This window comes from Pezoporus wallicus, unplaced genomic scaffold (assembly GCF_028554395.1).
Source record: "Pezoporus wallicus isolate ANWC-B61680 ecotype Strahan unplaced genomic scaffold, APGP_CSIRO_Pwel_v1 contig_8188, whole genome shotgun sequence".
In the NCBI taxonomy this organism is placed as follows: domain Eukaryota; kingdom Metazoa; phylum Chordata; class Aves; order Psittaciformes; family Psittacidae; genus Pezoporus; species Pezoporus wallicus.
The window spans coordinates 1,912,929-2,057,107 of record NW_026640104.1 but is presented as its reverse complement, the minus strand read 5'-3'; the positions used below and the strand labels follow the sequence as shown (position 1 = coordinate 2,057,107).

Here is a 144,179-nt window from a genome sequence, read left to right as displayed (position 1 = left end):
GGAAAAGAAATATGAAGATCACAGAAAAGTTATCTACCTCTCATTTAGGATTTTGGCCTCTGTTCTTCACACAATGGAGATTGCTCTGCAACAAGGCTACTATACCTAGCAGACGCCCTCAGACATTGATCTTCCATGCCATATCAAAAGGAAAGGTGTGAATTCTCTGGGACAGTGTATTGAACTAGCTTGATCTGGTATCATGGAGGACTAGAAGGCTCTGATTTATGACCTTTCCCTTCAACTGTAAGGAGTGAGTGGGAGCCATTTACTTGCATGGAGTCAAGCGTAAGTGAATAAGAAGATGTAAATTTGGAAAGTTGCTCTAACTGGTGGAGTTGACAGCACAGTGGTAGTTTTCCAAAGGTAAACATTGCTGTCTTTTAACCAATTGCTAAAAGATTAGTTGTGGTAAAACTGTTTATCTTCAACCAGAGTTCTACAGCTATTTCTGCTTCTCAGGAATCTGCAAAATAACTTTTTTTCCCCAGAATTTCAGTTGTATATACACAAACAGTTCTGTCTGCTTTGGCATCTACTGACAGGTTTCACAGTTCCCACCTCTTCCCATGTGGCCCCCTTAATAACATTTTGTGTGTTACAAAGAGGAGATGACTTGGGAATTGTGGTTGTTTGAGAATTGCTCTTCTCAGCCAGACCACACTACTTGCTGACACTGCACTGGGCAGTGGCTCATCACTGATTTCATTTCTCCATCATTCGTTAGCTTGGTTTTCATTTCCCTTTAAAATACAGTTTGTTGCAGTAAAAAATGAGCTTTCATAACAAATTCTTTCTTAGAACCTGAGTATTGTGAAGCACCACTCAGCTGAAATTCTGCTAAGATATCCAAAATGACTACTTTTCCTTTCATTAATCTGTCAAAAGGGTGTTCAGCATCTATCAAAATTCCTTCTATAAACAGGATTAACTTTTTTATTTCTAATTTTTTTGTCCATTTCAGGTAATGATACTTGAGTTGCTCCGTAACATGCAGGGAAGTCTGGTGAATGTTACGGTTGTTTGGCAGAGAGGAAGTGACTGCACCATTAACACTATCCAGAAGTGAGTGGTGATAAACCCTGGCACGGCAACAAAAAGAATAGCCAGGCAGAGCGACACAAGAACTTGTGGAGTACATTCTGCAGTTGAAGGCAGAAACCCACATGAACTCAAAACATAACCAGTTCAAATAAACCTTGTCCCTTGCAAGCTATAAACAGAGTAAGTTCAAGAGTGAATGTATTGGGTATGGCATGGAAGGGAAGTGAGATAAGGTGTTTTCTTCTACTACTTGCTTTAATGAAAAATAAAGTCTATTTCAGCTTTACTATAAGTACGCTACACAATATAGTTACAACTCTAATCAGTTCAGAGAAGTCCCATTGTAGCTACCATCTTGAATTTATCTTCCAAGCATTTCCTGCTGTTATTATCTTACAGCTCTGGCAGTTTAATTGAGACTGAATGGCAGCTCACTCTGTTAACAAAGTACATCAGACTTACAGTTTGGAAAGAAACAAAAATGCACCAGATATTTCCTTGGATTCTGATGTGCTGCTCATGTTTTAACATTAAGCTCCATAAGTTACATGACTTTCTACATGGTGTTCACCCTTCTATATGCTGGTTATGCTGAATTACTGCTGTCATTCCCCTTTTAGCATGAAATATGAGCCAGTTAATAGATTTTCCTTATTGCCATTCAGGATAGAAACTTAGAAAGGACTGAAAGAAGAAACCTCTACCTGTAAGTGGTGAAATATCAAATAAAATATTTGTATCTAAGAATGTGTACATAAATTAAGCCATTTTTGAATTTTCAGTAAGGAAGTATTAAGTTCCACTGGATACTGACCTGCTTTACACATGAATTCCCTCCATCCTAATCTATCCATCTCTTCCATTCTGCAGTAATAGCTTGCATCCTATCACATCTAAAATAAACTTTTGTTAATGAGTTCAAGGGAATAGGAATATTTGCTTTGGCATTCTGGCTATTTATATTTCACAGACTTAGTCCATTCTGACATAATCATCTGCAGGAGAACACATTAACCTTTCCTCAGTGTTCCTAACTCAGCAAATTTGATAGCCAAGCACAAAGTCAGGTAGTCCAGATAATTATTTAGGAAAACAAGAATAAAATCCTTGAGAGGATAATATGAGATTCTAACCTATGCAGGGAAAGGTTAAATACAGATAATGTTTGAATTACAAGTGCACTGGCCTTGGCTGAATTCTTTCTTCCATCTAAAAAGTTATTGCATTTGTTTATCCCAGCAATGGCTGATCAAGTTCTCATGCCAGCACATTAAAACATCAAATCAGAATGGGAAAGACTAAATTAATTGATGGCAAATATATGATGCCTAATCAGGCACTGATGGTACCAAAAATACAGAAAAGATTCTATGGCAGCTTACAGCATACGCCTACTTCATATTTTGGAAGCTCTAACACAGCTTTCTAGCAGCTGTTGATGAATGAGAATGAAGTAAAAATCCTTAATCCTTTGGAGTTAAATTATCAGAAACATCTGACTTAGGTGGCTCAGCTCCTCAGAAGTATCCTAACTCCCAGTGAATTGGATCTTGGGTCTCCTTCAGTTTATAGGCAGATAAATGGTAGTGCAACCCCCCTATCAAGTACTTAAATTAAGGTTTATAAGCATCTCATTAAAGGTACTAAAACTTACCAGCAATGCAGTATCATCACTGTTCGTTTGCAGATTCACCTGGGGACAGCTCAAATATATCTGCACCTCCTGGGGTCTGTGGACAACTTGGGTGTCCATGATTTACTAAAACTATTGAGAGACCTGCTACGCTTATGTACTTTTGTAAATCCTACCTTTTGCATTCAGCATCTTTTCATGATGTAAGTACATATATCAGTTTTCTTCAGTTCTTTGTTGTTTATTTTCTCTCCCTCTATGAAATCAGTGAGAGGTATCGAAGCATGCCTAAGAAGGATGCAAGAGGTTTTGATTTGGAGATATTATGGATTTGGGGATTTGCTAGCTTTTGGAACTAGTCTGGGGTCTGTCCCACACAAAACTATGCACACAACTGAATTTTTGAGTTATTGGGAAAAAAAAAAAAAAAGAAGTATCTGTAATGATTCTTTTCTAATGAGTCAAAAGTGCAAGAAGAAAGAAAATTGTTTGTGGTCAAATGCAAAGATTCATTTCATTTCACCACAGATAAAACCTGAACTTAGGTTTCAAGCAGAATTTCATGCTTTTCATTTTGGACGCAGGTCATATTAAAACTCTTTAAACTACATGTGTGCAAAGTTTGGTAGTGGTCAATACTTCCAAAGCAATCAGTGCTCTAGTACTCAATGGTATTTTAGCACTTTATTCCAACTGGATCTCAAAAATCTGTTGCAGAACTCGGCATTTCTGGTTTCCAAACTAGCACTGTCTATGTTCAGATGCAGTATAACTAGCAACATAAATAATTCTGATGACCTTGTTAAGCAGAAGAAAAGTTTAAAGTTGTCGTGTCATTGCAGGGACGTAAATTGAAATGTGGTCTTAATAATAATCAGTCCTTTCATTCTGTTTTAGAAGCTAAAGATGAGCAGGCTCACCCTACCAGTGAGCTAATCCTCTCTACTCACATTCAGTCCTGAAAAAGTTAAGCACATGTTCAAGATAAGATACCTTTTGGCTAACCAGTTTCTCTCCAGAATATTGCTATCAGAATGACCATTCCAGCATAGGACTCACCAAAGACAAGCTCAATCCTCACAAGAAACTGAACAAATGTTTGAGCTTTAGCTGGTGCCACACTCCAATTATTTTGATTCTATTCCTAGAAGAAACTTCCCCAGGTTCTTTAACACTAACTCAAATATGTCAGACAGTCAAATGGAAATTCTCTTCCTGATTATGGCTCTGCTCCAGAGAAATTCTGACTGTTCAGTCCGTAACTTAGCACAGCAGTCAGTTGCCTAAATGTAAGCACCCCATGCTATTTGGGATGTTCAACAGCATCTGAGACACCTTCATAGGAATTGTAAATCAGACATAAGACAAGGAAAACAAGGCTTTTCAGAGTATTCTGGCTTTGAACTGTATCTCAAAAGGCAGAATATATTTATGTTAGGCAACCGAATTTCCACTCAATCTGACAGAACACCAAGACAGAAATATTTCCTGACACTTTTATTTTTTAGTAGCTATTGGTCAAATGACCTTTAGAAACACCAAGGACAACATCACTGGACCTAATACCACTTTTGGTAGGTCCTAATGAAGTACTTCTCTTTTGTGGCACCTCCATCTTTTTGTCTTGTTTCTGCTTTTCAAAGACTTTACCAAAGAAATACCTGTCACACATGGAAATATTATATTTGTGTCTCTGAAATCTCTACTTTTTTTTTTTGTACAGTCCTCATTCAGTGTTTGGCTCACATTGAAAAAGTATTTCACACTCAAATCTCTGTTGTAGCTTTAAATAGATATAAAATAGCAAGTATATAAAGCATATAAAGCATCAAGAATGCTCCCTTAGATCATCAAAAGAAATTATTCCACGAAGAGGCCAGCATTAACCTAAGCTGAGATAGGGTCTTCGGCTATTCCTTCTTTACTCTTGTGTGAATTAGTCTTGGGGATTCTTTTCACTGCTGGTTTTCATTGGTGGTTTTCTGCAGCTATTTTCAGCAGTTGGTTGTCAAAACTTTTTGTGGAAAGCATTGTCAATATAAACAATCTCCTGATCTAATCTTGTAGTAGCCCTGCGTTTAATTAAATTTAGCGTGTGGATTCACAGTAAGGAATTATTTTAGCCCTTGAAACCTTTATATAAAGCCAGACCCTTAGTTTCTTGGAAGTGGGTTTTGGGGAAAAAAAGGGAATGATTTCAAATGCCATATTCCTAAGAGCTGCCACACAAGTAAATACAAAGCTTACTTCCTCTGGGAAATGCCATATAATGGATTTAAAAGATGAACAAAATCCCAGTGTTTATTCAGTCTAATGGACAAAAAGGATAAACTCACTGACTTATCACAATGGTCAATTGTATAAGAAGTTGAAACAGACCATTTCTGACAGCCACTGAAAAATAACATTTGTACCCATGAAAAAAAGAAACCCCGATGTTGTATTTCGGATAGAAAAGCCAATAGAAGTCCCCAGCCAAGCTTTTTTATCACTAAACGATCTTGATTTATACTTTGTTTGAAGTTCTCAAAATGAAACTTTCAGTCTCTCACTGGCTAAAAATAAACTTGCTGTAGCTGGTTAGGAGGCAGCTGACACAGGTAAAGTTTCAGCATTCAGCCCTTATGAGAAGAACAATTGAGAAATTACTCTCTCGTTCCATAGAAATCAAGCACAACTTCCATATATATATTTAAGAGTCAAGTCTGCAAATTCTGACTAATAAATAGCCAAGCTGGAGCTGATCTGTGAAATGGCTTTGCAGAACCTGCCTGTTTTGAGAAAACTCAAAATTATTAATGGAAAGATGCGCACTCTATGTACGTTTCAGTCAATACATTTCTAGTTACTTGTTAGCAATTGAAGCACTGATAGATGCCGTGCATCCCTCATAAGAAAACATTCCCTATATGCATGTCTTCTTTAGATTCAAATTCTATACTGTGAGAAAGCTCAGTAAAGCATGGCTTTGTTGCATAGTTTGCTTGGGTTACTACTCCACTGTCATTCATATACAGACACTTCTTGCTTGCAGGGAAGGGCAGTAATTCTACTTGCCAGTTGAACCAGATGATCTATCCCCTATATACCCAATGTTTTAACAGGTAATCTGTAGCAAGATGGCTGCAGGCTACATTATTTGTTGCTAGTCAGCCAACGTCTTTCCACCTTTCTCACCAATGCTTGTCTCAAAGGACAGAGAAGGTCCATCACAGTTTACTGGAAAACACAAACAGAGGCTTTCATACCCATGCATGAGGAATACAGCCTTAACAGGAGAGAATATTAAATATGCCTTTTCCCCACCCTCCTTTTTAATAAATAAATAAATAAATAAACTACACGAAACTGTCATGAATGGTTTGCATTAGCTGACTGCTTTGGGACTAGATGACCTCCACAGGTTTCCACTTACCCTATTGAGATTCTAAGAGTTTTCACATTGGAAAATGTGTTCTTTATATAGGTAGATACAACATTTATGATCCAAATGTGATTTACCTAGTTGGTACTGAACTCAGGCTAGATGAACTAACACGTTCAGATTTAGATGTTACTTCCTGAGGTACCCATAAAGCCGTACCCCAACCTCTGTACAGAAGGGCATTTATATAGTAAATTAATGACCTGCAGGACAGAAGACACAGACTATTTCAGACCAAAAGGAAGGGAAGTGGTTCAGAGGGCTCTTCCTAAGAGGAAACTAACTAATTGCTCCTTTCCCCCTCATCCCTGCTTGTATTAGAACAATCACTTGAGCAACTACCTGGATATGACTCTGGAAGCCAGAGACGGGCAATCTGGTCTGCACCAAAACCAAGTCATCTTCATGCCTCACAACTATAGCTATCCTTCACATCCCTGATATTAGCTCTTTTCAGATTTCCTTTCCTCTAATTTACTTTTCTTTTTTTAAACTTAGATTTTTTCACAAACATATCAACATGGGAAAAAAATTCTTTACCTTGCAGACACTGTTCACTAATTTGTTTGGATTTACTCTAACTTCATAATAGCTTGTAGTGAGGTCAGTCCTATGGGGTTACATGATTGGCAGCTCTAACATATAATAGACATATTCTTTGCAGTCAGGTATACTTTTTGGAGCCACTAAAGTATTAAGAGAAAAATTCATTTCTATCCTATTAATAAATAGATTAGTTTATCTTTTGCTATGCTTTAACCAGTTATCTCAGGATGCTATTTCTTAACTGCAAAACAATAAGGAGTTGGAAGATAAAAGTGGAAAAGTTGTAGTCCATTGGATCCCTCCATGTCCACAGGCCCTGAAATTCCTCCTTGTCCTCACCATTTCTTGCGCACAGCTTCAAAACCTTTGAAAAAGTCCCAAGAGGCTGTTTTGCTCAGAAGATCACAAAGCAGGCGATGAGAAGGAAGGAGGATAGAGACATCAGAATTAAGCTGAATGTTAAAGGGATTCTGCTCGGCAATTGGGCTTATTTTAAGCCTTAGTGCTGACATTGTTAGACATCCCCCCATAAAAACACACCAACTGCTGAAAGTTCTTTAAGTCACAGAACTGGGATTTTATGCTACATTGCAAACTGCTTCAGAAAGGTGGCAGTTGTCGTGTTTTGAATGTATTCTAAATTCAAAGACATAAGGAAACTATTGTGCTTGCATTCTGTAGAACAAAGTACGTGTTGTAGAGTATATTCTTCAATAATTCAAACTTTAAAAGGTATGTCATTTCAAGCCTTAAAATAACAAAGCTACACTCTTGCAGAGGTTATACCACATGGGGGTGTTCATTTCCCTTTGTCTTAGTTGCATAAACTCAATATCAACTCTATACAGTAAATGATGTCTGCCCTATTGTCTTATATAAACACTCTTTTGTTTTTCTTCAGTGAAAAGCTGTGTTTAAAGAAAGCTCTGTATGAATTCCAATAAAGAAACTAGTGTAAGAGAACTGGATTCATAAAATGAATTAGAACAGCTCTACTGTTACATCGCCTGGTGCTGGAAAGCCAGCAAAGTCAGATAATATTTTATTTGGAGCTGAAATGAACTGTTGTGAACTCTGACAAACCAGCACTTCAAAGCATTCTGAACAAAGCATTCTGAACATACTGCCACTAGCATAAGGAAATTTATCGTGTCTAAAAGCCTGACTCTGACCCTATTTACACCATCTTTACTCTGCTGACTTCAGCTGGATGGAAGAGCAAAATTAAGTCGTTCACGGCTATCTCTGTTATCTGTGCTTTACAGACACAGGGGATAAAAAGAGGGAATCATACTTGAGATACCTATTCTACTCCCAAATAAAGCAGCTCACAAAACCCTCAGACAAAGTACTGCACATTTGGGTAACTTCATGGGTGGCCCATGCAGGAATCAAGAGAACCCATGGAAAGTAAGACGTAAGATTTGGTGATATTGCTGAATCTTTAGAAATTTATACTTTCTGGGAATGGGATAGAGCCCACATCATTACATTATGTTTATTGAACCTTAGAAATGCATCAATGTGGCTAAATTGAAACAGAAACCATGGTAAAAATATTTTAAGGCTTTAAGAAAAGATACATACTTTTACAACCTCAAGCCCATTACGGGTTTCATGGAGACCAGCATGAAGCAGCTTGACATTATTATGATGATAATTTATTAATGATTTGTATATTTCAGTACCCCTCTGGTTCTCCTGAGACAACATCAAGACTTATCTGTGTGTTGCGTTTCAAGGACATAAGGAATAGGCTTTTTTTTTCCTCATAAATCAACAGAATAACGCAATTGCTGAATGCACATAAAAGCCAGAACACAGGAAGATTGTTATAGATCAAGGTACAAATTGCATTGTTAGTTATTCCTAAATGTTCTCTTTTTGGGTCTTTACAGGGTTCTTTTTTTAATCCATCTTGTGCAGAGATGTGCTCAGTCATGGAAAACAGCCGAAAACTTGTTAAACTCCTCAATTGCACACAAACGAGTGAAAAGTAAATACAGTATAGTCACCAAGAAGGATTCCAAAGGCTTTGAATCTTTAGATGTGAAGTGTAATTCAGCTGACACATGGCATATGAAACTGAACATAAAGTAATGCAAATTGGTTACAGAAATGCAGCTCAGGAGTAAAAAGTGAAAGGGGAAAAAACACAGAGAGGCTTAATAACACTGGACACCCCATAAAACAATCATAGAAACGGGCCCGCTGCCAGTACAGCACAAATATACATGTCCATGAAGCTGATAGAGCAAAAATCCCACCAACACCCCACAGGGGAGCAGTTTTAATCTCGGCCATAGCTATGATGTCATCAAAAGCTGCTATTTCATTCCCATTCCCCCCCCCCCCAAAAAAAAATGAGCACAGCCAAGACAAATTGCACAATGAAATTGCTCTCTCTGCACTAATATTTGCCAACTACACTGTGGCTGGAATGCAGATTTGGATGAAAACAGGATGCAGTTTTGAGGAATTTATCACCATTGTGGACCATTTCAGCTTTGGGGTGACCTGTCAATGCAAAGGGAACCATCTTTATGGTTTGTTAGCACTTATCATCCCTGTCAAGAGGACCACCACAAAACCTATGCACCACTTCTATATTTTGATGTGTCTGCTCTAGCCAGTGTTACCTCCATAGCCTGCAAATTGGCAGGATTAGAGAAATTGGTGAAATTCTGTCTAGGCTAATAGCAGATTGCTGCAGTTATTCATTCAGTTAAAACACCTTTTTAAAGGTCCTTTGAGATATTTTACTTTTTAGTATCACTTCCAAGTCCCTCTAAATTCTATGAGATAACGACTCCAATGGGATTTCATTAGAAACTATTGTCTTTCTGCCATTTTTTGAACTTTTTAGACAAAACACTTTTTCATATCTCATTGTCCCTCTATCTCTAAACAAGCAGAAACACACACTGCAATGCCAAAACCATCTTACGTTTGTACATGTGAGACGTGATAACTGCTTAACCCTGCCTCTTTGCAATTAGAGCTTTGTAATACCACATTGCCTTGATAGTTTAAAAGTTCCTTTCATTGACCACTGTAATGTACTTTTGCAAATCTCTTGATGAATCCCAGGTTAGTTGAACTGCTCAATTATAGCCTTATCCTAATCCTAGTAGCTAAGCATTAATGCTAGCAACCTCCCACATCCTAATCCTGTTCCACTTGACACTGACCCCCACTCAGTCCCAAATGATGTGTGTGATAGTATTAGGAGATGCAAACAACATATTAATCAGGAATTCAACAAAAAAGGGAAAGATCTATAACAGGGAGGCAGTGAGCATTTCAGCAAAAAGACTGCTCTCTCCAGACATACACATACAGATTTAAATACATCTAAAATGAAAAATACCATAAATACATACACAAATGTGTTGAATTGTTACAAATCTTGTAACTAAGCTATTAGAAGGTGTCTTGTGTCTTGAGCATGATTTAAAACAAGAGGGAAATCCAGCCTGAGGTCAGATTGAAAGTATTAGAATTAGGCACAGACTTAGAAAATAGAAAGACTTTTATGTGTGATAGACTCCCATCCCCTATAATTCACTACAGATTGGGAAAATGATTCCTTCAGATCTGTTGCTGACAGCTTAATATTCCCAATGATAATGTTGTCAGGTGATAACACAGAGCCAGTCTATTCACTTTGATCTGAAAGGAAAGTTCGCATTGACTGCAACTTTTGGAGAGAGGTTCTGCTTGGGAAAAAAATCTCAGCTAAGCTGAAATATCACCTGAAGAGCATTTAACTGCAGTCAAGCTAGAAGTGCATCAACGTCCAAAAGGTCCAAGTTGTCTTCCCTGAACAAATCCAGAACAGTGACCAAAACTCTCTCTCCAAAAATATTACCAAGGCAGCCAAAGGCACACAAGAACAATCCTAAAGAGCCTCATACCCAGTTTTCAAAGTGAGCATTATTGTCAAATGCATTCTCTCAAATTTCAGGAACGTGTATGTATGGCTTCTAGAAACTCTTGGTTTAAACGTCTCTCCACATCTTTCCTTAGCTAACCACAAGACCAACAAAATTCCTCTAGGTTTCTATATCCATACAGCTAATATGCTTTCAATTATATTCCTGGCATGGTTAAAAAAGAATTTTGATAGTCTAAGGCCTTTATGTCAGAATAGTAAAACCATGTCTTTTAGAATGATATTGATACTGTTCTGTTACTGTCTGATGCAGTAATTACAATAGTGAAAGACTGGATTGTCCCTGTGGGTACTTAAAGAGAAGGGGAAAAGCAGCATTCCCCACCATGCATAGAGATTAAGGACAATTTTTCCCTGTCCATAGGTAAATAGTACAAAAAGAGACAAAGAAAAGTAAAGCGATGCAGGAGTACATTTCAGCCTTTGGAAAAGGCAGGAGCACAAATGTGGGGAAACCTGCAGTATGCTTGGTAGAAAAGAAATAGGATTTGAAAAATAACCTAACTGTGATGGAGATTACTATACATTAGGACTCAGGGAATAATTTGAAAATTGCTTTCAGGTATTATGTTTACTAAAATTGCTTTCCTGCCTTGACTGAACGGCAGAGTTATTATCACCTACCACACATAACAGATAAGCTGTAGCACTTGTAACTTGAGTATTATTCATATCATAAGGGTTTCATTAAGAGCTTCCATATGATACTCCAGTGTTTATACATGCACACACGTGCCCCATCGGTCTGTGTGTGCATCATCAAATTACTTTCCTTTTAATTGCAAAATTAAGGCTGGCTTTGTGCTTAATAATGGGATTCTGGAGCTATCGCTGCTGTGGGGATAAAGAGCAGCGTAAGATTAACTAGATCTGTAATTCAAAGTACTACTGTCAATGACTGTTAAATGCACTTAGAGTGGTCACTTAATTGAAAAAGAAACCAGAGCAAGCAGTCCCTTAAAACAAGCAAATTAAGTACATCACCTAAGTATAATAAACCATTTAATAACATAAGAGCTTGAACTTCAGCAAGGAGAAAGATGACTACAGCCAATTCAGTTACCAGGATCTGCTTTTGGCAGTGTAGCACAAGTGATAGATTTGGGATCTATTTCTCATTAGGTGATGAATTTGTAATTTTAACCCTAATACATCAAGTTAGTGTTGCATATTGGAAACTTGGAGTTGAAAAAAACCATATTCTTAAAGAACTGCAGCTTCATTCCTCCAAGTAGAATGGGCAAAATCTTGGTGCAGAATTCACGGTGTAATTTTCACACAGAGCACAGTGGCACCAGGACCTTCCCCTCACTGACCTCACGAGATTCATTTCTAGGGGAGTTTTGGAATTAAACTAGGAGAGTTTTGTGTTATATGTAATGTTTTAAAGTTTCTGACTTCTTAGACATACCTTCATGGGCAGCAGGATCTCTCTGAAAGTGCAGAATACCAACATCAAGAGCAGAAACAGCGCAAGCTGTCAACAGGTCTCTGTGGAGATTGTATTTGAACAAGGCATTCAATCTGCATCACATTGCCACTGAAACTGCCAGCCATCTCCAGCTGTTTTGCCTGGACTTACACTTGATTTTGTTTCTCTTGTCACCGATACAGGGGTTTTAAGTTTCGGAAACTACTATTTTTTGTCCAAGTTGACCCAACAATGGCCTAAAGGTGGTTGACTACATATTAGTATCAGCCCTTTGGGGAGTACTGTAGAAAAAGCTACAAAGATAGAGCTATCAAGTCCACATGAATCTTGGCTAAAACATGTTTCTTTCGTGTAGAGATGATAAAAGGCCTGTGGAATAAGGGTAGGTCATGCATCACCAAAAAGTACACATGAAAGTTGTCCCTTGCACAGTTCTCCCCTTTGGCAGTCCATTATTTATCGTAAATACACCTTATGTCACTACCTATGTCACTGCCACTAGCCTGTTTGTGTTAATAAAAAACAGACTGACAAAATACTGTTCTCATATTCAAGAAGAAAACATCCACTGGTTTCAGAGTTGTTCAAGGCTACCGCAACTCTGTATTTGGTTTAAATACTTACATATGCACATGCTGTGCTGCTCCAGGTTTTCTACAAACTTTTTAAAGGGTTTTTTCCACGTAGTCTTCTCTGGTGTACAATGAACTTTTCCAAACCCATACAAAAAACCCATCTAACTCACCAGATAAGATGGTATCTATGCCTTCCGAGCACTAGCAGCTTTCTCTGTTACAGGGTTCTAGAAGGGCAGGAAAAAAAGGAATTAGACAGCAAAGAACTCTAGACAGTGAGGAATAAGTTTTCCTGTCTTCCCACACACCCCTTTGTCATCCTTAGTTTATCTTATGGGTGCTGTATTGCTAAAAAAATACAGAGAAGGTATATGCTCCATTTGTGCAGCTATATAACATATGTATATGCTAAATGAATAAGAAAAATGTGGAAGATTTACTACTTTACATTATTCTTCACAGTATACTTAATTACCTGCTCTTACTTAGTATTGTTTATTAATTTGTTTACTCTTCTTACTTCTCTGGTTGCATTATTTGCATTAGTATTACCGAGAGAGCCAGTGTTACTGTTATCGAGAGGCTGGTGTTACTCAGCATGCTTTAAAACTGCACTACCTGTAATCCCACACTTAATAATGCATACGCACATGCTATTTATGTATGCCCACATCTCATGTGCGTTATATTTATGCACTCTCATAGATTAAATATGGAAACATAACATACTTCTGAAGATCTTTCCAATTTCAAGTGAGCTGGACTACTTTCTAGTTCACCTGAGGAAAACCAAGAAATATGGAGAGGAAAGTTATTATTCCCAAATCAATTTCACAAGCTCTTTCATAATGTAAATCTGACAATTCCTCTTGTCACTCTTCCATTTTTTCTTCAAACTTTCAAACCTATGATTTGCTTTCTTCCCCTCAAAACTCACCCACAGGGCTTTGGAAATGTTTCTGTTCCTGGCAGAGCTGCCAATATCTGGTGGTAACTTCTGCATGGGCAGAAGCTCCCTGCAGAGAAATGGCAACGTTTCTCTTTTCCCAGAATATTTTGTACCCTTGCTGTTCCGCTCAGTGTGCGGTTCCTGGCCAGAACAGCATTTTGTCCTATGTGTCATACACTTGAGCCCTCCTGTCTTCCTGCTTATAATCATAAGACTATTGTTAACAATAATAATGTCAACATTCTGAATTTACAAAATAGAAGGCACAGAGATTAAGTCCTTTAATTAATCCGTTGGAGGAATAATCCACACATTGCTACCAGAGATACTGAATTTTAGTGTAGGGAGGGGAAACATGGGACACGACCTTACTTAAATCGACTTCCAGAACATTTCACATTACTAAAAACTGAGTGACAACAAAACCCCACAGTGCTCTTCAGCAAACATATCGGGCATTCAGAAACAGCAGCTGCTCAGAGCAGCCCCAAGTCCACTTCATCAGCTGAGGTTGTGCTGCTCCATCCTGATGCAGGGAGATGGAGTGTCACAGATATAGTAGACACTCTCCCAAATGCAGAATGAGAAGGCATGTTACTGAGATGATTCAGACATTGGGGATTTTTCACCCATGTCCGAGTGGTTCCAAAGAATGTTTATCAATATGGTAATAGGCACTTTATATATATAAATATAAATATATCTATATAAAAACCAAGAGCTTGGTCCTCTCTATGGCTACGGACATGGTAGCGTAATGTTGCACCAGCTAACACTCCTGCTCAGGTGATGCTGCTCAGTGTTTCCTTAGAAAGCACAAACCAGCTTTCTCCAGAGTGGACAGAAGTCTTTATCCTGTTGTTTAATGAGGGTTGAATTTGGTCTTTTTTCACACTGCTCCATGGCTTGCTATGAGTAAGAACATTACATCTTTTTTTAAGAGTATTTAGTCACTGTTGACTTTTCCAGTATTCGTGCCAGGATTTCTCATCTTGTTGGAAAAAAAAAAAACCCACAGTGAAGACCCTGGCAGTGCTATAATGGAGGTTTCATGGTCACAGAAATCCTAAAATTATTGTGTATTCTTCTAACACGTGTGTTCAGGAGTGCTAAAACACTGACTTCACCCACAAGTAGCTCAGCCTTTTACAAAGTTCCACTTCCCTGCCCTCAAGAGCTTTCTGTCCTAAATGGCAAAAACAAAAGAAGTAAAAAGAACAGAGCAGAACTGAAATATATGTTTTAGAAGGGACTCTGGTCCTTTGTTTCATCATGTTGTCAGTAATTGTAAACAACTTTTATTGTGACAGTAAATTAACCAGTATGTCTGTGAGAGTACTGAAGAACAGAAAAGAATCTAATTTAGCATCTACACTGTTATACTTCCCAGTAATCAAGTCTTTCTTCTGACCTTCAGCAAAGGTTGAAAATGCCTAACAAACAACTGCTTCACAGCCTCTTACAGGAGCCAGTCCAACTTTCATTAACTCCAGTGGGAGCTGATTCAGACCCACAGTTTTATCCTGTGAAACAAATGGAATCACCTCCCGGAAAGATGGCAGCCTCCAGCTATTGATTCAGGGAGACTGTTTGTAGAACTAAATATGAATATATGTATAGTTCAAATAATAACTCAATAAGGCTGGGGAACACTTCTTACCCCTTAGCCACAGTGCATTTCTATACTGAAAATGGTTTCACTTTTATTCTGTCAATAAAGATTAACACTAGCCCTGATCCTCCAAATATTAAGAAAAACATCTTGCTTATTAAATGTATGGAAATACTTTAGACCTGGTATTCATTAATTAAAATAAGCACATTTAGGTGTGGCAGTATTAAAATAAGGGCTGTATTATTGCTACCGTTGGACTGGGAATAGTAGCTCTCCTTAGAGAGCAATGCCAGTAAGTTAGAAAAGTAATGATCGAAATATTAGGAAGACATTCCTAGGTCAGCAATAGAAAGTACAACACCTACAAACTTCAGTTCCTGAGACAAGGAGAGAATTCAGACAGCTAAAATAGTACTGAGGACCACTGAGAATGAGTAAGTATAAACGCTGCAGTGGACCAGGCAGGGGACTGGGGGTGTTTTTTGCTCTACAGCTCGGAACAGTAGGATTTGAAAGCATTTTTCCATTAAAAAAAAACATACACAAAATGACAACAGTGAGGCCCAGCTTTCAAGTCTACGTATAAACACCAGGGCTTGGTTTTGAAACTTGCGGTCCTTAAAACCTTATATCTTATTTTCAAACAGCATACCCCCTGCCAAGAAGTTACATTTTTTCCTCTCTTTAAATAAGCAGCTAGGGTAATGGCATGATGAACAAATTTCATTTCTTTCTGTTCAGTTTTTCCATCTTTAATACAGCCTCCAGCAGGCCAGATGGCACCAATGCAATTGCTAGTAAGTCAATACATCTGGCTGCATTCCTGAAATGACAAATCTGATGGATAGAGCCCCAGCTCCTATACAAAGCCTCTTTTCAGAACGCTCTCCCTGGTACTTGTCTGCTTTAAGCAAAACCTAATGTGTGAAAACAAAATAAAATTGGGTTTTTTCACCACCCCGCGCTAACGTTTCATTTGCAGTGTTTTTATTAACGCTGTTCCCTTGCTGCTCTGCTTCTGTACCTCAACCCCGCTCCGCTGAGTGCTCTCATTTTGGCACAAGACGGGCTCTGTTCGAAGACCTCCCTCCTCTGGAGCTGCTAACAGTTCAAAGCAGGTTACAATAAACACTTTGGGCTTTTCTCATTAAGAGCAGCAAGATTGTTTAGGAAATTGTCCTCAAAGAAAGAACAATCTGAGGGAAGCAGGAGTGGAGCAATCGCTTCTCTTCAACCTCGATAGTCTCTCATCGGGCAAATTAGGAGGTAGAAATACATGTGACCTCTCGCCATGGTCAGAGCAGCAATCTGTCAGCGAGGCACTGCACTAATACTGATGCTGCAATGCCAGCCATATAAGGTGTGAGGGACTCTACAGCCTTGCTCAGGGTCCCTGGATTATTTACAAGTCCACAGATAAATACCTGGAAGTGGCTGGTCAGACCAACAGAAGGCTGTGTAGCAAAACACTACGCACAACAGCACATTAGGAGTTAACTATCTCTTAGACAGCATTAGCCCTCATGTCCTGCTATTCTTATACAACTTGGAGAATCAACTAGCACCAGATAAAATACAAAAGCACAAAAAAGCACCACTCCACCGACGAATTTCTCTACCCCCGTATCTATTTCACAAAATAAAGCATAACATGAGGTGCAGTGCTCCTAATTTATGTTGTATTTATCACTGGCAGAATCCTGATGAGAAGGAAGTTATTTCTGTGTTAACTGCAGTCACTGACACAAGAAATATCGAGCAACTGACAGTTCTGAGTCACAAAACCCAAGTTACTTGACCAAGAAGTGGATCAGCTCATGAAACTTTTAAATATTAGCATTTTGCCTCCTCAGTAAACCTGATGAAGTTATTGAGATGGCTCAAGGAGTATAACTAAAGAGATACATATGTACACACAAAGATATAAGGAAATCAAAATGTAAAAATCAAGAAACTAATATTTCTGAACACTGATCTCAGTAATTAACAACTAGTGAGAAATGTGCTATGTCCGAGTGGGCTAAAGCTGAAATCGTTTCATCCCAAACAGAAGTCATGCTCCTGAGTCTTAGCAACCTTATCGTGAGCATTTCTGCCTGCAACCTGAGCTGAATACAGACTCCATCCAGAAAGCTAAGAGTGCAACAGACAAAAATTTCTAATTTATTTGGTACAGTCTTTGGCCATAAGAACAACAATGACGACAGCGAAGCTTTTCCAAGCTCTCTACTGCGCACCCAGGCTGTGATTCTGTCTGAACTAGATTTTCTCCTTAAAGGGGCAAAACAATTCAGGTTGAGCATTTCAGACACCTACTGCTGCTCAGTGCTCGTCTCTAAACAAATAGCATTGGATGTTCAAGGGAAGTTCCTCTTTAAATACCCCTGCCTTATTCTTCTTCAAGGCTTTCACAATTCATTCTGTTTTAACTATATCCCACTTGAAGAATTAAGTTACTTGCACAGGAGTTTTTTGCATGCCTCAGTAATATTGAAGTTAAATCTCTGTTTAGATTAATTCATTGTGTTAGCTTTTTTTATGATTAGTAAAATGAAAATGATTAAAGCCACACCTAGCAGTCAGGGTCTAGGATGTGTAATACAGATGTGGCACCCACCTCTCCAATTCTCTGTCAACAGGCTGGTAACGTGTGTCACAGCATCCTTGGTCTGTGTCTATTATGTGACAGGGAAAGATGGGAAAGGATTTTTATTAATCTCTTACCAGATAATGCGTGTAGCCCTGGTAGTTAGATTCACATTTTTTACATTTTTCAGTGAGCAGTGAAAATAGAATCCTTGGCCTTATCAGTAATGCATGTGCAAACAACTTGAGCATTATTTTAAAAAGAGCAGTGCAAAAAATACTTCAAATACTTCAAATATCAGCAACCAGCAATAAGAACCATCACTTTACCATACAAGCTAGAATATAAGTATCTATACACAAATATACACACATAGTTTTCAATACATATTTCACATCATTATTGGCAGTAGTGAAGACGTTCAGAGACTCGTTTGGGCATCTTTTCAGGCTCCTTCTCCTAAATCTGATCTGAAGAGATTCATGCTTAGGTAGCACCTTTGTATCCTTGCACTGAGCTTTCCTCTTGTAAGTAGGACTAGTAAAAGAACCTATTATGATCTTCTGCTGCTTCTGATATATTTAATGTGGTGCAATCAATAAAAATGTCACGCCTGCATAACCGCCCTGTCTTCTGAGGAATGAACATATGTGTGCCTACACAATATAGTGCTAAGCTACTGTTATCTAAACATCACCAACCATTAGAGACAACTATATGACTATTTTCTAAATATTTTAACCTAAAAGTTTAAAACTAGCTATCATTATGAGGAAAGTGTTTAGAAGAGGAGAATTAAGTATAGGAGCATCAAGTACAACAGGCTCTAGGAATGGAAAAATGAACATGGAGAGTGAAAAGGCCTTATTCTCCTTGGCTATGCATCATAGTTCTCCCACTGTCTTTGGTTGTCATTTCGTAATCATTATTTCACCTTGCAACCTACTGTAGGTATTAGTTATTTGACCTTTAGATTCCTTTAATCTCTCCAGGTTTGATCTCTAGTGTCTTTTGAGAAGAAGACATTATATGTGGATAAATATTTTTCACTTTCCCCTTCATTCTTATCAAATGACACATTTTAAATTGCCTCATTCTTCCATGCAAATTTGCCTACCACTGTAATCACTTCACAGAGTTAAATGATGTAATATCAGAACATTTAAAAATAGCACGAATGATCTGTAAAACTAAAAATAGAGAACCCTTTTGAAAGATCTTCCAGTTATGGAGAGCCCAAATTATTCAAATTTGGAAATATATTTTAAGCAAACCTGGGTACGTTGTACAGTCAGTAATTTTTTACCACCTTCATTTTGCCTAAGCTAGCCACATTCCATTTTGATCTTCTCAAATCAAAACTTCTCTGGCCTTGTCACCCTGCTTAGCTTACTTAGTGAAAAAGCACTGAGAAATTGCTCTGTTTTTGAATATTTATCTGTTGAGTCATATATTAAAGCTTAAAGCATAATGATTGAGAGGGACTCTCAACAGATTAAGTCACCTTTAGGGATTTGGCACAGATGAGGGAGAAAAAGATAGCAGACTAGCTGTGTTTCGAAAGAAGTCGGGGGGGGAAAAGCAAAGCAAAGCAAAGCAAAGCAACTACCTTGAATGCGTCAAAAGTAAGATGAACATGAAAATCCGTGCTTTCTAGGCCCTTAAATCCCATTTGGGCTTTTTTACTTTTTAAATCTGCCCTTAGATATTAAGGTGATAGGAGCTGTGGAAAACAGATGGTATCCAGCCCCAGGGGTTCTAATTACTAGAAAATTAGCATAGCTGAACATGACATGATCCAGGTGAGCAGATATTGTACTTTAAAGTTTGAGCATTATTCAAAATAATAAACAATATATTGAAAAAGAATTGTTTTCTGATTAAGTAACTGGACAGAGACTCCGGAGATCGTTACTGTTGTTTCCAGATTTGATAACGGGACTTGCTTGACTTTCCTGTATGCTACTGAGAGCAGAGCAGCATCAGCCTCAGCTGGATCCTCTAGCCTTTACAATAACATTATTATTAATAGAAATCAGTCCCAGCTATATTAGCAATGCAAACATATCTGAACTTTGGCCAGTTGTATTAGGATTTGATGCCGGTGTGGAGAAAACCAGTAATCCCACTGTCATTTATTCCTAAAACATTTAATTAGGTAGTTCTATGCAGGCGCTGTGGCTTTATCATATCACAGGGATCCACCATCATTAACAAAGGTAATGACGGTTCATCTTCTCCCACAGGATCATCCCACCAGCTCTGAAAGCTTCATCTCTCATTTTCTAGTCTGAGTTGAGCTAGGCAGCTATGAGAGGGGCTGCGTGATTTGGAAGATCACTCTGTAGAAAAACTTTGTGCTCAATAAGCAGATGCACACACATAACCAATGCAGTTTCTACCTGAGGTCTGATGCATAAGGTTTTATTCTATAGAAGAGATGCTACTGAAATCACATTTTGGGCCTTTGTCTGCTTGAGTTGATGTTCTTAAAGCACTGGGTCCTAGCTACTTTTATCCCTGGATTTCAGCAAATCACACAAGACAGATCATCAGTTTCAACTCACACAGGCTGACATTTGGAGGGCTTCTGAGCTCTTTGTGCAGCAAAGTGTAGCGAGTATGAGAGTGCTGTCTCTTTAGATGAAGAATAAGTGTCCTGGATTCATATGTCCTCCTTAACGAAAAGTGTTTCTTGGCACCTGATACCCTGGTATATCTGTGTAATAGATACTGTGTTATCAATGCTACTCAGCATAAAGGAGGCTATTGTTTGGGGTGTATAAGTAGTTATAAATATTAAATTATTTTCAAAAAAAAAGGTTCTTTAAAAATATCTAGCATATATGAACATAAAAACCAAGTATGTGTCCCACAATTTTGGGTTGCATTTTAAGAGGAAACAGAAAACTGGAGATCATATTTAGACAAGAGCAACCTGTCGCCATTATAAATAAAGGTGCTTTTCAAGGTCCATTAAACACTAATCATACCTTAGATTAAGGGGAGAAGGGGGAAGCACAGGTCTAAGATTGTTTAAAGGGTATATTCCATACTATTAAGAAATTTAAGACAGAAACAGGTCAGGCTGAGTTCTGTTTAATTTAAAAGATACTCATCTCAAGCTTTAGTCAGAGGTCTCAGGATACGAGACATCTTTCTTATAACAGTGCTCAGAGGAAAGAGTAAGGAGAAAGAATTTCAGGAGAAGAAAGAGGAATGAAGTCCTGGTTTGGGACTAATTTTCTTCATTTCCCCCCAAAACACAGTTTATGAGTAAATTCTACTATTATTCTCACAAATTCCCAAGTTACTAATCTAAAACCTATATTGAAGATATATTTATCCTCCCCTAATTTATCAATTGAGTTGTCTCAAGGTGTACTATGTAACACCCTTCTGGGCAAGTTCTCCTTGTCTCCAGGTGTATTTTTCTTACACTGCTTCAGCATTTGCATAGCTCATCCAGGCAGTGACAGCCTGCACCCCTGCATGCATACATTACTGTAGTCTGCTCCCCAAGGCATGCTCTGATATCACATACATCACTGCACTGTCAAATAGGAGTATTGTCTTCTACTGAAAACAGTGTCTCCAACTACAATACAGAGTTTGCAGCAATAGCAATTTGAAATACAGCACAGTGATGAAGTTCTTTGATCGAATTTTGTTGATGGAGATAAGCAATAAACATTTTAGCCTTACTTTAATGGAGAGGATCTAACGATTTAGTGTAAAATGCTGGCATCATTTTTGGAGGAACAGGTAAGTTATCCAAGAGCTACCAGTCACCCAAGCCAACTGGCACCCTTCTCCCTTCCACCCTCAACACAAAGCAATCACTCAGTCAATCATCCTATTTGGATAACAGCCCATACCACCTCTGCTGGCAATGCGTTCAATGGCTGGGTCCAAACCCCAGTCAGGCCCAAAAGTCTCTCCCCACATCCAACCCTGCCTCACCAGGCTGGGTTGCTGCAGCCCCTACCCAACTCCCCATCCTCTGCAAAGACTTAACCAGTGCTGAGGCGATTCCAGATTTCTGCTTCGTTGGCTGGGTGAAATAATCTCAAAACAAGGTCAGAGAGGAAAATGTCACCTTTGAAATGGAAGGAGGTTTCTGTAGCACATTCTTGCGTAATGTAAACAACAATGACACTAGAGACAGCAAAAGTTTGCAGCTGTATTATAAACCCTCTTCCATCCCCCCTGCCTAGGATAAGTCATCCAAACAAGCCCTGGCAGTTTTGACTGCTCAAGAAACTTTACGGCTGAGAGCTGCTCAGATGATTTACTGCTACGTCCCCTTTTTCCCCTCGAGCTTGCACTAAACTAGAAACTCAGAATTGTTTAATGGAGGACAGCATGGTCGCCTTCCCCCCCTCCTTTTCTCCTTCTCATGAGAAAACTTGTTTTATAGTTCTTGTGAAAGAATTTGTGATGTCTGATTACAACATGGAGCTATAAATCCAAGTCTTAAAAACAGCGTCTCTCTTTCTACTTTTTTCATGCTCAGCAATAACACACTTGTTTTAATGAGCCAACCGTCTAGGTATGAGAACACACGACTGCTGAGAGGGAGAGAAGATAAGACAAAACGCCCCGCTGCATCCCTGACGTTGTCGTGATGGATGCTGTTCTAGCAGAGCACGTAGCCAATACTCAAAGCTGTTTATAAGCTTTAGGCCACTTAGTTTCTGCTTGTGAAACAGCCTGACAAATGAAGCCAAAACCAGGCCCTGATTCACTAAGGTACTTCAGAAGAGATGTAATTTCAAGTGAATTGCCTTCATTGGTCAGAGATTTAATTATGGAAATATTACAAGGCTCTTACTTAACCGTTCACTTAGGCTATGAAAATAATATAGGAAAAATAATTGTTTCTGTACTAACTTAAGTAGAAGACAACATCAAAGGAAACTCAACCACCCCTTTTAGGGGAACAGGTGTAAAGATAAATAAAATCTAGGCAAGAAATGAAACTCGCCCACCTGGTCTCACAACCCAAATCCTGCTAAACCTGAGGATGGTCTCACAACTGCTCTTTCCAAAGCCAATCTATGCACAGTCCTTCACTTTAACAAGCCATCCCACAGTCACCATCTGTCACAATCTTCTCCTCAGGTTCTTCGCTGATACCACCACCGGATTCCCTACCAGTGGTGACTGCACCAGTGCAATGGTCTCTTGACGGTACGGTTGCCCAGGGAAGGAGATGCACTTAAGACATGTCACTCACCCCTTCTCAGCCTTGGATTTGTCAAGCAGGTTGGGAGAGACATAACTTTGTCTTGTCCACAGACTGGGCTTCACTTGCAGCAGGTCATAGAATCACAGAACGCCAGACTGGTTTGTACTGGAAGCTCATCCAGTTCCAACCCCTGCCACAGGCAGGGACACCTTCCACTAGAGCAGCTTGCTCTAAGCCCCTGTGTCCAACCTGCCCTTGAACACTGACAGGGATGGGGCAGCCACAGCTTCTCTGGGCACCCTGTGCCAGCGCCTCAGCACCCTCACAGGGAAGAGCTTCTGCCTAAGAGTTCATCTCAGTCTCCCCTCTGGCACGTTAAAGCCATTCCCCTTGGCCTGTCCCTACATCCCTTGTCCCAAGCCCCTCTCCAGGTTTCCTGCAGCCCCTTTAGGCACTGGAGCTGCTCTCAGGTCTCCCCTTCAGGAGCCTTCTCTTCTCCAGGCTGACCCAGCCCAGCTCTCTCAGCCTGGCTCCAGAGCAGAGCTGCTCCAGCCCTCGCAGCATCTCCATGGCTTCCTCTGGACTCACTGCAACAGCTCCACGTCCCTCTTGTGTTGAGGGCCCCAGGGCAGAGGGGGGAGAATCCCCTTCATGACCTGCTGCTCATGCTCTGGGGGTGCAGCACAGCACACGATGGGGTTCTGGGCTCATTCACATGCTGATGCAAGGTCATGGGCAGCTTCTCATCAACCAACATCCCCAAGTCCTCCTCAGGGCTGTTCTCAATCCAGTCTCTGCCCAGCCTGTGTTTGTGCTGGCAATTGCCCTGACCCATGTGCAGCATCTTGCACTTGGCCTTGTTGAACTGCATGAGGCTTCCCTAAGCTTTTGCCCCAGAAGGGTGCTCTGAGCACCCACTCCTCAGCGCAGACCAGCCCCTTTCCCTTCTCTGGCTGCTGGGACTGCACCAGCCGGGTCCAGCTGCAAGCATGAGAGACTGTTTATTACATCAGCATTTTGCAGTGGCTGCAAATACAGGGCTGGTTCGACTGCCACTGGCATCCCAAGGCAATACACTAAGTGAAGAGTATTTGCTGTTGGATTGTTCTGAAGTGTCCCATATTTCATGGCATTCTGCCCCCCTGCCTCTTGCTAGATATAGTAAGAATCAAAATGTCACAGGAGGTATTTAACTGCTGTTCAGACACACATCTACAAGCAAACACCAGCAGGTACAGACACTTCTGGCATACAGGCAAACTTAATGAGCACAACTAACAGAGACCAACAGAAGACGGTAAGCGACAAAGGCAATGGGACCTGTATTTAAACACAACCCAGTATGCAAGTCATTTCTGGTTTGCATTCCTAGGCCAGTATGCTTGTCTCTAGTCGAAATAAGACTTAGCAAGAATGAACTTGAAATAAAAAAATCGCTTCCTACAAAAGAAACCCTGACAAGTGAATGTAAGTGCTGTAGCTGAGACCATGGAAGGACAAAAGCAAGAGGCAACCTCTACCAATTGTATGACTTAATCAACCAAGGAAATCTTTCAAACCCAGGGAAAAAAACCAAGAATACCACTTAGAAGCCTTGTTTTGGAAGGTTTTCTAGACACCGGTCCATGGAACTTTCAGACAACCCTGCTCTGGAACAAAGTTTACGCTAGCTGATGGTGTATGTGATACTGCACACATGGGTGTGCCTTGCAGCTTTCCTCTTCCTCCCTGGGACATTGCCAACTTTATTGAATGCTTATATGTGAGAGAGATGGATTATATTTTACAGCAAATTGTTCTCCTGAAAGTGTATGACCAACTGATATATGTCAAGAAGCTAAGGGGCAAAGGCTGGTCACATCACATATTTCTAATAGCGATATATTTTCTCTTTCTTAGCATTTTTTCCAAAGAGATGGAGCAAGAATAGCAGAAGGAGAACAGGTCAAATGAAAATCTCATGTTTTCAAACTCTTTTTCTGTACTAGGAGAGAAAGAAAGGAAGACAGCGTTGCTCTACCAATAGCAGGCAGGGCTGCAAAAGGAAGAAGCTGTTCAACACCTATAGATCTGCATTGGAGCATTTTTCCCCCCTTCATTTCTCACTGAACAAAATACTTCAATTTCAGTTCAAAATATTTCAGGCTGGCTTCTGAAAAGTGAAAAATGACAGTTTTCCTTTACCAGTATCAGGTTTTTCTCTTCTCTTCTTTGTTCTTTCCCTCTCCAGAAAAGATGAAGCCGTACAGGATACTAGAAATGCAAGAAAGTCCAACTTCTTTGTTTCTGTAAGATTTTTTTCGTTAGCAGAAATTACAAATATCAAGCTGGTGTTAAAAGTGGATTGAAAAAACCTGCTTTTAATGCTTAATTTCTCATTTAGAGTCTTTTTAAAAGTCAAGTACTTTACATGTAGATACATTTGAGTAAGATATAATCTTTCAAGTAGTATCCACAAAACAAGTGTATTCAAACTGATGATTTTATTCAATGAGGTTTTCATTCAGCTCTAAATAGCGCAGAGGTCTTGGGGGAATAACTTGTTTATTTTTCTATTCCATGTGACAAGTGCTTGACTGCATCATGGCTTTCACAGTTGGTACTAATGATTTATGTTTCAGATTCATATACAGCGAATAGCTTTAGAAACAATGGGGCTGACCTTTCTGGTTAAGAAGTATCAATTAAATAGTAATGCTTATTTATTTAACAGAAAAACCACCGTGCCTGAAACTTGCCATGGTTTACAGATTGCATTTGAAATGAAAACTCAGAGTTACAATTTGAATCTAAACCCAGGCCTGAGTTTGATTCAGAGAAAGCAAAACAAAAACTCCTTAAACTGTTTGTAAGACACTTCTGTTAAATAAGAGATCTTGCAAGAACAGCTTTGATATTGAGTTTTCAGAAGCCTCCAATGATATTTATTTGTGACTCTGAGCCAAAATCGCAAATGACTTTTGAATTTCAGAATCGAAATTGAGTCCTTGTGAAATTTAAAGAGATTCTTAAATAAGGTCTTGTATCTGGTGTCTGTAGACAATTCGGTCTTTCTTAATTTTTTGGGTTTTTTTTAAAGCAGTAACGGGATACAAAAGATACGCAGAATTTTGTTTTTAATTCAGTCTTTTTTTGTCATTTTTGATTTGATACCTTGGAACTCTACTCTAAATGCAGCAGAAAAAGAAAAGTCACATGCCAAAAGCAAGTAGGGGCTGAGACTGCAGGTATGGAGGATCCCACAGAGCTTTGAAGAGCAGGGAGATGTTCAGAGCAGAGATTTAGCATCTTGAAAAAAGAGGAGCTCTAGTAAGTAATATAGCAGGAGGTTGCTGTCCTCTCATAGATGAGCCATGAGAGGGGGTATGCATGTATATGTGTGAGCTTGAATTCACATCCAGATCAAGCTTTTGGCTGTGGTACCATTGCCCATATGCAGGAGTGGCTAATAATACACACAGTGGTGCCGTGTCTGACACCTGCAAGAGCAGAATCCTTAGAGCAGAATCCTTAAACAGTTTGTGTGTATATAGATATATATAAACATCATATACGTATATGGGAGGGTAAGAGCAAAATATATATATACACACACACACATATATGTAGGTACACACCGGATCTGGACTACCTAGGTAGCCTCCCAGGCCAACTATGTGTAAAGAATAAGCCCTCTGTATGAATAGCTTTAGCATTAGCTAAAGTAAAATCTAGGGCTTTTAAGGAAGGTTTAGTATTAAAAAAACAAAGCAAGAACAACAAAAGATGTACAAAGAATTCAGAATTAACGATCCAAGAAGTCAGGGATAACGTCACTTTGGGAAACGCTATAAGGAAAGAAGAAACATTGCAGGCTGGGAAAAACCAGCATGCCTCTTAGGAAGGGAAACCGTTAAAGTAAACAAGATTCTCTCATTACAAAAGTATTTGAACAATGGTTAGTTTCAGTTTAGCTGCTGAACTTTTAGACGACTGGGTGTATTCGGACCACAAGGTGTACCAGCCTTAAAAAGCCATCCATCAAGCAAGGCGAGCTGATCGGTTTTGCATTTGCTAGTCGAGCTTTTTGACTTCAGCTGCACAGTTTCAAATTGGGAACTGTCAGGACTCTGGTTTTAGCCTGGATCTGCAACCTTTAGAGTTCAGTATCGTTTCCTGCATCCCACCGCTACCATCCCCCGCACCTTTCATAACATACACTTTAACTTGCAACCGCTTAAATATGCTGCAGCACACATTTCTGGCTCCCAAGGAAAACATTAGGGAGTGGGTGTGCTTCCTTCGGATTGTATTGTGCTTAAAGATAAGCCAAACAGAAAACAAAGAGCACATTATAAGCAACTGGAATAGCAGCTTCTGAGGTTTCCAACACTTAAATAAGTTTGAAGTGAAGTGGATATTAATGACAAACAGATCTTTCTTGATTAATAACTGTACAACTGCTTTTCACTGGATGAATCAGGAGAGCACAGACCTTAATGATAACAACGCATTTGGCCACAGCTATGCTTGTGCTGTTAGGCAATGAGGTGAAAGTCAGTAGCACACGTCTACTGTAGGAAATACAACCTAGGATACAGATATAGAGGTAAACTTACCTAGGTAAGTTGGATAACAGGTTTGTTACCTTTCAATGCGTATCAGAGCTCCACAAAGCCTTCCAAGAAGCTGGTCCACTGGAGTGGAACATTAAGTAGGTGTGATGTGCTAAGCAGGATGTCCTCTAAATGGGAGCATATCATGCATTTATCTGTGTTGCATAAAGTCTTCCATTATAAAGGAGTCTAACAAGCTTTTCTCAAAAAAAACTCCTCTCCCACCTCTGATATTTGCAAAAAGCTTCTGACTCTTGGCAAGCAGAGAATCTCTGAGTTAGAAAAAGACCTTTTCATTGGCTATCATTCTTTTTGGTTCATGTTGATATAGAATTGCTAAAAATCTCTATTTCCTTTCTCTAGCCTGCCAAAATAGCAATTAAATGCAAAAGGTGGCTGATTAAAGTCTCAAAGCAACACAAACCTTGGCATGATTTTAGCTTTAAGATAGTCTCTGCAAGTTAAACCATTTGTTTTAAAGTCCATTATCTGGAACATACTGCCTAAGAACAGCATGTAACACACAGGGAAGATTAAGAGCAATGGCTTAGAAGAGAACTGTTCACCCACGAAGTCTTCTTAACCTACGAAGACTACATTCAGATCTGGTTTTGGTTTTGGGGTTTTTTTGAAGGAATTATCATAAAGAAGTTCTCAGAACCTTACTTTACTATGAGGATGCATAGAATAATTTGTCATCAGCTGAATAATTGCTTGCTGAGACAGCACAGAAGTTGAGGGTAATGTGGCTCTATAGGGCTATTTCCCAAGGAATAACTATACTAGAACTAACAGAAAGGGTAGGAGCTTACTATGTTATTTTTTCCCCAATATAGAAGTCTGGATAATGCCAATGTTGTCACTCTGAACTGTCTGCTGGCTTATCAAGGTGGGAATAGCAGAACTGGCCTCTGTAGACATTCTGTCAAAGCTGTCCCCAAGTCAGCATTAGCACTGCAAATGATGTGGCATTCATCTAGTGACAGCAACAAATCAACCATGGAAAGATATAGAGATTTCTAGAAATACTGCACAAATACTTCTTCTGAAGCACTCACCTAATTAGGAATATCCAGAGATTTTTAGTGTCCCTGTATCCACATTTGAGTTAACACATTTGAGATCAGAACTGGTTTGTAAATGCAGATCTATGCACCTCCATCGCTCAGGAGTGGGAAAACCATGAACATCTCTGCATGAGCCAGGTACAAGAAATCACACAGAAGTCAATCAAGTAATTCATCTAGCACTGCTTTAAAAAATCACATGCATTAGAAGGCACAAAATATGAAAACCCCACAGGCTTATGCTCCAGAGCAACTGGTCTGCCCTGGTTTTAAATACAATGTGGGAAAAGATGAGAAACAAAGTTAACCCACAAACCGACTCTCATATTTCTCTTACGTGCTATCTTAATCCAAACCAGCATAGAAACATAAATCTCCTGGTTTGGGTTTGATTTGATATTTTTTTAATAACAGTTCATAAATGCAAGCCATGAAGAAGGACAAAGTGGGGAAGAACACAAAAGCAGTGGATAATTTGGTTACATACCTTATGAGTGCTCAAAGTACATTTTATATCTTGTAATTCAGGTAATTAAGTGTCAGATAATCCACGTAGACTCTGCTTTGGCCATATTACAGGGATAATATTGTCACAAGAATGATTAAGAACAACTGGCACAGTATAATACACAGCTCTTTTCAGACTGCCAATACCCAAAAGTGGGGAAAAGACCCAAAAATGCACATTTTAAATTAATGACATAGGAAATCTTAAATGCCATGGATTTAACTGCATTCGAAGGAACAGCATTCCTTATAACCTATGTTTCAAAGTTCTGCTAGGCTGAGACAAAAACTGACTTTGAAAAGCAAGATGTCACAGAGAACTCAGGAAGGAAAGTACTAGGATTAGAGGCAAACCACTTTTTCCTAATGCTACAAAAACTGGTTTGTGTCCAAACATTTATCATGGGCGATATCGGAAGAACCTTTCTTGCCAGCATACACCAATTCTCCTACAAAGTCAAAATCACTGATGTGATAAAGGACATTGGATCTATCATTTTCAGCAGGAAATCCTAAAGAAAATACATCTATGTAAAACTCAGCATCTAAATTTGGCTTTTATAACTTCTTATAACTATGTTGTTTCTTTAACATCTGGAGATCTTACTCATTTCATCCTTTTAGATGACCTCCCACACCCGTAATTCTATAAGATGTTTGGTATTTTTAAGAAAACTTAAAGCACCAATGTTTAGAGTGATTACATGAACTTCAGGCCTCATTAGAGGAAAAGGTTGCTGCTCATTGTTACAAGAAAGCTTTCCAAACATAAACTCTAAAGTTCTAAGCATCAGAAGCTTAGTAAGAGAGATCTGTCTGTGTATCCTGGGCTGCATAAAAAGGAGCGTGACCAGGAGGTCAAGGGAGGTGATCCTGCCCCTCTACTCTGCTCTTGTGAGACCTCACCTGGAGCATTGTGTGCAGTTCTGGTGTCCTCAACATAAAAAGGACATGGAACTGTTGGAACAAGTCCAGAGGAGGCCACGAGGATGATCAGGGACTGGAGCACCTCCTGTATGAAGACAGGCTGAAAGTTGGGGCTGTTCAGCCTGGAGAAGAGAAGGCTGCGTGGAGACCTCAGAGCAGCCTTCCAGTATCTGAAGGGGGCCTATAGGGATGCTGGAGAGGGACTCTTCATTAGGGACTGTAGTGATAGGACAAGGGGTAACGGGTTCAAACTTAAACAGGGGAAGTTTAGATTGGATATAAGGAGGAAATTCTTTCCTGTGAGGGTGGTGAAGCACTGGAATGGGTTGCCCAGGGAAGCTGTGAATACTCCATCTATGGTGGTTAAGGCCAGGTTGGACAGAGCCTTGGGTGAGATGGTTTAGTGTGAGGTGTCCCTGCCCCTGGCAGGGGGGTTGGAACTGGGTGATCTTAAGGTCCTTTCCAACCCTAGCTATTCTATGATTCTATGATCTCAGATTTTAGCTGGTCTAGCACCTGGTTAAATATTAGGGATAGGGAGGACAGACAAGACGTTTTACATATCCAGGTTTAGCAATATTCATCTTATTCATGCAGACTTAATTTTTATTCTCAGAGCAGAAAATATTTTAACTTTGCCACTGCAAACTTTAGATCCTCATCATGCCATAATGTAGTGTCCTTGCAAAGTAAAAAGTGCCCTTTCTATAAGCACTCCTACTGAAAATATATATGAATAAGAATTGAAATCATTATAAAGCAATTAAACATTTAAATGTAGTGTTCTGGGATTGTTTTGGTATTACACGTGTATCCGTAAGAATTGCTCCAAATTACTGATAAATCTGGATTAGAGAGAGGATGTGGAAGAAAGAGCTGGTTTGCAAACAAAAGCCAAGCAGTGTTTCTCCACAGCTTGAATCTAGCTAAGAAAAATGTCCAAAACTCACCTTGAAAGACAAGGTGAGATTTGTTTGTCACAGAAAAAGCCTGAAAACTGTTGTTCAGCTTGCTAAATGCAGATCATCCAACTCTCACTCTACTTCCCTTTATATTTTCATGCACCACAAGCACCAGTCTGGACCCCAGAAACACTGTTCTGAGCCTTTCCAACTGCCTTTGAAGGGATAGTTAGAGCCTTATCTACTCCAGGACATACATGGACAAGTTCCATTCAGTTCTCCTAATAAGCCTAATGGCAGAGATTTTTAAAGGCATGGCATATGTGCACATCTTCTGCGGAGAAAAGCTTCTTTTTTCAAAGCTTGCTGCCTCTTCTTCCTCTCCTCAATTATCTTCACATGGTTTTAACTTACGGTGTATGTGCTCTTTGCATAGTTACTCTGCTTAAAAGAAACAACCCCAAACCCCAAAAAGCCCCTCACCCAACAAAACCACCACTTTTATGGCCGTAAGCCAGGTCTTAAAACTAAGAATGAGACTTGTATTAAAAGCAGCAGTCTGGTACCTAGATTCCTTGTTTTGGGGTCCTATGATGCATAGTAGAGTCATAGTCTATGATACATTTGGGTTGGAACGCTGTCTTATCTCGGAGGATAAAGACTGAATACACATTCGGCGTCTTGATATAGAAGTTTCATTTTACTACATATTTATTTCATGTCCTAGTGTAGCACAGTATGAAAGGGGAAGTTTGAAGCAGGATCAACTCCGGAGAAACTTTCAGGAAGCATAAAGGAGTGCTCAAAGTATGTAACTTCCTCAAGACTTGCTCTGTTCATGTTATCACGGGTTGGTGAACACAAGGTATTAAAAACAAACAGATCCTTTAGCCCTGTGAACAGATTTGAGGAAAACTGATACAGCCTGAGCCTCTGCACGAGTCAGACTTCACAGCTTTACGTTACTGCTTCTTCCATGCGGAGAGCTCCAGTTTGGAAAAAAATATCCATCTTTATACCCTTCTCCTTAATTGTTGTTCCAGATATCTTATGGCTTCATGGGAGTAGGATAGTATCTCTTGTTTTAACCTGCTCCGCTGCGAGGATCAGACTTTTGGGTGTGGAAAACAACAAACTTTAGACTTTAAGTGGTAACTTCTCTTGAGAAAAGCCACTGAGAATGGGGTGGAGATTGGTGATTTCTGTACTTAAACCTGAACAGCTTCTGCTGTCTCTTCTCAGCTTCCTTTGCTCATATGCCTGCAGAAGTCCCCATCCCCATGCTCAGCTTTTGAAGGAGTTATGAGAAGGGAAGGAGAGACAGTTACAGCCACAATTGCTAATCCTTGCAGAGAAATGTTGAGAATTTAGGCAAATATTAATCAGAGCCAGAGAGTTTAATCGGCCTCAAGCATTGGGAAAGGGAAGGAGAAAGGAAAATGTCCAAGACCCTTGTGAGGTCTCAACAGTTCCTGAAATCTCAAGAAAGAAGAAAAAGGACCTGAAGAACACATGTTTCAGAAATAGTTCACATATTTTTCTGTTTGCTTATAGTAAGTGCAAACCACCGGAGCAAGTTGAAACCCTGCTTTTTCTTAGCCCAATTATTCAAGTGAGGCAAAAATGCTCTCTCCAAGGTGAATAAACTTAAGCCATAAGTAAAGTCCTGCTTAAATATTGACACAGAACAGTATATTCTCCACTACCCACTGTTTTGTTAGCAATTAAAGTATTAGATAACAAGGCACATGTACACAGCTGGATGAAGAAACCTCAAATTTCTGAACAGCGTCCCAGTTTCAAGAGTCGGCATGGAGTCAAAATGACCTTTATCTTGCCAGTGTTAACAAATTTAGATTAAGTACACAGATACCACATTCCTTGCATGATTTATTGACTATGTAATGCTCATTTTTGTACCCATGCAACTTGTACAGTCTCATTATACTAGGTACCGTACGAAGTAACATGTCAAGCATATGACAATATTGAAGATGCATAGGGTTGTTGGGTTTTTCCTTGGTTTATTTCTCCTCCATCCCCCAATAACCTCTAAATGCCCTGGCAACTGGAAGTACACAGCTCACAAAGCAGATAGGTAGAGGACTGAACCAAGATGTTGCGGATACGAACTGAGTTCTGGAGCAAGTGCACTGCTGTGAGTGGAACGGAGTGGGAGTTGCATGGGAGCAAGGATGTGCAAGCTGAGGCCTTGGGTGATATGGTTTAGTGTGAGGTGTCCCTGCCCATGGCAGGGGGGGTTGGAACTGGATGATCTTAAGGTCCTTTCCAACCCGAACTATTCTATGATTCTATGGGCAATTTTAGGAAGGAGAAATTGATGATGGATGGGAACAGTGAGCATCACTCTGTAAGTCAGAAAGGAATGAGAAGGCTGACATTGAAAACACAGATCAGTCCTGCTTTATTTAAAGCAGTGTTAGGCACAAAAAAAAAAGGCATCAATGACGTAGGTAAAAGTGAAACTCAGAATATTACTCCGACTTTCCTATATTTAAAGCTCTTGTTAGAAGTCCTGCCATACCATCAAAATTCAAACCAAATGTCTCTATTTCCAGATGTCCACTAGAAGTACTTCAATTACAAGTGTGATTTTGTATATATATTTACATCTTTATATTCAATGCTCTGAATTAATTACATTTTCATTTGCGAGTTTTGTCTGGCAGTCAGGACACAACAACATCAGTCTTCCTTCAAAAACAAATCCATTTAAAATGCCTCTACTCTCTCACCTTTCACACACTCCTATCATCTCTACATCACTGCTTATTGCCTATCGCTTGCACTGGTACAGCAATTTGTGATGCTGTGCTAGACATCGTGCTAGTGAAGGGACAGAAGTCACAAAATTGAAAGCAGAAATGTAGGTGCAACTGTTTTAGATACCTACCCTTGTAGAACAGGATTCTCAAAGAGCCTTAGCAGGAATTAGGCAATTGCACGCAATTCAATGTAAAGCTGTTTGTCAGCTGGTCTGATGCCTCACTAGAGCATAAAAACCTCCTTGTATTTCAGCATAATTCACCTGAGCCTCTCAGCCTTAAAGTATTTGAGAATTGACATCTATTTCATGGGATATTACTCTTAAAGAGCAACAGCAGTGCTGTAGTTAAAAGTGGCATATTAAACCATACTCACCATGATAAGAGAAGTAGTCATAAATAAGTCTTCTGTCCTGGTAAAAATAAGGTTCTTGTACAAGTAAGTTCTTAACTAAGGTTATTTTAGTAGTATTGCTGGGGAGTTTTCTTTACATGTTGGAACATGCTGCATCTCTGACTCATTTCTATGAAAACTCAGAATAATTATTTTTAAAATTGATGAAACACAGGTTTGTATAAAAGGAATCATTGAAGTATACAGTTCCCTGAATACAGCTGTGAGGTTGGGAGGTCAGACACATGTTGTGTTCCGATAGCAAAAGGTTAGAGTGGATTTTTAAATCCATTTTTCACAAGGGTATATTCACAATCGTGAAGAAAAGGTTTGATTATTGCTTGATATCTTCACAGCACTCGAACACTAACACATGAAAAAATCATTTTATAATTGAATGGGCACAACCAAACACCACGACAATAACTTAATGATGTAAGAAGATGCAGTTGGCACAGAATAAAGTACAGCTCACAAACAGGCTGCTTAAATTGATGCAACTTCCTTGGTTACTCATTTATGTGCTTTTATCCATTTATACGTGCTGATGCTCTTCTTTACTGCAGTAATTCAGAAACTTAATTTAAGATTTAATATGACCCAGGAAAGAATCCATAACCGTCAAATATCTGCAGTCATAGTCAACTAATCAATACAATGATGGCATTCACATTAATTTCAGCAGAGTACAACTCTGCTGGGATAGTGCAACTAGCTCTGGGATGTGCATCATAAAATGCATCTTGTAAATCACTCTCTTCTGAAAGGTAAACCTAATCTAACAATCTGGGACTGTGGCTACTCCAGAAGGATAAAGGAAAACAGATTTAACAGACCACAACTGTGAATCTCAGCTTTCGGCCTTATGACAGTTGGTTATTCTTGAAACTCATGTTTATCCGTTGGTTATATGCTTATTTAGGACTCTAATAAACACCTTGATTTCTGAAATGAACGTTCAAAGCAATAAAGTATTTGGCAGTTTTAACTTCCCTGAATGCAGAGGCTCCATGAACAGATCACAACCTGTTTGGATGCTCTCATTATTAAAACCACACTAGGATTTCTTTTCTTATATTTCTTATTTCCTTTCTTTCATCGATTGTTTATAGAGCTGCTAAATGCTTTGTGCTAAACCCATCCATCCCTGCCTCCCCAGCTATCTTTTCCAGCCACTGCTACCAGTTTTTCCTGCCCTAGACCATTAGGCCAACATCTACATTTACTCATGTATGCAAGACAACCTGGGCGACAAAAACCCTCAACACAGCTTAAACAGAGACACACAAAGATCACCTACAACAACAGAAACTTTCTTCAGTGCCAGCTAAACTGCTATAAGGTCCTATGTCCCCTTTTCCACCCACATGCCTTCACCTGACATCTCCCTCTCCTTTGATACCACCTGATTGAAGGATTGATGTGACTACTCTCCAGGTGAAATACAACCTTCAGCAAAAGGCAGAAACAAATACATTTCCCTTTGGGTTGTTTTTTCTCCCTACAAAATTAACCTTCTGTTGTATTTCCAAGGCAAAATTATCAACATTAATCCCTTCCACATTATCACTCCAGAGGCTATTGCGATCAGCTAGAAGCACTGCACTCACTGTTTTCTCCCTTCTTTTCTGAGAGTTGGGCAAATACCTGCAATGTAAATGTGGCAAATCCAAACCTTTACTTCTGCTGAAGCAAATGATTTTAAATGTTTTTATGGGTGGTCAGGGATGGTAAGACTGCAAGTGCTCTTAGTGTATGAGCTCCAAACAAAGAGGAACAAGGCCAAAGTGAATTTGATTCAAAATCCAAATAAATATTCATAGAATATTTGGCAGATACTCACCAGGTCTAGTCTGCATCACGTCTTTAATGTGTGTCCATTTCACATTGCCAAAGTGATGAGACACTCCTGCTGTCTACAGCGTTGTCCAGAAAGGCATCTTCCTTCATAATACAGAACTTGGAAGGTGATTAAACAAAAAAAAAACAAAAGAACCCTCCAAAATCGGTTGACAACAGCTAAAAGCGATCTGTTAATATTTGTTATGGACCTTCTCCTCAGAGCAACTTTGGCTTGAGCACTGTTTGCATCAGCATAGACGTGGGCCCAGAAAGATAACCCAGACCTGTGGTATGTCCTGCTTAGATCTGAATGTGCCCCTGTACCTGGGGCTTGCTTGACATGGGGCAGTCAATGCACCCAAAACCGCTTTTCCATAGCCCACCGCCACCTCATTTACACAGAAGCTCTGATTCCTGTATATAAGGGCATGATTTATGCTCAGCTTGATTTCAGCAGTAACAAAGGTGGTGCATAACACAAGTATTAAAGGAATTTGTTGAATTAATGCCAGGATTTTGCAGCAGTGATGTAAGGGAGAGGGAACCTCTCCATGGAGGAGTTTCAGAAAGAGCCCATTAAAATGAACAAGGTAGATACTTTTCCAGTCACACCTCCCAAGTTTTATCCCTAGAAAATCTACCAGAAAAAAAGTGGAGACTGCAGTTCTAATGAGTTTCAACCTTACCTGCAGGTATGGTGTCCATGCACTTAATCAAATGCTTGGTGGAAGAATTAAAAAGCCAGAAAAAAATAGTGTTTTCTTAAATACCTGAAGCACAGAACAACTTGCTTACAGCCACTGAAATAACACTGCTGAGAAAGAATAAGCAAAATACATATATGGAGCACACGTTATCCTCTAATACGTGATTTCCGCTATGTCAGGGTGGAGTGACCTAAAGTAACATAAGATAATCATTCTCCTTCTGCATTAAAACATGTTTGCTTCCTCTCTCCTCATTCTCATAGTTGTGATTTCCTTAGGATAATTAGATTGGTCAGTAAGAGTTAAAACAAGGACAACTCCTTCAAGCTGGAAGTCTGCTTTATATCCTTAACCATTTTGTTCTGCAGCTATGCTCAGCTGTTAATGCCAGAAAGGAAGATGCTGCACCCAGGCAAGTGCATGGGACCCTTTTAGACTTCAGATGGTGCTGACATTCTCATTGCATTATGTGCCAAATTTGTATTATTATGTCTTTAACGTTATAAAATGACCAGCAGGCAGCCTGTCAAAAGTGTAACTTGAAAGTAAACATCTCCAATGAGAATTTATCTAAAGACTGCTCCAATTAATTTAGGGTTTTGTTAGGGGTTGCATCCTAAAGCCCCAATGTCAAAAATCCATTTTTTTTATAAATTCATTTTCCTCTTTGCTTAAAATTCAATGTTCCACAGTGATCAAGTCAAAGAGCCAGTCTTTTCAGATGCAAACAGAAAGCCGCTGTGCTGTGTGTGAGGATTACTCCTACTCTAAGAAGATGATTTCTCCAGGCAATTACCTCCACCCTTACCAATTAGCTCTTGTGCTGGAAGGATTTTATCTAGTAGAAACTGGACAGAGAACTACATTTTGCCAACTGAACTCATTGTACAGAACCAGTGTGCGTATCCAACGTCTCAAACTGTTTGAACCTTAACAGCCTCTCCAACAAAGCATAAATAAAACACAACAAAAATTGTCTAGCAACTTCATGAATGCTTGTATTAGCTTCATGAGATCTCTGGTTTAGGACGAGTGAAGACTCAATACAATTGCAGGAGTGAGCCCTCATCCAATGAAAAACTCATCCAAAATCTTTCTTTATAGTGTATTTTTTCAGCTTATTAGATGAGCTGAGAATAAATTAATTTCCCTGCTAGAGCAAGTCATTGTTCAGATATGGCAGCAATGGCAATGATGTTCTGGTAATACATGGAGCACATCAGATCCCTTATAAAACCTAGAACAAGACAGAAACCTTTTTGTGTGCTCTAGCTGCAAAGCTAAGTGACAGCTCTAACAGCAGCATACGGTACTGGTCAGAGAAGGCTAAACTCAAGTGGGTCCTTTTCACTGCCTGCCAAAATACAGCAGCCTTGAAACGTTCCTGTAGAAAGAGGAAGATTTAGAAATGCCTCTCTGAATCCTGCTGTTCCAGCTGTTTCTCAGACTTACAACTTCAAACTACAATCCAGCTGCTGGTATTTTCATTCCAATTAAGTTTGGAGTGTTTTTGAAACAAAATATTTTCATAGAGCAGCTATTAAGAGATTTCATCATGATCTGATTTCAAACAACAAATGCTTACTGAACTGCAGAGACCGAGTCCGGGAGATGAAGAAACGTGTGTTTGGAGATTATAAAAATGCTAAAAGGATTTAACTTGGCAAGCAGAAGCCTGAGCGCTCAATTTGACTCAAGGGATGCCAAAGTATTGAGGGCTGTGGTAAACAGTAACCCAGACCTCCTCTGTAAGCTGTCCATTAATAAGGGACCTGAGGGACACATTATAAAATTAACAATTGGAAAATGTAAAACACATCCAAAATCCAGCAGCATGTGTGCAGTGTCCGTGCTATATAGTCAATGCAGTAGCTATCTTTAGATCACACAGCAGAGGCACTGGATTGGGGGGGGGGGCTTGATCTAAAATAAAACTGAGATTGGTTTTAGGAGGTAAAGGGGCAGCCAGGATGAAAGCTGCTCGCTCCTGCAGCCAGCGGTGTTGATGCGGGTCAGGCACACACTGGGGAGCTTTAACAAGGATGGGGGTCCTTTTGGGGGGAAAAAAGCTAATGTGGGAGAGCACACTTTTACCCCCATCAGCTGCTTCTTCCCCTGATACTGCTGCTGTAGGGAAAGAAGCTGGTGGTGGTTGTACTGCAAGGAGCAGAGGAGGTGTTCACAGAGAGAATGTGAGCTTTACAAGCAACATTCCTCTCAAAGATGTGGTTTTGGTGTTGTAGTACCTTTTTCCAGCAGCCCATTTGTGGAGATAAACAGCAGCAGCCTGTGCTGGGTATTGAGTGTTGGTAGCAGTGGTAGACTGTGGTCCAAGAGTCTGATCCTTCTACCACACTAAGCTTAGGATACATCCAGTGTGAATGCTTACCGTATCACACCACTTACCACAAGATTCCAGAGATTCCAACGTTGTTCTATTAATTACTGGGAACAAAAGTTTATGGAGAGAGGCAGCTTCTTTCTCTACCTCCTTACTGCTGGGCTGGCAGGCTTATGAGTGAGGATGTTACCCACTGGCCAGCTCTGGACCCATCTTCTGCACATCTGGGGCATCGTGTTCCTGTGGGGTGGGTGCATGTTTAAAAGGAGCCAACACGCTCCTTTCACACGGAGCTTCTCCATAACTAGTTGTTATCATGAAATGGTCGAGTACACAGAGGGGAAACACACAATGGTAATTTCCTGCAGATTCTTGTCACGTGTCACACCCTTCAAATATCCTTTGCCTTTCAAAGAACAGCATAAAGTGGGGATTTAGAGATGCAGACAACTTCCTCACCACATCACTCTGGCACCATAAGGAACTTCATCATGTGGCTACTGGCAAAATTCCTACATTCAATGGCATCAAATGTATATAGATTTTGCTGAGAGAGAGCCTTCTTACTTTTTTATGGTAAGTCTTGTGTGCTGGCTCCATAGCAGATTCAGAACAGAAGTCGTTTGGATAAAGATGGGATTGCAATGAGAAATAAATATGCAAAAATGACTACTGGCCTTCCTTTCTTGAATATGAAACGCAGAATTAGGTGCCAGCAACTGTCAGATTTGTTTTCCTATTGGGTTAAAAAGCTCTAGAGACCCCCTCAGTGTGTATAGGAATATATCCTTAATCTCCTATATAAGAATCTGCTCGATACGTGGACTGCATAAGGAGCACAGACACTAACATCTGAGCATCTTTCCCTTTTTATGTTACATGAAGATCACATAGCAATTTACACATGCTTCTAGTCACAACAAATATAACAATACTGACGCTGCATTTGTTAATGTGTATAACCTCATGGAATACTAAGCACTTCCCCTCAAACAATACACAATGGAGGGGAGAATAAACCCTCAAAATGCTTTGAATCGACTATATGAATACTGCAGCTGCTTTGAGGAAAAAGAATTGCATTTGCTAGTAAATAAATAAATAAACAAATAATAGATTAATAGATGAAATTAAGCTACTTCTGCTTGATGGTACTTTTCTGGAAGTCACATGCTGAGGTCTGGGTGTACACAGAGACACTGTGGAAAGCCAGAACACCAAAGCTATTTAAGAAAGTATTTACAAACCCAGCGTGCATCTTCACCATGTTTGTATCATATCTTTGCTATTAACTAATGAAGTGGGAATGTTCCCCTGCCAAAAGGAACACAGCATTCATGGCTGCTGTGCCACTCAGAGTGAAAGCAGACATTGAGCCTGCAGAAACCATACAACTTCAGTGACTTACCACTTCATCATCTGATGCTCCTTTTACCCTCAATCCTACCCCAGGACCAAAAGCAACCCCCTAGATTCTTGTCTTCCCCTTGCTGTTTATTTCTTTAAAACTACATTTAGACCTTTGGGGTGTATTTTGGGAGACTGAAATTACCTTGGATAAACTGCCATCTATTCTTTGCTTTCACTCCATGCTTCTCAAAGCCCCAGCTCTAATGACGCTTGAAAAGGACTCCACGAGCAGAATCTGGAAGCTTCAGCGGGACTGATTGATAGTGTTTAATTGCATTTCGGTTCCATCCACGCAGTGCCATAAATCTACTGCTTGTCAAACAGAGGGGGGTGATTAATGGAGCAATGGCTGTCTGTAGTCGAGCTACAGAGAAATCTCAACAAAATATGTAAGTCTTTGAGGGTGTATGGTTTTTAACTACCAATGTGGTGTGTGCTGTGGGTGCGAGGTGGAGAAGGCTTCAGCAAGAGAGACAATGAACGCAGCGCTAGGAAAAGCAAGGGGCTGCTGCCTCTTTCCTATCTGCCTCCAATGAAAGAAACAAAGTCTAAAGAAAGGCACAGGAGGTTTTTCCTCCTTCTTTATTGCAACACCTAGAATAAAGGGGGCTCAGCACATATACTACATATGTAAAGCCAACTTACATATGAAGCAAAATAGAGATTACAAGAACCAAGTCTGGATGCAAGTGACATCTGTCATATTTAGGTCAGTTGGTACCAAAAGAGAGACCAGGCATGAAATTCTGGGGTGGTTTTAAGACTTGTTGGAACCACCCTGAATATAACTTGTTTCCCAACTGTTAAATCAGAGGAGGATCCACAGAGTATTTGTGAACAATGAAACAAAAAGTCAAACGAAGAGCAAGCAAAGCACTGCCAAATACTAAAGGGGAAAAAACCCCAAAACTTTTAACTCGCAATGAAACCATTTTTCCTTCAGCATTTTAATCTGGTTAGTAACATGTTTATTGACCCTTCCAGAACTCTGTCAAGATGTGTCACTATTATGTGACTACTGAACATTTATATGGCATTAGCTTTATGATATGAGCAACCTGTAGGGCTGGACCTACAAAAAGTCTTGTGCAGATCTAGTCTATACAGATAATTAGAGAGAAATATACTATTTTAACTGAAAAATACTGAAAAAGGGCTACTGAACATTAAAAAAAACAAACCAGTGCATTATACTTCATTGGCCAGTGGATAAATAAATATTACATCTCCTCTGACATGAACGAAGTCTTGGATTACATCAGCTGAAAAAGTCCACCATTTGTTATAACAGCTGTCAGGGAACAAGTCTTGGAAATTTTAAATGAGAGGGAAAATATGAATTTGGAAAAATATAAGTCATAAAAATTTGCCTATATAATTCCCTACAAGAAACCCTTGGGTCTGCTTTGTTGGTTTCTTTTCTTTTCCCAAATCTGTGACTTGAAAAATACAAATACTTCATAAAAAAAAACAAACTAATTGAAAAGTAAATGAAATACAGTCAAGAAAACTGGTAAGATGAGTATTCATGCAAGAAAATGCTTCAGCAAAGTTGGATGTACCAGGCAAGCTGCATGCTGGCAGCTTCATTTCAAACCCATTGGCAGCTTCACAGGAGATGAGCACACAGGCATTTGGGTTGGCGGCTTCCTGGAGCTGATGAGGAGAAAATGAGCAGTTTCGTAAGGGAACACTTTGAATTAAGAGCCAGTGCCAACTGCACAAGTTTTGTTCTCTCACCTCTCTTCTTGCAGCGTAATTCTTGCTTGTGGTAGACCATTACTTTCCCTTCAGCTGAAAGCCTTTACATGCATCTTAGGCACCACCAGTACAAAGGCTGCACAGAGAAGTTCCCTCACCTCCTCAGGAAACCTCATCACTGCTGCAGGTACACGTGGTCCAAGTTTCCTCAGGAGCTCTGGCATTAGCTTCCTAACACGTAAGTCTTGAAATCCAAGCATGATGCAAGAAGATGCAACTCCACTTTCTCCGGTGGTGTCACACCCACTCTTTCCAGACCTGGATGAATCCTGCTCTTCTGAATATCCAAACCATCATTCCCATGGCAGATCCTTGACTTACTGAATTTAGCCTTACAGCACTATTCAGCTGTCAGTTTGTGCATCTCTGTGGCAGCAAACTTCTGGACAAGAAAGTACTGTAATGCTGCTGAATAGCCCTTAAAGAAAATTACAGTCATGCCAGGGAAACATGTCTAGACAAAATACTGCTCCTCAGCTCCATCTCTGAGATGTTTTTCACACAGTCCTTGGCTGTATTGATTTTTTTCCAATAAACTGTAATTTCCTTTCATTCCAGTATAACGGGACATAGATTTCCCCAGACACTGGGGCTCTCAATTGCTGTCCTATTTCTCCACTCTCTCCTTATTGCCTCATATGCCACAGCAGATGAGATGAGTTGCTCCTATGCCACAAAGATATTAATCCTCCCTGGATGTCCTTTGAGGCATTGGAAAAGCTTGTCCAGTAATTCAGGCAACCTGGTCCCAGTACGGGTTGCTGAGTCAGTGAAAACGATACCAGGCTCCTTACACCCTCTCCTGAGATATACTAGCTCCTGCTCCCACTCACAGCAGCTTGGTTGTAGGGCAAAACAGCTGGAGCATCAGGTAAAAGTACGTCAAAATACTGATAGGGTTTGAGCAATATAAACTTCATTGATATCTAGAAGTGTACTTCTCAGGAAATACTGGCATTTGGAATTTATCTATAATATTCTTATAATAAATAAAAGGTTTTAAAAGTGCAATTATTTGCAGTACTTGGGTGTCACTTCAAGTTAGTCCAACCACTCTGTTTTAATAAGATCAAAATACTAGATTCCTACTTTGACCTTATTATTGTCTGCTGTTCAGTAGTTGCAACATAAAATGACTTCATTTCTTCCTGACAAGATGATGCCGACAGGGTCGTGTCATTCTGAAAAGGTCAAAATACTTTATCTTCTGCAAGACGCTCGTGCTCTACAGAGCTTTTGACAAAACAGTGGTTTTCCACTGCATAGGAATTTAGTCAGAAAAATTTTGGCCAGCTGTGATAATCAAAAAAGCAATCCAGGACCTGACTTTTAAAATCCAAATGCCTTAATAGAGGGGGAACTCTCTCTTGTTAAATGCATCATTAAATTGAATTTACTGAACAATACATCCCACTGACAACCTCAGCATTAGCCAGTGCAGCTTTCCAGAGCTCCTCTTCAGACCTGGGTTACCTTTGGCCAACAACTCAGATTTGCAAAACCATGGAAAAGTTTCAGCTGGAAGGGACCCTGGAGATCATCTTTGCCAACCTCGTGTTGAAAGCGGCACCTTAGATTAGGTTATCCATGGCCCTGACCAGCCAAGTCTTGAATATCTGCAGCCAGACAGATTCCACTGCTTCTCTAGGCAGCTTACCCCAGTGTCCAAGCGGTCTCAGTGAAGAAACTGTTTCTAAAATTCAAATAGAAACACCCTGAATGAACTGGTGCCTCTTAACCTGCTCTGTTGCTGTGCATGGTGAAGAGAATGACTGCCTTCATCTTCTCTCCTGCATGAGTTTTATGGAAAAACTGGTTAACAGGAGTTTGCATAGGTAAAAGGGGATAAAAATGAACACTTGCTCTATAAATTCTATTGCATTTAAGCTACTTGTAACATTTAGCACTCACACCAACAAAAGCTCGGAAGTAGACATATCTACAGGTGCAGAAGAACTGACGATCTTTCCAAGCACAAATTGCTGGAGATAACTTATGCTTCATCCATCACAACAAATCTATTACATTTACTGTGGAAAAATCAATGAAACACTTCTATACTAATTAGATCAAATGATGCAGATAGATACAGAACTTCCTGGTTACCGAGCGGACAGATGACCCTTCAAGAACATTTGTTGGTTGCCTTTTTTTACCTTCTATGAATAGCAACTGGTTTTGCCCCAGTTTTTTTCCCCTTGAACATGTTAAGCTACTTAAAAAACTTCCAAATGAAACTAAAGCATATGAAGATTTCTGCAAGATTTGCTAAAGGACTTGTCTTCTAATGGTTCCTTACCCTCACTTAACAATAACACACAGATTTCAAGCAGCACTATGCACACACTTGAAATTTCTTGGACTAAAGAAAATCTCCAAAGCTTGCCATTGAAGATCTGCATGACATGAGCTTTCCCATCTCAGACTTGGAGGACAGAAGGAAATACTATAGCCAGCTTACCTAACTGCTGGGTTTTGCTCACTGTTGAGCCATGCGAGATCCAACTGGGGGAAGGTCAATGGCACCCAAGGGTAAGCTGCTCCTTCCACTTATTCTACGATCCAAAAGGTGTGCCTTTCCACTTAGCCCGGATGGGTTTTGTTCCATATTTTAGGCACTGACTTGGAATTCTTACGGAAGAGACCTTTACTATTAAAGAAATACTTTAACAGCAGTCTATATACCCTTTCAAGACAACTCTTAGCCTTCTCTTGGTTTAATGAGTGACATTGAGACCACTGAATCACTAAAAGGATAGTTTCTAGACCCCAGGGTTTTGTGGTGCTCTTTTCTCAAGGGTTAGACGTGAAAATTACTACTTTGTACACAGCTTTGCTCATGTTACTTCCAGAAATAAAACAGTGAAGTTACTTCTCTTTTGACAAATTTTAAAATCAGAACACAGGTCAACTCTTCTGTAAAAGCATAACGAAACATATATTGAATATGAACGATATGAAATCAATAAAAAGTGACAGAATAGATGTAATATTCTTATCTGATGTATGTATATATATTATAGTTTAAAAGTTGGAAAAAAAAAAACCAAAACCAAACAGGCAATATGTACTTATTTAGGAACTTGAACCATAACAAACCTGGTTTCTACATTCATATTTTCTCTTATGTTACGCTGTGTTGATTCAAATACTTAACACAGGACAAGAAACAATTACGTGCTGCAGGAAACTGCGTACACACTGAACATAATCCTCGTTATCCACATCAATATAAATTCATTTCCTGATATAATGCCACTTTTCATTATTGCTGCTGTTAATAATGTCAACTTTATTTTTAGATGAGATAGTAATCCAAATTCCTAACCCCTTCTTCTCATGAAAGAGCCAAAAGTAATCATGGCAATAAAGAATATTTCCCCTTTGGACAAATGTCAATGCCAGATCTTATTTTCTGCTGCCTATCTTCCTCTTGCAACCCTACAGAGGGTGATCTGCTTCTCCCCCAGAAACTGAGCCTTCTGTGCTCTGCTCTACAGCCAGTGTTTTCATAGAAGGAAATTAAACAGTAGGCAGTGGAGAACAAAGTCTTCAGATAGGAGGAGAGAATAAAAGCTTAAATCAGGGTTTACACTACAAAATTAAGACAATTGCATAATAAATATACTTCAGGCAGTGTCTGTGAAATTGTGGTCTATCCCCAAGGTGTAAATCTACATCTTTGAGAGCTAAACTGGAAAATTAACACAGGAAAAGCATACAAACTCTTTTAAACAAAATCAGAGTAACCAAAGAAGTTTACATCATTTAATAGCACCTTTCCATCACGATTCTGAGCATTACAATCTGTTATTTTTAAAAGACAAAGTAGTAAAGATCAATTAGGTTCATTTTAATAGAAGCAGAGCAAGATTCAAGTTCTTCTCATACCCTTCAGGAGAATCTTAAAGCCAGACATATGTCATTAAGACTACTGTGGTTTCAGTCAGACAGCAGCTTCCATCGCTGCTAATAGTCATAGATGCTGTGGAGAAAGGGAATTGTTATTTTTTAGTAGAGCCAGTGGGAATTCTTCAATCAGATAATTCTTAGTTGGAAATCATCAGTTTTTTAACAAGCACTTTTTTAGAGTTTCTTGGGATTGGCATAAGATTTCTGGTCAAAATAGAAACAGACAAAAAGAAACCGAAGATTAGTTTGGTGTCTGGAGTACTCTTATAGCATGTGGTAAAGACCAGGTTCAACAACCCTTTTCTGGCTAACCTGCAACAGCAACGTGACCATGAATTTCCCATTTCTGTCTCAAACAGAAAATGGGAACTTTTTCTATTTCTAGCTATTTTGGTGTATCTTCCCTCCGTTTTCAAGTCTAAAACCCCCAAGTTTTGTACTCTCCTCATGATTATTCTCTTTCCATTCAATTTTTTTAAGATCTCCTATACAAATGGCCCTCCAGCTTCTCCACTATGAGTGAGAAATCTCACTAATTAAAGGATACAGACTAACAAGAAAATATTCTATGTCTACACTATGAACTGGCTTCCAGCAAAGAGCATCCCACCCTACAAACACCAAAGATTGTACATATATTTACTCAAATAATCTGTATTATTCATGAACAGACATTTTATGAGACAGAGGCAAAAGTATCATTCCTGAATGAACAGCTTGGTAGTATAGGCCCTCTGATAGGAAGCATTTCTGGATGTGTTCCACCACTTGATGTTCAGGAAACCATGTTGTATGACACAAAGGATTAGGAAAAATAAGCTGCATGACATTTATTTTGTAATTTTAACATTAATATCTGTAGAAACATTTTATTGTCAGTACAAAAGTTAACAGATTTTAATACTTCTTTTACCCAATTTAAAAACAAAAGGACAACCAAAACAAAACACCACCACAAAAAACAGTGTAATTTGCATTCATACTGCATGGCCATACCAGTGTGAGTGTTCTGAAAGTAAAAACACAAGGCTTCTGTAAAAAGATACAAACAACAGTGATATTTTAGCAGAGGCCAGTGCTATACCTACTGTTATGGAATGGATCAGAAGGAAATACTGGAGTCAGCATGAATTAATCCCTTAAAAAGATGCTGATATTCCTATGGCAAATTGTCATTATAAACAACAACTCTCTTTTTAACTTAAGTTACAATAGAAGGATAGTCTAAAAGGCGAAAGATACAGGCCAAAAGATCTGGAACCTATTATCCAAACTCAGGGAAGAGAATTGTAGTTAATTTGATGCATGTGCAACTCAGGGGTAGAAGCTCAGCTCCTTTTAGAGCAGTATGTTCTGCTATGGTTATAGACAAATTCATGTCTTTCCTTACTTTAGGAACCCTCTTTGAAATTTTCTTCCTTTTTTTTATGTGTGTGTCTGTGTGGAATGATTTTGATTTTTGGCCACGGGAAACATTTCTAAAGAGTTAAACTGTTAAAGTGACAGGTATTGAGAAGAAAAGACTTTCTTGTGAAAGGATTTGGCTTTGATAAGAATAATCATCTGACACTGCAGTTTTTAAAACACAAATAAATCAAAAGTTTAATTCCCCCAAATTAGTTATATACTGTAAATATTTCTTTTTTTTTAAAAGATCTGAAAACTAGTAAAGTCTGAGCATTATATCTACTAGTTCTCTGTGCTGCCTGCATAGAAATGCCATTTAAATTATAAAAACACAACAACCCTATAAACGATTAACTGTTTTGTACATTACCAATTAGTTAATAAATTAATGATATACCATTTTCCCTGAAAGCAAAGTATTTTCCACCTTTGGATGGTGAAAATTAAGAAATTCTGTGTAAGAACAGCATTTAGCAAATAGCTGTTAAAAAAGAGACTAATTCGCTAGGTGGATTGGGACATCCATTTTTAAATCAATACAAAAAATAATTCATTGTAAATATATATAATATATATTTATACATATTTTGAATATATTTACATACATCCAGCACCTATATACTGCATTTGTGCTCTGTAAGTGTGTGCCAACATATATTTTCTCCAAATATTACAAAATAAACAAGAAAGGCAGACCCAGAGTTTGCCTCAAGTCCAACTGGTCCATTGTACAAAGAAAGTCTGTTGCAGCTTACAGGAAGCCAGAGAATTGATAGCAAAGGGTATCTAGACACAGTTCATAAACATTCTTCTTGCTGGGAATGTTTAAAAGTTGTGAATTCTGAGTTTCTTTATGTAGGTTTTGAACTGCTTTCCTCCAAGTTTGGTTTGTGGTTTTTTTTTTTCTCCTTTTTCTTCTTTTTTTCCATATTTCATATGTACAAGCAGAAACATTAAGGTCCTGGAGAAAAGAATTCATTTTGTATATGGTAGGTAGCTTGATGTTCTTGTTTCTTTATTCACCTGTATGACTTACTTTCATGTTTTAACACTCCCATTCATGTGTTGGTACTTGGGAAGACAAGGTTCATAAGGCATTGGATCAGGAGAAAAAACAGAGTCATCACCTGAAGAACACGAACTCCTCGTGTCAGGGTAACTAGGTGAATATTGTTCGAGAGGTCCACTGAGGTCCAGATACTCCTATGACAAAAGAAAGAAACCACACTTTAGACAGTAAGACTGACAATAGCATGTTACTGCTGCACTGATTTGGCTTGATCATCCCATGGGTGAAAGAGGAGTTTAAAGATGACATTTCTGTAATGCAATTGCATTCAAACCCACCTCTTGCTTTAATATCTCATAAAACAAGAAGCTTGGATAGAGAAAGAAAACCCAAACCAATAACACAGTACTTTTCTGAAGTCCAACATCACCAGCATTAGCCGCGCCACTGGAAATAAAACTTGCCAACCACATCAAAAGAGGACTTTTCACTCGCAATGATAAAAATGAAATTTCATCCTAAATAGAACCATTTTTCTTTAGCACATGGTAATGATTTGGTGAGGGAAGGATACTTCCAACTTTATATTCCTTTGGTCACTTTGAATCTCTGTTTTATATTCTGTGATATTAAATTTGTGTTTAAACATGCAGTGGCATACATGTAAAAAAGAGCTGAAAAAGGAAAATAAAGTCACTAGATTTTGGGGTTTTCATATGCGTGTGTGTCCCAGAGTAGCTATGACCAAAGCAGTCATTAAAAAAGGAAATAATATCTGCTGAATCCAAGTTTTGGATTAAGGCTTTTTTGCTAGAAACAACAGTTTTGGCAAGAGAATAAAGTTATTTTTCCCCTTGAAATGTTCCTTCTCTTTCAACTTCTAAAGGCAGCTGCATTCATTTAAATGCAATCTCTTCATTTGCTAAACCGCAAGTTATGATCGTACTGACGAGACAAGTCTTCCACCTCAGTCAGTATTTTATGCTGCTGTGCTTCGGTTTGGGGTAATTTAGTTCTTCAGCTAACACATTTTTTTAAATCAGAAATTCAATCATTACCATATTATAGTTAAAAAATGGTCACCATTTTAAAAGCAGTGAATATAAGTTTTAAAATGCCGACAAATACAGTAGCCAGCAAGAGAAGGCAGTTTGGATCTGTGATTACTGCCTACCTTGCCTTGAAAAAATCCACAAGGGCAATCATGACATGTATTTCTTAGGAAACCAGTCCTACATGAACAGAAATAATCAACCATTTTCTAGACAGACAGAAGAAGAAAGTATTCCAGTATCTGAAGAAACAGGGCTTTCTCATGGGATATCAGGCATGGCTTGTCACATCAAAAGACTTGATGCGATTCAGTTATGAATTCAGTATTTAAGGTGGGCTTCTTATCCCTTCTCCATCTTTCTTATCCAATGCCAAGGGCCAGAGCCACATAAAGGGGCATAAGAAGTTCCCAGTATCAGGTTGGTTCCTGGTGTTGATACAACAATATACCCTTGAGATTGACTCTGGGTAACTTCTGCTTTTGGGGCTCTAGGAAACATTCCATGCTACCCATGGAAGCATCAGAAATAGTGTCTTTTGGAAGGGGAAAAAATAACAAGCAAACAAAAAAAATCCCCAAAAACACCAGTGAAAAAACCCAACAAGCGATGATTATGGAGAAGAGGAAGACATTTCCATAAGCAGAAGTAATCACTTGGACAAATGCAGAGGAAGATATTATTGGCTGCCCTAAAAAATGAGTTGGGTAAACTAGGCTGACTCTGTACCAACGGTGTCATTCCAGGGGGAAAGGAAAAGTGCCACTGTAGAGAGGACAAGCAGAAGTACCATCCCATTGAAGCATGATGGACCCGACTTCAGGAAACCTGTGCAGATTACAGATCTCAAAAGCTACAGAGGAAAATGGGAGACACACTAGAGTTCTCAGGAGGTACTGAGTGAGAACATGACAAGTTTTCAAGAACATAAAACATGCTGCAAACACAAGTGAAATAATTTGCTTTCTATGTCCAGGGTAAATAGGACACAAAGCAATATCTTATGTTGAAAGATTAGAGATTAGGAAAAGCTTTCAGGAAATAAAGCTAATGAAACAAAGCAACAGACTGTCAAGGGGCGATGCAGAAATACAGCAGGGGAGATCTTTAAGGACAAGTTACATAAACATCTGTCAGGGATGACAAACGTATAGTGGATCCTGCCATAGGTCGATCAGATGGACTGGATGTACTGAGCTTTTCCCAGCCTTTTTTCCTGTGATTCTAGTCTAAAGTAATTGACAGAACCCTAAAGGCCTTTTCAGGTTACCTTTCAGATCCTTCCAGCCCCATGACTTGGGAAGGCAAGATGGTTAAACACACACAAGAAAGCAAGCAATATCCTTTCCCAGGCTTAGAATTGCAGCCCAGAACCTCCCTCTTCAATTTGCAAGTGCATATCCAGTCCAAGCCACCCAGCACTCTGCAGTGGCAGCCAGCCCACCTCCAACAAGTCTTGTGAAATCATGTATAATTTAGGCAGGAAAAGATGCAGTCCGTCTGGATGAGGGGAGAATGGTAATGATATGCAGAGCTGCATTACCGACTCCAAAGGGAGCACACACATATTCTTACCCCAACTCTGAGCCACTCCTGAAGGTGCCACCTTTTCGAGTAAGCCTTAAAACCAGAATCCAGGCAAATATATAGCTGCTACTGAAGCAAAAGTCTCTTTTTCAACTGGATCTACTGAACAAATCATGGTCATAAAAAATGGGGTCTCTTTACTCAGGCTCTCCTGTCATCGCTGTTGCACACAGACTTTCTTAAAGCTGCATAATAATCCATTTTTTTATTTATCTGACAATTATGAAAAATCAGAAAGTAATACATATATGTATCAAGAACAATCCAAATCTTTTTTTCCCTACTTTTTTCTCCCTTATAAAGAAGCAACAGCAAGTCAGAGAAATTTATTTTGAAACTGTTAAATCAAGTTGTTGCTACTTCCCTAAGTGTTTTGTTCTTTTTCTTCCTCCCGTTATAGATATCATTTCTTAGAATAATAGGAATTCACAAAACATTTCTGAGACACCAAGCATTTCCTCTCAAAAGAAGTTTCCACCAAAAGAATCAACATTTCCATCACTTGTGATCTTCCTCAAAGGTGCATGTGCTTTAGTGATAAGAGAGCCGATTCCTGTGTGAATACCCTAATCAGTGTGTTCCTTGCTAAAACTAATAATATCTCAGACCTCTGAAAGAATGCTCTTCAAATAAAACCTTTCTGCATTCATACATCCCAACCTGAAGCAGTGTTAGGCAGGACCTTTGGATAATTGGATGACTGTTCACATGTTCCCTATGGGTCCTCCTTCCCTCCACAGAGAGCTATTTCAGTGAACCTAATTCACTCTCAGACATATAATCTGAAATCTACCATCAACAGTTTCTCCTTTCCTGACCTAGATATCATGGCTGGGAATCAAACCGGGTCGATAACTGAAAAACACCATGAACTCTACATATCTCCTTGACATGAACCTCATGTTGAAACACATATATCGCCTCTCAACCTGCTGCATGCAGTCCCTCGATACTGCCACTCTAAAAACATCAAAAGATGCAATGAGAAATAAACAAAAACATTTTAAAGATGTGTTTCTGTTTAGTTACATAAATCAAGGCATAATGGCAAGAAACCGAGGATTTCATGCATGTAACCTCAGAGGACAACGACAAACAGAACAAGAAGAGAACTTGAGCAGGATTTCATAATTGAATAAATTCCATCTGTCTCCGGAAGCATTTGTCCTGATCAGCAGCTTATGGAGGGAAACAATTTACCTACCTCATTAGTTGTGAGAGTGAGAATCCGATCCAAGTCTTCTACCAACTGTTTGAAAGTCGGTCTCTGTGAAGGCACAGCATGCCAGCAATCTCTCATCATCATATAGCTGTAAGAAACACACATTTTCTTGGCTTAATTAAAATCACGCGTTTCCTCGCAAATCTCTTCACACACAATGCTCTTCATCACAAGCAAAGCAGCAAGCACCCACAACCCTGTACACTGACCACTGACTTTGCCAGAACTGTTTGATATTCCTTTTCCTCAAAGGTGCGTTTCTACTCCTGAATCTCTTCCCCACCCAGTGTCTAAATTGCTTTTTTTGTGGATCCAATTCTGTAGCCTTCTTTCCCAGGAATTGCAGTGGTTTTAAATTACTCATGCTTAAATATTTGTGCACGTTAGGGATTGTGGGCTTTGTGAAGAAATTAAAGAAATTATTAAGAAAAAATAAATTAAAAATAGTTAAGGGCTCCACTGAAATATCAGAGTGGGAAAACACCCTCCCTCCATCACCAGGAGATAACGGTGTGCTAACGCAGAAGTTCCCAGATGTGCTTTGCTGTGTACAAAACCAGCCTGATGTACCCTCCATATGATTAGTGGCCATTTAGGCATTTTCATGTTAACGAGATTAAAATAAAGCAAATGTGGGTGTAAAAACACTGATGAAGACAGGATAGTAGATGATCTCTTCTTTTTTTCAATGGGATCACAGCAGGGTGTGTAAAGAAGATGCTTAAATCCTCTGTCAAACATTTCCTGAAGACCTTTTCATACCTTTACTTATCTTACACACATGTATATCTACAGTTCTGCTGGGAGAAGCATTAACCATGTGAATTCAGTACACTTTATGCCCTCCAGTCCTGGTATAGCAAATAAGGGTCCTTACAGTTCATTGGTGCAGTTGGCAGGTTTATCCATTCGATGCCCTTCTTTAAGCAGCTTAAAAAGTTCCTCCACTGGGATTCCCGGGTAGGGCGATCCTCCTAACGTGAAGATCTCCCACATTAACACACCAAATGACCAACTACAAATCAAAGAGAAAACTGCATTAGTAGATCTGCCTTACTGCTGGAAACAGAGATGTGTCTGTGGCAGATGCAATGACTGTTGGCTTCTCTTAGGAGATGATGAAATCAGCATCTGCCCAACTCCGACCACAGAGTTGGAAGGAAGGAACCTTAAAGCTCATCCAGTTCCAACCCCTGCCACGGGCAGGGACCCCTTCCACTAGAGCAGCTTGCTCCAAGCCCCTGTGTCCAACCTGGCCTTGAACACTGCCAGGGATGGGGCAGCCACAGCTTCTCTGGGCACCCTGTGCCAGCGCCTCAGCACCCTCACAGGGAAGAGCTTCTGCCTAAGAGCTCATCTCAGTCTCCCCTCTGGCAGGTTAAAGCCATTCCCCTTGGCCTCTCACTATATCAGTCAATTAATTGGATATATGTCTAGGCAGCACATAGAAATAGTGACTGACATGAGCAGAAAGATCAGAAACACACTCTCTGCCTTTGCTGTGCTCTAAGCACCCAAGCTTCCAGGACTATTGCAAAGAACCACGTCTTCACAGCTTAATTACTTACAGAGCACTCACAGCTGACCTGGATTGCAGTGATGTGGCAGGGTATTTTGGAAAAAAAAAGCAGACTGTTCAAAACAAAAATATTTTGCCTCATTCTGCTCGCCTATTTTTTATCATTAATTGTTGTTAGGAAATGAAAGAAGATCATTTAAAGCCAGTTTTCCTGCCTGCTTGCCACCTCCTCCAGCGCCCACCTCGCTGGCAAACCAGGGCTCTTTGGCAGGCAGCTTTGCCAGGTAAGCTACAGCACACAGCTTGCACTGGCTCCCCAGCTTCTCTGCAGCTCTCCAGGCTTTGAGCAGTGTATTTTAGCAAACTGTTTGCACAAACTTACAATAATATTATCTTTAGCCTTCTTCAAAGCCACCATGGGGCCAAGAGGCTCCAAGTTCCAGCACTGAAACCCATGTGCTGTTGAAGAGCTCGGACTGACTTTCAATCCTGAACCAGTGAAGTGGTTTACTTCACATTCACTTTCATAATTTTGCCAAGATGTTGTTTTAAAACAAAAGTGGGGTTCACCCTTAACCTGTGTATACAGTTTCCTTGTAAATACTGAAGAAAAACCTCAGTAAATGCTTTTCTTAAGGGCAGTGCAGCTCAAAAAGTGGACCCATGTTAAAGAATGAGGAGATACCCCTTATTTTCTCCACCCTGCCCTTTTTCCCTTTAACCCTGCACTGACATGCATAACCTTTTAAAGCGGTGCTGGGAAACATCCAGCCCTTTACAGTTAACAGCTTCTCTTGGAGAAATAAAAACCATGAGATCTTCATCTGCACTGCATAAAAATACACATCTACTTCAAGCACAGTGCACACGAGTACCGTAGACGGGCTTAGGAAACAGTAATAAGAAGCAGAATAAATCCTGAGCAGTCGGGTTGCATCAGCCAGTGACTTTTGTGCACACATTAAAAGATTTGAAGTGTCAGAGTCCAGTGATTTCTGCTACACGGGAAACACCAACACTTCTGAAAATCAGAGAGAGCTTTCCCACTATATCCAGCCTATGTTTTATTGGACCTAAACTTAGCACAACTTCTTATAAGAACTTTTGCTTGCTTTCTTTCCCTCTCATGTTTTTTAACCTGAAGGAAGTCCAGAGTATGTCAAAAGCCAAGCAAATTAGATAGACTCTTTGTAGCTGAACATCCATAAATAAGTTCAAGGGGGGAAACTTCCGCACTGACAGAAGGAGGTTAGCATTTTCCACCTTTCATGTGCTTTGAAGCCGGGCAGATTAGTAACAGAGCACTGGTTAGCAGTCTACCATAAAATCCTCACTTTCTAAGGGCAAGTCCTGCTCCATCTATTAATATGTGAAACAGAATGAAAACTCCTACAGGTAAAAGACAACAGCAAAATACACTGAAAATATCACAGACTTTCACAAATGCAAACCAAAACAACCCTCCCTCCGCCCCTCAAAACCCCACTCAAATAAGGCCACTTACACATCACTTTGATGCGTGTAAACTCTGTCAAACAGAGCTTCTGGAGCCATCCACTTTACTGGAAGCCGTCCCTGTAAATCAGGAGGGGAAGGGAAGAGAAGTTAAACCAGCAGCAATTTACAGGATGATTTCAGTCCTGATTTCTCTAAAAGGTTAATCAGTTCTTAGAGAATAGTCTGCTAATGCAAACCAGCATAGAATTTCCCTGAAAATTTTGAGGGAGAAAAAGCAAAATGGGCTAAAATAAAGAGAGCATGAAGAAAAATGGATAGAATCATGGAAGATAAAATTAAAAGCACTGAGGGCTCCCCAAAAAGTTCCCAGATTGCTTGCTGGGAGAGCGATACAAGAAGCAGCTCTTTAAAGACAAAAAAAACAACCCTCTGAAAAATAGGCCTGCCTGCAAAAATAAGGTTTTTAATAAGAATTTGGGGTTTATGTTCTACCTTTCGCAGTGACCCAAAACTCAGTCACAACTGCCTGTTGCTTTGCATAGAGACAGCTCTGCTCAGAGCCCAGGAGTCGCACTACATTTGATAGGAAGAAGGTTCAACTCCTTCCAGTACTGATGTACCCACACCTGATTGCTGTGTCTTTTGGAAGCAGGCAGATATTATCATTTTAATGCTATTAATTACTTGGTGCTTTATTTTGATAGATAAGCCCTTATATGTGACTGTTAATAAATATTTATACAAAATAGTAAAGCCTGTAGAACAGCAAAGTTCCCATCAAAACCCATCAGATCTTAAGAGATCTTAAGAGATCTCATGAGTTAGGAAAGATCTGATGAGCACCCCTACAAAACAGGTGTAAGATGTTCAAACTAGGCATCAGTAACTACCTCTGAAACAATCTATGCTCTTGATTTGGTACAAATTGGTACAGAGCAGGGAGGAAAAACCTGTCTTCTCAACTTGTAGCCCCAATTTGATACTACCCTCGTAACTTGCACATAGCATAACAAATACAGGCAAAAAGCATAAAGCTGTATGTGGCATTACAACACCGAAATAGGACTTGTATTAGGGTGATTTCTAGCACTGTTCATGCAGTGCTTGTCAAGGTTCTCCACTTGGTACAAAATATGCTGGAGCCAACAGGAACATTCCCACTGTTTCAAGTGACTGGAGTCAGGGACACACAAAAAGCAATTCCTGTATTTTAGAATTTCTAATAAATCATACAACATACAGCCTCTTTGGTTATCTTTTAACTAACCGTCATGGTAAGAGAGGACAGAAACACTTACGACCTTGATCCCCGTTTTCTGTCCGAGATGAAAAGTGAGGCTGCTGTACAAGAAGCCCATTAAGTTTACAACCACAGTTTTTAAGTGAAACATTGAAACAAACACTTGTTATCAGAGATAAGAGAACCATCCACTTACATTAGTAGTCTTTTTATAATAATCTATATTGTTGATGTCTCTGGCTAAACCAAAGTCTGCTATTTTCATGACATTATTTTCAGTCACCAAAACATTTCTTGCAGCCAAGTCTCGGTGGATACACTGGAAAGAAAAGGGAAATAAAAAAGGCCCACTGAAATAAACTGTTGTAAAAGTTAAATTGCTTCCACACTGTAAGTAAGTCTCCGTTACGGATTTTAACCCAAATCAGAAGGTGGGAAAGTCACACATTTACTAAAAGCCCATGAAATAAGGTTGTCTTTCTCACTGTAGTCCATCCTCTCATGTGGTGTTTCCAAGTTGAACACCAGCCCTAAGAAGCCTCTTAGAAAAGCCTGGTTTATTTAAGACTTGTGTTTTGCTAAGGCTGAAAGCCTGGGTGCTGACACAAACCATGCCAGGCTCTTTGTGATTCACTCCCCATTACATGTGCCCAGGTACAGGTATTGCAGCACTTTCATTACAAATACTATTAATGAATGTTACATTGCTTCTCTTAAACTATATCATCTCACAAGAGCTAAAACCTGACAGTGGAGCAGTGAAACCATTTTTAATATAGAAGATCTTAATATGAAGTATAACCGCAGAACAGAACTTTAAAATAGATGTCTAGAGTGTGTGAATTTACTTCAAACCTAAGACTATAACAATTTAGTTATGATAAGGAAAGAAGAAGCCCAAAACAGTCTAGGCTTGGCTGTTTGCTTGTAAAACAACACATTTAGTTTCAGTATCCAAGCTGTCTCCTTAAAGACTTTTCCTTCAAGTCAGCATTATCCTGAAAACTTATAACTGATTCTTGACACTGGAAGTATATTATTCCTGTGTTTAAGTAGCATTATTAGGGTTCATACAAGATGGCATGGTAAGAAACACCGTATTTGGAGTCCTCCCAGGATATTCTACTTCTTTTCAAGTCAAATATCCTCCCCCCATCATTTTGGATTACCCTTTGTGTTGTACTCTTTATTTCAGCATGTGCATAGACATGCTGGACTGAACCACTGCAAAAATTATACCAGAGCCAATTTCTTTCTTGCATTATAACCTGTCCCAGCAATTTGCTGAGATCTCTTATCCTGCATGGGTAAAATGAAGTTTCTGCTCCTCACTGGGTTAGCCATGGGGAACTGCCAAGAAAAACTTGCTCCAGCAATGCCTTTATGTGCACAGGGCCAGACAACAGTACATGCTTTCAGCATCAAATCAGTCTTGTAACTCACCATCAGCAAAAACTACATAGGCCAGCCTTCCTACTTCCCTGTCCTTATAGATGTAAGGCACTATGAGCTCAAAGCAGTCAACCAACTACAAGTTCATGATGTCATCTGAGATACCCTAGGATATCTAAGGTATCTGGATGAGACTAGCAGGGATGACACAGGATCTGCAGCAGACCCAAGCCCTTCCAGAACAGAAGGCTGGGGGTACCGTAGAGCATCTCAAATGGAACGTTAACACCAAGTGAGTCAAATCCTGACACCTTCTGTCAATATACTTCTCATATCCTGCATTTTTGCAACTAATGCTCTTCCTATCTTCTAAATGGTCCCCCTGTTGATTTCCATATCTGACAGGTTTCCCAGCTTACCCTCTGGCCCTAACAATTTGCTGTCTCTTTGCAACAATCTGGGCCAGTCCCTGTTCCTGGAGCTCCCCCGTGGTGCTTGCATGGTACTGGAAGGTTAGAGAGGGCATGCCAAGAGTTCTAAAAAGCATCCAAACGACTTTGGAAATGGGATATTGTTTCCAAGTACAATTGCTTGCAAGGCAAAAACTTTACGTAAGGCAAAAAGTAGGTGCCCAAACATCATCTTGACTTCTTTCTTTTGAAGTCTCAGTGACCTATTTATTGGACTGAAATAAGAAGAACATTGGCCTTCCTGCATGATGGAAATACTGTGAGAAGACCAGCTCTTACTATTTCAGTTCCCTAAGGCGAAAAGAACTAGTGAAATGCAAACAGAAGTGGTGGGATATCTGAAGAACTGGAATGCACAGCTTAGTATGTGCTGCCTTTGTTTCCCCTCTGCCTTGTACAATGCCTCGCACTCTGTCAAGTTCAGCGCAGTGCTGACCAAGTGGTTTTGCAAAGGGTCTGTGTCAGGGATGAAACGGTTCTGCCCTGTGCATCTCTGTGAGCTCACCCCTTCTTGGTAGTGTTCTACAACAGCGCTTCAGAGCTTCTCAGGTGGATGCTTGTGCTCAAGGTTTGATAAGCAAAAGCTTTCCTTTTCCCTTCACAACAGTTCTATTTTCTTGGGATATGGCTCATTGCCAGGAAAATGTTTCATTACTCTTAAAAACGGATACCCAGAGGCGCTTTACATAACACAGTACTTATGCTTACTCCATTAGATTTCTGCCCTGGTCTCATGCATGTTGCCCTGACTACCCCACTATGCTGAGAATTACTGTTTCAAAATTAAAGAATAAAAGCAAAATTAGACCTAGATTACACACACACCCCCTCTACAAGTGCAGAAAAGCAGTAAAATCATGACTCCACACAACAGGAATGGAGGGTTCCACTCGGCTCTGGTCTTCGATTAAAAACAGCTCCATACTTGGGAGTGAACATGACGGGAAATTAGTATAAATCCCACTAACCACTCCACACCTTGCAGGAAGTATTTATCATCAATATCGGGGGCTCTGGTTTAGCCACTGGGTGCAAACACCACGCAGGGTATTCATGATTGCTTGTCCACCAAGCCGCAGTATGTTTACAGTTAGTTATACAGGGATATTGCAGGTTTCATAACTATAATTTAATCAAATTACTGGTTAAAAAGAAAAGTTGAAGAAATAAATGCCTAGGGACACGACAGGATAAATGAATTCTTTCAATAAGCTTGCTTTCCTGACAAACACCAGTTTTAAGTAAAGTGCACAATTTAAGTGACTAATTCACTCCATTTATTTTTCCCTCTTCTGTTCATTTCTGCCCTGGCATCTTGTGGTCTTCTTAACTCTGCCTATTATCATTCTGTAAACCCTCCAAGTAACTGAAGTCATTTATTTCACATCACTGTATGAAATGATTTGGTTGATTTGACTGGAAACAGAAGGCAAATGGTGCCTGCTGCCCCATGGGTGGAATAATGTGACTTGTGTAATCAAGTGACCACCTGTGCTTATGAATTCAAACAGCAGATACGTACACAGTGTTTACTTTGAGTGATCCATTCTGCGCCTCATTTTAGCAATATTGTTAAACAGTGATTAAAAAGTTCAAGTGTATGAATTTTCCCACCGCTCTCCAAGAGCATGGATTATGCAACTCATTTTAGAAGGGCTCTTATCCCAATAAATTCCTGAACATAAACGAGACGAGAACAAAACCAAACTCAGAAAGTGCCAAACAAGCACACACATCATGTACTCTGTGTAGTATTTGCTGAGTTCTACGTACCTTTTGTGAAGCCAGGTACTCCATGCCTCTTGCCAACTGGTAGGTGCATGACACTAAGTCCTTGAATGTCATCTGCTCTTCTGGTACCCTGTTAATATCAAACGAATACTCCATCCCCGGGGGGCGGCGTGCTCGCAGGTACTCACGCAGGTTTCCTTTGGAAGCATATTCTACTATCACATACAATGGACCTTTGGGCAAACAGAAGCGTGTGAAAACCAGAGTAAGGTCAGAGGGTAAAGTGTTTTTATGTGAAGAAGCTTTTAGTGTTCTATAATGAATGAACTGAACCAATAAATGTTTAACTGCGAAGCCAGTAAGGACAACTTGAAACAAAAGGAGGTCTAGACCTGGCCAAATGACTGGCCCAAAGCTCCATCGCAGGATAGCAGCAGAGCTACAGTGTCTGAAAGTACCTAAACCCTGGGGTTGTGACTGTTCCTTTCCAGACCATGCCATGTACTGAACAGCAAGCACTTTCAATCAGAAAATGCTGTGAGATCTCAAACAAAGGGAAAGTGCTTAAGATTTTTTTTAATTCCCAGAGATTTATGCCATTCTGCATCACTTTACGTGACATAATTAGCTTTTAATAAAAACACTGTGGTCTTCAGAGAGTAAAAATGCTCATTTCAGATTCATGGGATACAAGCTCCACTAAAGCAGGACTGACAATTCAGAACAACAGGCATGGGTAAAGCCCCTCTAAAATGTCATTTTTCCCCCTGCAGCAAGGGATTAGAGAGTTTTCATTTGATATAGTACCCTTTCTCATATTAAAGCTGCAAGTATAATGAGAGACAGGAGTTAAAATATTGCTGCTAAGCTAAGGAAATATCTAAAAATCCCATCACGGCATGACTGCTTCCTTAAAAAACTCTTGAAAAATTATGATTAATGAGACTTTTGCAGACCTGTTGGAAAGTCCTGCTTTACTTTCTTTTCTCTACTCACCATCCTGGGTACAGGCTCCAAGGAGATTGATGATGTTTTTGTGCTTCCCGATCATCTTCATCATCTCCATCTCTGACACCAGGTCAGACAGATCTTTTTCTGTAGCATCATCTGTACAAGACACAGGTTCAGTTTGTGTTTTCTAAGCATGCCACCCCGAACTTCACAAAGGCTCACCAGTTGGTGTAAAACATGTGCTTCTGAATGAAGAATACAGGATTTGTTTTCCTGTATACGCTGTATGTTACATAAAGTCATATGTTACATATGTCATATGTCCTAACAAAAATAATCTGTCTCTGATAAACTGACCAACTCTTCAACGTTGTATGTTAAGAGGCAGCAGTAATATCAGACACGAAAATGCTGTCCTTAGCTAACAAGCCTCCAATAACTATGCCTTTCCTGCAAACTAACCTTATAATTAAATGCAAAATAAATAGGCCTCAACCACCTGGACTGAATGGGCTGGGATACACATATTGACAGCCTCTGACATGAACTAAACTAAAAGCAGAGAGACCCACACGATGCTAATATATCTTCTGCCTCCTAAATACTCACTGCTCAAGATAAACAGGCTGTCAAGGCACAGATTTACACCCCAAACTGCTGAAGGCTGAGGTCAGCTATGTGCTCTTTGACCCCCCCCATGATGACAGAGCTCAGATGCCACAAAAGAACCTTTTCGTGGATGAAGACTGCCATATCGCCCATTCTGATCCCTAATCACCCAATTTTCTTACCTTTCAACATCTTGACTGCCACAGTCACTGCTTCTTTAGGCCTGTCTTTGTCAATCCCCACCGCTTCGGCCATGACCACTTGCCCAAAGCAACCTTCTCCCAGGGGTTTACCCAGCGTCAGCCTAGAGGTGCAAACAGGAGATTAACACTCAGCATCTGGTGAAGGGATGCAGCCAGTGAAATTCCAGGGCTAAATATAAAAAGCTTTCAGCATCTTGCTGCAGCACGAAGCATTTATCATATGGAACTAATGAGACTCTGTGCATGCATCAGTTTTCATGTGCGCCGCAGTATGTTTTCTTAGGGATGGGATAGCGAGCATCTCAAAAGGGCAGATCAGTTGCTAAACCCAGCCTTTAAGCTCTCCCTCTCCTTGTACTAGGAGGCTGTAGCAGGGAGACAGCATGGAGGGGCAGCTTTCAGAGGGCAGCAATCAACACGTGAGCTTTTCCTGTCCTTGTAACATGGCCAGTTGTCTTCTTTTTCACACTGACCACAAGGAGATGAAAGAAGTTTCTTTGGGCAAAGGGTGGTATTAAGATCAGGGGGATGTTTTAGGTATTAACTCCTGTGATACGGTGGCACAGTGCAAACAGAAAGTAAAATCAAATATGCTCTCAGGCAGCATAATTTTAGCTCAAAATTCATTCTTGCTTTCTGTCTGGGGACACAGGCTGTGAAGATTTGCCTAATGATGCCTTGCACTGGACGAATCAGCCAGGACAGACCAGACAGCAGGTCTGGGGGTGATTATCAAACTCATTTCTCTGTTGTATGGCTGAAAAGATGGCCACCCAGCTGCCTTCTTGAAGGAGAGAAGATGAGGGGAAGAGAAAGGAGGACAGTGGCAGTCAATGCGGAGAAAAGCTCCTAAATATAATTTAATGCCTGATGCTTTGAAATGTAATTCACTTTGGCGTACGATTTCTCAGGGGTCTTGATGTCTTCCTTAGAGCAAAGGCACTTAACTGCTTTGGAAAAGGAGGTGTATCTTCCATAAGGCTCTTGCCCCAGGTGGCTCATGCATGCAGCGAAGGCTCAGAAGGGGTTACTGCTGTGAGGGACTGGGTTAAGGCTCCAGTGATGCTGATGCTCTTGTGCCTTGAAGAGCTGTCAGGAGCTGCCACGGCCACCAGCTCTGCTCTCTGCTGCAAGTCCCACCATGCATAAAGAGGCGATGCTCTCCCTGCACGGCAGTACCTACATGGGACAAAGCACTTGGCACATCCGAGCATCCCCTACAAGCTGTCTTCTTTACAGCCACCCCAGCAAGATCCAACATCCTCACGCATTCCCTTTGATCCTTTAAGGGGCAAGACAGGATGCTTTATTTACCCATAGCTGGGTCTAGCATAGAGGCTGTTTCTTGGCTGCAGGCTCTTTGGTGCCACGAGTGTCATGTAGGAGGGTAACAGAAGATGCCTCCTGCCTGCAAGCACCTGGGTTCTGCTCAGAAAGCAGGAAGCAGAGACTGGAAGAAACTGAAACTCAGTTATAATCACAGTGTCTACATCAGAAACCTTTTAAAAGGAGCAGCTGTTAAGTGTGCTGTGCAAAGTGTATTTTGCAAAGCATATACCTGCTTGCAAAACCTACTCAGCTGTAACAGACACAGAGATGCCAATCTCAGATTTATGAAGATAAAAAGATAGAATCAAAAAGAAACTTTAAAGCCTCTGGGCAAAATCTTTTTTGTTCCAGCCCAAGTGCTTAAGGGCCAGATTTGGGCTCCTTTACTCGCAGAAAATATCATCTAACAACCAGAAGCAGTGCCATAGCAGAAATCCAGGAGGGTGGTCGATGAGTTTGATACTGCTAATGTTATCCAGAGGAGGGGGCAGACTCCGATAAGCATTCTCATAACCAAGTTCCTCAGGACTGGCTTTTCATGGTCAAAAGCAAGATTCACAGATACAGTGTATGTAGGGACTCATTCTTAAAGCATGGACTTCCGTCTTCCCCAGTGAAACACAGAGAGAGATTGCCATATCATCCACAGGAGAGCGTTAAACCAAGGCTTGGTGGTTTGAAAACCCTGCTTATCTACTTGGGCACAAGTCAGAAGTGAGAAGCGGCTCCTCCGGAGGGCAGCCCGCTGACTCCTTGTCAGATGCGGTCTTTGCCTTGGTTAGAATTCCTCGAGCTGTTTTGGATCGGTTTCTAAAGCAAACGCGAGTTTTAAAAGGTGCAAAGACTGAAGGGCAGCGTACGCTATGCTGAGGTCACTCCAGACCTAAAATTGAATTTAGGATCTTGGCAGAGAACAAACATTTGCATTGGAAACTGCTTAATTTATGTGCTATGGCCCTGCTAGGACTAAAGTAACAAACCCCTCATTGTGTGCCTCCTGCCCCCCAACCTAATAAACTGCCTCTAAATAGCCTCCTTTCATTGCAAATCTGCTCCACCGCCGTTTGCGCTGAATGCTGGTTTGAAATGTTTAGCACTCTAAATTTTTCCGCATTTAGTGTATCCCCACAGGGTCCGGGCTGACAGAAGCACATATACAGGCCCCCACTGTTGACTAGAATCCTGCAGGTGGCAATTACAGCATTTTGCACTGCTTTGCAGCTACATCATTAAAACGATTTCCAGAACAGTTGTCAGAAGGTTCAGAATTACAGCTCTGCCATCCACAAGTTACAACCCTGAGCTTTCAAAGAGAACTGCTCATGATAAAAGGGGTTATTTTCTCAAAGCCACCTAAAGACTTCTTCAAGTTAATATTAACGTTAACATATAATCATAGTTCCACCTCTGTTAATATTATCTCTCTTTTACATGTCTTCTTCATATTAAAGAATAGGGTTACATCTTTAATTAGATTATTCAGAAGCTCATTTTGCATATTAGTCAACAGACTTTGAAGAAAACATTACGGAGCCACATGAATTTGCATATATCAAAATTCAGCAAGCTCTGCTTGAAACCTAATGCTTTTAAGCAACAGAAGTTCTATGTATATGCATACAATATGCAAAATGTCCCCCTAAATCAAAAATCACTGTCTCCGTTAATACAGGCTAACATAAGATCAAAACAAGTCCTACCCAGAGTCTTGACAGAAAGAAAAGGCTGTCTAATACCATATTCTAGACTTTATCTCCTACATGATATTGTATTACCTGCTCTACAAATATTAACTAAGTAATAACTGAAGAACACAGTTGAATGTACAGAGGTATTGCTTGAGGAAATCTTGACTGTCCTTCACCAATGCTTGTATGTGGCTATTTCTCCCAGTCTAGACCATAGGCTGCCCAAGGAGGTTGTGAATGCTCCATCCCTGGCAGTGTTCAAGACCAGGTTGGACGAGGCCTTGGGTGACATGGTTTAGTGTGAGGTGTCCCTGCCCATAGCAGCGGGGTTGGAACTTGCTGATCTTAAGGTCCTTTCCAACCCTAACTATTCTATGATTCTATATATAATTTGAGATAACATTTGAGGTTCACTCTTCTCCTGATAGAGGAGATGCATTTCAGCAGAATATCTGAAAACCCACAAGAAATCTGAAAATAAAACCAGAACAGGCAGAGAAAATCTAGTTTCTATTTAAACAAAGTGACTTCAGATAACTGAATTGCATCTTGATCTTCAAGAGATTTGGGTAATTGAGATTTCCCAGGGTTTCTCGAGTTAAAAGGACACATTACAAATCACGTGCTTAGGTAGTGCGAAAGGAAACAGACTACATACTTATCCCTTGGAAACTCCCATTTTGGGTCTTCTGGCAATTCATATTCCGAGACTCCTGCCAGCATGGGGGCATCGGCAGTCGAGGAGAGGCGAGTGGTTATCCTCACCAGAGGCGTGTTGGAATTCATGGAGGAGCTCGAGTCGGCTGACACCTATAGTTGTAATACAAGATGCAAAAAAGAAAGGCAGAGATGTAATTCTGACCCAAAATCCAGAACCCAGCAGCACCTGCTAACCAAGCCAGCTCAGAACAGTGGTATTAGGAAGTGAACCTACAGTCCTGTTGCTAGTGCATGACTCTCACATATTTTCCCTCCCTGTAAGCACAATAGTAACTCTAATTGCTGCCAAGGCTGTGTCTGCCCCATAGGTCAAAAACCATGTAAGTTTTAAATGCATTCACTCTGAAGACAATTTTACTATTTTTTTTTTGGTGTTAAAAAGTAAATTCAAATTTTGGATTTTTGATTTAAAACACTATTTTTGCAAAGGCTCCTATATTTTTCATCAGAGAAGGGCAGCAAAGCTGGTGAAGAGCCTGGAGCACAAGTGTTATGATAAAGGCTGAGGAACCTGGCGTGGTTTACCTGGAGAAAAGGAGGCTCAGAGGGGACCTTACTGCTCTCTACAACTACCTGAAAGGAGGTTGTAGCAAGGTGGGTGTTGAATTTGTCCCACTTAGCAAGTGATATGACAAGAAGAAAAAACCCTCAAGTTGCACCAGGGAAGGGTTGAATTGGATATTAGGAAAAACATCTTCACCAAAAGGGTTATCAAAAGCATTGGAACAGGCTGCCAGGGCAGTGGTGGAGTTACCAGGCCTGGAGGTCTCTACAAGCAATGCAGATGTGGTGCTTTTCCACAGAGGTCTTTTCCAACCTAAATGATTCTATGATTCTATAGTTTCTAAGCATTCAATATCGAAAGCATGAAAAAGCTATCACAATAATTGGGGGATACTCAAGTTCAGTTAACTACATTCTTAATTAAAGATTCTGCAGGCAGTGTGGAGAAGAGCTCCTAAAAATAATGTCCAATGTTTTGAAATGTAATTCACTTTGGAGTATGATTTCTCATGGGTCTCAACATTCTCCTTAGAGCAAAGACACTTGATGATAACTGCTTTGAAAAAGGAGGCAGCTCTTCCACCCATGTAACAAAACTTGTTTTGGTGTGAATCTTCCATAAGGCTCTTTCCCCAAACCTGCAAGCAGCAACCTGCTGTCTGCTGACCTCAGTTTCATGTGAACATGAAGACAAAACAAAACTGCCTGTATTGACAGCCTTCCCCTCCTTTAAGTGTGAATCCTCCTTCTCTCTTCAGGCCATGATAGGCTTGGCCAAGCCCAAACCTGGTGGTCAAAGCAGGATGCAGGTTCTTTCACAGTGCCATCACTGGTACCATCCTCACATCAGGTGGCAGGACATTCTTCTCAGCCAGCATTGCTGGGACCCTGCCCAAGCTGAAAGCCTAGAGCATCAGAACAACTACCACTGTTGACCTTCGTCCCCTTCGCCTGGAGTCAACTTTGACACCAGGTTTGCTCATGTAATACCGAGGGTTGCATATGTAAAATGTTACCAGGTTACAATTTTGTTCCACAGATCTTATAACTAGATAAAGCAATTATAAGCAAATAGATCCTAATAGCATTAAAGTGAAAATCAGTGTTACAGGGTTATGAACACAAAATCCTCTTGTCTCCATGACACCTGAGAAGTCCATATTACTGCTTCCTTATATTAAACCCAATTAGCAATTACAGCATCTCAGCCCATGGAATTACTCAAGCTCCTCAGAACGGGGCTGGAAGGCTTTTTCAAGTCACGCTCTTGCACAACGTATTTTGACAAGACAAGGCTAACGCTCTTAAACAGATTTCTCTTCGTAACTCTTGACCACTTGTTTTAAGAGGTCTTTCTGCAGGAAGAGATCCTCAAACCCATCTCATCAAATGGTTTTGGCTTCTTGACACCTTTTTCTAGGACTAGAGATGAAGACTGGAAAGAGGTTTCATAAGGAAAAAGTGTTAAGGATTGCTGTCAAAAAAATAGCCTTGGTAATCAGTTTTGCAGCTGACAGACCTTTCTTGATATCAGGAGCTCCAGTTTCTGTATGCAAGACACTAAGGTGTCTATGGAACAAGAAAGCATAACTGCACAAATTAGAGTACCATTCAAAGGAAAGCTGGACCCCACTCGTTCATTCCACCATCTTCAATCTTAATATTTATTTTGGCAAACCTAGAGTACCTGGCACATTTCTCTGGGATAACAGATACGGTGACCACTTGGGATACAAACAGAAAACTGCTCTTAAGGCAGACTACGTAGCTCTAAATAAATCAGTAAATGAATACTGAGCAGGGTCCAAGAGAGAGATGTTGGCATACCCAGTCTACAGAGGGGAGCACATCTGCTGGAGCTTTATGGCAAGCCAGCATAAGAACCAGGGCTGGAGTCAGACTTTTGCTTATATTTCTGCTCATTTTCATTATGATTTTAAAATGATGCTTTATGAAATGAACCAGCTCAGCAGTACGAGATGTGCAAATGTCCACAAACAATATGGTAACTCCTTTGTCCCCCAGGAGTTCCCCTAAATGTCATTTTCCTGTTATTTCTGGATTCCATTTTTACCATCTCTCACTACAAACCTACTCATACTCTATGATCACTTCCCTCACATTTCCAAAATCCACCCATTATTCCCAGCCATTCTACCAAGACCTTTATGCAAGTCTTGATTCTCCTGTATTTATTAACATTGCCTTTATTTCCTTGCCTTTCTTTGTCATTATAGCCACTGTTTTCATGGGACATCAGGCAAGCATGGAAGTGAAACTGCCAAATTTAGATACCCCTTATGTATCAGAAATGGCCCAAAACATTCTGGGTCTTTTTCTTCATGAATGCCATATTTGTATTAGACACTGTTCAGATCTCTGCCAGAGTTTCATCTTCTCCCTAGCTCTTACCCTACAATTCAACAGTCTTAGCATGGTTAAAACCTACCAGTGTAAACTTGCAATAAACGGAAATACTCTGGTGATGCATTTTAAACACAGAAGTTAAATAGTAATAAAGTATAGAAAAAAAACAGATGAAAGACTCTGACAGTTTCCCTTCTAACCCTATTGCTCATGTTTACTTCACACAATAACTGGATGACTGGCCAGAGATGCTGTAGGTAACCAGAGTGCATTAATGTGAATAGGAATGATGAGAAATCCAGAGGAACCACTAACTCACTGTCTGGGAAAAGAAAAATGGACTGTACTCCCAGGGAATATTCTTCTGATTGATTAACTGGAGCAGTACAAGGAGTTACAGGAGCTCAAGGGCTATAAAAATCTGCTCCAGAAAAGATGAAGCCAATCCAGGCTGGCCTGTGATTGGAGATTTTCTGTTTCAAAATTGGCCTTACAACTTTTCTGCAGTAGTTAAGAGTTAACCTTTGAACTCATCCCTTAAGCACCTTCTTTTGTTGCCTTAGAGTGCACTATCAAACCATAAGGAAAACTCCACCTACTCCAAGGTCAGCAGACATGGTCAACTTCAATGTATACATTTAAGTAAGAGCATAAATAGAAAGCCTTTTTCTACCTTGCTCCTTGCAGCACTGCTCTCCAACCTCCTACCATGCAGGCTCAAGAACCAGTGACACTTTTGACATGAGCCCTACACTGCAGCATGTGGTGTTGCCTTCAAGTATGTGGATGCTCTTTTTGCTTTCATTATGCAAAGATTCAAGGTACATTGGACACAGGTCTAATAGAAGCCACAGTGAGTATTTGCCTCAAGCCTGTAACTGTACATGGCCAATATACAGACTTCAGGGCCACTTTGAGGTCTATAAGGTGCCAAGAAGCAGCAGCTGGACACCTAGTCAGAATGCATGAACTCCTGGGCAGTCACCCAGCTCACCACCTTTATCTCTCCTCAGAGATAAAGGAACAAAGCCAAGCCAGAGCAGAGAAGCAATGAAGGACATCTGATATAGGTGAATCAGACTTCTTCAAGGTCTACTCAGTGTGTTGGTGACACCTGTTTTAAGTGATAACACTACACTAAGAAAACTATTTTGAGTGCTCAATTAAAGCAAGGCAGAAGTCAGAGTGACTTAAGCAAACACTGAACAGGACCTCAACCTCAACAGAAAGGTAGATCTCCACCATAAAATATTCTCTGTGTGCTTCCTTTCTGCTTTTAAGAGGCCAGAACCAAGAAAAGTACCAGCCCAAGATAGGACTTCAGCCCCAGATCTGTACTTCAGAAAGAAAAAAGCCCGCTGTGTCCAAACATCAGGCACCAATGCATGATTATATCCCCAATGTATTTTTCTTTGGCCAACACACTGTATTTAATCAGCTCTAAGTTAATGCTTTACAAGCATTTCTAAGCAGTGGAGCATTTAAAACAAACAAATCTTTGCTGGAATCTTTAAATGCCATGTGGCAAAATCAGCTGCAGAGCAGTGTGTAATTGTCTGTAATTGATTATGAAGGGTGTTTTCCTCCACTGATGATTTATACCATGTCCCAAAGCCTAGATCTGTCAGTTCTGGCACTCATGCTGTGAGATTTTAGCAGCCATGCAGTGATTTCCTATAATTGTCAGTCTTTTTGAAGGCTCTGCTATAAAAGTTAATTTGAAATCATATGCATATATGTATATAAATATAATTAGTAAGTAACGCTATTAGCTGTTGGTGGAATCAGTCTACCTAAGTGACTGGATCAAGGAAAATAGAAGGTTAAATGCACTACACACAAAACTGAGGATTCCTAGCGTTAGGTACTGACATTTTAAAGTACACATCATCACCCCTTCATGAAAAGCACTCCTTTTGAAACACTTATAACAACATACAACTACAACAACATAACAAATACTGAGCAAGTCAATGGTTTCCATACAGAGAACTCCAAGGATAAAGCAAGAAACTAAAATAAGTATTAAGGTAAATTCCTTGCTACCTATCCTACTCACAGTTGTGTATTAATCTTTGTAGTTCAGAGTCCAGTCATTAAAATGAATGACATTTGTACAGCTCAAAACTATGTGAAATACCATGTTACTTTACTTGCTCCACAGCACTTCTCTTTTTTTACAGGTTCTAGCTGATATCATCATTTTGAATTAGCTATTTCCTGGGTGAGCTTAAATCTTACTTTAAACCAATCAGTCTTTGTTCATCACAAAGGCACTCTCTATATCTTATGAAGGCTTAGACTCAACAACGACAGTAGATATAAATTAATGGGAACGTATTTAAAAGACTGAGCATAAGAAATCATTCCTCCCTGTTTAAGACATATATGTGCACCCAAGTCGAGGGGTCCATAGTTGACAGATTAACTGTGATAGCAATAATGAAATGCTCTAGTGATGACACACACTCATACTTGACTTTGACTGGGCAAGTCACCAGAGACTGTCTTTTTGTCTTTTTCAATTAGAATTATTTGAGAAGAGAAAAAATAAGTTCTACAAAATAGATGTATATCCTACTAAAGGCTACTCTGTACCTTTTTGGTTCAGTGACCCTGTCTCTCGAAGCCTATACTGCAAATCAGCTTGTGATGTTCAATCCTACAAATACTCCTTCCCCCTCCATCTCAAGCTGTACTTCAATACAGAACATTGCCAATACCAACAGAGCAGTGCACATCTCTGCTTTTATATAAAAAGGAGGAACTGTTTGCTGGATTTCCCTGTAAGCAGTTTCTATTTCGAAAACCAAGTACCAGATCTAGGGAGGCTGAGGTTTGTAGGGGGAGGAAACTGATAAACCCTGACTTCATCATGACCCCTCCTATAAACGTGAAAAGAACTTCATTTTGGCAGGGAAAAAAAATGCCTGCATGTGGGGAATGATAAAATCCTGTAGTAGCTCAGACAAAATAGTGTATGAGAATCTAGTCCTGCAAACCAAACCATATGTTACTCAGCAAGACTCTTCTCCTGCTTAGATGAGATGGCATCACAGTCATGCAAATGCCTCTTTGAGAACCATATTATTTTCATATCCAACTCCTTAGGGAGCTTGACCCAGCAGCAGAAAGCTTTGAAAACAATATCAAGAATTCCCCAATCTATGGCCTCATTTCTCTGGAATTCCAACAAAACCCATCAGCCAGCCCCAGATCACTGCCCAGCTCACAGTCTACCTGCCACGAGCATCTCCCCCATCCTCTCAACAACTCAGCCACTTTCTCTATCCCTCACACACACAGCACAAAGGCAAGGGAGAACCTTCTGTGACCAATAGATAAATTAAGGTTCAGTGACAAAACCGCAGCGGGCTTTCAATACAGACCTCTGAAATGCAAATAAACCAAAACAAAAAGTAAAGCTGGCAGTACAGCAAAACAAACAGAGCTGAATAATCCAGAAACGCACGCCCATGCAATATAACATCTCCTGGATTATTGTTGATGTTTCTCGATTTTTGACAACAATTCTGATATCCAAAACCAGCTGTAAAACAAATGCAGAAACCAAACAATTGCTGCAGCCTTAGATACTAAGGCGATGCTAACTGAAAAATTAAGGAATCTTCACTGCTGATGAGCAAGTCTTCAGGGATCGCTTGCTTTATCCTCCTTCTACAAGCTAATACAGGCAGTTAGTGAAATAACCAGTGAAATCATCAGAACAGAAATACAGATTTCTTCTAATGCTTATAGCAGTTACGCTTCCCTCTCTGAAGATATGAAAGCAGAGAGCCCTTCAATGAGAAACTCCTGTTCACAAGAAACTACTTGGGAGAATTGAGAGTAGTGGAATTTTTGCTTAGGGGTTGAAATAGGATTCGTGCTTTCAAACGTATATACTGCTCCTCGGACCATTATTCCCACTTTTAAAAACAAAATGCTGTTTTGGTGAAGAAGATCTAGAAAAACAAAAGACATAAATAAAATCCTATCTGACAGGCATGGTGTAAGACAAATATTTTTTTCCTCTGTGAAACAATAGCTTTGGAGAAGGTCCATATTGCATCATTTAATGATAAATAACTAAACTGAGGGCAGTGGTTGGCACTGCTGTCACACGCAATGAAATAACACTCTCCCCCTGAGGAACCATTTCCAACTGACACAACTGAGCTCACACCAAACCCGAGGTATTTTTAATGCCGTCAACTTATCTGAGTCATTATGATGCTTTTGTATTCAGGCAGAAATCTAATAAATGCCTTTTATCTAAGCAGCTGATATGTATCTCTCTCTGGTTAAGTATACAACATTAGAAAAGCCTTCTTTGTCCTGAAAGCTACAGATTTTTAGCCATAGAGATGTGCGAATTGAGCTGAGGGCTTATCACTCTGATACACTCATAGTCCCTCTTCTTCCCGGTGATTCCTAAGCAAATGAGTAAAATCATAATATTACCAAAAAAAGAGGGGGGAAAAGTCAGATGAAATAAGAATTAACATTTTTGTGCATAAAACAAACCAAATATTTTTCAGGTCAGACAAAGTCCATGTCCCCCACCTCAAGATTTTGCAAAACACTACACTTTAGAGGAAGATTGGCTAAGGCATTACTACTTGGCAGCATTTTAACCACGGACATTCAGAAACCATGAAGGAAATGAAGTAATACTGCTCAAAATCCCAAGACCAAGCTCCATCCTATTATGTGTGATGGTGCATCTCAATTTCAAACATTTAGCCACAATGAAGGAGTAGTTTTAATGTACCCTGACACTAATAATGCTCTGGACAGGTTAAAAACAAGCTGCAGAAATTCTGCACAACCTATTCAGGGTGTAGATGGACCCAAATTAAACCCTCAGATCCAAACCCCCTGAGCAAAGCCTGGATGCAAACCCTACAGATGGACCCTATTTTCAATAGTGAGGTGAACTACGGCCTCAGGGGCTGACATCCCTCCACCTCACAGGGGTGAGGCCTGGGGTAGGAGCTGGTGGGTTCAGAGGTCTATCCTGAAGACCTACTGCAAGAAAATCAAAGCATATTAAACTCCAGCTTCAAAAGAAACAAGTCTTTCAGGAGAGGATGGTATGTGGGAATGGAGGTTGTTCTGGCAACGGATGGCCTGTGACAAAGCCAAAGTCCTGTTACTCATTCAACTGGTTTGCTGCTCGTGGTACTGCCCTCTCCAGAAACACTCATTGCCAGCCACAGGCAATTGTAAAACATATTTCATGCAATGCTGGTTTTAAATCTGAAGCTTGCTTTTGTTCTTCACTCAAAAGCATCAGCATCTTTATCAAACTGTCCAAGAGCTGATGCAGTATCTCCACAATTCTTATTTTATTACAGTCTTTGTCTATTCTGGGGCTGTTTCTGGATGCTTGGCTACGAAATTCCCTACCCTCAGTCTCCAAAATTCTTCCTGAAAAATACCTCTCTGTATCTGGTACCTCGTTACTACAATAATAGTCACCTTAGAAACATTATAAATACACAATTAAATAGGATTCTGTTCCAAAGTCCATTAAGTCAGTAAAATTTTTTCCATTGACTTGAATGAGCTGTGGGATCAGGCCCTGAAATACTTTAAATACATTTTTTCCATCTATAGCCTGTGAATACAGAACATATTCCATTTTTTTCATTCCTCCTCTAACATCCCTGCCCCGATTCCCTTGCCCTGAGACACACATTGCTGTGTTAAGATGTACTTTCTTCCCATGCCAGCCTCCAAGGTGCCAGACGAAATCCCATCCTCACTGCAACTTGGTGTGATGTTTCTTTATTCCCCGTTCCAAAGCTTTTCACTCAAAGCTAAGGATGTGCTGGCTTAGTTGTTTGGTAAAAGGTTTTTTGAACTCTTTATCTACTTTCTGTTACCTGTCTGCGCAGAGGGATTCGCTTTGTCAGCTTATGGACAGCGGGCTGGCTGCTGAAATCAGGCTTCTTGGTGGTGTTCTTCATGCGGCACAGGATGACCGTCAGCACCATGCAGGCAATTAAGAAGACCCCTATGCAGTAAATTGCTATTTCCAGGTAGTCTGGGGATGTCGGGTATTCCTTTTCTTTTTCAGGAGCTGGATTGGAAGGTTTTAGGAGGGAACAATCACGCCACAGAGTTAGCAGATGGTAACAAAGACAGTTCAACACAGTGCTTGGAACAACCTGACATGGTAAAATACCAGCGATTCTTGCAGTGACTGTGTGACATACAGAACGTTATGCATGTTTAGGCCATCTTGCAGTCTCAGAGCAAGTCCTCTTTTACTGCTTTGAATTCTCAGTTTGCCATTCAGCATGAGCTTGTGCATGTATCTATACACATACAGGCATATACATGTGTCTGCCTAGAAAGGTAGATGCATATGCATTGAAAAAGTGGATGATTGAGCATAATTTTAGGGGAGAATCAAAAAATGGAGTGCTCAAACTAGGCTCAGGTTCATTTTGTGGCTCAAGTCAAACTTCAAAAGCCCTGTAGTTAATTTTAATCATGTAAAGACACATCTAAGGGTAAAATATTGAATTAGTTAGCCTAAAACAGTCTAAATGTGCAAACAGACATTTGGGCTGGAGTCTGCATTGCCTGTTTATCCAAAGTTTTCAGTGGGAATCTCAAAACACGGAGGGAAGGCAGGATGAATCATGCCTCATCATGCTTCTAAACTCAGGTTAGGAGTTTCAGGGGGGGTTTCAAAGACCTGGCTGCTGCATTATACTGGATGCCTGCCTCCCCTGAGGTTCTTTGAAGAGCCCAGTGTGAGATTAAGAAGCATAAGGCAAGTGGAAGCTGAATTGCTACCAATACATTAATTAATGAGTCCTGCATGAGGACTGCATATTTCAAGTAACCTCATCAGTGGTTACAACCCTATGAGATTAGATTTTGGTGGGAGTGGTTCTACATGGCTGTTAGTCTGATTGAAAGTATTTTGAAATTATCTTCAAGGCAGTTATATGTGCAAACACTGTCCTTAATCCCTTATCTGGGATTCAACCCCCCAGATAAACAGCATTCCACAGCAATCAGCGGTCACTCCGCAAGCAAGGCACGTTTCAAGCTGAGATTTTCTTGGGCCCCATTCTAAGCTCATAAAAATATCTCATCCCAAAAAATGGGTTAAAAAAATACATTTCAAGCACTCGCAAAATGCAAACACTGCAGAAGCAAGCTCTACACAAGTACTGCTTTGCCTGCTCGGTGACAGGCCATGCAGGCTCGGTGTTCACATCCGAGTGAGATGCAATAGAGTTGCCTTGTTCAGTATATTTTGATAACGGGTAAGAAATCTGCAGCAAATGGGAACATTTCACTCCCATAATATGAACCTCAGCCATATGCACATGCAGGTTTTGTACCTTTTACTTAGGATTAACGATTAATAAATGGTAAGCACAAGATGACCCAGCAAACCTCAGGTGGTTCATGTTCTTTTTTCAAAGGACCTCCTAAGGCAGCTGCCAACAGTTATAAACGAGAAGATTTGACTAGTGTCAAAACCAACTACGGTTACATCTTTAACAGCTGATAACAATTTTCAGGCAATAAAGCACATTGATGTTTGTTTCTTTTAAGGACAGAAACACCATCAACCCCAAAACAGCAAGACATGCTTTGCAGTAAAAGCAAATGACTACTTGTTTTCTTAGAGCATGCAATGTTTAAAGATGCACGGAGCCGATTCCCAAGATATGGAAGACACTGCTTCTGTACACAATCCATTGGCATTAAAATCAGAATTTGGATGATAGGTGAAATTGAATTGAAATACACTGAATAGCTCAGGTATTTTAATGAACCAGTACATAACTGTGGCCAAATTAGTCCCAAAGCTTCAAAGGAAGCTTTGACTTTCATCCTCTTGAAAAAAGTTTACAATGATTAATGTGCTGATTTTCAGTCATCTCACTGAAGTGCTAAGGAAAGGCAGCTCCTCAGCATTTCAGATAATCATTTAACAGATGTAAAAATATTTCAATTCAGTGCAAACGCCGTTCCCCCAACCCTTTTATTTTGTTGCCGTTGATAGGTTTTTGGAGTTGCAAATGTGTGACAAAACAATTCACTGGCTTGAGACAACTGCGTTTAAATAAAAATCATTGTAAAGTTCCATTTCCGAGACAGAAGCCGTGCCTAATTCTGCAGCAATCAACAAGGGGAAAAACAAAAGAGGAAAAACCACAGAAAGAGAGCAGTGTATACCTGGCAGAACTGTCAACCATGCAGTGTGAAAGGATATCCCAATAGAATTACCCGCCAAGCATGTATACTCCCCAGCATCCTCAAAAGTTACATTCCGTATATAGAGAACCTCAATTTCTTTGTCCGTGGTGTTAACACCGGCAGCCTAAAAAAAAACAAGAGAGGGAAGCAAGAGAAAAAGCTAGACATTGAAAGAATTCTTGTGGATAGGGAGATGGAGCCACAGGGCTTTGTAAAGGTAGAGATGCAGAGATGCAAAGCTCCTTCCCCATCCACAATCCCTCATCCAAAAGGCGTTTACCAACAGGTCCCAGCTCACCTCAGAAAGTAATCGACACCCTTCACCAGACCTAAACTCACCACCTAAACATGCATGCAATCAAATGACATGGAAAAATTCACCCACAAAGCTTTTTTTTTTATTATTATTCTTTTATAATAAAAGAAAGTTGAAAGACAAAGAGAAAACAAAGTAGGACAGAACGCAGGATCCTTCACATGTAGTTACCTGTTCCAGAGGAAAGAATTTACTATAAAAATATAGTCTGAAAGGATTAAAAGAAAGGCAAATTCTGCTTGAAAAGACACAACTTAGTAGCTGTCTTAAGCAGCGCATGGCCCTTGCATCATCCACTGCACTTCACATAAACATGCTACGTTGTGCAGTGTTGCCAAATGTTGTTTTAATACAAGTCTGGTAATATCTGGTGGTTTGCTTAGAAGTGCAGTGGAAGGTATCTCAGCTCTTGTTCAAACAAAAGATCAGTTGTGACTCTCAAATGGAGAGAAAAACTGGACCTTACAAAGGTTCCAGAACCAGGAAATGGAAATCCTAGAATGGTTTGGGTTGAAAGGGACCTTAAAGATCACTGAGTTCCAACCCTCTGCCCCAGGCAGGGACACCTTCCACTAGATCTAAATCTTAAAGATGGAAAAATAAATTCTGGAAGTTGGAGGTTTTTTTAACAGGTTTCCTTCCAGACTTGTTAAATCTCTGCCTTGACAAGTCATTATGCACCAAACCAATCTGTGTATCAGTGATTATCCAAACTCATACAGACATAGTAAATCTTAGACAGCTTCCCAGCTGCCCAAAGATGGGCTCAGCAAGACATCAAGGTCTCTGTGATGGAGATTTAGAGAAATTGTTTGTTACTCTTTGTCTCTGTTCCATTCAAAGACATTACTTTGAAATACAGGATGAGGGAATAAACACATTTTTACCAGACCATTTTAAAGTAAAGGTAGTTCTGAGTTGTAGTCGCATTATTGGTGGGTTATTATGCAGTTAATAATGTGTGAATAACAACTGGGAAACCCTCCCACCCTGTGCATTCACAGGTGATGTGGGAAGTTATAAGTGATTAAATTGACCTAATTTGTGCTTCAATGGGTACTTTATGAACACTTCATATATATATATGTATATATATATATATGGAAATATATATAGGTCATAATTACTTTATTCAATGAGTACCCTGTACGTGAACTGCAAAGTATGCAGAATCAACAACAAAAGTGACATAAACACACAGACACAAGAAAGAATGAAGAAACCAGTGGTTATGGTACACACAGAATATTGTGGGAATTTTTCCATGGCTGCTGGTGTAATACCAGTTGCATCACCAAAGGAGGATTACACATATACCACAAGGCCAAAGAGTTATCCTACAAGCTGCCTGCAGTCTCCCAAAGCACCATTTTTTCCAGCTTCTACATCCAGCTTGCTTTAAAAAACATTGTTACCTTGTAAACTTGGCAGAACTGAGAGCCAGGCAGACTGGTTGGCCTCCCCTATATAATTGGAGACCTTACAAATATATTCTCCAGCGTCCGCCTCTGTCACATTGTACAGTGTCAGCACTTCAGCATTGGAACTATTTATCCCCGAATGCTAGAATAGACCAATAACACAGGAGAACAATGTCACTGCTGCCCAAAACGGACACCAATCTATGGTCCCACCACCAACACGTCATAAGAATATGCCTTCCGCTTCACACAGAGTCAAAACATTGAAGGTTTGGGGGTTGTTTGGGGGTTTTGTTGGGCTTTGGGGGGGGGGGGGTAAATCAAAAGCATCACACGAGGAGCTAGAAAACAGCGGTGAGGGGGGAAAAGGACCTGGGCTGTTACACTGGCTGCATAGAACAAGATGGTACAGAGCTGGCTGCCCTGCCTGCCAATGTGCTGAGTTTTGGCAATGCTACCCAGCTCAAAAACTGTGGAGTTTCCCTGGTCAGGCTTGCTCAGAACCCCACCACTGATACACCGGCAAAAAATGGACATCTCTGCAGGCTCAGCATCCAGAAAACCCAACCCTGCCAACAAGCTTTTACAGCAGGTGTCACGTTAGTTTGAAATAGAGGCTGAAGAAACGTGAAAGAAATGGAGTCGATTGTCCCAGGGATGTTTTGGATGAGTTCTACCCATACATAAATGTCAATGGTGGTCTTAAGAGGGTTTTCGTTTTTTTCTGAATTAGTCACGCCTGAAACATTCAGAGATAAAGGACTTCACAGAAGCAAAAAAGAGCAAAACAGCGTCTATAAACTGTATAATTAAAATTTAGACAATCAAATGCTTATCTAAGTCATTATTTCACTTCTAACACAAACAATTCCTCTTCCACAAGAAGTTCCCATCTCAAAACTCCTGGATTTACACCAAGTACATTCGATGCTTTAAAGGGGTCGTCACCATCTCCAGCATCTGTAAAGCCTCACCTTCAGAACCTGAAGATACGGCAGTCCATCTGGCCCGTATTTACTGCCATTCTTCTCGACGTGTTTTATCCACTGAATGTGAGGCTGGGCATCACTGTAGACTTTGCAGACAAACTCCACGTCCCCTCCGACGACTGCAGAGGCGTTGGCTGGGAGGCCAGCTTGGAGGATGGGCCTGTGCGGTGACCGCTCTGTTCGGGTGGGGAGAGGCAGCGAGGAGGAGGGAGAGGGAGAGAAATAAAGATGCATAAATAAGCAGAGCTGCCAAGAAAACTGTAAGTGAACTCGAGCCAAACAGCCCTGTAAGCCTGTTGGCTGACTCCTCCGAAATAACGCTGCGGCCAAAACCTATAACAAAAACTGCAGTTCAAAGGAGATGACTTGAGCACTACACTTGTAACAGAAAGAACAGCTATTCGAGGGGAGGGGAGAAATTGTGCTTAGAAACTTTAAGCATTTTTCATAGCTCAGTGCAGAAAGAATTAAGTAAAATTTTTTTTTTTTTTGTTGTTTGCTTGGGTATTATAAGTACCTCTGAATTTTAAAACATTTTGATTGAACTAAAACTCTACAAATTAAGAAGCAAAATTATTGATTCATTTTAAAACCTGATTATGTGATGATTGAATGAGAAGTCCTCAAGATGACAGTCCTGGTTACCAAACTGCTTTATTATCCAGTGAGCAGGACAGATAATGCCACTCTACCCAGAAAACAACGAAAGGGAACTTCCCAAAACTAGTAGAAGCCTCAGCACTGAAAGTCCTCAAGCAGGATGCACACACCAAGCACCTAGACTATTGAAAATGCTGTGACCAGTGCTATCACAATAGCTGCTCTCTGCTTTACCAACACAGCAACAGAAATACCAGTTTGTTCTTATTCTGATCAGGACACAGGGAAACACAGAGTCCTCTGGAAAACTGCAGCATATTCAGTGTGAGCTGATAGAGCTTTGGATCCATGGACTTGCTTCAGCATTTATCAAACGTTCTTGGACAACCTTACATCACTAAACATACCGAGTGTACCCTGTATCACCTGGGTACCCACAGAACCAGTGAAGCCAGCATTACCAGCCCAATTTTGTGGATGCGATATTCATAGTCATTGGGGAAATCATCACATTTTCATCACCCCCATTAAGCCTGATCTAACCACCTAAAATCTTCTGGGTGGTGGGCAGTGCAGGAGCCAGCTCCCCATCATCAGGGCCATCAAAGGCCTTTTTGTGCCAGGCAAGGCAAATGGACAAAGCATAAAGGCTTTTTGTTATGTGATGCTTGAAGGAAAAGTCCTCAAAACAGCACCCTGCCTACCAAATTGCTTTGAATTCAGTGAGTGGGATGGACAATGTCACTCTTCCCAGAAAACCCTCAGAAAGATGCAGTCTCACTAGCCTAGCAGGGAACTCTCCACCTTCTTAGATTAGACTGAGATGAGCTCTTATGCAGAAGCTCTTCCCTGTGAGGGTGCTGAGGCGCTGGCACAGGGTGCCCAGAGAAGCTGTGGCTGCCCCATCCCTGGCAGTGTTCAAGGCCAGGTTGGACACAGGGGCTTGGAGCAACCTGCTCTAGTGGAAGGTGTCCCTGCCTGTGGCAGGGGTTGGAACTGGATGAGCTTTAAGGTTCCTTCCTTCCAACTCTGTGGTCAGAGTTGGGCAGATGCTGATTGTAAACATCTCCTAAGAGGGACCAGAAGCCATTGCATCTGCCACAGACACATCTCTGTTTCCAGCCATAAGGCAGATCTACTAATGCAGTTTTCTCTGATTTGTAGTTGGTCATTTGGTGTGTTAAGGTGGGAGATCTTCACATTGCAACTAGGTGAGCTTTAAGCTCCCTTCCAACCCAAATCATTCCAGGATTCTTCCTGCAAGCCCAGCGCTGTCCATTTCATTTTATAAGAACGTAAAGTTAATACAGACCTATTTATACTTTCAACCTATGAATTAGAAGTGAAACACCCACTGCCCACCCTGAGCTGTCCTTTCCCCCCTGCTCCAGGAATTCTTTCAAAGATAAGTTAAGGAGCAGTGGACCTCAGTATTTATTTTTAGAGGCTGTATGCTGTAAAACCTTTGAACGTTACGAGCCAAATCAACAGAATTTCAAACCAAGCATTCCTTTTTAAACATACTGGTTTCCAATAAACTGTTTCACAAGCAAACATTGCGAGTATAATAGCAAATAATGATGCCCATGGAACAATGGGATCTTTTATACAGCCCAGTATATTTGGCGTGCAGCAAACATCTACTGGGAATTTACTCAGTGAGGCTACGCTGGCAGCATGCTACAAAGCAGCAGTCTTATTTTACTTGTGGCAAAAGTGCATTTGTTGTTGCAGTTATTAAATTATTCCAAGGCTCTGTGTGTCATTTTCTAAGATCTAGGAACAAAGATCTATTTTTTAATTTGCAAATTACAGTAGAACACATAAATTACTATTTTACAGTTCTGGGGAGAACTTGTAGTTTCTCACCTTAAACTAAATAAGCTTTAATTCCATCTCTCTCGCTCCTTCATTTGGGTACAAAAACAGCAAGCAAAAAAATCTCTCTTTAATAGAAACCTTACACCATCTTCCAAAACTTATTACAGCTGCCTTCAGTATAAAATGAAACCTTAGAGAATGTTATTTAAAATGTTTTTTAGAAGTCAGTAGGCCTCATGTTTCATTTCTCCACATAAGGGTTTGATTTCCTTTGTGACCTTATTCTCTGCCCTTAAACAAACCAGAGAATGAGGCCTGAAACATCTTGGAAAAGTTCCTACTATGCCAGCATCAACACATGAAATGTGTTTAGTTTACCCCGATAGCCATCAATGATTTAATCTTTTATTGATGACTGTCAAACATTTCCTCTACCAGAAAAGAGGAGGCAAAGCAAAGAAGTAAAAGCAGAGTTCTTACGTTCTACGTCCCAAATTCCTTTAAAACACCTAAATGAAGTGTGTGCATATGTATAGGTGTGAATGTGTAGCCAGTTGTGAAATTTCTTCTTTTAGGGTAAGTGTGCTAAAAAGAAACTTTGGTTGCCCTCCAACATATGGGGCAATGATTGGTTTTTGTCGACACCCCCACCTCATCAGAAAGGGATATTTCTATGCCCACACAGGCAAACAGCACAACATAACCATCGTGATGCAAATTCAGCAGGGTTTCATGACAAAGACAGCAAGAAACACTCAGTATTGGGGAAAATAACTAAATATGGAGAAACTCCTCTAATTACAAATGACCAAGTATGATCCTATACAGTATCATTTCTTAGAAATAGCCATTTCAGGTTGTTACCCTGTCTTTCCTATTTCTCTGCAAACCACACGCATCTAAGGACTCTGCTTAAGCATAGGTGCTGTCAAAACCATATTCATAAATCTCACATCACTATTTAGCATTTAAAATACAAGCTGTACATGTGTAAGCAGATATCATCACTCAAACAACTGGCTACACAAATATTAGATGGAAACAGCGTGTTCTTTTCTACTAAAGACTAGCAAAGGAGTCTAAAAGGTTGGTGAAACTAATTTTATCATTAGCCCTAAAAAAAAACCCCTAATATTTCTAACCAGGATCACTGCTAAACGAGACATCTCTAGATACTTAACTCAGACAGAGTTTTCATACAAAACAAGTTAGCAACCCATCTCATGCCTCTGTAGCCTTACTGTTTTCAATATTCCTCTTGCTCATTGATACCAAATTGAATCAGAACCTCACGAAATAAATCTTTGCTGCCTGTCCACTCTCACTGCAAACACACTTCAAGATCAAGTCAACAGTATATGCATATGGAAAATCACCCCACAGATGAGCTGCCTTTAAGCACACTAAACCATAAATGAAATAGAAATATTAGTTACCTAGTGAACTACATACAGATCTACAAGGTTTTTCATAGATAGGCCCTGCTTTCTCAAGCAGACCTTCCTGGTTCAACTGAAATGCCATAGATGTTTAAAAGCAAATGTAATGGGTGTTTAAAAGTGGTTAAAATTGAACAGTATTTTCTGTGTCTTGATCCGAAATTGAGCCAAACTGATAATTACATATAAATTTCCATATGTTACATTTCATTTGTATTCTAATTCTTCCCACAGCCTAACTTTAAGAACGCTTTTTAGAGAGAAAGCATGCTTAATGCTGGTTCCCACCTTAAGAGATAAGACACCAGCTTGCTTTCTTCAACTTGAAGTTTAGATACAAAACCAACATCACCCCCATTTGAGGAGTCAGCTATCTGCAAAAGGCAGAGTGAAAATGATTGCTCACGTGAGGAATATCATACTCAAGGCCACAAGCAGCTAACTTTTACACCACTTTGGAAGTGCTCAGGGTGAGCAATTCTCCTTGCTTATCTATAGACAAACAGACTCGCTATCTGAAAAGATGACTGACAAAGATACCTGCTCAATGGCTTGAAAGAAACTGTCATTTAGCCGGTTAATGTTAAAACTTCAGAATACCTTCCTCCAAGAAAGAAAACTGCAAAGAATCCAGGAAAGTTGGAAAATTCCAAGTTTCCGCAAAACTGGCACGTTGAAGGAACTGCTCAAGCAGCACCCGGCCCTGCAGGACACCTGGAGGTAGCTGAGAGCCCAATCATGGAATCAGTGAATACCAGCTTGGAAAGGGCCTCAGGGATGATCTGGTCCAGCCTTTCTAGGGAAAGCATGATCAAAACTGGATGTCCCAGCACCCTGTCCAGCTGAATCTCAAGTGTCCAACGCTGGGAAATCCACCACTTTCCTGGGGAGATTATTGCAATGGCTGGTTGTTCTTGTGAAAAATTCTCCTCTTGTGTCCCATTGGAATCTCCCAGGAGTAACTTGTGCCCGTCACCCCTCATCTTTTCCATATGACTCCTTGTAAAAAGGGATTCTCCCCCCTTTTCGTAGCCACTTTAAACACTGGAACATGGTGACAAGGTCTCTCCTGAGTCGCCTTTGCTCAAGGCTGGACAAACCCAGGCTCATCCTGCCACAGGTGATGGAAGGAGAAATGACTGGAAGAACCATCCTGGAAATGACAACCAGAGCCTGCACGCTTCCCAAGGAGTCCTATTGGCTCTTTAAGAAGTTTAAGTCCCTGGACAGGAGATTCCTACAAAAGGGCCTCATCTCTCTCCCATCCTTGGCTTTTTCTATCTCCTCCAAATCTTGCTGATAGCTGCAGCCAACATAGCAGGAAACCAAACAGGAGACCAAACAGTCATGATGCAAATGTATGAGGTGAAGACACTGGGGTGAAGAGGTGGGTGGTAGGAGCCAAACCCCCTGCTTCCACAGCCAACAGAACAAGAGGGATGCGATCACACCACTCCAAGACCCAGTGTAGGGGATGCAGGGATGGAATAACTGCAGGAAGAGAGGCTGCTCGCCAAGCGTGCTGGCAGAGGGAAGATGCAGGGCAGGATCTGCTTCTGCCAGAGGCCCAAGTAGAGCATATTGTGACTGAAAGAGTGTCTCTGCTGCTACTGGAGTGGCTTGGCAGGGAGAGAAGACAATAACCCCGGAAGGGCTGAGCTCTGGGGCCCATCCTGAAGCCAAGTCTCCTTAGCAACGTGGCTATGCCAGGGGCTGAGAAGAGCTCTGGCAATTGTCTATCCAAGGCTCCTTGTCACCCCAGCACAGACAGTTCAGGACCTTTCATGGGAGCTAAAAGCCAGAACCAAAGCCCATTGAAGTCAGGGGGAAAACTCACATGGAATTCAATGGGCTTTGCATAAGGCATCCGATTCATTAAGAAAATAAATAAATAAATGAAAACTACTCTTATTTTCCCCCTTTTGATTTTGCTTGTTTCCTCTCCTTCCAAATGTGGGATTCGAGTGCGGGCTAGGAAAATAAAAGCTGAATAACAAATGCAAGACCAAACATGAGCTCTGGGGACAATGAAGAGATCCTCAGTTAATGGGAGGGAGAGGAAGGAAAGGGATGGGGAAAAAGTTATCCAATTCTTCTCCACAGTTTATAATGAGACACATTTATCAGAGTCTTTAATACCAGTTTTGAAATGTTACTGACTCCAAAGGAGTTGTCTTGACGGCTGCCACTGTGAAGCTACAGAGGGGTTCCCTCAAACGATGCCTCTCAGTGCACCAGCAACACTTCTGGATCGATAGCCCCTGGCAGAGGTTCTGTGTAACCAGACATCAGCAAATGAAAAATGAAGCAGCCCCAGCTGTCTCTCAGCTTAAATGAAAACACAGACCTGCCATGCCCTCGTCTTCATTTGCCCTGGTCAGCACAGCATGCTCGGCTCTACTTGCTTATTTTGCTCAAGAAGCCTTCAAGCAGCCGCCTGGACCCCATTCAATGAAAACACTGCCCATTCCCAACCACCTTCCTTCCGATCGTGCAACATCTGTTGCTTTGGAAAATGCTAATTATCCAGTAAATTATGGGTCTCAAAAGCATCCTACAGTGATTTAGGCCAGATTGCAATCACAGCCTCTTGCCTTGGCTTAGCCTCTCAAGCTTGCAAGATTGACTCTTCAGCCTTCAAAAAAATATATGTATATATATTTCTATTTATAAAAATCAAATCACAGACTTTTCATCATATACTCAGACTGAAATATTTCTCCTATGTTTTGCCTTCACCCACACTCTCCCGCTAGTTCCACTGAGTCATATACCTAACATGGGGGCTCCCAGAAGGCCACTGAGGCTTGGGAGCAGCCCTGATGATGGGGGAACATGCTGCTACATGGCTCTGTCTCTGAATTAACTGCGTGTGTCCTCTTCTATCCAACAATGCAACATGTCAGGGGATGCCCTTGGCAGATACTTTAGAGACGTATCTACCTGATATCCCTTGTGCCACGAAATGACCCACAGACGAGCCCCATCTCCAGGACACCCAGAACCCCTTCTTCATGCCTTCTTCCAAATGATACCCAAGGGACTATCCAAACTGCCCCAGTAGAAAATGCAGTTATATGGTAACTTCTCAGGTGCCTTAACCACTGCTTGGAGTTGACAGGAAGGTAAAACCTCTCAGGTACGGCTCCAGCTTCCCACAGGTCACGCACCCTGTGCCACCTCAAAGCTGAAATACCATTTCTTCTCAGAAGAGGCACTAATGACCACTTCTGCCACAGTTTGAGAACAACTCTCTACCTGTGCAAACCAGCGTCTCTATATTCAAATTCTGGCATCTCTATTGAGACTGTACATATTCATACTGTTATTACGGGCTCTCATGATGGGTTTTGGTGGTGTGATACCTACCGTTGGGCGAGGGCATTTACTAAAGCCACTGCACCAACCGCAGCCCCTATTACATCACTACCTATTGGGGTAAATATCAACCATTAAAAGAAATATTTAATTTTTAGCAATACTTCACCATTCAGTGAGTGGAATCCTATCAAGTTTCTACCCTGCCCCAGCTGGCAGCAAAGGAACCGGTTTGCAAGGATCGCTGTCCCTCATGAAACATCCCACCGCCATGTGCTGCAAACCTGGCCTCAGTTCACAAGCACTCCGAGGCTGGATTAATTACAGAGTTCTCGTGAGGAGAGCTCCAGGAGCAGCCAAGGCACATGAGGAATTGCAACTCGATTTCTTTATAAATCCAGCATTATCCAAGTTCGTACAAAGGACCCGATTTGAAACCACACTTGCTCTCCATAGGTCCAGGTGGAGTGGCATAGGAGGGGTCGAACCAGACAGATGTCGGAGTCCCCACAGGAATTTCCTCCTCGAGGTAGCTTTCTACGCAAGGGCCAAACCAAACCTTCCCTTCCTTTCTCCAGCAATAAGCAATTGCTGGTGAGGTGCTGGAAGGAAAATATAGAAACTCCACTAATTATTCCATGGTATGGAGGAGCAAGATTGAGTGCTGGCTGTGCTTTCAAACGACCAGGAACAATGGAGCAGGTGTAGGCAAATGCCTCTACTAATTAACACCATACAGTACATACACATGAGCCAGGGGCTGAGCAGCTTCTAAGCAGCTGCACATCAGTTTGGTTTCCTCTCTGCATAGTATGAAGCACTGCATGTTGTTTATGGCCAACTCAGGAGTGCTGCAGAACTGTCATGTTCCATTTCAATGTGCATACATACACACCCCTCAAACCATCTCTTCCTAGGTAATCCATGCACGCTAAGGTAGCATCCACAGCAAGTTAGGGACAATGCTCTCTTCCCATACTCTGCAAAATCAGACGTTTTAAGGCTACAAGGAATAACAAATCATTGTCATTAAACGCTAAGAGATAAAGTGTGCTGGTGTCCATCCCTGGCAAGAGTACTTGATGAAGAGCAGGAGCTTTTCAGGCAGACTAGTGAATAGCTTATGGATCAGACCAGTATCATCAGTGCTGATGAAATCATGCCTTACAAATTTTGGCATCTTTTATCAGGACGTATTAGCCAACAAATGTTCATCTAGTCAATGTTCCTGTACAGCAGGAGTCTCCATGTACAGCATTTCCTGTCAGCCCAATACTACTTGAAGAAGTCTTCTCAGTGGCCAAGAGCTCAAAGGGGTATCACTGGCCCTTATGGGTGAACATGGTGAGGCCTGGAGCAGCACAGTGATCTGCTCAAGCAGATGGGACTGAGGGGCTAACCTCCATAACCACTTTCTGAGCTCCCTTTGTCCTCACATTTAGAAGCCTTTTATGTAAACTGGAGGTATTTCTTTCTACTGCTGTGTCAGACACTTCACCATTCATAACTGTTGGGCCCAAACCTCCATCCCTGCTTTGGTTTGTGGACCAGTATCAACAGTCAGCATAAAGTGAGACAGCAGGGAATCAGACTCCATATATTCCCTGCTGTCAGTGAATACTTTCTCATACAATTAAACATTTGAAGACTATTAAAGCATTCTAGTTCTAAAGAGTGAAGACTGTCACAGACAACAGGAGCAGACCCATTTGCTACCCAGAGCAAAGTCTTTGCCACCCCATCCAAATTCCTTGTGCCACTCAAGCTCTCCTACTTTCCAAAGCCACCTAAGGAAAAGGAAGTGCCTTTTAAAACCTTTACAGAAACTAATCAGGTGCATTCTAACTCTTTGTCCTTGGTTTCACCACCTTCACCTCCAATTTGAAGTAATGGCACTGCTGCTCCAGCAGGCAAAGCTCCCACTGATGTTATCCCATCTGTCTCTTTGGATAGCTCTATGGCATGGCTTCAGCTTGGTACCCTATGTGCATCTTAGCTAAAATCCATCTTTGCTTAACACTTTTACAGCACAAGTTCATCTGCACACCTCTTTCTCATATGGCAGCAAGCCAGGGAAAAGAAAGCAAGCCAGACTGACTTATCTGGCTTGATACGAAGTCCACTGATGTCAGTGAAAACAGTAGGGGAGAAAAGAATCACAATCAGAACTAGTTAAAAGCTGTCCTTTCAAATCACATGTACACCCAGCAAGCCCAGGGCTAAGGCAGGCAACGTGAACACTCTTGTTTTACAACACGAAATTATCAACAGGGTTTTAAGAGCAGTTTGTCCATAGAGCAAAGCCCTTTTGTCAGGGGAGCACCGCGTGGGTTTCATCAGCCCCACGGAGCAAAAAAAGCCATAGCAGCAAGAGGCGTTGCTCCAACACTAACCTCGGAGTTCACTTGCAGTATCCCTCACACAGTGCATGCTTAAGCAAAAGCTTCACATGTCTGAACAAAGGAAGGAGAGGCCTCACTTTGGTGTGAAAAAAACATGGGAAATAGAACAATGAGGAGCTGAAATTACCATTGGAATTCTTTTCAGTGCACCCTAAAACAAAAAGGCTACAAGAGAATGTGAAAAACAGCTTGTGGCTTCTCACAGACAAGTGGTCAAATTGTTTTGTTCTGGTGGTTTCCAGGGACTGCATTGTTTTTTACAGACAGAGGTATCTTCCTTTGTACTGTGCACAGCTCCCAGCACTCAGCTGCGTGAGAATAACCAGAGATAACGCTGGGGTCCAGCACCATTGGACTGGGCTCTCCAGTAGGCTCTGCCAAAGATTTACTGTACGCCTGGCAAATAGCATCTCTCCCATAGTGATGATGCTCTCTCCCGGCTGCAGTGGGTTTAACTAACCAGTACACCCAGTGATGCCACAAAGCACACAGTGGGAGTTATTATTGCTGTTGCTGTTGTGACCTGACTGCATATTTTGCATCCTCCATGTTTCCTTTCCTGCAAACAGCTCTGCCTTTAAAGTGAAATGGAAAAGACTGTGAAAAGACTGTGTAAACCTTTAAAAGCTCTGACACTTGCACACTTCTCCCTCTTTTCTTATACATAGGCTCTACTGAGCAAAACAGGCAAGAAGTTATGGGAAGCACAGTGGTATTCTCCCTCCTCTCCCTGCTAGACATAGCCAACCAGTGGCTGACTGTCCACATACCTGGTGTGCAGGCTCTCAGAACAGGAGAAGCTCCAGCACCTAGAGTTTCAATGCTCTGTGCTGGACCATCCTGACTCAGCCTCAAGACACTCGGCCTTTACCTTCTTTAGTGATGAAGTTTGCTATCATGTGGTCCCACGTCAAGAGAGAGGAGATGTCCCTCACTTCTACAACACAGTATCCATAACCTGCTCTAAACGTTGGAGCAGATGCTGAAGACTGCTCTTGAGAGGCCCTGATTATACACATTTGTCATTATATTTCTATTAAATCAAGTAAACCTAGGTAAAGTTTGCCAGATGCAATAGGTTTCATACCAAGTACTTAGGCTGGCCATGCTTGGACACAAGCTTTGTGCTCCAAACCAAGAAAGCTGTTCTCTGTTACTTTCTACAATTCTTGACCTCCCTTCTTATCCTGGTTTTGGCTTGGATAGAATTAATTTGCTCCCTAGCAGCTGGTACAGTGTCATGTTTTGGATTTAGGATGAGAATAACGTTGATAACACACTGATGTGTTAGTTGTTACTAAGCAGTGCTTACACCAAGCCAAGGAGTTTTTTCAGCTTCTCACACCACCCCACCAGTGAGTAGACCAGGGGTGCACAAGAAGCCAGGAGGAGACACAGCTGACCAAAGGGATATTCCATATGATGTGGCATCACGGTCGGTATATAAATCAGGAAGTGGCTCCGGAACTGGCTGGGCATTGGTCAGCTGGTGGTGAGCAATTGCTTTACATTTGCAACACTTCATTTTTCTTGGGGTTTATTTCTCTCTTTGTTGTTTCCCTTTTCATTAAAATTGTTATTATTATTCTAATTCTTATTATTTTTTTTTATGTCAACTATTAAACTGTCTTTATCTCACCCACGACATTTCTCACTTTTACCCTTCCAATTCTCTCCCCCACCCCACCAGGGCAGTGAGTGAGCAGCTGGGTGGTTCTTAGCTGTTGGCTGAGATTAAACCACAACTCTTCTGCACCCACATTTTCCTGCCTTTCAGCATACAATCTGGACGACCACCTACATGAAGCCAAGAGCCAGAAGCACCATCACCAGCCTCTGGCTGAGCAGTGGGTGTCGGAACTGCTTTCTGAGACGATTCCACTGAAGTTAAGGGGGAAGGAAGGAAACATCATTTGTTGTAATATTCATTCAAACGTAGACACGGGTGGGTTTCACAGAACACTCTAGACAGTGCACGAGCACAGATATCAGAGGAAAAGTACCTTTGAGACCAACTGCTACAATGAAATTATGGTGCTCAGTAGGGCATATAATCCAGTCTAACAGCAGAAACAATGCTGCAGATATAAACACTAACCAACGAAAGTATATGCACTTGTAAATGCAGAATACACGAACAGCTTAAGAGCAACTGTTTTGACCACCTCATTTGTGACGGTGCTTACAAAGCCCTAAAAGGATATATAACTTTAGACTTTCACAAGCGTTGCAAAAATGGTAAAGACTAACTGTACTCCAACCAATGCGCTGCCATGCTGAGTTCTTAACTCCACTCAGGATCTGACAGCATCAGTTTTACTTTCATGAACAGTTAAAGATTTCACCATGTTCATGCAACCTTCTAAAGAGAAACAGGAAAAAAATAATCTCAATTCAATATTCAAAAGCGCTTAACAAGCTATCTTGTATGACCCCTTTAGGCACTGGAAGCTGCTATAAGGTCTTCCCTGCACCTTCTCCATGCTGAATAAGCCCAGCTCTCTCAGCCTGTCTTCATAGGAGAGGTTCCACCCTCCTGATAATCTTTATGGCCCTCCTCTGATCTTTTGTCCTCTTACCTATCTCACCTTGACACCATCCCTCAAGGGTTCTTCCTCTGCTACATTGAAAATCTCTGCAAAGACTCCCTACAGCCTTTCAGTCCTGTATATTCCCAATCCTGTCTCTTGCCAGTCTCAGCCATGCAACAACCCCTGATGGCTTCTGCTAAGCGTCGCCTCCATCTACTTCCAGCTTTGCTACGTTGTTCTTAATCCTAGTCAATCCCAAAACCACCAGTGTGGTGGTCGGTTGGGATTCATCTTTCCCAGTGCAGGCCAGATATCCCACTACAGCCATGGGGCTGTCCCTCCTCTGCATTTCCTCCCACCCTCACAGACAACACGAAGAAATGAAGGTGCAAACTCCTCATTAATAAGGCAGGCACGATCAATAGCCTTGTGTTTGCCTTTAATATGGCCCATTCATCCAGTCTGTATCACAGCTCACTTATGATTTTTCTATAGTTGTGACAGCACTTTTTAAGAGGATGTAACTTTACCAATTTACTGCCAATTACACTCATTTCTTTCAGTAATAAGTTTGTTAGAAAAGACTGGATCAGACCAAAAAGCCTCTCTTATTAGGCACAGACGTGGCTTTCGACACATGCCAATTGCACATTTGACAAGACAACAGTCTTGTTAGCATCTTCAGACAACTCCTGCAAATTCCTACTTGCATTTCCACAAGTAGGATACTGCGCGAATTAGAAGGCATGATTAAAAATGATAATAACAGAGCTGAAACAATATCCTGTTCATCATTCATCAAAAGAAAGAGAAATACCTGCCTTGGGGCTGTAATAAGAAAGTGGGACAGGGAGACCAGTCCTCCCCCAGCAGACTCTGCAGGAAGCATTCCAAACATGACAAATTCACTGTTCACTCAGTAGATGAAGTAATGACACTAGTATTTGTCCATAAAACATAATTTAGCCAGACTACTCCAATGAAATCAGAAGCTTTAACGCTGTAAAACCAGGGGGTTGGAATATTTTTACCTTATAAAGAAAGGGGAGGGGGAAAACGTACGCTTGCCTTTTCCCTTAGCTGAACCATCACACTGTGGTCTTTGTTTTCAGGAGCAAACCGCACAGCCTCCAGCACTAAACAATCTGTGTAATTTCTTCTCAGGTGCACACACCTTGCCAAAAGCCTAGTGCCAGGTGTAAAGTCCACACTTGGGCTTATCAGTACATTAAATAAAGTCTTCTTCCCTCTCGGCCTAACCAAACCCCTGAGGGCAAGCATCAGTACAGATTCCTTCACGCTTTCAGCCCCTGTCTCATCATGTCCCTTGCCGCAAGCACCTGGGTGAAGACATCAAGCCAAAGCTTGTCCATGTAAAGAGGTAGTCAACAACTACAAGCACATCTGCCAGAAATACAAGTTTAGGCTTGGTTGTAATACCTACGCTTCAGTCCTGCCAGACATCAGTGATGCAACGTCCAAGGCATGTATTTAGTTGATGTCAGTTCCTTTTTCACAGTAACCTGAATCCTAAATATAATTCTTTGGAAATTAAGGGACATACTATAGCTCAGTCAAGCTACTTCTGAGCTTTGTTTTGACAAAACAAGCCTTGGCACAAAGCAAATAACAATGCATATGTTTTTATGAATCCGGGAATGACAAAATGGAAACATGTCTTTAACAGAAAAATATGTGTCCGTGCCATGTTCGCAGCTAGAGACTGAGAGCACATGAGAAGCCAAAAATAAAACTGAGTAGAAACAAAGGCAAAGTTCTTTCTTCTGCCTAAACTAAGGGAAATATAAACAGTGAACCACCAATAGCAAAAAAAGTTGATTCTGTTTTAATCAGATCTTTTTTAACAACATGCTGTAAAAAGCCAGAGTAAAATTCACGCCCCCCAGCCCTCTAAAACCTCCAGGAGTTCTGAATAAAAGCATTTTTCTGCACACCCGTCAGTAAAACCACTCATACATGAGATTTCTGGGGCACAAGCTTTAAACCGAGAGTCATTTAAAGTGCTCCCTGGATGAGAAGTAGTTCTCACACTGTTTTCATATGAAAATACGAATTACTGGTAAGGGACAACTGTGTGGCCACCTCTGGAGTTCACTCCTCAGTAACGAGAGCCAAAGGCAGTGCTATTAGGCAAATTAGAAACTGGCCAAAGCACAGCTAACCTGGCTGCAAACGGACCTTTCTAAAACTATATATTTGTGACATGTAATGTTCATTTTTATAGTAAACAGCAGTCTTCTTATACATTCTTGGAAGAGGTGTTGTGCTACGGCAGCTGCTTATGAAAGCTAACAAACTGGGTAGTGCCAAACACCACCTGAAACCAAACCATCTTTTGTTTCCCTGGATGATGACATTAAATAGGACAGAAATGGCTACCTGCACTAGGGCTGTTCAAAGGCTAATCTTTTTCTTTTGCTGTTAAAATATAAATTCAATTAGTTACTTCCATGCTTAAACAGAACTGCCGCTGCTGAAATTGTACTCTAGCGATAATTGCAATCCAAGAGTGATCTAATTATATACAAGTCTCAATGGCTGCATTCCCACGTTGCTTCTTCCAACCCGGATTCACTACAATACAACTCGTAAGTGAAAACCACATCGTTTTCATTCATTCTCCCTTAAGACTGCACGACTTTATATATGTTTAATGAGAAAGGAGTTAGTTGATTAGTAAGCTTACTATAAAAATGCAAGTTTCTACCTACTGTTAAATACAAAAGAATAAAAAGGCACTTCAGCTGATGGGCTAAACTGTGCAAGAGAAAGAACATTCTTTTAATTAAAGTCCTGGATTAGGATTCAAGTACCAGCTTTACTTTTTGGCTCTGCCACCAGCTTCCTGTGTGACCCAGGGCAAGAAATTTTATCGCTCCACAGCTCAGGTTTTCATCTATAAAATGGACAGTGACATTTCCTTCTCCCAGCCTCTCCACATTTCAGTTGTAAGCAATTACTGTGTATTGTCACGTTGCCTTGGACATTAAGTATTTGATAGTAATTGAAGCCTTTGGGTAGGACTCCAATAAGAAGCTAAAATCAACTCATCTCCTTTCTACAGGATCCTAACGTAAGCTTTGTATTGCCACCATTTGCCACTACTGCGTCTAACCCGTTTGTATCCCTGGGCAAAGTCTTGCAGTCAGCCTTCTTAAGTCCCTGTTTAGAAATGGAGGAGGAGAGACAAAAAGGCAGTGGATCGGGGTATCCCAAACATGTAAAGAATAACTTTGTCCAACACAGAATATCCTGGCCAACTCGAATGGACAATTCCCTGTTAATATTGTCAATGTGCACGAGTATCCCGTGCGATACAGAGAGGCTGCCAACAGCTTGCTGCTTTTTTCTTTGGTATTTTCTACTCCCATTGTAAAAAATGCAGCTCAGTGGTGTTGCCAGGTTTGTAAATTTGAATGAGACCATCTGAGCCCAGTTGACTATTTTAAGAGGGTTCTTGCAAGTAATTACAAGGTAAAAATGAGAATACTTCACACCTACATTCTGACTGAAAACTACTCAGCCCTGCTGGCTCCAGGTTTTTAATTGTCAGAAGAGTTCAAGGTTTGGAAAGTTATTGGCCTATTCCTAACCAGCATTGTGTCATTATTTGGCACGCTTTTTGCTGGGATACCTCCCAAATCTGTGACATAATCAGAGGGTTCTCTACATTACAGCATATAGTCAGATGCTCATGTTAGTGTAAGACGTTGCCATATTTAATACCATTTGCTATTACTTACACTTAATCAACTCTGGAACCAGTTAAACCATATAGGAAAAGCAATTTCAGAGGCTTTCAAATGACAGTTTTCCACACAGAACTTGCCTCAAAATTACAACCTGAAGTTTGTCAGATGCAGTCTACATACGCAATTGCCTCTAAACAAACATCCATAACTCTCCGCAACCCTGTGGGAACTGAAAATTTATATGAAAACAGAAAAAGAGACAAAATAAATTTCTGTAGAACTGTCTTAACTAGAAAAACTGTCAGAGTTTCCCCTTCTGGCCAGCCTTAATTTACTGCTTCAGCAGTTTTATGCCCAACCTCCATGATTATTACAAGCTTTCAGCCACACAGCAATGGCTGAGCTCTCTAGCATCAATCCCCCTTTCAGGTTAAAGCCCCAGTGCAGTATCTCTCAAGAGACTCACAGTGAATTGAGCATAGATATTTTAGTTTACACTCTTGAACTCATGAAATTAGATGCGAAAAGCATGTAAAATGATTACACAGAACTCCAAAATGCTGGTCATGACTTGCAAAAATCGCTTTTGGACTTCTGGTTTCATACCCCACAGGGTCTCAGCATCAGAAAATGCTGATTATTCCCCCAGGGGAAATCAAGGCTCCTTTGGGTGCCACCAGCCTGGTACCCAGCACCTCAAATCACTAGTCAGTTTTGAAAAAGCCCATTATTTACTTTTCTGCCTCTCTATAGGAAAGGAACAGACATTTAAATAAATGACATAATCCTTATTACCATTCCATTCATTCATGCAGGTCCCTATAATTTACTGCCAGGAAAAATAAACTTCTGCATAATATTCCTCAATGTAAGACATTCAAAAGGCTCAAAGGGGGAGAGGAGGTGAGAGGGCTTCTGACAAATATTTGCTCAAGTGACCACATCATCCAGGAACACATTTGCTAGGAAAAAAATGGGTGAAGAGATTTATGGTCAGTGTAAAACATGCCAGATTGCAGCTGGGGCAGTAACGAGGAAAAGGAGCAGGGGACAGAGAAGGGAAGGGGAATTTTTAACCAGTTTCATTTCAGCAAGGAAAACTCCCAATATTGCAAGAGTGCCTTTTTCCTTCTAAGTCACCTCTTAAAAGAGAGTTTTAAGCAACTTGAGTTAATCTACGTTTCCTAAAGGATTAAGAAAAATGAAACCCAAAACAACTCAAAAATGCCACAACTCATCATCATCTTATACACTTCCTGGGCCAGGCTTTAAGTCAAGTTTAAAGCAAGCTTGTGTGAGCAGCCCCTTGCCTCCAGCAAGGTGGTCAGCAGAGGACTGAGGCAACAGAACACAATTTACTACCACCTCTAACAGCCGTTGCTGCTGCACCCTCCATAAACTTTGTTTAAACAAGTGCTCAAACAAAATGGCTTTGCTTGGTTCACCTCAACAATACCCATAGTTCACTATGGATGACAAAAATGTTGCCAAGGCTATAAAAATCCTCATTGCTTTCAGTGTTGACTAGCTAAAACCAAGTGGGTGGTTCACAGACTGGCTTTGAAGGCTTAAATGTTTGAGGGCTGGTGGCAGAGCTCCAGCCTGATGGCATCACAAAGTTATCTTTTTCCTCGTGTGCTCCATGAAGAGGAGCAGATAAGCTCTCATGGTAATTCCATGGGGAATTCTCACTGGTAATTCCACGGGGATTTCTTCCTTTCTTGCTGCCTGAAAAGCTGGCACCTGCTTTATTTTGGATTTGGGGGTTCCTGCAGATTTGAGTGGTCTCAGACAAAATGAGACTCCACTTCTAAAAGTACTACTAGAAGGTCCTACAGTAACAACCAAACTGATTACTTTTGGACAGAGATGCCTTCAGAGTCAATAAAACTGCTCACACCCATCCAGGCTAAGCAGCAAGAGCAGGGGTGAATAGAAAGAGAACTAGATCCTAAGAGTTCAAGCCCTAATGTTACTAAGCACTTAAATAAATACGTGTAAGCCTTATTAAAGTCCACCAGGATTTTGGTATTATTAAGTTAACATTATTAAGCATGTGCTTGATAGTCCTGCTGAATCACAGCTTTGCTACTACTAAGAATTCACACAGTTGTTTATGATTTGTCCTCATGTAAAACACTTCTTCATTACTTTTGTCATCTGCATTTCAGGAACTGCTCAGACCCTGCACAACAGGCTATGGTCAGATCTCTGTTATACTGCTGTGAGTGCAAAGCACCCTTCCTGAAGCTCCAGATCAGCATTAGCTTCACCAAAGTCAGTATCTATCTTCTCATTGTAAGAAAAATCATTTCAGCTCTAATCTAAAGGATCCCTTGACAATTTTCATAACTGCAGCTATTAAAATCTGTGTTGGACAATTGTACAAGTAGTAATCCAATTGTAACACTAATGATTAAAATTGCATCAGTATTTATTATTTGGTTGTCACGGTAAGCTTGTAGGTGGATCACACAAACAAGAATTCACTTGTACACATGGACATTACACCATTGCAAGGTACAAGTAGATTAGTCCTACAGACAAGAGACAGATGAACATATCCTCACATAGCAATTGGTTATGTAGTGAAATCCTGTCTTCAGACTAATGCAAAGTCATCTTCAAAATGAATGCAAAACGTATCAGCTTAGTTCTAAATGTTTTAACTCATCAAGTTAAAACATAGCGTCACACACGACAGAGCTTTACTTACCAACAACGTCGAGATGGTAAGTGTGGTTGATGGATCCGTACTGGTTTTCCACTATGCACGTATAATTTCCCTTGTCAGATGGGACCACGCTCTCCATGATGAGACTCCAGTGCTGGTTGCGGACCTGGTGGGTTGTAACCAGAGAGAGTGGTAACTTCACTGCATAGTCTCACTCTCTCCCCCTCCAAAAGACCTGTTTCCTGAATAGTTAACCTTTTGTAATCCATGATTAAGAACCTATTCTGTGCTCATTTAACTGTTCCGGACAGTGAAATACTTTAGCTATGCCTGGTATGGTACAGCACGGCTGCAGCAGTGAAAGCTTTCACACATTCTGCTATAAATTTACCTTGTCCCTGATCTGAGCACTGCAGACCTCGGTGCACACTCAGTCCTACCAGGCTTAAAAGGATGGCTCCAATTAGCAGCAGTCACCTTACCAGGCTTTACCTCTCAATCCACTCTAAAGTGAATTCATACCCTCAGGACATTTCCCGTCTGTCTCCAAACAATCATCTGATAATATTAACTACCCACCAGCAATACAGCATGGATATCACCCCCTAACATCAAATCTCTGTCTTTCTAGTAGCTCAATTATACAGCAAGGGTTTTGGAGAAACAAAGCACAAAAGGGCAATGTTTGGGATCCCTCCCACAGACAGAGGAGTGGCAACACCTCTCCTGTGGTACCCCAGGGCAGCAAAAGAAATTAAGATGCTGCTTCCAGAAAAATGCCTGAAGAAAATCCTCATGGAAACAGAGAATAAGGATATACATTTATTGCACACAATCCTTCTCGGACAGCTTGTATTAAAGGTGCTGATTCTGTTCCCATTTGAACTCAACAGGAGCATTGGCATTGGTCTTGCAGAAAATAGGATCCAGCCCAATACTGGAAGGATATAGAGTCATCCGGTACACATATATATATATCCTGCGTCATAAATTGGCTCCCAAAATGACCTTTTGCTGGCTATCCACTAATTCCTTGTTTTAGCATTACATTTTTGACAAAGCACTCAAAAATCTTAACATTAAGTAGCCGTAACATACAACTTTGAAATTGCAAAGTACTTTAGTTTAGCAAATGGAATAAAATCCAATCTGGTACAGTCATTTTGATCAGCCAAATGGAAAGTAGCAATTCAGCGCAGTACACCAAAAGAATTTATGGACCAGCAACACTTCCAGTAACTATACATTCTTAAAACATCATTACAACCATAGGTCTGAAATCCTGCTTTGTGAATGACGATTGTGGAGGTCCCTATCCAGCAGGAAAAGGCTGCACAGGGCCCTATCCCCAGCGCAAAGAGCTTAGCCCTCATATTTGCTGGAGGAAAAATAGTTCCAGTTCAGATCTTGGAAGAAGAGTCCTCTCTGTAAGGGGTTCCTGGTTTTCATAGTGCCCCCAGCTATTAATTAGCTCTTTAGCTAGATTATATTATTATTGTCCCGTTATGGTGTATTGATTTATTTTCTTTCCACACTATCAAGAACTACAAAGCGATTTTATAAAGCTAGAAAGAGTTTTAGTGTTACTGTGCTGTTATTCTGCTATGCAACCTTGAAAGTCAAAGTTTGGGTCAGGAAGAATTACTGCCATAAACCACCGGAAAATAACAAATACAGCAGCTACATAGTTTTGCTATTTTACTTCCTTGCAAGCTATTTTGATGGAGATTTGGTCAAAGTGACCTGAACCTTTTGCCACTACAAGTTACATCATGCTTCTCGGAATCAGAGCAAGGGTTTTTAACCCATCTGATCACAAAACAGGAAGAACAAATCATGGCTGCATGGAAGTTAAAACAGCATAAAAATTCCTAACAAGCTGTAAGTAATTAGTTTGATAGGAAAACACAAGAAATTGTTTAGCATCCAATAAGAAAACATAACTAACTTACACCCACAAGTGGATACACTGGATGGCAATATTAAAAAGTATTTGTGCAATTCCCCTTCTTGTAACTCCAATAAGAGGAGATAATATCTTTATCGTAAAACAACAGCTTGAAACTCTTCAGTTTAAGCTAAACAACTGCTGTAGAGGCCCAAAGCACATAAGACACATTGTCACACAACAGGATTTATGACATGGATCTGGATTCAACTAGATCCAGCTTGTTGGCTTAGTGCTTTCTGGTTACAAGTGCAGGATTGAATGCCCAGAAAAAGTCCCCTTTGCTGGGGATGACAGCATCTTCTCCCACTGAAGACTCCAAATTCAACCTTTCATTCTCAGAAACGCAATGGTCGTGCCACATCCGTGCAACCAACACCATGATCATACAGTCTTCGTTAACATGGTCTTTTCAAGTAACGTGTTGTCACACCCTAGTCCCAACAAAGCCTGTCCTTGGGGAGTAAAACTAGAGCCATTACAACCAGCACCAAAATCACAGAATCATAGAAACATCTAGTTTGGAACTAGATGACTTTAAGGTCCTTTCCAACCCTAACTATTCTATGATTCTATGAAAAGACCTTTAAGATCATCAAGTCCAAGTCCATTAACCAAATGCCAAACAAAACAAAACCAACCCCACTGTTATGATTGAAGTTGCAAATAGATGGCCTCTTCGGTAATGCAGGTTAAAGCCATAAGCTCCCTCCTGGTTGCTCACTAGGGCCCTTCTAACTGAAGACACCAGTGCTACAGCTCTCCAAATATTCCCTAATAAGTTTCCATAGATAATACCAACAGGGTCCATTGAAGCTGTTTAAACAGATGACAGCTTATCTGGCAGACATATTAGGGAACTCATACACACTAATCCACTAGGAAAAAATCACGGAGGGCAGCAACAAGCTGCTGAAAGCGGGAATATCCTCACCAGGCCTAGAGAGTCCAGAAAAGGATGTGTCCACAGACGCATTCAAAAACCTTTCCAGTTCTTCAACCTGACTAGCTCCTTGCCAGCTATTATTTCTACTATTTTATTCCCAGAAATCTTAGCTCATATTGATTTCTTTTCAAAATCCTGGAGAATCTACTCCATTACCTGGTCTTCAGAGTATCCCTCTCTATTTGCCATTGCCTCTTCTTGACATAGGGGAATTATTTCCTGTGAAAGTAGTGAGGTGTTGTTACATGGTACCCAGAGAAGCTGTGGCTGCCCCATCCCTGGCAGTGTTCAAGGCCAGGTTGGACACAGGGGCTTGGAGCAACCTGCTCTAGTGGAAGGTGTCCCTGCCTATGGCAGGGGTTGGAAGTGGATGAGCTTTAAGGTCCTCCCAACGCAAACCATTCTAGGACTGTGTAAAAATGTGATTCCCCACAAAATCAGCTCAGGTAGAGAGAACAAATGCAGAACGTCCATGCAAAAGCCATAGGCTTTTACAGTTCCTATAGAGTCAGAACTCTTTCTTTACTCTGTATTTACCTGCCTGAATCTAAATGTGTTTAAGACAACTGTAGTGATGAAGTTTATCAAAATGCACATGTGAAAACACACACACCTGTTAATGCTTAAATAGTACCAACTGATAGAAATACATTTACTTTCTGGGTGGTGTATAGAAAAGTAAAGGCTCCTGTGGTCTCTCACGGAGGATGTAGATTATTCATTCAAAGAAATTATAAAATGCCTTTAATTGCACAAGCAAGAGCTATCATCACTTTAGAGGCAGATATAAAAACACAACTATAAAGGACTTAGACATTCAATAAATGATTTTTTGTCAGAATTTTGTGTATACCTTGAAAAATCATTGAAGGCTCAAATTTGAAATTCACCACCCAGAATTAGTCACGGTGGAGGAATTTCACTCTGGAAGCTATCTTGGGCAGCACATACACCCTCCTGCTAGCCTGACTGAGTGCAAATTGACTCAAGATATTCCCCGGTCTGAAGGACAAAGTACTACAGGCCACTATCTGATTGTGATAAAGAGCATACAAAGAAGAGATTTCTTAGCTCAAGGAAGCAGGAGAGAGGTGGCTGCAGGATTAGTGGAAATCTTCATGTTTTCCTTATTTTTACGTTGTTCTTAAAGTCTTCAAGGGATGATTGCCTCTTCCGAAAAGGACAGATGGTGTTACATCAACTGGTCATGGCAGATACGGCCAAGCTTGGTTCCAGCTATTCTATTTGCTCAAAGTATTATGGAGAGTTCCAGCAGAAATGCTTTACATGTAGCAACGCTCAGATTCAAGACAAGCTATCATACAAGAATTATCTTGAGTTGCTGTGATATCTGGCTGAAAACAAACTAGTCCTTTCTGAGGATTCCTTCATTACAAGTTCGTCAGTAAAGACATGCAATACAAGAAAATACAATTCTCTCTTTACTCCAGAATAAATTTGGATAAGCCCATAACGACCTCAACCTGCCCCTCTACAAGAAGAGAACACAGGCTCCAGAAGCTCTGGAGGACTCATTCTTTAACACCCATTCACTGAAAACAAAAAAGATGGCTATTTAAACCACCAACAGACACTAGAATATACATGGATTTGATAAGCAGAATGGCAACGATTAGTTTGGACTTCATGATCTTAAAGGTCTTTTCCAGCCTAGTTGATTCTATGATCCTCTAAGTAAATGCTACCAGATCATTTAACATTTGATGTATTTCTGAGCAACAAGAAAGTCTAAAATCCACAGCTGTGCCCCCTCTTTACTTCTCTCAGACTAAAGAGAGGTAAGAAGTTATGACTGAGAATTACAGGCATATACTTCGCTGATCCAGGTGGCTTTAGAAATAGGCATCTGTGGTTTTGTCCCAGAGTACATACATACCTATGAAATTGTATATGTTTAATACACACAAGCAAAAATTCAACCTGTGGCACTTAACGGGCTCAAGTCTAAATGAGCTCACGCAGAATCCTAGCACAAGGTTGCAGTGGCAGCACAGAGCCCCACAAGTGCGGATTTACCCCATCAAAGATCATCCTCCCAAACCAGACATCAGGTATCTCCATCCCTGCCGTGTAAGACACGCATTTTCCCGCATGATTTTCAGGAGTGATATTTCCATTTCCCCTTTGTGAGGTATAAAGGGTTTAAATAATGCCCCAGTTAGTACCAAAACAGTTACTATTATTTTCCAAGACAGGATTAGTTTGGATTTGGTGTTTGGGTTGTTTTTTAATTGCCTTCCTTTTGGTTTTAGAAAAGCACTGAGAAAGGTGAAAATCACTGAATTGGAGCCAATTCGTTAACACTCTGCAGCGTTATGAAAGGCAGAAGGTGTTGCCAGGTGTACACTCATAAGCAACAGTAATTTATGGTGTAAGCAAACATAGATGGAAAAGTCTACTTAGATAATTAGTGTTCATGCAGAGAGATTTTCTGGGCTTCGCTCTGTGCTAACACAAATGTTGGAAAAATTGACACTTTCTACAGTAAATCCAGCTAGAGAGGAAAGGAGACTACAGCTTCTCCTCCTCTGCACTGGAAAACTTAGGGTTTTTGTACCAAGCAGGATCCGAGTCAACAGCACACGAAGAAACATACACCCCGACTCCATCAGGGCATTGCAAAATGTGGCACCCCAAAGATACTGCAGTTACCGGGGTAAGACAGCAGTGAGGTACCCCAAGACTCAGTCTTGAGCTTACTGTGTCATCTGGACAAAGGCAGTTAACTTCTGTCTTAATTAGCATTAGAAATTGCCCTGAACAAGTTCTAGGTTGGGGCTTGCAGCGTGACACAAAGTGACTAACTCATAAACTTCTCGTCTTTGCAGAGAAGCCCTGAGATGCTGGGTGAGGATGCCACTGGCAGAAGCTCCACAGAAGAAGTTCAGGTAACCCACAAATGCAGGCAGGATGGCAAGGGCAGTGCTTGAACAGCAATCTGCCATTGAAGTCACACACTCCCATTCGTGCAAGGAGTGGGATAAGATGACCGAATCCTGACTTCTGACCTGACCTAGGCAGATACCGGGGGGTTAAAGGTCCATGCACTAACCCACAGAGCGAGATGGCCTCCCTAAACCTCTCTCTTAATCAGTAACCACCAATTTAGAATGAAACATCTAATCTAAGCTGCTTAAAATTCAAACAAACCCTTGTTAAAGTAATTGCTGTTACTTTCCCCTCAAATTCTGCTTCCCATTTCAGTTTCACAGACCATAAACTCTATAGAAAATAACAACTTTTGACTTACAACCCTTCCTTTATTAAACTGCTTACTATCACCAGGGTGGATGGCCACGTTTTTAACAAAGCAGTCAAAAATGAATAGAGCAAAATAGTCTTACTCCACTTTGCAAAGTCAGTCTTTGGCTTTCCAAATAAGTCTCTCTATAAAATTCTTAGCTGCACTGCTATGTCAGAAGCCTGATTTTGACAAAAGTTATATATAGAGAGAGAATTAATGCTCAGTAACTGCCAAAGAAACCACCCACCCGTCCCCAGAAGAAAACAATTACTCTTTTTTTTTGCTTCTACATTTGATCCAAGTTTTCTGTTGACTTCAAGTTCAGTTTTGGTTTTTTTCACAGCCTTGGTCAATGAGAGAAATCGCAAAACCCCATTGTGAGTTCTTACCTTATATCCACCAATGCGATGCTCTTGTTTAAACTCTTTCCCATTTTTCAGCCATCGCATGGTCGGCGTTGGGTTTCCCATCGCCGGACAACGAAACTTGACGGTGTTCGCCGCTGGCACCGCATGAAGCCTTTTCTCCATTTTGTCTGTGTGTGTCCAATAGGGTGCCCCTGTTGCAAGGAAATACACCCAGAAACATCAGTACTTGGAAACTGAGCTCCCTTTCCAGCCCCTTCCGTAAGGACATAAAGAGTTGCACATATTAAACATGGTTTGAGTACATGACTGGAAGTCATATGCTGCAAGTGTGGACCAGTTTTTCAAATGGCTCAGTCTGCAGCTTTGAGTACACCATTTATGATGAAATCCCAATAATTAACCACATTGGTTTGTGTGTGTCAAGTAAAACAGAGGGACTGAGTTTTCAGTGACTCAAATGATGAGACACTTAACTTCAAGCTGAGTTACTGCGAGTGCTCAGCAAACTTTGAATTCTTTGACTTCGGCTGCAAAGCCAGACAGACCAAGTCAGAAGAGCTGTCGGAAGCATCAGCCTTAACCTCTCTCCATGTGTTAGAAGGCGGATAAACATAGCTACCTGCCTGGCAGCATGCTAAAACTTACACTGTACGATGGCAAGGTGAACTGTGTTGTTACTGTCACAGAAACTACTGAAATCTATTTACAAATGGAATGTATTTCTGAAACGTTAACCAAGGAGGAAGAAAATGAGCACATGTGGATCAGGAAAACTCAGTAACAGCATTCATCATTTTTGCTGGGATTTCCCACTCTCATGAGCCTGTCAAAGCCCAAATTGAACAAGACCAACACCAAGGCACAAAATGAATACTTCTCTCAGCCTACATTTACTGAAATGATCACTTTTAGTAGTGCCTGGCAAGGCTCTCCTGGCTCACTCACTCCCTCCTTGCCATGCCCTGGCCCTGTCTGTGCCCACACGAGGAGCCTACGGAATACATGGAAAACCCCCCTTTCAACCAAGTTCTCAACCACTTGTCCTGTACCAGCACAGGAAACACAGCAGAGCAAAACACACAACTACCCATCTCGTTTAACCCCCTGAGAAGCAAATCTGGATAGATACATCCATATACAAGGTTATCCCATGCTCCGCATCCATGCACCACTTTGGCTACATTGCACAGTCTTCGTGGCATTGCTTCAGTTGTCTCACCAAAACAGGTATTTTTAAAAGTTAAAGATTCATGTTTAATAGTAGGAAACATTAATTTCTTTTACAATCGAGTTTTCCTGAAGCAAATCAGATTAGTGTGGAATTTTTAGGACTAGAGGGGTCCAGAAAAATAACTCCATTTCTCTCAGCCCTGTTTCATTTCCTTCATTAGCAGCCTAACACTCCACTATAAATAAACTCTTCCGTTCCTCAAATATTTATAGCAGTTCTTACAATCAGCGCAAACTCAGAAATCCTGCTACCCCCCTCTCTAAATAAAAATACAGCTGGATAGAAAATACAGGAATAAACCCTTTAACAACGTCTCGGTATAAAGGCAACATTCTAAAAGCAAGTCTCATAATGATGCTAAGAACGATACGTGGGTTGGCAATTAGTGTTAAAATTAATGAAGCAGAAAAGCAAAGCAAATTTGTGCATGTAATCAAAGTAGAAAATCCGGTCACTATTGAAAACTTAACTGCAATACTAAGAACTTGTTACACAGACTGAAGTGAATTAGGGATGCAAGGAAAATCACTGTTAACATTATTTGCTAAAACCAGGATCACATTAAAACAACAGAAGACTTTAAACAAAGCCAACCAAAGGAATTAGCTACCACACGCAAAGACCTAATTACATTACAAGTATACCAGGAAAAGGGGGAATTACATGTTGGTACCGATATATTAAAAGGATTATTTTCTCTGGACTGCTAAAACTCTTGCACAAGGCAATGCAAGGTGACCACTACTGCGCCCTACCCACAACTCCCACAAAGCCAAAGTAAACTGTGGCAGGTCAAAGCCAATCAACCACCCAAACCAGTTATATCGGTACCTCAGACAGAGCAGAGCGCCCAGATTTCGCCCTAAAAAGACAACGCTGACCCAGCAGTTTCTCAGCCAGCATGGTCACTACTCATCACGTCTGTCACACACACCCCCTCCTGCACGTATAGAGCATAAAGAGCCTGGGTACAGTCACTGGCAAGCACAACCTCTGAAGCACGGGTTCCACAGCTCACCCATGGTGATGCTGTTCTGCAGGATGGACCAAGCTCTGGAGAAGCTTCCAACATGGCATCAGAGTTGGTCAGGATCCAGCTACCAACAGCTCCCCAAACCAAGCTGCTTCGTGTAACCAGGTTTCTGCTGCATTATAGTGCAGCTCATCCTCAGGTTTTCTTGTATATATGCCTCTTTCATCAACCCTCACCCTCTAAAAAACTGCTCCTGGAAGAGAAGTGCTCCAATAAGAGTCCTATATGACAAATGCACAGGGAGAAAAAACTTTGCTCTCTGGAAGAGCTGGGAGCAGAGAAGAAGCCAGGAGGATGCAGGCAGGAACAAAGAGAAGCAGCTCAGTTCTGTGCCAGGGAGAGAAGGGGAAAGGAAACTCCCCGGGCTGAAACGACTCTGCTTGGAAAGCTTCCCCTCACACAGTCCTCAGCTTAATCCGCAAGGCTCCCGAATTACAGGGGAGCTTGGAGAAAAACATGCGGACATCACATGTTGAAAACGCTTCAAGACATCCTACCATTTCTCACTAGGTAGTAGCAATGTATATTGGCAGCTCCTCAGTGTGTTTGAAGGGAAAAGAGAAAAAGGCAGCAACATCCACAAACCATAACACTCGCCCTCATTTTGTGCTTTCATACAGTGATTAACGCACAGCATTTCTCTTTATAGATTAAATTAGCATAACCTAAAGGCACCTTCTACTGCTTTTATTTGTCCTTAGAGGAAAAACGTCCAGATTCACTAAAACCAATAACGAACATAGTTAATGATGAAAGATCATCAATAGATCATCTATCTATTAGGTAACAGATTAATAGATAATAGTGCCAGCTTCTCTCACAGACAGCACCCAGCTCATCCCAGCTTTGCTAACAGGACAGGTGGAAATAGGCAGCACCACTGTTAAAAGTTCACCGTGACAACAGTGCAGACTCCAGCTCATAGCAGTAACAAGCAGCAGGGGAACGGGTGGGAATTCCTGATTGCTTTTGGAGCTCTCATTAGTGGAGAAAATATCCTGCTGACCCACACTGCACTCCACTGCAAATACATTATATCTAATCAGGCAAATCTCCTGCATGTGAAATTGAAATTAGGCTGCCCAGGGGACTGCTTCACTTCAGGACTCTTTAATTTTCACTTGGACTTATCTGATACAAAGGACTACTAAAGCAGTCAGCTCCAAGCCTGCCCTACGAGCTCCTTGACCAGGCAATAGCACACCTAAAATGACCACACCAACCCCCTGCAAAGGTTTTAAGTCCAGTTGTATTTGACCTTTAATTAAAACACACTTCTAGGCAACATCCTATTTTTGCTGCTCCCTTGAGTGGGTTTCCACTCTAAAGGATTTCATGAATTTGAACCTTGTTTCATCCTTTCTGAGCGTCTTCAAGGCATGAAAAGAACAGCATGTGGATCGCATTTAGATACTTTTTGTTCTTGGTGCCAATTTACCATTGCTTGGCCCAGAAGAAATTGTTTAAAGGGCGATAAGGAAAAAAGTCCTAAAGCTTCCAGTCGCCTGACTAGAATTTAAGGCAGAATAGCAGCATCTCCAGGGCTATCCAGGGGTCTCCGGAATAAATCACTGTTGGTAGATCTCAGTGGACCACATCATGAGCCGTTGCCTTGCCAGCACCAAGTCAAGATTATAGAAATCCCTTAAATTGGGGCTACCTTTTAACAAGATGAGGCAACAAGCACCAACAATGTATTATCCTCCACTGCTGCCAGTAGGAACTGATGATGAGCAGCCCTTAGCTTTGCAAAACCCAAGTCCCAGATCAAGGTCCTTGGAGGTGGCCCTCCAAAACCAAGCTAAGGCACCTCTTTAGGGCAACAAAGGGGAAAAAGCGAGTTGCCAACAAACCCGTTTTTGTGGACAGAGAGGACTATTTTGCAGTGGAACCAATCCTGCACCTTCCCCACAAGCACTAATCCCTTCAACAAAAGCTGGAAGTAATAAAAAGCTATTCAGGATGCAGTCTGGAACAAATCTACCACAGTGCTTTTTTCAGACAGTTAAAGTATCTGTCAAGCTAAAAGGACACCAAACGCAGAGTGAAATCTGCTATGCATGCCTTTTGCTTATAAATACACACAGGGCAAATGGTCAAACGCACATGTGTACACACAAGTGCCCTCCTCTCCTGAGGATGAATTGCTCCTCGCAGCTACCGAGCCACTTACAGCCTCCACTGACTTCAAGGGCAGCTGTATTTTCTGGGCAGCCTTGAAAATGACACTAGATCTCCTCCATAGCCTCTCTGCTTGTATTGGAAAACCTTGGTCTCTGAAAAACATATCTGCAACTGAGGCGAATTAAAAAAGCTTAAAGGAATACTTACCCTCGTAAATGAAACAGCTCTAAAAAGGTTTGCTTTAAATATGCAGGAATGAGAATGCCAAGGCTCAGTTTCCTGTGGAAGGCACTACAGCCATTTCCTGCCTCATCACATCATAATTAACATGCCAGGACAGCTGGACTTTATCAGAATTGTTTCATCAAAAAGCAACAACCTTTGAAGACTATGGCCTTTTGTTTCCATCAGTAAAGGCATAACCGGGCCAATTTCCATTGCTTATCCTTAATGATCGCAGCTGTAATTTGTATGTAAATTATCAGTGAAATCGGTTTAGATCTGCAAAGCTCAAACCATGGCTCAGGAAACACTTAAAGTCTTCTTCTCTTACAGAGCAGCAACCAGGGGCTCTTGGGAGATCGTGGACTTCCCCAGGCTCTGCCTCACATAGGCAGGAGAACATGGTAAGGGATATTTGAGCATTACACAACACTGCCTGCCCCATGGCATGCTCATGGTGGACCTTTGGCTACCCCTGAACTCCTTACTTGCCTTTCAATCTGTCTTGGAACAGAGTGTCTTAAATGAGATGTGGCCTTCTGGACGCAATATAAAATCTAGAAGAGGAGCACCGATGGGAAGGAGCTCTCAGAAGATGCTAGATGCACAGAGTTCAGTGGTTTGCGAAAGCACCACACCAAGTCCCACCCCTAACTTTCATACAGCTCCAATCTTGCCAAATCACAACCCTCTTTCAGCAACGCTGCTTTAATCCAGCCGAGTTACTGTGATGCAACATTTCATTGAAAGCAGACTACTTGCAGGGATGTGGTGCCACACTTAGTCTTCTGGTTCCAACTCTTCCCATCGAGCCCTCAGACATCAGGAGGAAGGCTGCGCTGCTCCCTGCACCCATCTGCAGCTTGCGAGAAGCCGCAGCAGTTTGTGGGCACCTTGTAGAAAGCAATCTCATCAGGATTTGTTTGTGCAATGCTCTGGCTGGGAGCAATCTGTCTTCTTGATGTTTCCTCCCTTCTGCACCACAAGAGCTTGCACTCTTCCTGCCACCTGAAATGCTTGTGTGCTCACACTGTAGAGGCACCTTTCACTTTGAGCAGGGAAAGTGTGACTGACCCCTGTGGAAGCACACACCCCATCCCCAGCAGATGGAAATCGTCAGTGACCTTTCACCAGCTCCTGAACCAAGATTGATTAACCGGAGCTTACAATGACACCTCGTAATACAAGACCGTCACTAGTGTTACACAAGACACCACTGCCCAGAGAAGCTGATGCTGCTCCAGTGTTCAAGGCCAGGTTGGACATGGCTTGGACCACTGTGGTCTAGTGGAAGGTGTCCCTGCCCATGGCAGGAGGTTGGATGAGCTCCATTTTATAACTCTATGACTATGACCACTGGGTACTTCTCCCTGTTGCACAACCATCTTATAAGGCATAGCTGCCTTGAGATCAGGTCCTTTTCATTTCTGTCTCTTCCAAAAGGCATTTGGGCTCACAAAGTATCAGCACAGATTAGAAGCACAATTGTCTTTGCTAACACACCAAAAACATACAAGCCCTTTCCTGACCAACACCAAAAAAGCTCTAAAGTGATAACAGACATAGGGATGTCTCCTAAAAGGAATTCCTACCCACGAGTCCTTTACAGGGGAACACTAACATTGCCTAGGTTGGTGAGTTTTGCTTAGACAACTCCTTTTAAAGGCAGTGTCCCTTTCCCAAACTTGCCAATTATCTTTGCCACCGCATTCTTTGTCAGAGCAGCCTCCAGCTGCCTAATCTCAGCCACTTCAAGCTGCACCTGTGAATCAGACCGGGTTAATCACACTAACAGATGGCAGGGGCCAAACAGGCAGCTAACAACTTATATCATTTTAAATAGCATCTAATGTTTCACAGCTTCAGACCAGGGGCAGTCGTATATAACAGTAACTAACTAGGGGAGCTCAAGCCAGGCTTGTACTTTATCATACTTCAAGCATACAGTATAGCTGCCAGCTACTAATCAGGCTGACGAGCAAACATACTACCTGGCTACTGTGTTTGGTAACTAGCTGACATCTCCCATGAAGGATTTCTGTGTTCTGCGTGTTATTGACTTTACAAAGCACAAGTGATAGCAGTCACTGAGGGGATTTTGCAGCAGCACATAGGGGCATAAGGAACCAATATGAATTTTACCTTCTTTTTTTTTTCTCTCCTTAGCAACTGTTCTATTTAGAGCCTATTAATAGCTTTCCAAATTCTCCAAAGGGACTGAAGTTTAACATTCAGATAGGTTTAAGACTCTTTTAGCCCATTTTCATCACACATAAGTAACACAAAATGTGGGTTTAGTGCTGGATTGCTTTCTATGCCACAAACCTTGAGGTCCTTTGCAGACAAAAGAACCTCATTGTCTCCAAACTCATTCTCCCAGGGGAGATTTCTGCCGAGATTAAGGATTGAAGGATTTGCCTCATTACAACTTAATTTTTAAAGTTTCCATACCACCTTTTAACAAAGTGAGCCGGATCTTTGGTTCTTCTGTTACATTTCAGCTTAAGTTGAGGGGAAGTTAGTTCATCTGCGAGAGTCTAAACCAGACAAAGACTGAACTTCAGTTCAGGAAGAAAGGAAACCGCAGAAATGCTAGCAAGAAAGGAGACAGAAAGTGCAGACCAGTAAAGTTTAGGAGAATATTAGTTTATTTCTCTTTTTCTTTTCCAAGATATGAACTATGTGAAACAGAAAACGGAGAAGGACAAAGAAACCGCTATTTGACAGCCCATGCAGTGAACAATCAAGAAGCTCTGAAGGCAGGAGTGCGAAAGACGGGGCATTATTTTCCACGTGGATCTTGCTAGTGACTTCTGCCAGTTGGCTGCTACTTACTCATCTGGTTGCTGTCATTCACAAAGTCCTCGGACCCATCGTTGTCATCTTCATCGTCCCCAGAGGAAAGAGCATCTGCACATTAAAAATAATCAAGTCTTTAAACCAAATAAAGACAAATAAACCAATATGCTACATCTTAAGATTATCTATCAGGAGAACAGATGTTACATTCTGCAGAGGCTACAGAAAAAGAAAATCCAGCCACAAAATGTGTGTTATTCTTATAAAATTCTAACAAAACTAGCTAATACTCCTGAAACGCTGCAAAGTTTCCATAGGGATCTCGCTGACTCCAAAAATCTCTTTCTACTTTTAATTCTTCTTTTTCTTAAAGACATGCAGTTGAACAGAACTAAGGGTCTCCAGAGTTATTTATCCTTAAAGGATGTAGGACACCCCTTTTCCTCTTCTGATGGGGGGGGGGGGAACGGGACCTTGTATTCGTTCTACTGGCATTATCATCGCCACAACTATAATCTGATCGTGGCATAAAACAGAGAGCTATTCAGCACATTTTGATCACAGATTCACAGAATGGTTTGGGTTGGATGGGACCTTAAAAGATCATCTAGTTCCAACACCCTCACTGTAGATCCTGTGAAATAAAAGGAGTATAAAAAAGGACATGGAACTGTTGGAACAAGTCCAGAGGAGGCCACGAGGATGCTCAGGGGACTGGAGCACCTCCTGTATGAAGACAGGCTGAGGAAGTTGGGGCTGTTCAGCCTGGAGAAGAGAAGGCTGCGTGGAGATCTCATAGCAGCCTTCCAGTATCTGAAGGGGGCCTATAGGGATGGTGGGGAGGGACTCTTCATTAGGGAGTGTAGTGACAGGACAAGGGGTAACGGGTTCAAACTTAAACAGGGGAAGTTTAGATTGGATCTAAGGAGGAAATTCTTTCCTGTAAGGGTGGTGAGGCACTGGAATGGGTTGCCCAGGGAGGTTGTGAATGCTCCATCCCTGGTGGTGTTCAAGACCAGGTCGGACAGAGCCTTGGGTGCATGGTTTACTGTGAGGTGTCCCTGCCCATGGCAGGGGGGTTGGAACTTGATAATCTTAAGGTCCTTTCCAACCCTAACTATTCTATGATTCTATATACAAAGAGTGTATCTCACAGTCAGGATAAGGAGGAAAATACCTAAATAACTAGAGAACGCAGCTCAGCTTGCTGTGCCCAAGTGGGTTATTTCACATTATAGCATAACGTGTCTTTATATCACATTTTACAGCGTCTACATGCAAAAACCTACATTTAACTCACTCACCTGTAACATTTACAATGAAGTACAGAGTATCACTGTCTAGGGTCCTAACAGCAGTGCAAGCATAGAGGCCCGAATCTCTGGGTGTAGCATCCTTAATTTGTAAGTACTCCCCAATAATCACTGTCCTATTGTCGGGCCCCAAAGGGACCCCATCCTTAGTCCAACTGATCATGACGGCGTCTCTCAATTGACAGCGCAACTCAAGCGGCTCTCCTGGAAGTGCTGAGTATACATCTGGCTGAGAGATTTGGTATTTGGTTGGCGGCTCTGCGAAGGTGGGAGGAAAGGAGGAAAAGAAGAGAAAGGAAAGGAGAGAATTTCCAACACAAGTCAGTGAAGGCCCTTGTCATGCACAGAAATCAAGTTATGTTAAACAAAAAAGTTTCATCCAAATCAGCCCAGCAATCTGCCTTGTGAAACTGAACCACTCACAGGTATGGAAGAGGCTTCATTGTCAAGAAGTTAACCACAAACAAAGCTCATTCCCTTTTGATCGCTGCCTCAACATGTGCCTTCTCCCAAGTGCCACGCAAAGGCACAACCCTTCTCACTAGCCACTGTGAGCAGCTCTAGGGAGATGAGTGCTGCTGAACCTGGGGCTTTGAGGAACTTGGAGGAGGGAGGAGGTCAAGAAGCAAATTCAGGTTTATATCTTAGCATTCGGGTCTGCGATTCAAATTAAAACTTAACCTTGCCCCATCTGATTTTATAAGTTTGTTGTTTTCTTTTTCAAACTGAAAAGAGCTCTGTTGGAAGAAAAGAATGCCCAAGCCTCCCCCCCCCAATAAACATTTCCTATACACAGCGTATATGACGCCCCTTATTTTATTCCCTGCAGCCTTCCCAAAGTCTCTACTTTTGCCTTCTATACCATCAGCTCTGTTCCAGTGACAGTAACTTTTTCCTTTAACTCATGCTTCATTTCTTATTTCACATCCTCTCCTGAGCAGGATACAGCAGAAACCCAGGAACACAAGCAAAGCATGTCACAGTGTACACAGAAGTTCAGAACAAAATGGCTCATCCACCAGTTCCCTTTTATAACCAAATAACAAGAAGAATGCCAAACCACAGTCTTTTTCAAAAAAAAAACATCCTTGGAAAACTACATCTGCCTATAGTTACTAGAACTTTATCACCCCTTTTTCCAAGGCTGGCTCTCAGCAGGAGGGAGGGAACCACAGCCCCAGACACTTGGGACCATCTCCGCAGTGGGATGCTCCAGATAATGCTCCACATATAGGGACAGCTGTTGTAACTGGTTTCTCCCTACAACCACAGTATCCCCCATCCCACGACCCTCTGGACCTCACCAAGGAACAGTAAATAGAGGAAAGAAGCATGAAACCATCTTCTGTTTGCTCCTGAGGAGAATCACATCGCACAGACAGCTGCTCACCAGCACACAGCCTTCTTCCCATGCAGGCACCATGTGCATATATAAATACACACACACCTTTCTGTTTGCCAGGGAGTCTGAGGGAGTATTAAAGTAGGTGACTCTTCAGTGCAAACCCTTGAGTCTAAGAATACTGAAACCCTGAAAGCTGTGTGCCCTGTCTTTAGGGCATGGCGTTGGTCATTTCTTGCATCACATTTCCAACAGAGAACTCCGAAACAAGCATCACATCTGAGCTAGCCTGTGGACATGAGTCTGGAAATGCTGAAGCTCTTGTCAGTAGTTTGGTTGTAGGGTAGCCCTGTATGGAGCAGGGAAGTTGGACTCAATCATCCTTATGGGTCCCTTCCAACTTGAGATAGCCTGTGATTCTACAAGTACCAGAAGTGGCCACCTCAGTGGGACACTCATGCATTTAAATATTGGGTTAAACTGACAGGCTTGAACGTGCCAGATTTCTTCTCCCACTCATCCTGGATTTATGTCATTTCAAGGAGTTTAGTGGGAGTTTGACTGAGTGAAAACAGATCCAGGGATGTGCCCTTGCAAAACAAGCAGCTTCTCCTCTTTCTCTAGGGAAAATATGCTTTCTTAAACAACAGATTTGACATATGCATCACACCAAGATGGTGACCAGAAGAAGTACATAAAACCATCTAAACAAGACCAATTACAGAGATCATAAAGATTCTTGGATTTAGGTTTTATAAGAAGGTCTCTAAACTTTCCAGTGTGCAAAGTTCCATCTCAAAGTCTAGGACAAGCTCCAATATAACTTTACACTCCTTATAAACTAATTCGGTCTTGATGATACATTCACAAAGCCACAGATCTGCAATGCAGGTGCTCCACTGGGTACCACACTACGCTGTTAGGAACCTAAGCATGGGTTCCTTTCTGCATGTGTTTTGCAACAGTAAGGAGTATAGTTGAGTCTGCTTGAGATTTTATTTTAAATTAAGATTCCTCTGCCAAATTAAAACAAAAAGGAAGAAAGGAGGGAGCTGAAGCCAACCAGTTAAATTACTTTGAAGTTTTTAAGACTCTTTGTAACGCTCTACCTGCAAAGCAAATTTCTTTAAAGGCGTTTGCCTTGTGCCAACAATGTCCTGGAGTCTGAAAATGTCTTTGTTTAAGCTTTGTAAAACTCCACTATGGGTGAGCATAACACTCCTTTAAGTGCAGTAGAGGCTTTTGCCAAAGAGGGCCAGGAAACTCACGGGATGCTCACATAGGTTGCTGCATCCTCCCGGGCAGTTCAGTTGTTCACATACAATTAGAAGGTAATTTTCTACCTCCCATCCTCGATTCCATCTCTTTCAAAACTCCTATCCCCAAATGTACAATGAGTCTTTCAAACAAATGCAAATCCCAACTCAAGAGCAGTAATTTAGTTCAAAATGAGAAAGAAAAAATGCCTTTTCCACAGAAAATTACTAGCATACTGAAGTTTCCAATAGGTATTAGCATTTGGTAAATATTATCCTCCTCCATTTCTTTCTCTCTAGAGTATCAGGGAAGACACAGCAAAGTGTTGTCATGAAATAATGAAGTCATGTTTGGAAATAGTGAGTTATTTCAGGTAAGCCTTTGTGTTGCCAAACTAGAATGTAGCAGCACTTAAGACTGTCACTTTTTATAATGTTTGCCTATAAACTCTTTCCAGTGTGGGTTTGAAATGGTGCCCAAAAGCAAACAGAGAACAGGTGGGATTCGGAGGCATGAGTCCGCCCATCAGCTTCAATGCAAAAATCAACCAGTCTGAACTGTTAAAACACTCCCAGCAGCACATAAACAACCTATGTGCAGAGTTAATTCTCATTCCAGGACACTGCACAAGCGTTTTTACGCTGGTCAGAAAATTAGGGCCAAGTTTTGAACATGCATGCTGCAGCATCAAATCTATGGCTTCCCTAAGGCTCACATTAGGATTCTTTTCCTTACATCCACATCTTTTGAGCATAACAGGGAAATAAGGCTGCAAGTTTGCTCGGCTCTCATTTGCATCCACCCTCCAGTGTTCTCAGCAGCAGCATCCCGAGTTTTCCCCCAGTGAAAATAGCTAGATGTGAGAAGGAGCAGATAGCCCTGAAGAGCCTACAGCACAAAGCAAGGCTTGATGATCTAATATCAAACACATGCTCCTCCAGCCCTCTCCAAAGCTTTGCCTTGAAACTGCATCCTTCAGTCATCACCACAAGCCTGTAAAGCAGCCCTTCCCTGGGAGAGCTCTACAGAGCTGTGGGAAGGCAGGCAGCATGGGATACATAGAACACTGGAATGATTCGGGTTGGAAGGAACCTTAAAGCTCATCCGGTTCCAACCCCTGCCACGGGCAGGGACACCTTCCACTAGAGCAGGTTGCTCCAAGCCCCTGTGTCCAACCTGGCCTTGAACACTGCCAGGGATGGGGCAGCCACAGCTTCTCTGGGCACCCTGTGCCAGCACCTCAGCACCCTCAGGGAAGAGCTTCTGCCCAAGAGCTCATCTCAGTCTCCCCTCTGGCAGGTTCAAGCCATTCCCCTTGGCCTGTCCCTACAGGCCCTTGTCCCAAGCCCCTCTCCAGCTTTCCTGCAGCCCCTTTAGGCACTGGAGCTGCTCTAAGGTCTCCCCTTCAGGAGCCTTCTCTTCTCCAGGCTGAAGAAGGAATTCCTAAGAAAGTTTTCCTGCAAACCCTATGATTGTGGCATAGTTCCTGCTGCAGAGGTGCATTACCTGATGTGCATAGCACCTGCCTATCACCCCTCAAAAAGCCAACAAGCCACAACGGCATGTGCAAAATATCTGATGATGTTCTCAAAGCACTGGTGGACAAGGGAGAACACATTGGTTCTGCTATTGTCCTCTCCCAGCTACACCCTTATTTGTAATAGTGGTGCACAGAGTGTGTTTAAACTTTATAGGTGGAGCTGTTGAACAATACCACCATGGAAAACCAAGCTGCTCTTAAATAAACAAGATGTGAACGTTTTCTTTGCCTGCTCATACTGTCTCACAGCATGGTTTATGCCATCCAGCCATCAAACGGAGTAAATACTCTTTGTATAAAAGCCATGACCACAATAGAGGACTGGGGACATTCTGAACGCTCTACTTCAGATTGTTAAGAGATACGCAATTATATTCCAAATCATGTTTCTGTTCAAGATTCAGTCACTGAAACGAGAGATTTATACTTCCTTAGGTTTTAAGTTATTACTATTTGTCTCCATTTATTAAAAAGTTAACAAAGAGCTGCTTATCTCAAGGCTCAAGGCATTTAGTTACTTAGTTACAGAGCCAAATAATTAAACAATCAGCTAATAGCTAACCCCAGCAAAGATTCTCACACAACTCTCCATAACACAAAAGCCTCAGACCCCATCAAGCCACTTTCTCTTCAAAAGGCTTTAGTAAATAACTAAACACTCACCATAGCGTGCCCAGAAGGGTCAACAGACCTGACCTGTCACGAATCCAAGAGGTTCATTGCAAAACTGAATGTCCCCACAGGGAATGCCTGGCTGCCAAACACTACCACTCCTCCTGCTTCTCCTACCCTCGTCTCCTGTTTTTCCTGCCGTTGAGGAAAATCAAGCAAGACCACACTGGATGAGCAACACGGAATGGGGATGCCGAACCGTGCCTGAAGCAGAATAGCCATGGGCACCATGACTTTGGGAGTCAAACACAAACCTCTATGCTCTCCCCTAGAGGTAGCCTCTGCAGGATTGGGAAGCCCAGGTATCATCAGCCAAGCTTGCAACCTTCCCTCCTACCTCCCAGGTACAAACTGGTGGGCTTCTTCCTCAATTTAAGTTGGCAGGCTAACACTAAGAGTAGCTCCATGTCTCCTTCTGATGATGGATGATAAACTCTAAACGGCCAATGGTTTTAAAATGCAAAGAGTCATTCTTGGCCACGGTGACCATCACGCATGAGCCAAGAGCAAACCAAAGCCACAAAGGCTAAGCATGTCTCCTTATACAAAGGGGGACAAAACAGTATTGGCAATTCATCCATCTTCTTCTCCAAAGTCACTGGATTCCTGCTGGCTTGTTTCCGCCAGTTAGCTGCCAGCTATGCCCAGCTCTGCCTCCGCTAGACATAATCAGGAAGCCTCTGTTCTGATAAAAACCTTTCCTTTCCAAATCACTACAACTCCTGCTAGAACTGTAAAACACCAAAGTTAAAATATATATATAAAAATATATAAAAGTCCCTCATCACTGAACACCACTCCAAAGACCAGGAATCATTCTTCCTCCTCTACCATATAATGATGTGATGAAAAAGATTTAAGCCTTATAGCAAAACTTCATCAAACACAAAGCATCAAAGGGACATCCATGATAGTTACAAACACTATGTGGCAGATTCTAAGTCTTCACAAGGCTTAAAACAAGCTCTCAAGCTGCTCTGTTTGAAAGCAGTGACTCCATAAACCATTAAGTGCTAAACTGTATGAAATAAATTGAGATATTTTTTTTTCCTGGCATCTTATTTAACCCTGTTATCCTTATTCTATAGAGGCCCAGTCATCTGATGGGTACAAGAGACAAAACCAGAAGGAAGAATCCTTCTTCTCTGGAAGCAAACATTTGCAAAACGAAGTGTTGCCACATACATTCCCAAGACTCCAGAACGAGTGTAGAGCTTCCAGCCGCACCGACCTGCTAAAGCGTGGACCTCCAACATCATGTCAACTCCTATTGAGTGTTACATATACTAAGATCATTAAAAAGAAGCGAATCTCCTCCAACTGAAACACTTGCCAATGTCATCATGGGTAAGGGAAAATGTTACACTGCACTAAGTTGTTTTCCTAAGCTCTAAAGACTTAGAAAAATAAATAATTCTGGTGAGCAGGCAAAGAGTTTCACCACTTGCAGGACCCCCTGGCCAAGGAAAAAAAAGCTCTGCATATGCACCTAAAAGTCATCCCCATGTGATTACATCTATCTTCCTTGTGTAATGCTCTTTGGCAGATGAGCAATTACAGAACTGCAACTCCTTGAGGTAACTACCCCCAGGCAGCCTTTAGTCCTGGCTACAGACACAAGGAAGAAGCCAGCTGAAGAGAGTGGTGGGAACAAACCTCCTGAGGTCCCCTGCTACGTTGGTGTGTTGGCTGATACGTGGTGAGTTGGGTACCCACCCTATGTTTGCAGCATGGCTTTAATGGCAAAAGCATCTGGGTTGATGCGTCTCACCCCGTAGTTAAAGGAAGACTCCTTCTCAAAAGAAGGAGAAATTGTACTTGTCCAGGCTTCATACAGAAATTAAAAAGTCCTACAACTTGCAGCCTGCTTGCTCCTACCTGTCTTTATAGTTGTGATCATTGAGTTATGGCTGCACAACCACGCAATATGTGTCAAAAATGCCAAGTACCACATGCTCCTGGGCTTGGCCGTGTGCTTTATGCTTTTGGAAGCCAAGCCAGGGAAGACTCGGAGCACGCCAAGTTCAAAGTAAACAGCAGAGACCAGCAAGGCCACCTCCTGCTGCTGGGAACTGCCCTGCAATTTCTTCCTGTTTGTCCCCATTCTTCACAGCCTGCTCCTTACAGGATGAAGACTTCTTTATACAAGTCACCATAGGATTTATCTCCAGACTTGGGACAGAACAAGAAAGAGGAGAGCATCAGTATGCCTTCTGCTCAAAGACTTGGTAACTACGGAGGGAGAAAACACCCACAACCTTGAGCAGCTACAAAAAAACCCTAAAACTATTGTGCTGCTTTTTATGCCACTGGTACGATGTGAAGCTACTGGCCACCTTCAGGATTTGAATCTTTAGTTCCAAGCACTGTATCTTGACCACTTTTGTTCAAGCCATAAGCTCCCCTAGGTGCCTAAATCAACAGAGCGGCAGTCTCTGTGCTAGGTGTACTGGGGAGTACAATATAAACCTCACACACATGTAATGCAATCTCAAAAATAATTAACTACTCTTCAAACTCATTACAGAAGAGGCTTCTCATGTAATCTATTATACAATGCAAAGGGGAAATGTATCACCTTTGCCAGAACCTCAAATGAAAAGCTGGAAAAAAATTAACCTTCTCTCCCTAAAAAGCAGAATCCAAGACGAGGATCATTTTCTAATTATTTCTACTTTCAGCAGCACATCAAATCTTCCCGTCTCTATTCTGCACATAACTAAGTGACAGAGCAATTTAAGCAACCCCCATTGTCCAACTTAGCATTAAGATCTGCTTGGGAAAGGCTCCGTGTAAGATACAGAGCTTTGGGGAAAGGTATGAGCGCGTTTAGTCGCAAAGGCTTTTTCTTGGGTTTAATGTTTTCTTGCATCTCCTCCAATCTGTGGCTTTTTTTCAGGTTCTTTATTTGCATTTCAAGAGCAACATAAAAACAGAATAGAACATAACACAAATCCGAACATAAAAACACAACCTACTTCTTCCAGGTTTGCCGAAGGCCATGCTCGGGACTATTGCTATTCAACATGCAAAAGAAATAAATTACAACCATGAGGTTAAAAATTGCACAATTTCGTGTCCAAGTGTTAGTTCTGGATACAGGGAACATTTATTCAGATTCCCTATAAGCAAGTCAGCAGTTGTTTCTTTTGTACACGGTCCCATTTTTACTTGACTATACAAATCCTCTTAATTTTAGCAGCTCGTCTGGAAGTCTCATCTTGCCTGCTCCCCTGAAATTCATCTTCCCCCTCTTCCTAAAGTGGGATTGGAAAAAAAGTCACTGGAAACAATACCCCAAAACAGCCCCTCAGCGCTTTTGAAAGCGTTCGCCACAACACGCATAAACCATAGGATACTCTCCAAGTACTTCAAGGTTTTGAGGCATGCCAGGCTCCCCTTTCACAACATTTAGTCAAAAGGTATCGGAGCTAACTCAATTCCAGGCTCAACACAGAGAATAATCACCAGTGGTACCTTGGGACAAGGCAAGAGCAGCAGAACAAGCCCTGAAGTTAAAAGTCAGGCTGGCTATCTGCACTTCCAGGTGGCACACAACCATTTACATGACAAGGGCTATTTTTAACTTGCAGACACCTCCATCACTCCTTGCTGTAGCAGTGGCTCCTGGGCACTTTGCCATACTAATGGAAGATGGTTCAAATGCTTCTGAATTGTTAGGAGAAGGGCTATTACTGAGCAGTGGGGCAGGTTTCTTAAGGAGCCTCCATGTTAATCTGCGTGTCTGAAATACCCTGGTGAGCAAACAGTATCAGATAAATCTGGGTACTTCAGTGCTGTAATAGCTGAACCGGATTATTTTTCTTTACTATATTTAATAGAACAAAGCTAAAGAACTGCTCAGAATTCCAGCTGGGGTTTTGAAATGACTTTTAAGAACTGTTGGGTGACATTCAGCATTATAAACCGTATTACTTTCCCTGAAACAAATTAAACATTGCAACACAGAGACACTGAGCAGGGCACTTTACGAACTTGCAAAGCCAGTCTCACAGCAGCACCTTCTCCTGCAAGCAGGTCCTGCCAGCAGCAAACCTACCACACAGCCCATCCTTAGGAGCATCATGAATCTGATGTCGTTTTTCTACACCACGACTTCTTATAAAGCTTAAAAACTCAGCTGAGCATGGTGCTCGGATCATATCCTGTTCCATCCAACCACATTTTAACCTCCTACAGACTTGTCCTGCTCAGAGCAGACTGCTGAGGCATGCCCAGCCACCGTAGCCAACTCCAAACCCTGCTCAAACAGCCACAAACCCCCTGGGAGAAAGACTGAGGTGATAACTACCACATCCCAAAACTCCTTTCAAAATAGAAACTCACGAAATAGATATATATATATGTACACACACACAGAGTCAAAATACTAGTTTTCTCCTCCCCAACCAGCTTCTCACTCTCCTTTTTCTCCCTTCCAGCCCCCCAGCACATTGCCCTTTCCAATAAACCCTCACAAACGCAAGGTTGGTGCAAGGGAATTCTCTCCTCCTCTTCAGTTCTTATGGCTTTGCCAATGCAAGGCGCTTTGCGGGGCTGCTCCACATCAGTTTGTGTCCCAGCCCCATGAGCCAGTTCTTTTGCGGGGGAGGAAAAGCAATAATTACACACAACTTGCAACGGCATGTGAGGAAGGGAAGGAAAGTAGGTCAGATCTCAACTGCTCAGTGTCGCTGAGGTTCACCAAATGCTTTCACTTACAGTCATTTTGGAAACACAATTAAAATAATAATAGCATGGCAAGAGAAGGAAGCGGCACGGTAGGATTCAGCTAGCACTCAGTTTGCCTTTCTGTCCCTCTCCTTGATATGGATAATGACATCTATGTGGTGACAAGCAGAAGATCTGAACCAGCAGAGAGTGAAGCCCGAGAGACAGCTCTATACCAGGTGCTGACTACTCCGATACTCAGAAGTATGTCCAGAAAAACCAATCCCCAAAAACGGGTTGTTGTTTTAAAAGTAAAGGAAAAAAAAATACTAACAAAAAAGCCAGGAATGATAATTAAAGTGGAAATGGATAACCTGGAGATGTACATAACTGGGATATGAATTTTAAACTGGAATACCTCATTTTGCAACCGTCCTCATTGAGAGGCACAATCGCCAAGGAGTAAATGCAGACGCAGTTTCGCTGACGCTCTCTGCTCCGATTGAAACCCAAAAGGCCAAACTTCCAGAACAGCTCGGCGCTCCCAGCACACGTTTCGTAATTATAACAGGAGCTGTTGGCTGCTGCACCCTTGCAAATCTGGTCTTTATTTAAGATTTGCCTGTATTCAAAGTTCCTTCATTTTCAACCAGTTTAAGAGGCAGTTTAGTGCCTGGTACTGCAAGACGGCACCTCTGATTTTGGGGGCACGTTGTGCCAAATTCCCCCCCTAAATAACCACATTACAGACACATAGGGCAACGTGCCGAGCTGAAATTCAAAGGTCTTAATTTCAGATTGGTTCCCAGTTTGCTGTAAGGATAATTTTACCCTGGCAGGCTCCACTCTAAAGCACTGCCCAGTTTCCCACAGCCACCACAAACACAAATCAGTGCCTCCTAACTGACACTGCAGAAGATGCTCCCACCCGACCCACTGATGGATGGAGAATCCTCTACCAGGGAACCAAACCCTCAGCCACATTGGTGCAAAACTCCAGACTCTTCATCATTTCAGACATACCTTGGGTTCCTGACGTCTTTTTCAGCATGAATTTTGTACTTCTTAAACCACACTAATACATTTTCTCTTCTAGTGAAACCAAGCGCACTATTACAAATAGACAAGATGTAACTTGCCTCAGCAGGTGATGGCTCTTTTAAAAACATGGATTTGTATTGCTAAGGAGTTCTGCTTCAAAGAAAGTCTCTGCTTTCACTGAAGTTTCAACCTTGAGGACTCACAAAATATGTAACGCTTTAAAAATATGACACTTCCAATGAGGAATATCTCCCTATTAATGTTAGAGGAAGGGAAAGTTCAATCTTTTTTCTCGCATCCCCATCTGTTCCTGAAGTAAATATTCACTCTAAGAAAATAACAAGCTTTGACTCTATGTATTTAAAGCCAAGTGATCATTTCTACTGAAGTCGGGAAGTTGGATACAGAAATATGCTCATTAAGAGCTATGCTATGGTTCTTATTAAAACACCACAATAGTCCCTCCTCTCTCAAATACACAGCCTTGAAGAACTGGAAATGTCAGCATTTTCACTGGAAATTTTGCTTTCAAAGGTAACTTGAAAACTTGTGACTTCCCTGTAAAGTACCTTACTATGGCCTGAAGTTTGGTGCAAGTTCTCTGCCCAAGAAGAGCTATTTCAAAGTTAGAAAACTACACACGCATTGGAGCTGGTCATTGGGTTGGGGTTTTATCTATACAAGTGGTTTAAAAAGAAAGCAAAAATGGCAGATAAGCCCCAAATGTGCAATTATTTGTGCTACTTTGTAAAATACTTGCCATGCTGACACATTACCAGCTCCCAGCGTCTCACCAACACAGCCTGTAAATAACAACCCTACCCATGCCCAATTAGTTTGCAGCTCAAGACCATGCCCCTGCTGAAGGGCTGCAGATTTTCAATGCAGAATGGGCACATTAAGACTGATTTAATCTGGCTGTTTGTACAGTTCCCCAGAATCTCAGCTAGCAATTCCTGTACCATGCCAAATAACTTACTGAACCAGATCCCTGAAAGGGCATCCAACCCTCATCCGAAGCCGTGGGGATGTCACATTCCTCCATAATAAGCTGTGATAATTGCCTTAAACAAACCCAAAACCTAAACTCTGATTTAACTAATCAGTTTGAACTGTTACTCAGAACTTGCAGATATCAAAGCCGCTGTGTTCTTGTAAAAAAAAGACCCCAAAACACCAATAATAAGGGAACCCTGAGTGAACCTTTTGCTTTATTTTTCCAGCCAAATTGGAAGAGCATCCTAATGCTTCACCACCATCCGAGGAAGATGACCACCATCTGGGGTCCCTCACAGCAGGGTGGCATTGGCATGGAGAGGCCCCATGAAAGCAACCCAGAATGGGGAACACGCTACTCCACATAGGACAGTGGACATCCCACCACTGGTATCTTCTGTATAGCAGCCCTGCCCACTGCCTGGGAGCCAGAGAAGACCCTCACAAGACCCCACATCCTGATGCAGGCATGTTGCAGTGGCTAACAAAGGATGTTCCAGTGGACTGAGCTAACCACTGTGACCACAGGTGACGCTAACCTTTGAAGCACTGCCCTCAGTTCTACAAAAGTGAAGGTAAATTGCCCACATTATGCAGCAGTTTTACAAAAAACAAAGGCATAGTGCTCATATTATGCAACATTGTTATCAAAATTAAGGTTATATCGCTCCTATATGCAACATTGACACCAAAATTAACGTTATAGTCCTCACACAGCGTATTTACCAAAATGAAGGTACTGCTTTGGGTACTGCACTGAATGTGTTTATGGTTTTGTGTTGTTTTGTGCCAGCAAATAGCTGGGACCAAGTTAAAACCCAAATGACAACTGGTTACTCACTTCATAGCCCACCATAAGCACACACCACCCATTAAAGGTCTCTCTCCTTCACTTGCTGCTCCTAGGAACCTCCCAAATGCACAATTTAAGGCTGTTTTGACCCGCTGTGTTTTTCACAGGACCCAGAATTAGGCTGTCCCTCGTGGAAAGCTTAAATTGGTCCTTTGAAATTTGACCTAAATTGAAAGAACTGAAACACATTGCTACTGTGCGCCAAGCGAGGGCTCCGAATGGGTGCTCCAAGGACAGCATCGAGGCATTGCACATGGGGAAGGGCCTAAATTAACTACCCAGCAGAACGATAACACACAGCTTGGGCAAGGGAAGGTCAAGGGAGAGCTTGCTATTTATCAAATACATGTCTAAACTAATTATTCAGTTCACAAAGTAACCCTTCAACCTATGTGTGCGGTCAGAGCCCTTTCGAAAAGTTGGCTATCATCAAAGGCCTTCATAGCCCGGGTACACAGAAAGAGAATGGCTCCTTTGTACACACTGGGGTAGGCTTATTTCCAAATATTTAAAAGCAGAAAGGCTTTATACTCCCTAGGATAAAAAACATTGATGTAAACACTGGATGCGAGATACAATTTGAGAGTTGACAGCCCTCAAACCAACTCCTACAGGTCCTGTTTCTGCTCACAGTGCTCAACAGCCTCTCATTTTAGCTTAGGGGGAAGAAAGCACCACAACCAATAACACTCAGAATCCACACACTGGTAAGAAGTCATGATACCAACACTGATGTCCTAATTTAGAATGGCTCAAGATACCATTTTCAGAGTAAATATTGAGTAAATGACTGCAGCAATATCTAATGGTCACAGATGAGATTCAGAGCACAATGAACCCAGCATTTGATAAAAGCACCTCAAAGAAGCGTGCCACCAGAGACTGGTTGACTACAGATAACCAAAAGCAAAGAACCTTGACGCATGACATCTTGCCCATAACCTGCACATACCCATGCAGTTAAGTACCCTATTAGATAAATACTGCTTCTACTAACAGTACATGCTTAACCAGCTACTCTGAAGGCTGCAAATACCCCTCAAGTTAGGTTTAGCTAAGAGACAAGAGTTCTATTGCAATCAAAGGAATAAAAAGCCACAATCTCAATTCCTCTGAATCTTCCATACAGCTTTTTGAATATCCTGAGTCACTAAAGCAATAAATAATAATGAAAAGCACCTCACATGAAACAAAAAAAAAAAAAGGACAAAATTTAGGGCAGGTCCATGAAGGAAGACTGAAAAACAGATCAACATGTGTCACCAAAGGTCACGGCCCTGCCGACCTTCTCAGCTGGTATGAAATGTCATAGCTCTAATGACTGCACACTCAGCAGCCCTACTGAAAACCTGCATTATTGGAGCACCTGACCCCTCAGATTAGCTCTGGCCAAAATGTTTGGTATTTACTAAGTTAAAAAAGAAGCCTGCTTGGGTTTTGCAAAGGTTTTTGGAAGGGTTTTTTGTTTCGTTTTGGGCTTGGAAAGCTTGTGGGTGGCAGTGATGGCACCCAGAGAAGGTGATTGTGTAAAAACATAAGGTTTAACGAAGTACATAAAGGAGGTTTTATTTCCCAAATCTCAGATATTAATCCCACACAATTCCCCGTATTCTGCAGCATAAAAGCTCTTATTATACCAGTAACTTCAAGGCACTTTTTTTGTTGGGTCATAGAATAATTGTTTGTTGGGTCTTTGGTTTGGTTTTTCCTTTTCTTATTTCTGGTAATGGTTCGGGTTCTCACATCTAAAATTGTTTCATGTCGGTAACATTCCTGCCCAGGGAAGAAGTTTTAAATCCTTTTTAACAATTTACTCTTTGATAAAACCCAGATTCTACCCCCTGGATATTTACTGTGGAAGAAACATGGTTTTAAACTGCTTTTTAAAAATAATAGAAGCTATTCTTCCCCTGAAGAGCTGAAAAATTAGTAGGCATCATACAGAAAATATTGCTCTTCTCCCCGTAAAACACTCCACCAATCCTGCAATCGCATTCTTTCTGATTTAACCCTAAAACTAGGGAACCTCACTACAAACAGCAAGTCTGCAACCAGGGTTATTCATGCTTTTGTCATTCCTCTGTAAAGCCAAAAAGGCACCAGATGTGCAATTAACAACCCATACAGTGAGTGGTGAGGAGAGCTGGGCTTTATTTTCTTAATTCTCAAGTTACCTTTGAAAGGAAAATAAAACATCTTTGCTATCAGCAATCTCTGTGGCTGACAGATGACAATATTGCTATACCCCGTTAACTTCTTTAAGGAACACTTGCTAGGGAGGAGGGCTCCTCGTCTCTAAATAGTTCATCCCCTGCCATCAATAAAACTGTACTTGGAACAGATTCTAAATATGTGTTAGCTGGTGACGTCTATTTTTAGAGGCAGTGGATAGAAACAAATAAGTTTTGCATGAAAATGTATTAAACAAAAACAAAGCCGTATCCGTGGACATGAGTAGTAGAATGTGTAAAGGCCAAATTCTTTCCAGCAAGCTTGCTGGATCACAAATGCTCTATGGAGTATTATAGTAGGTTGACAGTTGAATTCTTAGAAGTGTAATCACTCCTCCAAAGGACAGATGAAACCTTATGAAGGAAGCCTCCCTTTCCCCCTAAGGTGCTCAGAAAGCAGAAAGGATCCTACACAATCCAGTAAAATCATCCTTAAACACAATCAGCTCGCGACAATAAAAAAGCAGCCCCTCCTTAGCTCTTTGTTGAAGGAAAGCACTTTGCAAAGCCTGAGGAAGGGATATACCTAGAAGAACATATCAACAGGTGCCGGCTCAAAGTAGGAGATTTTATCAAAACACCTCTTCCAACGTAAAGGTCTTTCCCAGCAATAAACTGCAGTCCTTGCTATACAAATCTCAGCATTTACACTTCCCAGACTTGCAATCCAGACACTGTACTGGTTGTTCTTGGATATTAACAGCAATGGGGAAATGCATTCAAAGTACAAACACTGATAAAGCCGCAACACCACATTCGCAGAGTGCCCGGCAAAACTGAACATTCAGGCCCCGGGACTGAAAAGCTCTTGGCATTCGTTTCTCTCCGAACGTCTCAGGTTAAGACAATCACAACGACATGCAGCTATACAGCCATTCCGTTCCTTGAGACGGCAACACGTAACACGTATGCAAGTGCAACTGCCTGGTTCCCTTACAGACCCGCTCCTGAAAACTTTCAGCCGTACGCTTTGATTATACAACGTGATGACAGTCCCAAGTGAAATCACTGACACCACTCGCTTGCATAAGATTAAACAAACGAACGCTTGCATGCACACAGCCCACGTGTGAGCAGGATAAGACAAAAAACATAACTCTTGAGGGCTAATCTGTTACTTGCCTTAGATTTATCAAAGCACATAAAGATGTTGACTTCTATTTCAGACATCCAGGCACTTAGAACTAACTTATTTTGCAGAATCAAGGACTGAAGAGTGATTTACCTTCAGGTTCCAGCGTGGTGTCTTCAACAACTAAATTAAACGAAGGTCGAGCCAGGGAAAGTCCAGCCATGGTGACCACCACCAGGCAGATAAGGCAACCCGAATCCCAGCTGACCATCTTTTTAGAGTAAATTCCTGGTCCATTTCCATATCTCCATGTGGACTTTAATCCCATCTGAACACCTCTAAAGAAGCATGGAGAGAAAGCAGTGCCTTCGGCCGGGGTAATACCTCCTCCCTTGGAACGACGGCTGCTGCTGCTGTGGGGAGAAGGGAGATTTAACACTGTCAGCAAAAACATCTTCAAGCACAAACCCAAAAGCTTCCGAAAGCCCCGAGCAGAGCTGAGGGGAGAGGGAAGGGAGGAGGAGGATGGGAAAAACAGTTTTCCAGCTTCAAGAATATGTGAAAAGTGAGTGACTTTTCATTTTCTGTTAGCAGCTTCCATCATCACCTGAGGCGTAACCAAGTCCTCCTTGTTTTCACAAAATCACTTCTCAGCACATATTCAGAGAGCTATTTTACTGACAGAAAAATATACAGGTTTTAAAGCAAACCGAGAGGCGCACACATGTGCAGGCACATAACCTGTAATGCTATGAAATTACCACAATTATACAAATTATATTCATGTTATTGTTTGAAGGTTTATGTAAGTTTGCCTTGGTTTTCATTCCTTCACCTAGGCAGCTCTGCAGCCAGCTGAAGTTGCAAGAACTCAGTAATTTTCCACAAGGAAAAAAAAAGAAGCACAACCAGTCGAAAAAGACTTCTTTAGACTTGGATAATCTGGAAAACTGTATTTCACCTTCCAGCTCCGACCGTATTCCACCTTCCTTCCAACTGTATTTGACTTCCAGCTCCCCTATGGATACACCTTCTTCTGACTCAGTGTCCTTCTAAAGCCTGAGAGTCCTGTACAGGTGGAAGGCTCCAGTCTTTGTGGGGATGCTGGTTAGCTACGTGCCATTACAGGCAATTAAAACCCTTATAAAGGATGGTACAGGCTGCAGTTTCACAGGAGACCTCCCCAGCATCGTTTTCCATTCATATATGTTAAATTGTGTGCACACACGTTTCTCTTCTCTCTCAACAGTGGTTATTGATCTATATTTTTTCAGATAAGATAAAAAAATAAAGTACTTTATTCACTGTAAAACTAATCTAAATGGATGGAGTTAGCTGATAATCCAGGCACAGGCTGATGGAAAAGGGAAGTGGTACCAAAGTAACCACTACTCTCTTAATGGGACCCTGTTGCCACCACAGGAAGATGCCAGGTGAGGGTCAGAAGAACATCCTCACAGGGTGATTTAACAGCTCAACCAGAAAATTAGACCTGATTTTCCACTTCAAAACTAAAAGATGGTAAACCTCAGTCAATGGATAATACAACCTGGCCAATGATTCATCTTAGATGTGACCAAACCCAACTGAAGATTCGAGAGCACTTGTCTTGAAGGGGGGAAATAACATAAAACCTCTTTTTCCCCTCCTGCTTTCACCCTTAAAAAGGCAAGGAGTGCAAAGATAAAGGCAAACTTCCCAGAACTCCCTGCCATTTGGATGTGGTATGGCACCTCAGCATAAAGTACACAGAAACACAGCCAAATATTCTCCCTTTATAAGGCCAACCATAAAAAAGTGTTTTCAGATTTTATTAGCCTTTTGCTACCTGCTGTGTACAAACCAAGTTCACAGAGCTAAGGAGAGAAATGCTGTCAAAGCATCTTTTATCTTGGCTACTAGATACAGTCACATCTGGAATTAGTAGGAACAGATTTTAGATGACATAAATAAGGCACTTGGGGAAAAGAATTAACACATGCTATTTCAGGTGAATCCCTGGTACTTCAGGGCAAGCTTTTTCCCCCCTCAGCTGGTATCAGCAAAAAGCTCTGTCCCTCCTTTAGAGATTCAAGCGTAACGCGAGCATCCCAGACCACAAGCTAGCAACTACTATTAAACCTCCAGTGAAAACACCACCAGACCACTGCATAAACATTTGCAAAGAGCTTGCCCAGCTCTTCTTTAAATAAGCACTGAGCAGGTGTAGAACTGAAGAGAGCTCTGTTTCTGGGACTGGACTGCATCTGGGAAGGGATCGGATCAAGCCCTCCTGGATGCTGCCACCCCGGTCAACCACCCGACCACCAGACCCACAACCACGGCTCTGTAGCTCAGTTTATCCAGCTGTAAAGCGGGTAGGAACCCTAATGAACAGGCTGGATGTAATGCTGATTTAATTGCCATAAATCATCCTGTAAATTCCAATTAAAGGCAATGTATATAAATGAGAAAATCACAGTTTTGCAAAAAGAAAACATACCAGACTGCTCGCCTATATTCCAGACTCCAACAGCATTAATTCCGCTTACATTTCAGCTGGTTTAGATTTTTAAGCTACATTAAACACCACTGAAAGCACGTTTGTGGTTCCTATCCTCACCCTAAATCCTGAAGTGGCCACAAGGCTACCTGACCATGCATCTTCTCACCTGTAGATATTTGCTTCTGCAGCTGAACATCTGCCAGCAGAACGAAGGGGCTCTTCACTCACAGGGCACCACAGAATTCAAACCCGTGGCTTGCAAAGGCATAATAAAGCACAGACCAGAGCTCTGGACCCATCCGTGAAGCCAAACCACTCTCTACCACCACAACAGCGACCGGGGTTCGAGGGTTGCCCTTTACCAAAAGAAGCTGAGTCCAACGAAGATGAAATGAAACCAAATTCTTCTCATAGCTTAATCGCCACAGTTGCTGGGGGACGAGTCTCTGGAAAGACCTCCTGTGCTGGATAATTATGTACCTCTATCTCAATGTTTGGAACACAGCCCCAGCATGCTTTTTGGCCTCCACAATTCTGGCTTCCTGACTACAATACCATAATCCCTCCTGGAGTCTCAGACTCAGTGAAAGCCACACGTAGTGTTTATTTTTCCCCTTGAAAGGGAACTCTGTCTCTCTTCTCAGCCTACACTTTGGGGAGGAGTTGTCAGGCTCCAATGATTGATGGCTCTCCTTGCCACTCGCTCATCAAGTCAATTTTCACCTCGTCACATACCTGCCCAAATTTCTTTGCCAAACTGACAAGCATGGGAAAGCAGACTGGTTTGGGAGCCCAACCAAATTCCTCCAAGCTGCACTTCAGCTTAAACGCACTCACACACACAAACAAGTAGTACTTGTTCAGCAGTGGCATTAATTAAATTCAATGCTCAGTGTTCTTTTTAATCTACTTCCATTGTTGTTTATAAGATGTTTATCACTCCCCGGGGAGAGCACAATTTGTAGAGTATGTTAACCGAATCAATACACTGCTCGCTGTACAGCCCTTCAGCATCTCTCTCGATTAGGCAGGGAATAGCAAACTCTGAATGAAATACGGCTCTTCCCTCCACAAAGAAGCCCTAAAAGCCCAGTAGCTCCATCACAAAAATCCAGGTACGTGCAGCTTTGGGGCTAACAGCTTTATATACACATACACACACATATACCCACACATAAACATACACGCGTCTATAAACATATACACACAGATACGTAACTAACAAGACTACATCGCAGTTCGATCTCCAAGCAAATCTGAGCATCCCAGCTATTAAACATTAATTCTGGAGGACTAATGGGAACCGGCTGGCAGCTTCAGTACTTTTGCATTGTTCGAACTTCTTTCATTCTCTTTCCAGGACTATCCTGGTTTTCTCAAGTCTTTTGCCACCAAAAGATCAGGGGGAGAGAAAAAGAAAAAAAAAAATCTGCATTTTAATTGACATTCCAGAGAGAGAGAGAAGTCCCGAGGCTGCTGATTGCTGTCTATTCAGCCCAAACAGGCTTTTCAGATGAAAATGAGTAAAGGCTAGTGGAAGATTTACAGGGATTTGGTACAAAGGAGACAATGAAGTTTTAAATGTTGATAGCGTTTCACACCGAACGCATAATGGGCGCCTGTTTGAACGGGACGTTTTGCATTTAAATATGTATTTCATCGCGGATTTCTCCCCCGCTTTACCCCGGGCACCCCCTCCCCAGCCCCGCGGCGGGCAGGACCCCCCGCTCCGGCGGCGCCGGGCTGCGGGCGGCCGGTCCAGGCGGTCCCGTTCCGAATCGGGGGGGATGCTCCTCGGAGGCAGAGCGTGCCTTTCCTCACCCCCGCTGTCACCGCTGGACACCGGTCACAAAGATACCTCAGGCTTCCCCCGCACACACAACCCCACAGAGACCATCAAGTGTCAGAACGGGGAGCACGGGGCGAACGGAGCCCCCCGCCGCATCCCAAACCCCGCACCGGCACAGAGCGCCCCGGAGCCGGCGTGCACCACTTGCGGGGCCCCGCACCGGCAGCCCGAGCGCTGCCCTCCGCCACCTTACAGGGTGGCTGCGCCTTCCCCCCCCCCTCTCCGCCCCATCCCGCTCGGTGCCATTACCTGCGGCGAGGAAGCTTCAAGGGAAGGGTCCGGTCGCCCGCAACAGGCGGGTTGAGGCGCGGTGCCGGGCTGCGGGTCCCCGCGGCGGGCAGGAAAACTGCTCCGCAGCCGCGGTCACTCCGCGGGCAGCCCCGGCTGGCAAACCCGCAGCAACGCAGCGGGGCGCATCCCCCGCGGGACGCGGTAGGAGGGAGGCGAGGCAGGAGCCGGCCCGGCGCCCGGTCCCGTCCCGTCCCTTCGCTCGGCTGCAGCGGCTACCGCCTCAGAGGGGCGAGCCCGCCGTGCCCGGCGCCAGCAGCCTCCTCCCCCGTGCGGGCATCGCTGCGGGTCCCGCTCCGCTCCATCCAGCCGCCAGCAGCTTTGTCAAGCCAACAGCCCCCCTCGGGTGGGTGGTGGTTTGGGTTGGTTTTGGTGGGGCTTTTTTTTTTCCTCTCTTCCCCCCTCCCCTTCTCTTCCCCTTCCCCTCTCTCCCGGCGCACTCCTCCGGCTCCCTTCCTCCCTCCCCCGGTCACTCCCCCCGCTGCAACCCGAGCCGTTTCCTGGACGGCGCTGCTCGGCTCTGCCAATCGCGGCGGCCGCGCCGCCGGAGCCCCTTCCTCCGCCGCCCGGCACCGCACGGCCCCGCTGCGCTCCGCCGCTGCCCCAGCGGGGATCGCGGGTGCTGCCCCCGGCGGGGGTACCGCGGAGGAACGGGGGTAACACAGGGGCAGGAAAGGAGCAGGAATCCAGGTGGTTTGTGTTGGAAGGGACCTTAAAGCTCATCCAGTTCCAACCCCCGCCATGGGGCGGGAGGAAGCCCGCACAGTGTTGCCCCGCTCAAAGTTTGGAAAGGACAGATGGGGAAAGTGCTGCCCGGGCGCAAGGCGGAGCGGCATCGGCATCCTCATGCAAAAGTGGTCCCAGCTCAACAGCTTCCCCCCAAGAAACCTCTCCAGGAGCTCTTTTGGCTCAGAAGCCCTGTCTGGCCTGTGGCCTGTTAGCTAGAGGGGATGAGCGCAGAGCACCCGCTAGAACAACCGCACTCCGCTTAAGGAGCCTTTCAGTGCAAAGCCTGATTTCAACCACCTGGTGAATGTGTCTCACGGAGCACCTTTACTAATAGTGCCCAAACAGGGGAAGTTGTCCAATAGTTGTGCAAATATCATCCGCCTGCACAAACAGATTTAAAACTGCATTAAACCAGCGTTCAAAATTCACTCCAGCTTAACCTGATACATGCTTAATAAAACATTTGCTTTAGATACCATTAGCTAAAAGGTTGTTAATACAGAGCCCGTGTAATGCTTGCTTTGGAGAGTCAGCTTGACAACAAAATCAATAAGTGGTGGTTGCCTCAAATTAAATCAGCGTTCATCAATTTAAAGCTACTTTATTTAAGCATAGCCCTACTGTACATTTTATATGCTGTGTGCAGTATTGATCCACGGGGGTTTTCAAGGACTGCGCCTGCATGGCATAGTGTGACTCCCTATTTACATGCTTCCAGATACCAAAACCGAGTTTTCCCTGGAACATATACTTACCTCCCAGCAAGTACTTTCCCACCATCGCCAGCAGTAATTCAGGCTCTATGGGGGACATCAGACAAATTTGTAATTGATTAGAAACACAGGTTTAATTGTTTTTTTCTGGTGTTGTTCCTAAAGCAACAGGCATGTGAATGTTCTAATTGAGAAGCTGAGATGTCACAGTCAAGATTCAATTTTCCCAGCTCCGGCATGTCCACTGCCCATTGAAAACGTTGTTAACACATTCTCACATAAATTATTGTCCGGCACAGGAAGCTGCGATACCTTTCCCCATTCATCAATATCTTTGCATACTCTGAAAGAGAAGGAAGCATTCCACTAAAAATGACAAGCCAGAACACCTATTCCCAATGTCTGGAAGCACTTGTCAGAGTTTATTCTTTTGGGGGGATGAAAAGATAGCAGTCTATCAATAGCAGCCTTTTCTCTTAAATGAGCCACATTCTCCTAAAGTGGCCCACAACAGCCCAACTCCTCCATCTGAGAAAAGCAGAAGCATGTTTGGAATTAAAAGGGGGGGAGTAGAGGGGGGATCAATTCTGTCATCATATTTAGGCTTCAAGAGATCTCAGTGGGCCCAGGGAGCCTTTCATAGCAGTTAGGCGGCTGAATGAGAGCATAATCTCTTTACAGTTTTTTCCTCCTCCTCTCAAAGTGGCTGGGATCTTTTCTGTGAGCCCCCCTGCACGTGAATGGTGTGGCTAATAAGCCTATTAATGAGGTTCCACAGCAGAGTGTGAATAGGTAAATAAGCCCCAATCTGTTGAGGTTCAGGAGCAAGGGCAGTAAAGCCATCATGAACTAAAGGTGACAGTTTGAACTGAAATACGAACAACAGCTCCAGGTTTCAAGCAGAAGAATAGACAGACAAGGCACACATTCAGGCTCCTTCTACCCCCTACCGAGTCCTATTTTCTTCCCCATTCTTCCTCCTTTATAAAATGTCTTGAGTAGTCACCCATTTTTTCAAAGGCTCTTGAGACGTCCTTTTTCATCCTGGCAATGATACATCAATAGGGAGGAAGGAAAATGAGGACACCAATGCTCCTTTGCACCGCAAGTTTCAAAAGCAGGAACAGTGCTGTGTCGTTCCCCCCCGTCCCCCCCCCTCGCATATGGAAACGAGGGAGGAGAAACCAAGTTAAATTGAATCTTTCAGCCCTGCCAGCTCTTTGTCAGTGCTGTCAGCTGGACCCTGGTCCCCCCTCCGCACGCAGGCAGGGATACGGTTAATGTTCAACAGGGAAGGCACAGCTGGGCTCAGCCCCATCTCCGCTGCGGAGCAGACAGAGGTGAGGAGATGGATTCATTTCCACTTGGCATCTCCTCTTCCTTGGCAGGGTGAGGTGAAGATGTGCCTGATTTCAGGCAGCTCCCTGGCTGGAGCCACCAAGAGCCCAAACTCAAGGGCTTTTAGGGATGAAGGTAGAAGGTTAAGCACTGCATCAACAGAGAGATGAGGTGAGACAGGCAACCAATGCCTTCGAGTAATGTGGGAAAAGTCACCTTAGATGAAAACACAGCGCAGAGCTTCTGAGCACTCCTCAGTTCTAACCCTTACAGAGCCCCTGACATTTCTTTTAAGTGCTGGAGATGTTACTGTATGCAGGGCTCCACAGAAACCGGCTCCTCCATGGGATCCCAGCGAGGAACGAGCCCCAGGTCCTGCCACATTGCAGACAGATGGCAAGGGAGGCCACAGGTACCTGAGGGAAGACAATTCTTCATTACTGTTCTATTTTCCAGGCACAGGACCTGCTATCACGTCGCATTTCTATCTGATGGAAATAGGAATATAACACAGAATATTAAATAAAGATAAAGAAAACCCACACATTCAAGTTCAGAGGTCTATGGAAAGAAACCCCCTAGATCCCAATTCAGTCACAAACCCCACTGAGGATTCAGCTTCTCCACAGAAGATGCTGGGAAGCAGCATTTCTTCCCTGTTATCCCTTGTCCTGCCCCAGAATTTTTGCTTGACCATGATGGATGCAATTAAATACTTGTCCAAGATTGATTTTTCCTTTTAAGTTCTTCTAAAGTGCCTAAACCCACACTCTGGCAGCTAAAATATTTACCTGGTTTCCAAAGTATTTATGGCTGCCTTTCCTGAGAGCTTTGAGCTTGATTTTAGGGTGCCAAAGAAGCAGATCATAGGAACCCACTTCTGAAATCTTTCTCTTCTCCAAGACAGGCAAAGTTGCTCTATAGGTTTGTCCGTGTCTTAGGGGAAAGTCACTTTGTGTTCTTATAAACACGACCCATTTCTAACAGAAGAACCTCTACTGAGAGGCTTCCATCACTAGTCCTCACCATGGATTACTTCAAGATGCTGTTGAACTGAAAACTGAGATAAGAATTTCTTTATTTTAATGCCAGGAGATCCAAGAATTATCCATAAAAGTACAAAGCAGATGGGCTACCAAGTACTTTTGCAGCAAAATATATGGGGGGGGGGGGCTGAAGTTCCTATTACTTAAAGGGATGATTTTACTGAGGATTTATCAATAAAAACCTCATTCTGGTTAAGCTGCAGAAAGTGGCAAATTAATTGCCTTTGTCTATCAATTTTTTAATCTCCCTCTGCATAATGCACAGCAGAAACTTCTGAGAGACACTGCTTTGTGCTGTAAGGCCAAGCACTTGGTAAAAAAGAGATGATTTTCACTCCTGTTGTGTCAGTGTCTTCTAATGGCATTTGAGTATCAACAGTCCCTCCAGACTGTTATGCCTTGTAGCCATGTAACCTTTCTGGTACTCCTCTCATTTTGTGTGTCTTAAGGAAAACACTAAAAAACCCCATCTTTTGCTGTTATTACGCTGTTGCAGGATGTATTTAAACAGGAAATGTGGTGTGTTATGAGCAGGGTATTACACTGGGGTACTGGACATCTGATGCTTTCTGCCCTTCTACATCAGCTTTCCTACACAGTCCTGGGAAAGGCGCTTAATTTGTCTGTGTCCAAGCTCTCCAGCTATGAAATGAGAATAATAGATGCTTCCTGTCTCCCACCCTTTATCCAGTTCATCTATTTAGATGGTAAGCTCCTCATCTCTGACCGTGTTTTTATGCATGGCTTAGAACAATAGGACACTGATCTCAGCTGGAACCTCCAGGCACTTCCATAATGCAAATATTGAATACTAAATAATCAAAATAAAAGAAAATCCTCAATTTATTATGTATTCTCTCATGAAGAATTTGTCACACGCTGTCCTGGTAGAGCACCTCTGGCTCTTGGGGGATAGTGTCTGTTCTAAAGGAGTGGAAAGCAGTATCCATTGGAGATGTTTTAACAGCGAGCTCCCTTAAAGCAGGCCTCAGAGAAACCATGTGAATAAACTCCTTTTCAGCACCGAGCAGGGCACAGCAAGACAGAGCCAGACTTATAAAACCGAGAAGACAAAGGCTGCAAAGACAATTTGTCTTTCTCTTACAGAACTTGGATGTATTTTGCTTGTTGGCCTGCACGCTTCTCATTCCTGCTTCCAGTTGATCAATACCCACTGGTTTGTTTTACTGAAGCCCTGTTGTCTAACTAGACCAACTGGTGGTTGTGGCAGCTTCCCCTGCAATGTTACATCAGATCAGATGCTTCTCTGGTGGCACCGCAGGGTTCAGCTCTTACTTTCAGGCACAGCCTCAGAGCAGAAGGTGTGAAGTTGGCCTCACACCAGGGTTCGTGTTGTAGCTTAAACCCTGGAAGGGGCAGAAAACTACACGGCAGGGATGCACAGTGGAAGCGATCTGTTCGCCCAGGGCAGGGTCCTCTGACCGGGCCACCCCATGCCACTGAATCCCAGCAGACCCCTTCTGCTTCCCACATCCTTCACTGCAGTGCCAAGCTCTGTGTTTCCAGTCTTTCCGAGGCCCAGTTGCGGACACAAACGGGCACAGTCACCCTCTAGCAGCTCAGAAACATGAAATAAAAGTCTTTTTTGGATATTTTACTTTCCACAACCCCGGGTAATAAAGCACTAAGTGCCTACAACTATTTCCCTGCCTCATTCTTCTCGTCCCTCAAACCATCTTTAAGTCAGCTTTCCACAAGCAGTTCATATTCTTCCTTCTCTCCCTGTCCCTTGCACATAATTCCACTTCTCTATCTCCTACTGTAGTTTTCCCAGGAATTTGCTTCTTCCTCTGTGTTTCCCATCTCCCTCAGTGAAAGCCATGTCTTTTATCAGTCCCCACTGTAAGATGACCTCCTCCTCCACTTTGCCAGGTGATTTGAAGTACCCACAATTTTACTTGAGAAACTGGATTGCCTTGGAGAGAAGCCAGTGACGTGCCCAAGAAAGCCTCCACATAAACAGAGATGCATCAAGGTTTAACAGCCCTTGCTCGCTAACTCTGTAACCACGTTCACAAGCTGCAGTCCAAACAAAATGGGATGAGAACGGAACGGTCAAGCAGGTAAAGCCCAAACACAAATAGGGATTTGCTTGTTTAAGGAATATGGAGTTCCTTGAACAAAAGTCAGAGTTTTTACCCTAGCAAGGTTTCCCAAGTCGCCATGCAGACCCAAACCATCCTCTTTCCCTGCTCACACAGACCCAGAAACACACTTTTCTCTTTCACTCCTTTGTGTTTTAAAGAGAGGGTTACAGGGGAGCTCACTTTGCATGAAATCTAGACTTGCATTACTGAATATTCATACACATATCAATGAATATTCATATATGTATGACTATACAGCGATATTTTAAAGCTCAAAGAGGTCTGGCGCTTGATTTAGATGGCCAAGGTGAGGTGCTAAAGACCCTTCCCATCTCTTAGAGGACAGAAAAGGTCGTATCAGCGATTGCTGGATGAGAAAAACCCAGTAACAATCATCTGATGTCAACTGAGCAGAGAAACAGATATCGCTGGAGACTCCCAGGGCTGCTGAATGCAATGGATCAGGAAATGTTTTACATTGTGGATACAAGTAAGGAGGCCAGAAACTTGATTACAGGGGAGACTTAGTTAAATATTCACTGGGATTCATTATGAGAAAACCACTAGAAAGGAACATGTTTCTACAGGAAGGGTAGGGCCGTTTTATTCTTGCTTCTGTTGTAAATTGCTACTGATGTGTGCGTACACCAGCTACTGTCCTCTAGTGGGAGGAATACAGCAGGTCTGTGTGGATCTGCAGAAAGGCTTTTGCTTGTTGTTAATGTTAGCTGGAGATAGTGCCCCTTTAATCTGCAGAGGAGAGCCCTGGAGAGCCAACAGGACTGTTATCTGACCACCTTGCATTCGGTAATCAGGTACCATGAGCGCCTGGGGCAAGAGGAATGTTGTAAACAAGGTTTATAAAGCCTTAGTGCTGTTGCTCCTTCAGTCCGATACAATAGTGAGTGCAAAGCCTGAGAGCAAGCTGCACAGGAGCTTGGAGACTTGGAAAGCCACATGGGGCTTTGGGTCGAGCCCTGCCATGGGAAGGTGATGGCTGGGTCCCAGATCACACATCCCAGCCAGCATCACTTTGACCACATGCTGGTGGAGCCATCATGCTGCTTATCCCACATCGCACCCTCTGTTGTGAAACGCTCGGGGACCTTGCTTGGTGCTGCCTTCCATCTGGCTGTGCACAAGCAGTGCTTCCCAGCCCCAGCCCTCGGCTGTTTGGGATGATCAGGTCCTAAGAGTATAAACCCAGGCAAGAAAAAAACCCCAAAACATCCCAGCAAAACCCCTACGATGCTTCCTGTGAGGAAACTGTGTGTGGAGTACCCCCCTGTCCCACACAGTGCTCCTCACTCTAGGCACAGACAGGCAGTCCTGGCTTCCAGCTTGGGATGCACAGGACCCTGTTCATAGACCTCCCCCATTAGGGACTCAAAAGAAATAGCCTCTCACAAGCCATCTCCTCTCCTCAGCTCCCCAGGCTGGATGTGTCCCAAAACCTTGCATATCCTTTGAAAAGAGCAGTCATGAAGATCAAGGACAGATGATAAATCTCCCTAAAAAAAGCTTTTCAAAGGGGGCTCTGATTTCTACTGGCATATTCAGCCTCATTACATGCAAATAAGGGCAATTCAGCAATGAATCTGAAAGCAACAAGTTTCATTTTCACCGCAGAAGACAAGAAAGACGTAGTGAGGAGTCAGGAATGGAGAAACATTGAACCTCCAGCGACGTTAGCACTAATAGGAGCTTTTCATGGCATGCAATGGGTAAAACACCGTGTTGGCCAGCGAGGTAGCTCTGCATTAAAAACATAGCCAGCAATTTCTCTCCGGTAAATTTTATTCCCTGAAGCCTTACATTCAGCAACCTACTTTCTGAGGGGAAAAAGGAATAAAGGACTCGTCAGTCCCACCCTGCTCAGCGTGTAGCAACAGGCTCCCCATTAAATGCTGGAGAACACAGAAGCATTTTAAACAGAAACTACTGTGATCTCCAATGTGCATCCAAGAGGGAGTGGGAGGCAAAGCGAGAGGTGAAAAATGGAGCTGAAAGCGAAGGAGCTGCATTTGCAATTGTGCTCAATGGGAAAAATACCATTTACAGATAAGAAAGAACACACTGCCAAACCCTGCCTCCACAAACAAACAGGCAGCAGTAACCACAAGTGATTGCGGTGGGTCAGTGGGCTCCCTGGGATGGGGAGAGGCAGGGAAAAGAAGCCGAGGGAGGGGTGTCAGGCACTCCTATGGAGCTAAAGCCCCACTAAAACTGTGATGGAGCCCAGACATGATGTGGAAATACAAGGTTTCTGTGTGCATACCCTAGTCTGCCTCTGACCTCCAGGTTTCTGCTGGTTTGGGGGTAAGGAGCAGACCAGGAGCATTTTCCAAAGGGATGTGAAAAATGGGGTTAACCCCCACCTTCCTCAGGAAGTTATTTGTAATAGATCACACAGGAAAATCATGCTGTGATTCTGTCTGGTTAGAGATATCCACTTGCTTAGTCCTCCAGGAAAATGTGTCTGGTCCTTGGATATGCCATATCCAGGGTTTAATACTGAGGCTTCTTTTTCTTGGATGCTGAGATCACCAAAAGGGCCCAGGAGAAAATTCCTGCTAATGCCTTGCATCCAAAAATCTGACAAATCTGTCACCCATTTGGAGCTCTTCTCATTACAGACAGAATGATGGGAGAAGGAAATTAACTTCACCAGAGGAAAAAGTCTTCCAAAATCCACATGACCATGGTTTGTGTTGAAAGAGACCTTTAAAGGTCACCTAGTCCAAACCCTGTGCCATGGGCAGGGATATCTTCAACTAGATCAGGTTGCTCCAAGCCCAGTCCAACCTGACCTCGAACATTTCCAGGGATGGGGCATCTACCACCTCTTCAGCAAACTTCTTCCAGTGTTTCACCATCCTCATCATAAAATATTAAATCCTTATACCTAGTCTTAATCTACCTTCTTTTAGTTTAAAACCATTACTCCAACCTGTGCCTGAACACCACCAGGGATGGAGCATTCACAACCTCCCTGGGCAACCCATTCCAGTGCCTCACCACCCTCACAGGAAAGAATTTCCTCCTTATATCCAATCGAAACTTCCCCTGTTTAAGTTTTAACCCATCACCCCTTGTCCTATCACTACAGTCCCTAATGAAGAGTCCCTCCCCAGCATCCCTACAGGCCCCCTTCAGATACTGGAAGGCTGCTATGAGGTCTCCACGCAGCCTTCTCTTCTCCAGGCTGAACAGCCCCAACTTTCTCAGCCTGTCTTCATACAGGAGGTGCTCCAGTCCCTGATCATCCTCGTGGCCTCCTCTGGACTTGTTCCAACAGTTCCATGTCCTTTTTATGCTGAGGACACCAGAACTGCACACAATGCTCCAGGTGAGGTCTCACAAGAGCAGAGTAGAGGGGCAGGATCACCTCCTTCGACCTGCTGGTCACGCTCCTTTTGATGCAGCCCAGGATACGGTTGCTTTCTGGGCTGTGAGCACACACTGCCAGGTCATATCCAGCTTTTCAGCCACTTTTCACCCTGCTGCAGAGAGCTCCAGCCCCAGGAGCTGCTAAGCCCAGCACTATGATCCTTGCTGTAGAAGAAGCAGCAGCCCCCAGGCGATGCAGACCTCTGCTCCCTCGGGTGGTCTGCTGGGGTGGGAGTCGAACCGCACCAACAGAGCTGTGAGGAGAAGCAGTTCACAGCTGTTTGCATGATACATATCTTGTGAATAAATAAACCTCATCTCCAGTGCTGCTGCTCTCTAAACATCTATGGAGACGTGCGTTCACTCAAAACAGTCAGAAAATAAACAGACAGCGCTGCTCAATTGCATCCCTCCTCCAGCCAAAACCCAGCACTGGAAAAGCAGCCTTGAACAGTCAAAAGCCCCCCAAATTTCTCATCTCCATTTTCTGATGCAGGCACAGCCCCAGGTTAGGGGCTCCAAAACCCAATGTACAGTTTTCCACATGTACCACGAGCAGGTAAAGAATAGTTAAATGCAGCGCAATTGAAAATTAGCTCTAAATGCCGCAAGCTGCAATTCAGATGGATTACCAGATAACCTCAGCAGTTTCAAGAATGTAGCAAGAGCAGCCTTAAATCAACATAAATACTTGCTCAGCCATTTTCATCTCAGGATTAATGTCAGACTCTGTTTTTTTCCCCTTTTGTCCTGTAGCAGTAAAACCATTTTCCAGCTTTTTTTTTAGGGAAGGCAATTATGGTTACCAGGAAAGGGGTGAGAATGGGGGTGGATGTGGGACCCTGAGGGTAGGGAGAGCAGGGTCTGGAGAGTGGACATGGAGTTGGGGAGGAAAAGGTTGATGCTGGTGGGCTACAGTGCTCTGAAACCCTGGGATTTAATGGAGGTTGGTGGGGAGCCAGATGGATGCCTCCTGCCAGTCCCTCTTTGTTTCTAGTGGTTCCATTGTACCAAAAGGCAGCTATGAGGTTTTTCAGTGCTTTCTTGGAGCTTGTTTTGTTTTGGAGCTCTCCTGGACCATGCCCACTGTACTGTATCCCATACTACATTCCCATTCCCACTCAGCAGCACCTCAGGCCAAGGGACAATTCTGGGGTGAATTCTGGAGATTTCTTGATGTGCAGGAAAAAACAAATCCCCCGAGAGGCACCTGTGGCCTCTGGGATAAATCTGTGCTTTACGGTCGCCTGCAAGCTGGCCGGGAACACACCCTGGCTTGCTGGAGTACAG

General features: G+C 41.9%; 1 protein-coding gene across 16 annotated transcripts; it reads right to left on the bottom strand.

Moving 5' to 3' along the window:
- Nucleotides 1-46,907: 46,907 nt before the first annotated feature.
- Nucleotides 46,908-133,615, bottom strand: FGFR2 (fibroblast growth factor receptor 2). Of its 16 annotated transcripts, none has more exons than XM_057417281.1 (18): nucleotides 133,527-133,615; nucleotides 129,097-129,356; nucleotides 113,260-113,526; nucleotides 111,992-112,066; nucleotides 104,568-104,737; nucleotides 98,062-98,185; nucleotides 79,507-79,697; nucleotides 78,527-78,674; nucleotides 74,446-74,648; nucleotides 65,628-65,779; nucleotides 61,932-62,053; nucleotides 61,186-61,296; nucleotides 60,232-60,422; nucleotides 56,793-56,915; nucleotides 55,403-55,473; nucleotides 53,257-53,394; nucleotides 52,362-52,467; nucleotides 46,908-48,712 (listed from the first exon to the last, which is right to left on the bottom strand). In XM_057417281.1, exons 2-18 carry the CDS (start codon nucleotides 129,269-129,271, stop codon nucleotides 48,548-48,550), a joined length of 2,532 nt encoding a protein of 843 aa, XP_057273264.1. In that variant the 5' UTR covers nucleotides 129,272-129,356; nucleotides 133,527-133,615; the 3' UTR covers nucleotides 46,908-48,547. The 16 variants fall into 16 exon arrangements, with proteins under 16 accessions (XP_057273264.1, XP_057273266.1, XP_057273263.1 ...); XM_057417283.1 differs by lacking the exon at nucleotides 133,527-133,615 and adding an exon at nucleotides 131,595-131,959 and having other exon boundaries at nucleotides 74,452-74,648; XM_057417280.1 differs by lacking the exon at nucleotides 133,527-133,615 and adding an exon at nucleotides 131,595-131,957.
- Between the last annotated feature and the right edge of the window lie 10,564 nt (nucleotides 133,616-144,179).

Coding starts and splice junctions, on each gene's coding strand:
- FGFR2 (XM_057417281.1), bottom strand. CDS start 129,271: ATGGGATTAAAGTCCACATGGAGATATGGAAATGGACCAGGAATTTAC. Junction 113,527..129,096: donor CACCACGCTGGAACCTGAAG/GTAAATCACTCT, acceptor CCACCTTCGCAG/AGCCGCCAACCAAATACCAA. Junction 56,916..60,231: donor AGTACCTGGCTTCACAAAAG/GTACGTAGAACT, acceptor TTTTCTTTCCAG/TGTATCCACCGAGACTTGGC.